At 32.6% G+C, this 143,775-nt stretch overlaps 12 protein-coding genes and 1 pseudogene across 19 annotated transcripts in view; 7 read left to right on the top strand and 6 right to left on the bottom strand.

The window, feature by feature from the left end:
- LOC123193065 (probable protein arginine N-methyltransferase 3) overlaps positions 1-4,492 on the top strand; it is a 5,276-nt gene extending 784 nt beyond the window's left edge. The window contains exons 2-7 of the mRNA XM_044605850.1: positions 1,441-1,995; positions 2,141-2,238; positions 2,835-2,913; positions 2,999-3,259; positions 3,351-3,518; positions 3,842-4,492. Coding sequence (XP_044461785.1) covers positions 1,441-1,995; positions 2,141-2,238; positions 2,835-2,913; positions 2,999-3,259; positions 3,351-3,518; positions 3,842-4,294 — 1,614 coding nt within the window. The 3' untranslated portion in view covers positions 4,295-4,492. The remainder of the gene's footprint in view (positions 1-1,440; positions 1,996-2,140; positions 2,239-2,834; positions 2,914-2,998; positions 3,260-3,350; positions 3,519-3,841) is intronic.
- Positions 4,493-5,852: 1,360 nt separating this feature from the next.
- LOC123193051 (DNA-directed RNA polymerase I subunit 2) lies at positions 5,853-21,770 on the bottom strand. Its single transcript, XM_044605823.1, has 27 exons — positions 21,420-21,770; positions 20,669-20,751; positions 20,458-20,577; positions 19,614-19,690; positions 18,961-19,024; positions 18,682-18,752; positions 17,892-17,969; positions 17,760-17,805; positions 16,050-16,230; positions 14,687-14,739; positions 14,492-14,565; positions 14,234-14,351; positions 13,581-13,668; positions 12,610-12,725; positions 11,962-12,089; positions 11,801-11,880; positions 10,809-11,050; positions 10,568-10,732; positions 10,251-10,415; positions 10,071-10,145; positions 9,076-9,179; positions 8,925-9,000; positions 8,388-8,516; positions 8,143-8,286; positions 7,214-7,426; positions 6,700-6,954; positions 5,853-6,605 (listed from the first exon to the last, which is right to left on the bottom strand). Exons 1-27 carry the CDS (start codon positions 21,580-21,582, stop codon positions 6,192-6,194), a joined length of 3,522 nt encoding a protein of 1,173 aa, XP_044461758.1. The 5' UTR covers positions 21,583-21,770; the 3' UTR covers positions 5,853-6,191.
- An 8,553-nt stretch (positions 21,771-30,323) lies between these two features.
- LOC123230343 lies at positions 30,324-46,799 on the top strand. 3 transcript variants are annotated; one of them, XM_044656531.1, is made up of 5 exons: positions 30,324-30,481; positions 30,600-30,681; positions 42,341-42,936; positions 45,580-45,755; positions 46,068-46,799. In XM_044656531.1, exons 2-5 carry the CDS (start codon positions 30,660-30,662, stop codon positions 46,354-46,356), a joined length of 1,083 nt encoding a protein of 360 aa, XP_044512466.1. In that variant the 5' UTR covers positions 30,324-30,481; positions 30,600-30,659; the 3' UTR covers positions 46,357-46,799. The 3 variants fall into 3 exon arrangements, with proteins under 3 accessions (XP_044512466.1, XP_044512464.1, XP_044512465.1); XM_044656529.1 differs by having other exon boundaries at positions 30,327-30,481; positions 45,906-46,799; XM_044656530.1 differs by having other exon boundaries at positions 30,373-30,507; positions 45,906-46,799.
- A 4,138-nt stretch (positions 46,800-50,937) lies between these two features.
- Positions 50,938-52,622, top strand: LOC123230342 (60S acidic ribosomal protein P3-like). Its single transcript, XM_044656527.1, has 2 exons — positions 50,938-51,339; positions 52,292-52,622. Exons 1-2 carry the CDS (start codon positions 51,142-51,144, stop codon positions 52,451-52,453), a joined length of 360 nt encoding a protein of 119 aa, XP_044512462.1. The 5' UTR covers positions 50,938-51,141; the 3' UTR covers positions 52,454-52,622.
- Positions 52,623-54,627: 2,005 nt separating this feature from the next.
- Positions 54,628-62,134, bottom strand: LOC123193275 (retinoblastoma-related protein). 2 transcript variants are annotated; one of them, XM_044606150.1, is made up of 19 exons: positions 61,927-62,134; positions 61,473-61,623; positions 61,230-61,334; positions 60,960-61,102; positions 60,754-60,850; positions 60,582-60,628; positions 60,276-60,474; positions 59,784-59,850; positions 59,423-59,602; positions 59,143-59,336; positions 58,148-59,021; positions 57,740-57,902; positions 57,557-57,629; positions 56,762-56,938; positions 56,547-56,666; positions 56,328-56,472; positions 56,137-56,249; positions 55,072-55,187; positions 54,628-54,983 (listed from the first exon to the last, which is right to left on the bottom strand). In XM_044606150.1, exons 2-19 carry the CDS (start codon positions 61,569-61,571, stop codon positions 54,836-54,838), a joined length of 3,060 nt encoding a protein of 1,019 aa, XP_044462085.1. In that variant the 5' UTR covers positions 61,572-61,623; positions 61,927-62,134; the 3' UTR covers positions 54,628-54,835. The 2 variants fall into 2 exon arrangements, with proteins under 2 accessions (XP_044462085.1, XP_044462086.1); XM_044606151.1 differs by having other exon boundaries at positions 59,158-59,336.
- A 1,672-nt stretch (positions 62,135-63,806) lies between these two features.
- Positions 63,807-69,101, top strand: LOC123193255 (GPI mannosyltransferase 1). Its single transcript, XM_044606111.1, has 5 exons — positions 63,807-63,977; positions 65,027-65,299; positions 65,553-65,735; positions 67,951-68,492; positions 68,676-69,101. The coding sequence occupies exons 2-5, from the start codon at positions 65,029-65,031 to the stop codon at positions 68,988-68,990; spliced, it is 1,311 nt and encodes a 436-aa protein (XP_044462046.1). The 5' UTR covers positions 63,807-63,977; positions 65,027-65,028; the 3' UTR covers positions 68,991-69,101.
- Positions 69,102-71,087: 1,986 nt separating this feature from the next.
- Positions 71,088-83,572, top strand: LOC123193290 (THO complex subunit 1). Its single transcript, XM_044606170.1, has 21 exons — positions 71,088-71,221; positions 71,314-71,397; positions 71,491-71,565; positions 72,275-72,368; positions 72,716-72,861; positions 72,992-73,063; positions 75,584-75,656; positions 75,745-75,810; positions 75,904-75,950; positions 77,099-77,167; positions 77,316-77,441; positions 77,529-77,594; positions 77,700-77,741; positions 78,309-78,425; positions 78,544-78,626; positions 80,801-80,867; positions 81,817-81,888; positions 82,019-82,069; positions 82,393-82,452; positions 82,537-82,686; positions 83,042-83,572. Exons 1-21 carry the CDS (start codon positions 71,219-71,221, stop codon positions 83,297-83,299), a joined length of 1,821 nt encoding a protein of 606 aa, XP_044462105.1. The 5' UTR covers positions 71,088-71,218; the 3' UTR covers positions 83,300-83,572.
- A 502-nt stretch (positions 83,573-84,074) lies between these two features.
- Positions 84,075-87,169, bottom strand: LOC123192210 (cilia- and flagella-associated protein 20). Of its 2 annotated transcripts, none has more exons than XM_044604683.1 (6): positions 87,011-87,169; positions 86,783-86,851; positions 86,636-86,667; positions 85,392-85,633; positions 84,463-84,699; positions 84,075-84,359 (listed from the first exon to the last, which is right to left on the bottom strand). In XM_044604683.1, exons 2-6 carry the CDS (start codon positions 86,833-86,835, stop codon positions 84,351-84,353), a joined length of 573 nt encoding a protein of 190 aa, XP_044460618.1. In that variant the 5' UTR covers positions 86,836-86,851; positions 87,011-87,169; the 3' UTR covers positions 84,075-84,350. The 2 variants fall into 2 exon arrangements, with proteins under 2 accessions (XP_044460618.1, XP_044460619.1); XM_044604684.1 differs by having other exon boundaries at positions 87,030-87,086.
- A 6,494-nt stretch (positions 87,170-93,663) lies between these two features.
- Positions 93,664-98,132, top strand: LOC123193693 (protein LNK3-like). Of its 3 annotated transcripts, none has more exons than XM_044606767.1 (6): positions 93,664-93,801; positions 94,608-94,968; positions 95,465-95,717; positions 96,734-96,850; positions 96,952-97,091; positions 97,574-98,132. In XM_044606767.1, the coding sequence occupies exons 1-6, from the start codon at positions 93,774-93,776 to the stop codon at positions 97,818-97,820; spliced, it is 1,146 nt and encodes a 381-aa protein (XP_044462702.1). In that variant the 5' UTR covers positions 93,664-93,773; the 3' UTR covers positions 97,821-98,132. The 3 variants fall into 3 exon arrangements, with proteins under 3 accessions (XP_044462702.1, XP_044462704.1, XP_044462703.1); XM_044606769.1 differs by having other exon boundaries at positions 97,523-97,706; XM_044606768.1 differs by having other exon boundaries at positions 93,775-93,905.
- A 6,688-nt stretch (positions 98,133-104,820) lies between these two features.
- Positions 104,821-106,043, bottom strand: LOC123193577 (annotated as a pseudogene).
- Positions 106,044-120,068: 14,025 nt separating this feature from the next.
- On the bottom strand, positions 120,069-121,422 carry LOC123192771 (cytosolic sulfotransferase 15). Its single transcript, XM_044605421.1, has one exon. It carries the CDS (start codon positions 121,261-121,263, stop codon positions 120,193-120,195), a length of 1,071 nt encoding a protein of 356 aa, XP_044461356.1. The 5' UTR covers positions 121,264-121,422; the 3' UTR covers positions 120,069-120,192.
- Positions 121,423-125,995: 4,573 nt separating this feature from the next.
- Positions 125,996-129,030, bottom strand: LOC123192329 (protein MAINTENANCE OF PSII UNDER HIGH LIGHT 1). 2 transcript variants are annotated; one of them, XR_006496858.1, is made up of 4 exons: positions 128,790-129,030; positions 127,072-127,206; positions 126,137-126,599; positions 125,996-126,098 (listed from the first exon to the last, which is right to left on the bottom strand). XR_006496858.1 is itself a non-coding variant. In XM_044604840.1 (3 exons), exons 1-3 carry the CDS (start codon positions 128,958-128,960, stop codon positions 126,222-126,224), a joined length of 684 nt encoding a protein of 227 aa, XP_044460775.1. In that variant the 5' UTR covers positions 128,961-129,030; the 3' UTR covers positions 125,996-126,221. The 2 variants fall into 2 exon arrangements, 1 of the variants encoding a protein (XP_044460775.1); XM_044604840.1 differs by having other exon boundaries at positions 125,996-126,599.
- A 4,473-nt stretch (positions 129,031-133,503) lies between these two features.
- On the top strand, positions 133,504-143,343 carry LOC123193119 (DExH-box ATP-dependent RNA helicase DExH9). The gene is made up of 14 exons (XM_044605905.1): positions 133,504-133,965; positions 134,424-134,624; positions 134,705-134,923; positions 135,219-135,557; positions 136,141-136,245; positions 136,806-136,916; positions 137,494-137,744; positions 138,877-139,000; positions 139,932-140,214; positions 140,320-140,474; positions 141,362-141,505; positions 141,588-141,820; positions 142,071-142,335; positions 142,611-143,343. The coding sequence occupies exons 1-14, from the start codon at positions 133,690-133,692 to the stop codon at positions 142,887-142,889; spliced, it is 2,985 nt and encodes a 994-aa protein (XP_044461840.1). The 5' UTR covers positions 133,504-133,689; the 3' UTR covers positions 142,890-143,343.
- Positions 143,344-143,775: the final 432 nt, after the last annotated feature.

Here is a 143,775-nt window from a genome sequence, read left to right as displayed (position 1 = left end):
GAACAACTGCATGTGTTTTCTTAAACTTATAAACATGTAAAACTTGTTGTATTTTTTAGAAATAGTTTTGTAAAAATGCATTTTGGGATTCAGATTTCCTGTTCTCCAAATACAATTTCGATATGTTGTTTTATCCTATTTCTGGATTGGAAAATTAGGAAACAGATGTTGAATCTATGAGAATATAGTATCTTCAATTGAAACAATTCCTATTCCAAAACTCTAATTATGTGGTGCCAAATACAATATTTAGTTTTTATAGTTTTTCTGGAAAGGACATAGTAGTACCTAATAGTGGATTTGATACAAATATTTAGTCATTTTTTTGTTTACTTACAGTTTGTAGAGAAAGGAAAGAAAAAAGAAGGTATTTAGTAAATTTTGGATTTGTGATTATGATGGATTTGGGCAAAGGAAAACTTATATTGCACTAGGTTAAAAAATCCTGCAATGTATCTTTAGCTCTTTTAAGAACATGGTATTTACTCTTCATTTATGTGTTTATCGATAAATATGTCTGTAATCGAATATACTTTAATATATTTTATCCAAAAGAAGAACATAAGTGTTCAAATAAAGAAGATAGACTTGAATCTATATTTATGAAGAAATAAAAATTAATGTGGACTTTTTAAGGTTCAGATCTTCAAGTATTAGAAGTAAAAGGCATATTTTTGATCCCCTGAAGTGAAACCTAGTCATTGAACCTACTGAAGGTGAAACATGCAATTGATTGAATTCATGGTCGTTTAATGGGGTTGGTTGTCAAGTGACCAGGTCGAGTCTATCTATGCAGTTTCTTTGTTGTGATTCATACTCCAAACACAATTAGATATCTACGTGTGTATCAGTAGAATTTTACAACGTGAATTTCTAGTGATACATTACTCCTATAATCAGCTTTACTCTGCATCAGGAGCTTTCAATTTAACTAAACCATGTAATCTGGTTTGCAACATATCACGATCTAATTGAAAAGAGTTTTGCTATTTGGCTACTTTGTGGGTGCTTTGTCAAGAAGTAGGAGGCTTTTTGAAGATAGTATTTGAGAAATATACTAATAGTTTGTTAGATGAAGTCTATATACTTTTCTTTGGGCAGTGGTCTCAAAAGCTTTTCAAGATAACTTTTTATTCATGTACTAAATTTCGGAGTTTGGGTTTATTTTGTGCTATTACCATTAATTTTTTAGTTTTATATAGCTTTAAATTCTGAGTTGCTTTATGCGTACAATATTGATATTAGAGTTGATCTCTAATTCTTGTGTACTGTGCTCTCTTTTGTAGTTATCCTCTTCTGATAATTATAGTTTCTTTGTTTCTTCTCTAAAGAAGAAGAGAAAAATGTTACCATTACAAGGTGGATTACATCTTACTTCTGTGCTGTGGAAGTTGATGGATTGGTATTTTCTTATGTCTGTCTTTTCCTTTTGTTTGCCAGGTGGCAGAACATAAATGTTGGAGTTGTGGGTTTACTTGTCAGTCCAAACAAGATCTACAGAATCATTTGCATGCAACAATCGATGTCAAGGACATTAAACTTCTCTGCGACGATGATAGATATCTGAAACCAGTCATGCAAGATGATAAGCTCTTGTATAGTTTTGGTGATGATGAAGGTGAAGATGACTATGACACGGCTTTTGACAAAGAGGAGCTTATGAGGAATTTGGGGAATTTTGAAGAGATTTGCATCGATGATGAGAATACTGGGAAGCAATGTGCATCAAGTAATTTCTCTCTTACTGAAAATGGAAAGAGAGAAGATGCTTCTACTTCCAGTGTACATCTAAATGTGGCAAATTCTTCTGAAAAAGTGATAAACAATGGCATGGATTTGAAAGCATGTGTCGGGACATCTTATATGAGGCCAAGAGATAAGGATTCAAGACTCTCTCTTGTGAATCTTGCTGCAAAGGACATAAAGAAAGTTAATGATAATTATTTCAGTTCTTACAGTTCATTTGGCATTCACAGGGAAATGATAAGTGATAAGGTATTAATATGATTTATTTGCCTTTGGTGGAAGCAAAATTTTTATTGTTGTTTATTTTTTGCTAGAAGCAGGTATGCAAGCTTATTTGTTTTTTCTTTTGATACTATAATTAGACTTTTGAGATTCATGTAATCTAGTTATGTAGGTGAGAACGGATGCTTATAGACAAGCTATTTTGGAAAACCCTTCTCTCCTGAAGGGTGGTCTTGTGATGGATGTAGGTTGTGGGACTGGCATACTAAGGTGAGAACCATATGCAATGTGAGTTGTTTGGTAGAAACAAACACGTTTTCTTTAAAAGCTTGTTTTGTGCAGTTCAGAATTTTTATCTGATGTGGAGTTTGTTTCCTGAAAGATATAGGGAAAATTAAATTATTGATCATATGGTTGTTTGTGATCTTTTAATCATTACGAGTCTTCTTTTATTAAATAGAACCATAAGTCTGAAAAATATAGGAAAAATGAAAGAGATCAATAGAGTTCATGAAAAAAATAATGGGAAATGCTAGAAAAGAAAAAAAATGAATTTAATACTTCAAGAAAGTATTATTCACCTTCTGAAAATTCTTTTGTTATGTAATCAGTTAAAAGCATTTAATGGTTGAATATTAAAGCATTCTATCTGTCTATCTATCTATATTCCTTTAATTATTATTTCAAGGATTAGTAATTTTCATCTCCACATACAATTTATGTGATAAACTGCCCAACGTTAAAAAAAAAATTGTAAGAGTCTACTCATCTCTAATATTTCTTGCCCAATTTATATGTTCACTGTTGATTAAATCTGTGAGGATTATCTTGTACATTTTTATTAAATTTGTTTTTGGTGCCACTAGTCTTTTTGCAGCTAAGGCAGGGGCTTCCAGAGTAATTGCAGTTGAAGCTAGTGAGAAGATGGCTGCTGTGGCAACTCAGGTGAAAAACTTATCCATTATATGCTTCTTAGACTCAGTTGTTGATTCTAACATTTATTTGCCTCTTTGTTGGTTGTTAATTGCAGATTGCAAAAGATAACGGCCTTTGGCGGAATAGACCTCAAAGTGAAGGCAATGATAGCAACACCGGGATAATAGAGGTAGTTCAGGGAATGGTTGAAGAAGTTGGTACATTCATACAAATTCAACCTCATAGTGTCGATGTATTAGTGAGTGAATGGATGGGCTACTGCCTACTTTATGAGACAATGCTCAGTTCTGTTCTTTTTGCCCGAGATCAATGGTTGAAGCCTGGAGGTGCTATCCTCCCAGACACAGCAACTATGGTAAGTTCTCTATGATTTACCATTGGATGCTGAAAATATTCATTGGGGTTTCCTAATTGAAACTTATTTGTTACTCCTATGCCCCTTTCAGTTTGTTGCAGGATTTGGTAAAGGTGGTACCAGTCTTCCATTCTGGGAAGATGTTTATGGTTTCAATATGTCTTGCGTAGGCAGAGAACTTGTTCAAGATGCTGCTAAAATTCCTATTGTTGATGTGGTAGATGATCGTGATTTGGTGACCAATGCTGCAGTTCTGAAGGTTAGCCTCTCACTCCATTTTCCAAATTTCCAAGATACTTGCACTATTAATGGAACTCCAATTGCTTTCTGTTCTGTAAACTTGTATATACTTTGTAGATATCATACCTGATTCGTAGATCTGCTTCACTGTCCCAGTAGTTATATGGGTTTGAGGATCCATTGAAAATATTTCTGTGGACAAAACTGAAGAGAAATCTGTCGAGAATTTATTCTTTTTGAGTGAATGAGAAATCTTTAACAATTTGATCACATTACAGAGTTATTTATTTGATCACAAGTTAGTTTTGAGGATGGACTAATGTGCTGAATTATTTTATTAAGAACTTTGATTTGGCAACAATGGAACCCGAGGAAGTTGATTTCACTGCAAGTGTTGAGTTGGAACCAGCATCAGTTTGTTCAACAAGCAACTCCATGGAATTGAAATCTACAACAACCTGGTGCCATGGGGTGGTTTTATGGTTTGAGACTGGATTTACCAGCAGATTCTGCAAAGAAAAGCCGGTTGTTTTGTCAACATCGCCATACACTGCCAAAACACACTGGGCACAGACTATATTCGCTTTCCAAGAACCCATAGCAATTGGATCTGGAAACTCCAATCCTTCAACAGCAGTTGGTACAGATGCCTCTCCTGTGAAAAGAATGCATTTGCGCATCAGCGTTGCCCGTGCTACTGAGCATCGTAGCATTGATATCTCCCTGGAAACATCTGGATATGCTGCTGATGGACGGAAACGTAGTTGGCCAGTACAAATATTTAATCTATCATAGAGCATTATAATGGATCAAAAACAGAGGTCATCCCCACTGGCATATTTTACTTTTTGCTTGAGTGAGGATACGGTTTTGATAAATTTTGTATGCTGATTTTGATCTAATTTGAATGGTCCCTTTATGTTAACACTATGAATTATTCTTTTAATATGCTTATTGGAAACAATAATACTATATTTACAATTTTGTGTAGAATTAACAATATGTTAATATGTTATTGATATTGTTTTATCTTTAATTTTCATTTATTCAACCACATGATTAGGGGTAGATATGAATTGAGTCGAGTTCGAGTATTCTTTGGTTCGAATTCAGTTTGAATAAAAAATAGTTTTGTTTGAATCTGTCAAGTCAATATTAAAGGTAATTCAAATTCGGTTAAAATAAAAATAGTTTATTCAAGTTAAGTTTGAATTTATAGCTCAAATTTATTGTTTGGATATCTAGTTCAAATTCATGGTTTATTAACAAAATGACGTTGTTTAACAATTATTTAACATAATTCGAATCAAATCACTAGTTGAATTCAAATTGAATTTAGTCATCTATACAATTTGCGAGTTAGATCGAGTCTAACTCTCTATAGCTCAAATTCGGTTCAGTTTTAAAATAAATTGAACCTCTTGATTCAAACTCAATTTATATTCAAAATAAACGAATTTGAATCAAGTCAAATTGAGTCAAATCGGTTTTTCAGCCTAAACTAGCTCGATTTGGGTCCAATTCTATACATGGTAATATATCATTATTAATATATAAAATTGTATACATAACATTACTCTAGGAAAATGATGGATGTCGCCGATACAAAATGGGCCACCGAACATGTAATAACATCCTGTGGAAATGTGACAGGCCATTAAAGGGCTACAATTAAATATTCTCAAAAGTCTTGTTAAATTACAAACCCAATTTGTTGCATGGAACCACAAAAATATTTGCTACAAATTCTGAAGCCTTTTGCCTTCGAAGGATCGTACACGTGCCCTGAAACAGGGTTTAGTTCTGTTGAACCAGCGAAAACAGATTTGTTCATAATTGATGTCATGGCTCAGATGAATGACCCTCTTATTTTCAAAGACGGAGGATTTTATGTAGTTTCTCCTTCAGGTCCACTCCAGGCAACAGGAATTATACTATTCCTAACAAGAAATGATTTCTAATCTTTAATTACTATGGCTCGACACCGTTAATTCTGTTACCGAAACGCTGAACAGTGGTAGGCTAAGTCTGGCAAATGTCTATTTTCCCCCAAAGATGCTTGAGGCGACCATATTTTTCCCTTAACAGTGGCAAACCAGATCTGACAAAAATCCATTTACCCCCTATAAACAGTTGGCCTACCTTTTCACCCTATGACAATGCTAGGTGAGGTGGTAAGTGTACGCTTACCACGTCGCCATCGGCAGTGACAACATATGTCGTCTCCAACAATGAAAATCGATAATGACTAAGATCACGAATGAAACTAACAAATAAGCATTTTCTCTCAAATATGAACAATTTTCTAGTCAAAAAACACAAAATTCCCAAATTAAACATGATGACACTTAAATTCTCAAAATTCCCAAATATTATCCAATAAAATATTTTCATTTCACATGATCGGATTGGATTGGAAGACTTTCAAATCACAATTAGGACCTTAATAAATTACAAAACTCGCATCAGGGAGGCCAAGCTCAGTCCTACGGTAGCTATTTCATGTATAAATAATCATACAAATCAAAATCGCACTCCAGTCAGGGTTCTCATAAAAGCTGCCATAGATCATCGTGATATTGTGTCACAAATATCACTCCCCTTGGAATTATGTTTTTGGAATCAACCAGACACTTAATAAATCCCATTCCCCAAGCAAGGAGTAGACTTTCAATATAGTAACTTACCAATATTAGGACTCAGCTCCGTTAGTTAGCTGAAGGGTCATTTTTATGTTCATGGCAGCAAGCTCAGCGGCCAAGTATCTAAAAACATAAGGCATGGCTACCGTCTCCATTCCTTTACTTGTCTGGCAAGCATGACAAGTTACCTTTTTGGGTGCTCTTGCAGGGGGTAGTCCACCAATCTCTCGCACTGCCCGCCTCTGTGGCTGAATGAATGAGGTTGTAAGCATACTTCCACAAATGGAGCACACATCCGCAACATGATAATCCGAACACGTATGAAGCCTATCATGCAACAAATATGCTGCTCCATGAGCTAGCATGGAATCTCGTTCCATTTCTCCAAAACGGATACCTCCACCACGCTTTCTTCCTTTGATTGGCTGCCGGGTGATTTGGTCTATTGTTCCAGTGGAACGAACCTGTATATGCCAACAACCAAGGCTCATGACTGTTAACCTCAAAAAAGGAAGAAGCCTCTTGTCAAGGAAATTATTTAAAATAAATGTTTCTAACCTGAAATTTGTCTGAAACCATGTGTCGGAGTCGCTGATAATACACAGGTCCAATAAAAATTTCACATGTCAGTTCAGTTCCATAAACACCACTGTATAATACCTCCACACCATGATAATTAAAGCCACAAGTCCTCAACATTTCACCAAACTCATCCACAAGTGATTCAGATTCCGATCCAGCCTCGCCATTAGCTTTCTTGACTGAATTTGGAAATGGCGTCGCATCCATAAATTTTCCATGCAAGGCACCACCCTGCAACAACACAGGTAAGCATCTTTCAAAGAATAATATCCAACTGATACATTTCATTATGTATAGTGGTCCACTAATCAGCTACTTTAGTTATGCAACCACGTTAACTATAAAAGTAAAAGGTTTATAGAGAATATTCTTTCATACAGTTACTTTCCACCTTTTTTCTTTTATTATAACTGAATCACGATTTATCTGAAATATCTCATTAACAGATCAAAATGTTATGAATAAGATTCCATTCCAGCGACAGGAGTACCTTTGCAGCAACAGACTCTAAAAGCATAGCGATTGTCATTCTAGAAGGAAATGCGTGTGGATTGATAATCAAATCTGGACGCATTCCTGTGACTCCAGAAAATGGCATATCAATGTCTGGCCACAACTGGGAGCAAACACCTTTCTGCCCATGTCTACTGCTAAATTTATCACCAATAATAGGATTTCTAGTATGTCGGAACCGTATATTAGCCTGCAATATTGAGAGGCAGGAAGAGAGATATAAGGTGACATCATAGAGCAAGCATAAGAAATTAAAATTCATGACCATGGAAAGTAGTCCAAAGTATGAAATGTTCACCACTTAATGACATAAAAGTGCAATTCTACCGGTAAAGTAACCCAGTTTCAAAATAAACAAAGGTGTATTATTTTCAATTTATTATTTTCTGCCCACATACCAGACCAAAATCATCTCATGAGCTTTTTACTTTCTCTTATTTGTTCTCTTCTAGAAGAATTATCAACAGTGTGATGGAGGAGTGCTTACGAAAAACAAAAACAGAACTCTAATCATAAAACTAACACCAACTCTATTCAACAAATCCAGAAAGAACAATAACAATATAAAGGAGCAAGCTAGAGTTCAAGTTCTTTCAAGCCTGTCACTAGCACCATGAACAAATGAACACAATTGTTTCCTATCTAAACTTTTCATGTGAAAGTTGTATATGATGGGACATTTGAGTTACTTGTGATGGACGAGAAGAGTTGAACTATGCTATACTTTAGCCAAGGATGTCAGACACACTGGCACATTAACCATTAATGGTTATACTGCAGAACTTATTGGCAGGGACTACAAACACAAAATTTCAGATCGAAAGAAAAACGTGTGCCCATACATCATAACACGCACTCCTGTATTTTCTTTAAAAATATGGTCTAGATGAATGAACACTCAATTACCTTTTGAAGAAGGTTCTTGCTGCTTTTCATATCAACAGCAACATAGTCAACAAAAACAGGTTCTGAACCTTTTCGGGTGTTCATTCTCCATGAATTTGTCGTCTTATCATAAATGCTACAGTATGGTTCACCCGGATGTATCAACTGAATATCAGTTACCACAAAATTCATTAAGTTAAATATGAATAAAAATAAAACTTGCTCAACCAAAAAGGAAGAAACAAAACAGAAACTTTCATGCAGACCTGACCAACATATGGAAGTCCATCTGTATCAATCACAGGGTGCATAGATTTATTATCTCTATTCCTTCTAAACATTTTTTGGCTTCGATCTGACTTGCTACCATCATCAGCCAAGTCAATAGTTTCCGTCTGCCAAAAAAAAGCACCATATAGGTTAATGCTACTTTCTTCTTGAGATAATGTTAGGTATTCCCGTAATGATATTATAATATATGTGACTATTATATCAAATGTATAAGCATTACTTCCCAACTGGTGGCTTCTTTTAGCAGACAACCCCCAAAAAAAATAAAAGTACATTCTGATGACAATTTTTACTCTCATAGTGCATATCATTTTATGGATATCTCATTAATGTGAATTATTCTTCAAAAGCTGACCTTAAAAGTAACATCAAAGATGTATAAAAAAATAAATATATCATTATTTTGTATAAATGCATATCCATTCATTAGATTTTTTTTCTTATTAGAGCACATTCCGCTTAAAAGGCTAAACTTCTTTTAAGTTACACACTTGTGCATAAAAAAGACAAACCTGGTATATTTGTCCATGGCACATCCCACGATCCACAGATGACTTGTTTAAGATCATGGCATCCTCCATATCATACCTAATGACGTTTACAATTAGATTTATAGAATTAAGACCATAAAACTAGCCCAATATACTTATATAAAATTCTTACCCTGTGTATGCCAGCACTGCAACTATTGCATTTGTCCCAGTTGGATATTCATCTATGTTGTACTTTGTATAAGTACTAGTGCGCACAATAGGAGTTTGAGGAGTCTGTTAATTTCCTAGAGAATATTTGTTACTAAAGTACGAGTGGAGGAAAAAGCACAAAACAAATTATGACAATGAAACAATTTGCTGAAGGTAGTATATAGATCCATAAAATAGTTTGTTTTATCTGAAAGAAGCTGGACCACAAACTCTACACAGAAAATGCAAGAATATGACTTTAAAGAATTTTAACTGGTTTAATTTTCTGCTTCATCCTGAATCAGCAGTCAATTTGAAGAACATCACAGATGATTTGATGAAGTTTTGGCAAGAAGATTAGCAATTTTCAGTACCCATATGGACCAATTAAAGATGATACATATGGTTATTGTGTAAAAATATTTGCTAAATTGGAAAACGAAAATCCATAGACTCTCCAACCCGACAATAAAGGGTTGAATCATAGAGACTATCTTTTAGAGCTTAAAAGGAGTAATTGCATAGTATCCAAACCGGAACAAGCATTGTAGCCATTAAGCAAGCATTCTACAATAATTTGATATAAAGGGGATCAAAACAATTGCCTGTAAGTTGAAAAACATCGACATGTTCGTGTTACAACATCTATATATTTTTGTTCATTGACTTTCCTTCCATACAAACGCCTTCATATTTTTCCTGTCAAACTTCTGCATCCTGCTATCCTAATTGATCATTCAAAGGTCTTGACTGAATATTTAAATGCACATAAAATGAAAATAACGGTGCTCTCCACTCCATAGATGGACACAACTACAACACAGGACATCTACAAGACCATGTTATATTGCCAGCCCTCTAAGAGAACAAGATCAATTAATGTACACACATCATAGAGCTCTAAGCACAGATAACTAAGTCTAGGCACCAATAAGCTCCATCACCAAAAAAAAAAAAGCACTATATGAACCAGACCTGAAGATGGTACAATTTCTGATCAGCACGGTGCTTAATAGCTTGTAATGAGAAACCCATTGTTTGTTTTGCCATCTACATAATTAGAAGGTTAGGAAAGTCAAATATTAAACATCAAACTAGCATAATGGCAAGACAATGAAACTATTAGTGCAGAACTAAGAAACATGCAGGAAATACCTGACATTGATACATATTACGTGGACTTTGATTATGATCAGAATAAGGTGTTAGATTTGCAACTACACTGAGCATCCCAGTAGGATGAATTTCTTCATGAGTTGCAGAAAAACCGTTACTTCTTCCCCCATTTCCACCATCAGGACAACTTATCTCCATGAAGACCTAATATAACATTATATATACACATATACATCTGTTAGAGACCAGAAATAGGTTCCCCATCCACTAGATAAGGGTATACCTGATCAAAAAATTTCAAGATTCATCTCAAACAGTACTTATTAGTATATGAAAATTATATCTTCTGTATTCACCTGTTCAAATGGCCCAATGAGTTCAATATTTTGACTTTCCTCAGGAGGGAGAGATATATTTCTAACTGGCCGAACAAATCTAGGAGGAGATGTAAACAGGTACAAACCAGGATATGCTCCACCCATGCTCAAAGGAACATATCCCACTTCCAGATCATCAGGAATCTGCAATTTCATAAAATAATAAAAAATATTGGAGAAAGATAAAGCAATTGGCATATTGGCATATATTTAAACATACCACTGAAGAAGCTAGCACTTTCAGTCTCCTTAAATGAGCAACAGCTTTCTCAACTTCACTTGAAGGTATAGCACCAACAACACGACCATCTAAAAGAACAGAGAGAACTGCAGGAGGACCAGCTTTAACAAGCTTAGGCAACGAAGGCACCACCCCAACCCCAATTAGAACACTGAGAATAGATGATCTAATTTTTGAAAAATCTCTGATATTTCCTTGTGAATCATAATACGACGTAACTCCTGAAATACATAGAATTTCATAAGAAAAATAGATATCAAGCCAATTGACAATAAATAAAAGTAAAATGTGAAACATCAATACCAAAAATTGCAACTGAACCAAGCTACTTGTGCTTGACTCAGCACAAACAGCAATAAGCTACCTTTGGATAGAACTCAGATTGCTCCACAAACAACCTTAGCTGAAAGGTGACAGAATTGATATCAATTCAAGTCTTAGACTCACAAACTAAACATTAGGCTGATACAGCTAAAAGAATAGCTTTCCACATAAAAAAATTTTATGTTTGACTATTATTTTATTTTTCCTTCTCAGTTTTCAGAGAGGTCCACATTAGTGGCAGGCAGCTAGAGCTAAAAGTTTAATATAGTATAGATCTAGCCAAAACCTAGTTCTTTGAGTTCATCAGCCTCCTAGCCGGGCTAATCTCCATATGCAACTCAATTTTGTCCCAGTAACTAGGGTTGCAGCATGCACCCCCAAAATGCAGTCTACACCCTTATCTCTATCCCTGCAACTAATTAAGAAATTGTCCCCGTGTAAAGAAAGGTACCAAGATTACTAATATTGTGAACAAATTAAGACACACTGAATTACTTATGAATGGCTCATTTTTCCATCACAGGAAATAAACAGGTAAAAGAGCAACAAGGGACTTTACCTGCAGAGCCCTTTTTTTAAGTGTATTATGTGGTAACTTATGCAAATTTGAAAATAATAAAAAGGAAGAAAGAAATGAATGGCCTTACGACAAGAAGATGTCATATGGTTCAGGAGCCCACATGGCTCCCCATCAGGTGTGTGCACAGGGCAAAGGAAACCCCAAGATCTGTTATAGGGTATACAAAGAAATTATTAGAATTGAGAAACAAATATAAACTGCTGGATAAATTTGCAACTAGATGCTCACTCAGGTAGCAACTTCCGCACGCTGGTCGTACGAAGCCCAGCAAATGAAGCCCCTCGATGCACAGCACGAAAGAATGAAATGAAACGTAAAAAGTTAAGCCTCTCTGCCTGAACTGTATAACCAGCTCTCTGATGGAAGTAAAAGAAAAAAAATTAATGACTTTCAAAGGGAAACATAACATACTGCTAACTTAAAAAGAAATTGGGTATGAAATAAAAATCATATAAACGCCTTCAGCTATCCCTTTACGTGCATTATAATCATTTTTCCACAGTGGAACAAAAGCAAAAACAAAAAAAGCATATCTTTCATGCTTAAAAATAGTGATTGAACTGTTCAATGTGTACTTGTGCTTGAAGTCTCACCAACTAATAGCAAACAAGATTGTCCAATAATATTGACGACAAAAAGCATTTCCTATATTGATGATGACTATATATAAAAAAAATGCTAACTAGAAGCAGAACTTCTTCAAATGGTTCAACAGGAATAATTTTGTTATATATATATGGGACAAAGAGGATAAGTAATTACATAAAAAAAGCACCAAAATTGTCAACAAAAGGAAAGGTTTCAACACGAAGCATAAAGCACTCTTTTAAATATTTGAAATGAAAACTGGAGAGCTGTCACCATAATGTCAATTACCTGCTGCAAATCTAGTCCTGATTGAGTAACCATTCTTCCAGTTTTCAACATAGCCTCAATTGCTGAACTGAGGCTCCTCGAAGGATTTTTATCAATGACTTTCTTTATATGAGCTACTGCATTATCTCAGACATCAATGATGGCAGCGTCAGTTTGAAAATAAGCAAAGGAAATATAAAAATAATGCCCACAATTTAAATGTGAGAATCCCTTGCATATGTGTACCACTCCAAGATGCAGTCCAGAAATTCATTGCACTAGAATGCAATAACAAAAATTATTTACCAAATCTCATTTCTTTTCCAGTCAACTAGACTGTTGTTTAATTTGTAGAAAGACCTTAAGGTAAGGTCAAATTCCAGGAAATCTTTAGGCAAGAGTATAAATCATGCTATTTCAGAAGAGGATATTAGATGTCTAGGCATTCTCCTGACCAGAATCGAACCAAGAAGGCAAAAAGGACATTTGGGCACTATTTAAGACAGAAATTTCCTTAAAATTAATCAAAATGAGGCAACAAAAGTTGGTAAAAATAGTTTAGCATCTGAAAGGCATGGCAAACACATCTTGAAAAGAATGTAATGACAGTATCATTTACTATGAACAGCCATGCCTACCCTATTGATCTTGCGATGCAATCAAAGAGCAGAAACAGGCTCTTTCGCTGGGTATTCATTTTGTACAACATTGGCATCTTAGAAATGTGATCACTGAGGAAGATTCTCTACGATCAGTTATTAGCAAGGGAGGGTGCTCAGTATAATTAGCATGCCAATATTATAAGTTATTGCAAAAAGAATCATGTTTTTTTTGTAAGAAAATATTGAAACCACAGTAAATCTTATTTCTACCATATGTAGCATTAACCTAGTAGGCCAACAATAACAAAACTAGAAAAGCTGATAAATGAGTACAAATTCTAAGAGAAAAACTGTGAGCAAACACTTTAAAGAAAGAAAATTATCACATACAGCTAAAGAAATCGAATGTTTTGCTGTCCTTCTCTAACTCATCTTGAAGTAGTTTCTTTGCCTTCTGTAGCCAATCTTCTATTTTTTCCTAGAGACAAAAATTATTTCAGTACACTTCAACAATACACATCTATGGATAATTATGATATAACAAAAGACATATGTTGAATATACTGCTATGAATGCTTTAGTTACTATAAATCATAAATAGACACCTCAGCGTTAAGTATTAGCCAACCAACGCACTGAGCAACTCTTTGGACCATAAGGACATTGCATTAAATTCACAATTGTATTCAAATTTACAAAACCCCAAATAACATTAAATAAGAGAAATCACAAAATAATTACTGCCCCAGTAGCTTCATATACCACAGCAGGGAAAATATAATTATGAATTCCGTAAACATCACAGTTTCTAAAGAAATATATAGAAATCACATAATCACCAAAAAAACACAGTTTAAACAGCTCAACAGTTGAGATATACTGAGTTGGGGTGAAATCAGTTAACAGCTTAGTCTCCCTGCCTCAGAAAGAAAACTAAATCACTCCTCTTTTACCCACATCAATTTTTCTAGTTCTCACCTACACCTACAAAATTCTTTTCATAAGAACATTTCTTTCAAGAGTGTCCACTATCAAGGTATTACCTTAAGATAAATGGTAATCAAGTGACCAGGAAGTAAGATTTCTTGATTCTGCAAGGAGTCTGGGTTGTCTGGCACAGAAGTCTGATCAATAAGTGAGAAAAGTTTCTGCAACATAAAGCTGAACAAAGAAACCAGAAACAAATCCAGATGTGAGAGACAGTATCCACATTTCTTTATAAGAAACACAACAAATTTTATAAATTTATAACAAGCACACATAAAGTAAACATATTATAGAGAAAAGAGGTTATAGCTAACATTAGTAGATTGAACTTGTCATGATTGTCATCAAGGTGAACAAAGATGTAATCCCTGAGGACAGTTTCAGCAACCTAACAAAGAAGATTGAAAAAAATAATAATAACTTCAGAAACTTATATTTAAGACCTCCCCTGCAAAATAAAATTTTCAGGAAAACATGGGGGGTTGAATAGATAGTAGAGGAAAACTTACAACATAATAACTTTCTTTTCTGAGTCCATCCATAACAGGTTGGAAGTGCTCTCCTAAAATTTTAGTTAGAGAATAGAACAGATAGTTATTGTCTATTGTTGATGAGAAACAACATGATATCTCTTAGTATGAAAAATAAAATACAAATTGCTATGACAAACCAGTATTCCAAAAGATTTGCAATCAGAACCAGTGAAGGGTCTCTCTAGTATGGGCCCCATACACTAATCAAAATCTACATGTTAGAACAGATGAGCCTCCTAGTTTTCCAAAATGAACAATAAAATGTCCTGAAATTCCCTAGCAACAGAAGCCCAAAAAGACACCAAACAAATTCTATGCCACTGCAAGCCGCACTACCCTTCTATCTCATCCTCAAACATCCTTTCATTCCTTTTCAAACATAGTACCAAAAATTTTGTATCACTCACATCTACATAAATCTTTTTTTCCCTCCCCAACAAGAAGTACACAACTCCTGCAAAACTTCAGATACACAATCTCAAGCCCAGAAATGACTTATGCCATCCTTGCTGCCTTAAAGAGCTGAAACCACAACTTCATTGCCATGGGTCAGTGGATAAAAGATGATTGCTACATAATACACTAGTGATAATGTCTTGTGTAGCTACTTCCCACAATTGAATTAAATTCTCATTAGGAACTTTGGCTTTCCCAGATCTTAGCTGGAAGAAACAAGGAGGGAGATGAATCATCAATCAACAGATAGAGGAACGCTTTGCAAGAGCAACAGCCCAAAAAGAGTTAATTTTCCAGAGCCTGATTCCTCTGAATTAAGGTTTTTTGTGAAAATAGTCATTTTAAGGTGTCTTTGTTAATTAATGTCAATATTTTTTCAACATATATCCATCTATTGAAGTCAACTGACCAAAATGTTCCTCACGATTTACAAAAGATATCTCTTGAAAGTTTTCAAGTGGCATTTAGTCAATTCACTTCAACATTTGGATACCAATGCAAATTAGTTAGACAGCGACATTTTCTTAAATAGGCAGTGACATTTTCTTAAATGGATGTAGCCTTTAGTAGCTATTTTTGCATAAAACCTTGATCCAGAAAACCCAAATCCAAGTGAGCCAAGAGAGCTAATTTAATTACTTCTGCATCACTCAGTTTACTAAGAAATTATAAATTCCACCCATCTAGAAGCGCAAATAGACCCCTTGCTCTATATAGACACAGAGTGAGGCTTTATTAGCATATAAAAGCAGGGAGCAAAAACACTAAACTTTTGCCACTCCTAGTTAACAATCTTCTCAAAAAGTGTTCTTTCCTAGAGCCCATCAAGATTGTTAGTTACCAATATATTTTAATTAAAAAAAAGTAATAAAATAATAAGTACCGATATGTTGTAGACATTGAAGACGGGTGAAAAGAGACAAATCCCGGACTTCATCAAGAATAATTTTAGCCCGTTCACCCACCAGCTGTGAGCCAATAGCTCCCTTTTCCTTCTCATATTTTTCTCCATAGCAGCATGTTAAATTGTCATAAATCTCATGATCATTAGTGTCAACAAGGGCCTGATAACAAACATAAATTAAAAGTAAACACATAAAAGAGATCGATGTGCCCATCTACAGAAAAAAAAAATATTGTATGAAATTAGATGACATCCCAGAAAGAACTTGTGAGAAAAGAAAGGTCAAAAAAATACGCATGCATAAACAATAATCTATCAAACAGGTAATACATATGCTCCATTTCCCCTTTTATTTGTTTGAGTGTGAATAATCTTATAAGATACCATGTGAAGTTGCAGGGATACACTCCATCTTCACAAATGCAAGTAAAAAGACATAAATGTTGCTTTCCATCTCTAAGAATATGTTATAATCAAACTACATTTTTTACATCACAAAACTTTCAATAATTTGGAACAAATTTTGAGGAGGACCTTGATAATCTTTTAACCAGCAATTTTGTAAATTTAAGGTTAGGTGAAAAAAAGATGTATCCTGAGTTTAATATACCATTTACCACTTACATGAAGCTACATCTATATTTCTAATGATGATTCATAACCTAAATCTCCCACAAGAAGTAATCCTTGACAGACTTAAACCAGAAATTGAACCGATGAGGATAATGACTTAATCAAATTGATGTCAACTGGAAGCCTACAGTAACAATATCCTTTAACAAGGCAATAAGATCAACATAAATTAAACTTCAGGTAGCCAAACAGCAAGTAAAACTAGGTCATGCAGCAACAGCGGAATAAGAGGAATAAATATAGAAGAACTTTTACCAAGGAGATAAAGATGGAGGGAGAGAGTAATTAAGGAACCAACTTTAATTCACAAGTACTATCTGTAATTACTCTGGGTTCTCAATTGTACTTTCAGTAAAGCAGAAATAAGAGAAACAATAAAATTAGAGCAGCATCACCAAAAGAGAACAATTCTAATATAGCTCTCCAATGTCAAAATGAAAAGCTAAACTTTTACCCAAAGGAAAATTACACTAGATCACCAGTTGAAAGCACTTCTAATATAGCCCTGCGATATTGAAATAGAAAGCTACCATACAGCAGAATTCAGTTGCCCAATGAATAGGACCTCCTGATTCACAAGTTTCGCAATTTACACAGAATTGTAACATCAAAGCAAATTCCTCCAGCACCATACTCTAACCAGTTCTATATACACATCTTAATAAACACACCACAGGCATTTTCTAGGAATATGTTAGCCTATCTATCATGAATTTCAGCAACTAATTTTTAATAGATTAGTTTGAAAAAGAATAGTTACAAAAGGTACAGAAAATAATACATTTTAAATGAAACATCTGTTCAACCATGATGGCAACCAAAAATATAAATCTCCACTTTTGACAATCCTTTACCAGTCTCCGCACTAATGAGCTAAGATTTGCAAATAGGTATAAAATTATGGTTTTGGATATTAGCTCACATGCTCATTTGCAAATGAGATGGTAGGTAAGCCCAAAAGAAGATGACACTAGCTGACTGGTACATGAAAAAAGAATTCTAGCAAAGTGAAAAGCATGAGCAAACATTTGAAGAAACGAGGAAATGGCACAACACCTTTAAAACAATGCCGACTGGAAGTAAGTATTCCTTCCCCTGCATCCTTCAAATAAAGGAAGAAAACATATTACTTCATTACCTAAACACGTTAGAATATGCATCACTCTAAGTCAAACTCTAACTGCTTACCAGAAACCAAGCCTTGCACTCCCATTACGAAGGTAATACAATTTAACTGATACTGAGGATTGATCTTTTCTTACACACCTGAATGAGGATAGAAGCGAACCATAGCAAAACAAATCAATTAACTTAATAAAGTTCCATGCAGTCAAAAGGGACCAGATCAAACAAAGGCCAATCTTAATCAGAAAATAAAAATGCACAAGTGCAGCATCTCATATACAACATGGCACTTAACCAATATCATAAATATCTTGTAGATAAAATCCTTATACATATTTCCGAATTTGGACATCCGCAAACAAGAAGATGTGCAAGCAGTATAAAAAGAATGATATGGATAAGTGACAGACAAAAAGAAAATAAATTCCAATGATGCTAAAACCCATCATCCAGAACCCACAGCTTTGTTGGAAAGGATGCCATTTCTTTGGAAGCAAAAAACTAAAATCATAGTTTTCACAGAACCAAGGAGAATTACTTGGGGTATAATCGCAAATGCGAGTGGAATCTGTTGGGTCATTAATCTATTAATACTTCAGTTGACTGAATCCCAGCTAGTGTATTTTTTTAGTTTCCAGATAAGCACATGGCCAGCATTCATTGATCTTAATCTAGTTAAGTTTCTGGATCTTCAGTTTGGGGATCTCATTTCAAATAGTGGTTGGCCAGTCAAATTTCAAACATGTTTGAATGCGACAAGTATAGTCAGAACCTTAAATAATCTAATCAGCCTAAATTTTTAGCCTCATTCAGTCTCAAAAGTGCTTTTATGAGTAGAATATAGGAATCGAACCTCATGATAACTGCTTTATCAGTATATCCTTCTCGCCGATCACGAAAGGAATTCCGAACCATACTCATTGGCTGAAATAAACAGAAAAAATTCAAATCAGTCATGCAATATTTATAAATACAAAGCAAAAGAAAATTCAATCATGGCTGCACGAAAAACTACAACGTTGCTTAACCATGAAATACTACTGATTTGTTAACAAGGTTCAACACCCACAGTTCAAATTTTTACATCTGCTTACCACCATAAATATATGTAAGAACAAAAAGGCCTACTTACGTAGTTTTGCTTTGGTAATATTACAGCCCGAAAAACTCTCTCCAGCCCATTCAGAATGAAATAACTACATAACAATTTAAAAGTTAAAAAAATAAAATAAAGAAAGAAATAAATTAAATGACAAAAGATTTAAATAATTAAAATAACAGTAAAGCAAATGTCTATTATCAAATACTTGGCACTTCAGAATAGGCTAAAATACCATAATTAAGCAAATTTTGTAAAGAAAACACCACCTGAACTCCTGAAGCAAACATAACCAGCAGTTGGAAGCAATGCAAGATTTACCATGAAAGAAGATAGTGCTCATATTAACCTTTTACCACCTCTAGTATAGCATTCCAGTTACATTCAAATAAAAGCAGGTCCACACAAACGCAAAAATTATCTTTTCGTGCATCATACAGATTATTCTTAAAATTTCAATCAACACCATCTTGCAACTCTAGATCTATAGAGACATAACAAAATAATGATAGCCTTTCCAGACTAGTATCTTTTACTAGCTTCTCACAAGTACTCAAGCTGCTTCATAGTCAAGAGAGACAAAATACCATGCCATGGACAGGTTCAATGCAATCAAACCCAAGTACAAAAGCCAGTATAACAAGGATTTCATGTGTGAGTACTATGGAAGACACTGAGCCACTTACCCACCAACTTCTGATGCCTCCTCCTTTAAAGATTTTAATTTTTGAGGATCACCATCTCGTAGATGACAACATTTAGACTGCATAAAGTACTCAACTCATCAATTGTGACACTACACTTAAGATAAATACAATGGTCACAACCAAACTAAATTATATATGAAGTGTTTTACGCAGATAACAACCAGCCCTGGATTGTCTTGTGTAAGCAAATGATTATCAATCAATCAGACTCAGGCTTGTGTACGCTAAAATGCATTACATATAAAAGCATATACTCATTTGTAGCATTACTTCCAAGAATAATAAGATTGAAATTCACAAAGAAATAATGCCACAAAACAACAAGATTTAACATATAAGCAAAAAATCAAGGGTCATTAGCACATCAGGTGCAAGTTGTGCTTTGAAAAATACTAACGATAGCCTTGACCTGGTTAAAGGAACACTGCTATCCCTCAAAGCAAAGCTAATAAAGAATTTGCCGATGGTCTTTCTTTACAAGGGTGCCCAATAATACAAAAAAGGCCTGCTACAGTGTTAGCTTAGCGTTTGAAGAAAACAGCCTTTGATGTGGCTAGCTTTAACACCTATTTAGAAATTCAGTTTTGTTTACCATCTACTTTGTCTATAATCCAGTTTTTCATAGCAAATGAGAATCACTTCTAATTAAAAGAATAATGATTATGATTAGTATGGAACTTGCCACCATTATGACATCTAGTTTTTATATCTCCAATTAAAATATCATTTTTTATACATTTACTGTCAAGAGATTTAACAAATATGTCTGCACTTAACTAAAGACCAAAAATAAAAAAGTCGAGGTAGAGCGAAGAGCACCAACCTTTAACATTATAGGAAATTGCCCAAAATTGAATTTCTCTCTAATAACTGCAGAGTCATCATACTGAAATTCAACATCTGCCATTAACTTGCCAGCGTATGATATTTTAGCCTGTCTACACTGTTTCAGAGAAAAAGAACGTCAATTAATGCTTCTTAAAATTAAAAAAATAAAATTATAGATCAAAGAAAAGAGAGATAGAATTGTTTACTTCAAAAGGGAGTAACACATCCCGCATTGTCTTGGAGCCATGTTCCTTTTGAGGTGGAAATATTTCAGGATTACCCACTGATAGTAAAGCTATTAGTCAAGAAAAAGAATGAACCAAACATTACAAATTTACTACCATTGCTGTTCTTCAACAGAAACTTCCTGGAAAAGCACCAATGAAGTAGCCCAAAAACTACTTGAAGCGCCTTTTCTATCCAGAAAGTACTTCACCCTTGAAGTATTCCTCAAAAGAACTTCAAGTCCTTTCCATTTTTCATCCTAAAAGAACTTTTCAACTATCAAGCACTTCAACTATCTTTATATTTTAAGCAAACACTTAAGCCAAACATTCAGAAAACTAAAATTCCAAACGTCCCTTCCTAAAAGAGCAACAAGTCGCCTTCTTCTATAAACTACTTCAAGTTCTTTTCTAATCAAAAAGCAGTTTTCGGAAAAACTGCTCATTCAAAAATTAAATTTCCAGAATTAGTGCTTATTCAAAAAGCAATTCAATTGCGATCTTATCTCAAAAAACACCCCAATTTCTTTACTTCCAGTGCAACTTCCTGGACTCGAATGATGACCACTTCCAGTCATTGTACAAAAATCGCTTCAATTAATTTTTTTTCCAAGCCTTTCAAAATTGACAATATTTTATAAAATAAGAAATAAAATAATACAAAACAAACAATAACGTTTTGAGTCAAATAAATTTCCTATAAAACAAACAAATAAATGAAGAGAAAGGATATTTTTAAGCTTTCTATTGGTGAAAGAATCATGAACAACAACGGGCCTGATGCGATCGAACATCTCATTCAAACCTTCCTCCAGCATGTAATCGAAGGACTCTATGTGGTGCCTGACCAGCTGCCGCAGCGGCTCGAAGTCCGCCGCTTGTTTCTTGTTCGCCATCGTCTATAGCTTTTTTTTCGTCTTCCTGCAATCCTTCTATAAGCCTTTTTTGGTTCTCCAAAGGAAGGGTTTTGCAGGGGTTTTTGTTTAATGGAAGGTAAACTGAAACAAGAGTCTTCAGTCTTCACTCTTTAGGGTTGTGTCCTAAGCCCAGCCCAAACCCGAACCCGGAAAGATACTGGGCAACTCTATTCGGCTATGCCACAACTTTTTTCCCTTTTTGTGTCAGATTTTATTGAGGGCGTGAAGGTGTTTCAATAATAAGGGTCATCTTGTTTAGTTTTGAAATCCGGAGGGTGACATAGAATATCTTATCAAAAAGGCCAAAGGACTATGTCCCACCCAAGTTTTAACCCAATCTCAAAAACACACCTACGGTGTTTTAAAAACTCAAACACCCCACATTTGGGCTAACTTCCGTAAGAATTTTCTGTTAAAGGTTAGTATAAAATCATTATTTTATCACTAAACTCTAAAAATTTATATTATTTTTCCCCTTTAGTTTATAAAACTAATAATTTTTTTTCAGAATTAAGTTTTAAAAAATTAACTTTTTTCTCTATTTATAGGTTTCATCTTTGATGATTTAGAGAATCTAGCCATTGATTTTCTTCGACGAAAATTGTCCATCAATTTTCTCTAGTAAAAGGCAACCCTTCGTTGTCCAAATTTGGACAACAAAACATCTAGACTACATTTTGTCATCCTTTATCGCGTCGTCCAAACAACTATTATTGTGTCTTTCAGATCTAGACGATGTTTTATTATCCTTCATAGTGGTGGGTGAGCGTTTATCGTCAGTTGAAGAAGGGAAATAAACCCTATAACTGAAATGTTAACTTTTTAAACTTTTTGTGGGATGAAGTTATTAATTTTTAAAATATAATAGAAAAATGATATTAACTTTTGGCGTTTTAGGGTTTAATAATAAAATAACAATTTTACCTTTATCTATAACTAAAAATTTTAATAGAAATTAGTTTACGAATAAGTGTTTATTTTTATAGCACACGAATACATTTTTTAGAATAAGTTAAAATTTGATGGAAAATAGTCCTTTGGCCTATGAACGAAGACTTACAAAGAACAGTTAATTTTCACATATTTTTAATAAAATAAATAAATTCAACACTTAAATTCATAAATTAACAAAACTGAAATACACATATCATAGAATCTACTTAATTTTTAGTAAAATCCAAATCTTCACGAAAAATATCAAAACTTTAAATCACCATTCCATGTAGGGTAAACAGTTTGGCATATCCGCCTAAAAAGATGGGAACCAAAACTATATCCTGGCAAATTCCCAAAAATTTGAAAATAGAATTGAAACAAGAATCTAAATTTATACGGACAAGTTCTTACCTATAATCTTCCTAAACAGTTTTGATTATGATTCTTGGCTATTTAACACTGTTCACGTTTACAAATTTCCTAGTAATGTTAATAGATCATATTCTTCTTCTTCTTCTTCTTCATGCCACGATAAAGTTTGGCCTGCAGGTTGATGCAGCCCAATATAATACTGTTATCTATATTTTAAAAAATTATTAATTAGCCATTATTACATGAAAAATCTAAAGAATTAATCGGGGAATTCAATTGATTTATTAATGTTATGAAGAATTTAAAATAATAATAAATTGATATGAGAAACTCAAATATACTAATTATTTATTATTAATGGTATGAAAACCAAAAACATTATATAGACTCTAGATTTATTAATTATTTATCATTAATATAAAAGTATTAAAAAACCAAAAAATTAATATAAAAATCTAAAAAGTATTAAAATATATAAAAATATATAATTACATGGGTCAAGCTTACAAAAATCTAATGGATCAACCTATTAAAGGTTGACATTGTGGGATTTTAACAAGAAAATTAAAATTTTTAGACCATGTTTACATCATAGGTAACAATGGTAATATAAAATTTACATGTTGTTTCAAGAAATAAAACATATAAACATATAAACTATCTTATACCTTGTAATTTGATTTGAAGTTAGGAAGTTTGAATCACTAAAATAAGTGATCTTTTGACTTGCACCTTTCAAGGAAGAAAAATGGAAGCTTTCCTGACAAAAGAAGAAGAAGAAGAAAAATGTATATTATTTTATACATTTCTCTCTCATTTATTAAATTAAAACTTGATATTTATCAAGTTAAATCATATGTGTAATTCTCATTGGTTGATAATTAAAAGTAAATCATAATTTAACACATGTTGAATAATTTGTACCTAAAATTATTCATGCAACTTTCTAAACAATTTAAAAGGTGCAAAATGATAATTTCGCCCATTTTCGAATCTTATTCGAAAAACACAATTTTTATCCTCGAAAAATGCTAGCCAACCATGGATAAATATTTTCAGCTTCATAACATCATTTTCTTCCTTGAAATATGAGTGTGACCTTCAAGATTCATAGTGACGTAGTTGTGGATCCCATATCGAATGATACTTTTTATTATATCACTGTATAACTCAAAACTGTCGTTAAACGATATACTTCGTTTTTCGCTACAAAACAAAGCTACCACTGATCATGTGGTGTCATCTAGCAATGTCTTATAACCCCTACATCACAATGGAGTACAAGTTTCTCATAATGTCAAATGAACTTTTCTTACTCACACTTATCATGTAATTCAATCCCTCCGTCGTTACATCTTGATTAAACTTGGATTCATGGAATGTCAAAATCTAATATTTAATTTTTTCGAATATCAAGTAATACATCATAACGTGCCACATCGAAACTCTCTTCATATAGATTTTTATCTACACTGGCCAGTATTTTAGATTTTCATGTTTCTCGATATTCGTATGAGAATTTGAGAGCAGTCGAGCTGATGGATCCCTATATGATCGTCACTTGTCCTCTCGCTCAAGCAACATATGATCAAAGTGACTTCTGAATGAGACATGATTAGTCGCGTGGTATACACCGTATGAACCATACGTTCCAGAACTAAGCACAGCTGTGATATCTCAAGTCAAAGGATCTATACATTAGTATGATTTACGATGTATCATTGACTGCATATTAATGCCCATGTGATCATCGTTCAGTGGTCACATTCAATAAATAATATAATATAATAACCTTTGATTAATTCTCTAATCATCAAACGGTTTTATTGTTTACCCATGTGTATATCCACCATGTCTAATATCATCTACTGATATATTGTGGTGATATAGCACATACCACTATGCAATACTATTGCCCAAATAGATTGCCTATGCAGGGAATGATTTGATGACATTTATTAAAACTCATCGGGACTTTTCACATGTCATATGCATGTAGCTAATATAAATGTAATATACAACTACAACATAGATATAAAAGTGACACATAAAACATGTGAAGTATGACAGAACTCTTCTTTTATTAATAATGTATATACAAGATATACAACCCTTGAAACCAATAAAGTGATTGGTTTTTAGGGCATATTCTAACAAACATGACACAAACGACGTGGCTCATAGACACCTTTAAACACAATAGAAAAAAGAAAATATATATATTAAAAATAGGTTGTGTGTTATAAAGATAATAACCAAGGATGTAAAGGTAATGAGATTAAAGCAAAAGTGAGAAGAGAGGAGAAGAAGAGCAAAAGCAATTAAAAGAAATGCTTTCCCGGATGGAGAAAAGTGTATATATCAATGTGAGGGATAAAAGGGGCTATTTATACAACAATTTTCACCAACTCCCCTTGACATTTTGGCTTACTCATATAAAAGACATTCAATGCCCTCCTTCAATTTTCCATTTTCACCATCGTGTATCCACCATTTCATAAATGTATTTTCATAGATTTAGTTGACTTGACTAGGTGGAAAGCCACCTAGATATGTAACACTGTGAATGTTATCAATTATTGTTAAGATTGTGGCTTGGAAATATATTGACCTAGGTGGGTTTAATTTATGCTATAAAATTGTCTCTAGTGGCCTGTGAAGAAATTTAGATTTAAAGTCACGAAATTTCTTGTGACATAGAATCAACCATCAAGACTTTGGTTCAACAATCGATTCATATTAGTTAAATGGTAGGTTAGATGACTATTTATTATCCAAAATTTATCCTAATCTCAAAAACATATTTATGAGAAATAAAAAATTCAAACATTCATATATGAACTAATTTCTGTTATAATTTTTCATTAGAGACGAAGGCAAAATTGTCATTTTACTTTGAAACCTTAAAAATCTAAAAAATTATATAATTCTCCCATTTTAATTTAGAAAACTAGCAATTTCCCCCATCATTAAACTTCAACAAATTGCATTTCCTTCCCAAGGGTAATTTCTTTTAGATCCAACAACCGATTATTGTTCCTGCCATTAGTCAACTTTCCCGCCATCTTTTTCTCCTCTGGTTGACATTCTCACCTGACTGATTTCATCAGACAAAGATGATTCGTTTTCATCCAATAAAATTGGTCTAATGAACGTTGACTATTAAAGAAGAAAATGATGGGAACATTGGTCGACAACGGGAACAACATTTGATAGCCAGAGATGGAAAAAAAAAACCTTAGGAGGGGAAATGTTGTTTTCCAATGTTCAATTTATGGGGGAAATTGTAAGTTTTTTAAATTAAGGGGGGAAATGATACAAATGTTTAAGGTTTTAGAGTTTAATAGTAAAATAATGATTTTACCTCTCACTCTAACAAAAAATTATAATAGAAGTTAGTCCATTGTGATATATTTGAGTTTTTCAGTCGGTGTAGATATGGTTTTGAAATTAAATTAGAACTTGCGTGGGCAGTAGTCCTTTGCCTTAAATGATAACACAAACCCAAAGGACAGACTAAACGTCAAGATAAAACTAATCTATAAAAAAATAAAAGAAATAAAGATTAAGGTTTTTAAAATCAATAAAACTATGTGTTTACACTTTAAATACATAATATAAGTATACAGATAATATATTATTATGTGATTGAATGATTCTGAATTAAAATAAAATAATTCTAAATCATTGATGACACCAAGGTTTTTAGAACCGGACTGGAGTAAAAACAGTTTTGAATATTGGTTTCAGTCGAACCGATCGGACCATTTAGATCGGTTGATTCGATCAAAATTCTAGTTTTATACAATAACTTAAAAAAATTATATTTATTTATATGTGTTTTACATACTAAATTTTATATTATACATATTTTTCACAATTAACAAAATATATATGGTATTGAACATAAAATTATAAATTAACAATAACATATTAACTTGACAAAAACAATTAGTCGATTACAAATTAACAATAACAAATTAACCTATTATTAAACAATAAAAATCATAACTTAAATTGACAAATACCAAAACTATAACACAAATTCATAAGCACTAAAATTCAAAACTTGTTAAGGTAAAATTTAAAATATTACATGTTGACTTGTTGACCAAGTTTCTTAACTTCGCGGGGCCATCTCTACCGTCCACTTCATGAGTGCAAAAACTCACACTTCAATATTTAATTTTAACCCCCAACAAAAATGAATGAAACATTCAAAAATTTAAAAAAAAAATTAAAATTCAATATTCATTTATTTCACTCTCTCACCACTTACTGGTTAACAGAAAATTTTTGCTAGTCTTCGCAACTCTACTTTCATTCTTTCTTTGCAATTATCTCTTCACCTTGAAGAAGAAGAAACAACCAACTCACCATAGCAGGTCTACATTAGCAAATAAAAAAAAAAAAGAAATGAAAACAATCTTCTTCGCTTTTATGTATCAAGCCATGTGAGTTCACTAACACATTCTCTTCTCCTCCTCCCCCTCATTTCCATCAATCGTTTCCTCATTTGCCAACATGCCAATTCGACTTAACTCAATGGCGTCATCATCATGAGCTCGTACCGTAAGCCTTCGAGTCCATACTCCTCCACTTCATCTTCCTCTTCATTCATGAATAACCATCTCATGCCTCGCTCGTGCTTGTCCTCTGCTTCTTCTCACTTCAATTAAGGGAATGGATTGTTTTCCAGTGTATTTATAGTTTTTATATGAAACCTTAAACCGGAAGCCACCTAAACCGATTGGATTGCGGTTCATATGAGAACCAACAGTTCGACCGCAGTTTAGATGAGAACTGGTGGTTCAACTGCGGTCCAATCCGATTTTAAATCTAAAACGGTTTTGTTTTCTACAGTATTCGTCTACAGTGCCGATTCACGGTCTATCCGGTTCGATCGACTGGTCCGATCCAATTTTTCAATCATTGGATGACACATGATTTATGTATCAAAATGTGTAAATGTAGCATTGTTACTTTAAAATAGTATAAAATGCTATAACACTTCAACCACAATCTCAACTCTTTTTATTTTAGCCAAATAGTATCACTCACAACCATACAACCTTCTTACACGATTGATTAGACAAATACATAGTGAAAATCACGTCCCATGATCATGGAGACGTGTTTATCCAAAATTCAAACATCATGTCCGATCACATATCTCTTTATGCACGAGCATTCATGGTGACCAGTTGACACTATTCATTCTTATTGAGTGTGCAATTGTGTACCACCTTCATGCTCAATCATCCCCTCTTTAATTTTTAAATAATTTCATGCACCATGCACATAATGACCATTATGCCTATCAAGACACATGCTTGAGCATGCACTCTAGGTGTATACGACTGTATAGTGCACTCCATATATAACACTTATACATAATTTAAACCAAAATATAGAAAAGACCAAATCCCCTTTATGACATACTTGCGGGTGTGACAAATAAGGCAAGAGTATCATCAACATGTACATAGATAGTGAAAACTAAATAAAACCCCATATGAGATTTACATGAACTTGAAAACATATCCATAATTTATGATATTTGAAAAAATTAATTTACATTTTTTATGAGAGATGAGGCAATGAGATGGGACATAAAGATCCCGCAGAACACTTAAGAGACCAAAATATCCATAGAGTACATGTGTGGAACACATAATTCTCATAGATTGAGAGATTTAATGCCACCCTTGAAAACTTAATTTTCTCACTTGATTTCAAGATATGTAATTTAAAAGGCTATTGCAATAAGACATCCAAGACATAGACCATACAACTACATAGAAAAAATGTTCCATTCATCGTGCGTACACCCAAAAAAATATGTAATTTAAAAGGCTATTGCAATAAGACATCCAAGACATAGACCATACAACTACATAGAAAAAATGTTTCATTCATCATGCGTACACCCACAAAAAGGTGTTATAAGAGAGTTCATCGATTGACATTTATAAAAATATGTCAAGACAAGTTCATACATATTATGATTTATGATAGACTATGAGATTGAGTCATATGACTATGGTATCGAATCAGTCTAGTTTAATCGGCATGAAGATGACTTTGAAAAATGATTTCACCACTAATTTTGATAAATGATTTTACATGCATTGCATTCCATTTTATCCAAGTTAATAAGATTTAGAGATAAATCCTAGATAATGTGATTGAGAAAGAATTTTAATAGGAATGTGAGTTGAGTTGGAGGGAAAGGAAAATAAGATTAATTATGAGTTAAATACTTCTACTCACCATTTTCCATTTTATTTTACAAGTGAGAGGTGATTTAGCAACTGCATGGTGGCTAGTTAACTCATATCGAGGTGCAAGGGGATGATATTATTGATGTTATATTTACCATTGATGTATTTTGATACTCATGTTGATATATTGGCTTATGTTGGATGTTGGTTATACACACATTAATTATGATATGTTTTGTATAAACAGTTCAAGGATTATTTATATTGTTTAATTAATAAGGGTATTTTTGGTATAGCAAATGTTTGTTGCATTTGATTTTCGTTATCATGTTAATATGGACACACAAAAGTAAGATTTCTTTTTAGAGGGTAGTATTTATAGATAAGAATGTTATACAAACTATACATCTTCATACTTGAATTCAATCATGATATTTGTTTAATCTCATGATTTTTGTGTGAGAATTTGATAATAACACTTAGAAGTAATAGTGAGACGACGATATTGCAAGGTTGGGCATGAGAGCAATCTTATCATTATTTGAGATGGTTTAATATAATATATTTGTAAAATCCCTATAATATTGACTAAATTTAAGGTGTAAACGAGCTAGGCTTGGTTCAATTACAATTGAATTAAACTCAAGCTTATTATAAGTTAGCTTGGTAAACTCACAAGATTACGACTTGACTAATTAAAATATAAATAAACCTCTAATAGTCACAAATTTTACACTTATTTCTTTAAAATTTAAGAGTAGTTCTATGTATATAAATAAATCTTATTAACTTATTAATACAAAGTAACTCGACTATAAAAATTAGACAATTTAAAACGAAAGCAAAAATAAATAATTAAATTTTCTAATTATATATTACCATATCAACTTTAAATGAGTTAATAAGATTAGATTCTACCTATAGTTTTATTTAAAATTTAATTTTTTAAATTTAAATAAGAATAAATAAATATATAAATGATAAAATTTTAAATAAAATTTAAAAATTTAAATATAATTTTTTTAATTAGTTCCACCTAAGCTTGAACCCCATATTTATGCCGTCGAGTTCAACATGAGCTGCGTATTATTCAGATCAAGTGTACCACTAATTAAAATTCGATGAACCTTTTCTATTTTAATTAATTATCCTAAAAAAATTTAATCCTATGAAATGGCGGTTACCTTCAGTTTCCTTCTTTGAATCAACTGTCCAGTAAAGCTCTTCTTTGTATTTTAGCAAAAATATTATATACATTAATAAATTTAAATTTAAATGGAATAATACAAAAAAAAAAAAAAGTCCTTAATTGCCTCATCTACTCTTTTTCCCTCGAAATCAGCCAGGTTCTCTCTCTCAACTCTCTCTCTAGGTTCAATTTCTTTCTGTTTTTAAATTTCCTTTAATTTTCGCTTTTTTCTTTGAATTTATTTATTTATTTATTGTCTATGTTCTTCCTCACAGGTGAGTTCAAAGAGGAAGATCTGATGTACCTTCTGGTGGATCTCAGTTATACACAAGATCATGATGGCCCTTAAACATAAAGGTGTGTTTTTTTTTATGCTTTTGTGATCTCTTGAGTTCTGGTTCAGTACTATTAAGTGATGATGATTTTCCATATGTTACTGAAAAGGAATAGGGGTTTTCGTTTTTGTGGGGGGTGTATTGTAATGTTTAATGAGTTATTATTATTTTAGGTTTAATCGTGTGTTGCCTGAGAAAAGGGGAATTATTCTTTTTATGCTTGTTGGAATAGGGGTGAACCTATTATTTGATGGCTAGTGAAGTTGTTACAAGAATCAACGTGTATAATATTTTATGGGGAGCATAAGAGGTTTTTATAATTTGAGCCCTTTTTAGAGGCGTATTTGTTAAGTATAGATATGTAGGAAAAACCTTAATGTGATAGACAACATTGTAGGGGCTAAAGTTACATAAAGTTTCGTCAAAAACGTTCAAGAAGTGGATAGAATTGATGAATTATATATATTTCCCTTATTATCTACAATTTTTTTCTTGAATCCTTTTATGTGGCTTCTTTGGTGCAATTGGTTCTTTAGTTTTAATAATTTTAAAGTATTTGCATGAGTGTAACTGATGGGCCTTCTCAATAGCTTTACTGGGTGCAGCTAATCCTTGATTGAAGATATGGTAAACCAATAAAATGGATTATTATTTCTAAAAGCTCTATCATATATCTGCAATGCGTATCCTTTTTTTCGCCTATCCATATATTTCGTAAAAGAATATAAATAATTTCAATATGCAGTGGAATAATAGTATCCATAACTTCATTAACAGGTTTTATTCCAATAGTGTAGCTAATGAATTTTCCCAATGTTGCATCTGCATTATCTTTCAACCGTTTTTTTATAAATCCTAACCATTTCCTACATTGCCATTAATTTCAACAGTAGTGAATTATCTTGCTCAAAGAAGCATCTAATGTGCACCAATCTAAGTTCCCATAGATTTGAGCTGCAACAAGTTCTTCTCATTGGTCCATAAGTTCATGCCAAATTGATGTTTGATGGATTATGACGTCAAGAGCTTGTAAGAAGACTTTAGGATGAAGAATAAACCAAAGGTAGAGTAGATAGATGATACCCACAAAAGAGTTTACTAAAGAGAGAGATAGGAACTAAAGAGCTTGGAGAGCAAAAGAGAAAAAAAAAAAAAAAAGAAATTTTTATATTTTATTCTGACTGATAAACAAAAATGAATTCCGAACGCAGCTCTTTTTCTTTTCCTGAAATTAGAGCTTTCTTGCAAATCACGGATACAATTTTGAAATTTTGAATATAATTCAAGTTAAATGTCATCAAAAGCTCATAACCAATTTTGTTAAATTTGTTTTAGATTCAAGCAGTTTATCTGATACTATATGCAAATTGATTTTTGGAACTTCTTACTACAATTTAGTTGATTTGTATTACTTGGGGTTTTTGTATTATTTGTTAGGAACTTCCAAAGACAGCTCTTTATCTTTTCCTGAAATTAGAGCTTTCTCACAAACTTAAGTGTTTCTTTCTTGTTTTAGAAGTAGTTTTCAAATCAAGAATACAATTTAGAAATTTTGAATATAATTCGAGTTAAATGTCATCAAAAGCCCATAACCAATTTTGTTAAATTTGTTTTAGATTCAAGCAGTTTATCCGATACTATACACAAGTTGTTTTTTTGGAGCTTCTTCCTACAATTTACTTGGGTTTTTTGTACAATTGGTTACAGTCTAGAATCAGCTAAGCCTCTAATTTACCCTAAACATTGTGGTGCTCAAGGTTCTTATTCTTATTAAGTTATTGTACTACCTTTAAGTTCTTAGAAATACATTAGAATTATTTTGATTAATTGGACCTTTTTATCCTTAGTTTGATGCTTCGGTAGATATTTGGCCAGGGAGTTCTCATGCCCCACTTTGCATCAACTTTAGGCCTGGATATCAGGTCCAATTTTGAATTGTAATTGTATTGAGCTTGGTCAGCTTTAACATGTTTAAGTTGCTTCTCTTGGTAAATATTCAGATTCATGCATATTTTTATATTTATAAGCGTGATATTTATGTAGTGAAAAATTACTTTTGTTTTTTAGATTTATATATTTGATATCAATGTAGTGAATGATTGCTTCATTTTTTCTTTATTTATGAGAAGTGTTAATTACTTGATAGTTCATTTTAATTGGTCATATTATTATTATGAAGGTACCAGTAATGTGGCTCAATAGTTTTAAGGGGTATGAAAGATAGGGCTTATTTTTTTATCTATTCCTGAAACTTTTTGTAGCTACAATTTAGAGTGTAATTTTTCATTCTGTTTTACCTTTGGTGAGTGCTTTAGATGAGATAAAATTTCTGGTCTTTGAAATGCTGGTTGGGATGAATAATTGTGGCCTTTATATGCCTAGGTTGACTTATTCTGCCTCAAATTTTTAGCATTTAATTGCACCTACAGAATGCTGTGAAATCCTACTGTAGATTGTACCTATGTGTGTAGTAGCTATAATATGTGCTGAGAACTTTAGCATGTCACTGCCAACTGCTTGTCTTTGACTTTTGGATTTCTGGTTATCTTTTTAGGGCTTTATTACTTACCTCTGTGTGTAGTTTGCATGACTTTACTAGACTCTGGATGCTTATTTCTGCATATAAGATAAATCTGTGCCTAAAGAGCATATCCCATTCTTATGTTAGATATAACTATCCATTAAAGTAGTAAAAACCTTGAATGGAGTTCAACAGAGAACCTTTAATTCTAATTAATCATCAAGGAGTTACGATCTCTTGTTCTGTCATTTTTTTTTTTTTCGGGACATACATTAACTGACTCATAATGGCTGATAGATATAGTATCCTTTCTGGCATATATCATAAACTAAGGCTATAACTGTAAGATTTAGAAAATTTATCCAGTGGAAGGGGCAGCAAAACGTAGTTGTGGTGCTCAATTAACATATAATTCAATGAAAATTAAGCTGCTCAGATTCCTAGTGCATTTGGCTGCCACAAGTTATTTTTTCTTGGAACATTAGGTCACTGATGTTTGTATGTCATGGATACCCATTTGGTTTAATTGGCCATTTTTCTTAGATTGTTGGAGTTGATGGATTTTGGTGGTCGTCAACTTTTTGGGTTATCCCTAAATTCTTAGTGTTTCAATGTATGGTGGTAGGGTAACTCTTTCAACTTAACTTTTTTCTATATCCGTCAATACCTTTATGTGAGATCACTTTGAACCTTCAGACTGTAATCTGATAGGGATCTGAAGGAGGCAGAGGCTGCTTGTGAGGCTCAACCTTGTCCCAGCTACAAATCTTTGCAAGACTACTGTTTAGTTGTTAAGTTCTCTGTAATATTGGCACTGTAAATGTAACTTTGTATGAAACAATATTGAAGAAAATACTATTTGTATTGATCACGTTGCATAAAATAAAGATGTAGCCTCAAACTTGAGCACTCATCACATGAAATTCAGAACAAAGAGTAATTGTACCAGAACTTAACTCATAACTGGCACCATTTACATTTTGTTTACAAACCAAAAGCATAAAAGACAAATTGAAATCACAAGAACAACCAAGAACAGTTTCCAGCTTTCGAGAGGCCGGTTCTCTCCTCAATCTTCTCCCTTCTCTGAAAAAATCGTCTCCTCTCCCCACATACTCTCCAGGCTCTTTATCTTTTCCTTCTCCTCACTGTTGCTTTTCCAGTCCTGATTCGCCAGCTCATCAGCCAGTATAACCGTGGCTCCCTCTTTTTTCTGCATATCCCTCTTTTCTTGCTGATTTGTTGCAGATTGTGTTATTTCTGAATTGCTGTCACCTGCAGGCTTTTTATCATGCTCTGCTATTTGTAACATTTCTGAAATGCTGCCACTTGTTGAATCCACACCTTTGCCACCTGTACTTCCATTGCTAGAGTTATTTAGCATTTTCACAGCCTGTGTATTTAGATTGATGTTCTTGTTTCTTCTCATTTTCTTTACGTATACCCGAGCTCTAACATTACCCCGCCCATCCAAAGGCACCTTGTCCTCAAGGTATAAGTGCGGAAAGGTCTGTATTAAGTTCTTGTACAATTCCCATGAATTCTCATGGTCTGGTAGGTTGTGCCATTTAATGAGTAGCTCCAAATCCCCTTGTTGTGAATATCTGAAATTCAAGACTTCTTCAGGTTGGACCTCCAGCTCGCCTTCTTCATTTAAGCAGTATGGAAGGGGTTGACTTAGCACTGACGGTCCTACTCTCCTCTTCAGCTGTGATACGTGAAAGACAGGATGAATTTTTGCTGTCTCCGGAAGTTTTAATTTGTAAGCAACTGACCCAATTCTTTCTTCAATCTGAAAGGGTCCATAGAAGCGAGGACTCAATTTTTCGTTCGGTTTCGTAGCTAAAGATCGAAACCTATACGGCTGTAGCTTCAAAAAGACTTGATCACCCACTGAAAATTCTAATTCTCTTCTGCTCTTGTCTGCTATTTTTTTCATTCTTTCTTGGGCAGCATGCAGGTTCCTCTTTAGTCTGTCCAAGATTTCATTCCGCTGTTTAATCATTGCATCAACATCATCTATTTTCGAAGGCTCATCTACCAACCTCAGAAGTGGTGGGGGATCCCTGCCGTAAACTCCTTTAAATGGTGTCATACCTGTCGAAGCGTTAAACGTGGTGTTGAACCAATATTCAGCCCATTGTAACCAATTCGGCCATGTGCGCTGTTGCTCAAAACAGAAACATCTAAGATAAGTCTCGAGACCCCGGTTTACTACCTCAGTTTGTCCGTCGGTGTGAGGGTGGTAGGCCGAGCTAAATTTAAGTGTTGTTCCTGACGCTTTAAACATTTCAGACCAGAAATTACTCATAAAAACTCGATCACGATCTGAAACGATAGTGCGGGGAAACCCATGAAGCCGAACAATTTCCCTAATAAAGATACTAGCGATATCTCTTGCTGTGTAAGGGTGGCGTACAGCCATGAAATGTCCGTATTTGGTTAATCTATCAACCACTACAAGTATAGTGTCAAACCCTTTCACCTTCGGTAGCCCCGTTATGAAATCCATAGACACGTCTTCCCAAATTCTTGAAGGAATGGGAAGAGGCTGAAGAAGTCCAGCAGGGGAAAGAGCCTCATACTTGGTTCGCTGACATACTTCACATTCGGCTACAAATTGTTTGATATCGCTCTTCATTCCCTCCCAATAGAGTACTGTAGATATCCTTTTGTATGTTCTAAGGAAACCAGAATGCCCTCCCATAGGAGAAGAGTGAAATTCAGCTAAGAAAATTGGAACCAACCTGGACCCACGTGACACTACCATTCTGCCTTGGTACATCAAGCTCCCATTCTTCAAACAATAACCTCCATGTGAATTAGAGCCTATCAACAAATCTTGAATAATCTGTCGTAGCTTGTCATCTTTGAGTGCTTCCTCCTGTATGACGTTCACACCAACAGGAATCTGAATAGAAATAACTTTGAATTCCCCATCACTTCCTGGTTTCCTTGATAGAGCATCCGCTGCTTTGTTTTCGCACCCTGGCCTATAAACGATGTCGAAGTCAAATCCAAGCATTTTTACTAGCCATTTCTGCTGCTCATGCCCCACGATTTTCTGTTCAGTCAAGAACTTGAGACTTCTTTGGTCAGTTCTCACCTGGAAATGTCGTCCTAACAAATAATGACGCCACTTTTGAAAAGCCATAACAATCGCCATTAGTTCACGTTCATAAACTGATTTTCCTTTGTTTCGGGGTGACAACGCCTTGCTCAAAAATGCAACTGGTCTTTCGGACTGCATAAGAACTGCTCCTAGCCCTGACCCGGATGCATCAGTTTCAACAATGAACTCCTTAGTGAAGTCAGGCATTGTTAACACCGGTACCGTCACCATGGCTTTCTTAAGGGCTTCGAAAGCTACCTGTGCTTCATCGCTCCACCTGAAAGAATTTTTCTTTAATAAATTAGTTAAAGGTTCAACAATTTTTCCATATCCACGAACAAACCTTCTGTAATATCCGGTTAATCCCAAAAAACCTCTCAAATCCCGCAAGTCACGGGGTGCTGGCCAATTTTGCATATCGCTAATTTTTTTAGGGTCAGTTTCAACTCCTTCTCGTGACACCACGTGGCCTAAGTAACTCATTTTGTCCCTGCCAAACTGACATTTCTTTCTGTTAACTACAAGCTGATGATTTCTTAACACAGCAAATACCTCTCTGAGATGTTGGCAGTGATCGTTGAGTCCTTTACTATAGACTAGAATGTCATCAAAAAAAACCAATACAAATTTTCGAAGATAAGGACGAAATATATCATTCATCAAGCCTTGAAATGTTGCTGGTGCATTCGATAACCCGAAAGGCATCACAAGAAATTCGTAGTGGCCATCGTGCGTACGAAAAGCCGTTTTCTCTACATCCGACTCTTTCACTTTTATTTGGTGGTACCCCGATCGAAGGTCTAATTTACTAAAAATCACAGCTCCTGCTAGCTCATCAAGAAGTTCATCTATCGTCGGAATCGGGAATTTATCAGGTATGGTTATCCGATTCAGCGCTCTATAATCCACGCAAAACCTCCATCCTCCATCTTTTTTCCTTACCAGTAACACGGGGCTTGAGTAAGGGCTTACGCTAGATCGTATTATTCCCGCCATTAACATCTCTTTCACCATTCTTTCGATCTCGTTCTTCTGAAAATGTGGATAGCGGTATGGTCTCAAGTTCGGCGGCTGCGCTCCTTCTATTAAGCGAATGGCATGGTCCCTTTCCCTTTCTGGAGGCAGTCCGTGGGGATCCCTGAATAAGTCTTCAAATTCATTTAGCAAAGGTACTAAGGTAGGAAGGATTTCATTAATTTCAGCCTCACACGTATCAGCTTCTTCTCCTGATTTTAGGCAAAACCCATGACCCCCATTTGAAATAATTTTCAACAGCGTACTTACAGAAGACTCCAATTTAGACAACGAAACATCCCCCTTCAATTCCACTTTTTGTCCCTCCCATTCGAATCGCATGGTTTGCTTACCCCAATTTGATTTCACCTCTCCGAGACGACTGAGCCAATCAATTCCGAGTATCATGTCCACTCCTCCCAATTTGAAAGGAAGAAAATCTTGAACTATTCGGACTCCCTGAACCATCAACTCAACATCCTTGCACCTCCCAATCCCCGACACTTTTCTGTTATCTCCTAACAACACTGTGAATTTTGCAGGCTTAATAGGGATTTGTAATTCAGACACCATTCTATCTGAAATAAAGTTGTGTGTCGCACCACTGTCCAATAACACCAGCACCTGTTTTCCCCTCACAGTTCCAGCGAATTTCATTGTTTTTGGAGAGTCAATTCCCACTGTAGAGCTAGAGTTTAAGCTTGCTTCTAACTCTCTCTCTTCCGTTGCTTCTTCTTCTGTCCCCTCTTCATCATCTTTTTCGGACTCATCTTCACAGGATACCATTACTCGAAGTTGCCTGAATCGACACCGGTGCCCTGGTGTGTATTTTTCATCACATCTGAAACATAGCCCTTTTTCTATCTTGGATCGATACTCCGCATCTGACAACCGACGTGAGTTGTATTCACGACGCTGATTAGAGGTTGAAGCCATCGATTGGATTGGAGCTTTGGCCTTTGATGTTGCGTTAGTGTAGGGAAAGATGCTCTCTGTTTTGTTTTGGCTGAATGGACGAAGGCTTAGTGTGGGATGGTTTGTACTAAGACTTGAATTCATGGGTGGGTTAGCTACAGGACGAGTGGGCTGGGTAGTGGATGTATAAGATAAGTTGGGGTTATTGGAAGCATTGGGCCGTGAGTTTGGATGATGAACTGGGTAACTTATGGTAGATGTTGGGTTTGGGTTCGAGGGAAATGTGTAACGGGTCAATGGGTGATGGGTTTTTGAGTAGAGTTTTCCAGGTCGATTACTTGCCTTCTCTTCAATCACTGCATTTTTCCTTTCTATTTCCTGTGCTCTTTCCATGGTCTCTTCCAACGTCGTCGGTCGGAACAAACGGACCTCCTCCCTAAGCTCTTCTGTCAGCCCATTTAAGAAAATTACTATCAAAGTGTTATCCGATAATTCCTCTATCTCTGCTGATAATAATTCAAATCGACACCTATATTCTTTAACTGAATCGATCAGACGAATGGAAAATAGCTCCTCTTGGGCTGATCGTTCGTCATCCGGTCGAAAGCGCTTAAGTGTCGCGCTTCGAAAATCTCTCCAATCGATAAATGGTTGCCTGCGTCTTCTCCATCGGAACCAGTGAAAGGCTGCTCCCTCCATACACACTCCTACTGCTGCAAGTCTTTCCCGCTCTGCTATTCCGTTCACATCGAAGTAACGTTCAATCTTTTCTAGCCATTCCAAGGTTTTCTCCCCGTCGAACAAGGGCAAATCCAGCCGTCGAAACTGGATATCCCTTCTGGTCCCTCCCCGATAATTATTGTTGTTTCTGTCATCTTCTGTGGCCTCTTCATCATTCCCCACTTCCTCCATTCTTGCCGACGGAGGTGCTGGTCTCTCTCCAATGGATGGGTTATGGAAAGGAGATGGTTCCCTGTCAATGGGCACTGTGTTTTGCTGAGTGGGCGTCTGAGATAAAGAAGGTCCGGCTCCTACAGAAGCCTTCCCTTTGTCGCCTCCATCTCTCCCAATCATAGCTTCCTTCAAGTCCCGGAGATATGCTTTCATGACCTCCACGCTACCTTCCAATCCTTCCATCCTAACCTTATTTTCGTTCATTTTCGTTCCTATGTCTCTGTTCAGTTCTTCCAATCGCTTATCCACCTCGGACATCTTCTGTCTAACTTCTGTCATCTCATTCTCTAATGCTTCTACTCGGCCCTCCATTCTCGTCATGCTCTGATACCAAATGATAGGGATCTGAAGGAGGCAGAGGCTGCTTGTGAGGCTCAACCTTGTCCCAGCTACAAATCTTTGCAAGACTACTGTTTAGTTGTTAAGTTCTCTGTAATATTGGCACTGTAAATGTAACTTTGTATGAAACAATATTGAAGAAAATACTATTTGTATTGATCACGTTGCATAAAATAAAGATGTAGCCTCAAACTTGAGCACTCATCACATGAAATTCAGAACAAAGAGTAATTGTACCAGAACTTAACTCATAACTGGCACCATTTACATTTTGTTTACAAACCAAAAGCATAAAAGACAAATTGAAATCACAAGAACAACCAAGAACAGTTTCCAGCTTTCGAGAGGCCGGTTCTCTCCTCAATCTTCTCCCTTCTCTGAAAAAATCGTCTCCTCTCCCCACATACTCTCCAGGCTCTTTATCTTTTCCTTCTCCTCACTGTTGCTTTTCCAGTCCTGATTCGCCAGCTCATCAGCCAGTATAACCGTGGCTCCCTCTTTTTTCTGCATATCCCTCTTTTCTTGCTGATTTGTTGCAGATTGTGTTATTTCTGAATTGCTGTCACCTGCAGGCTTTTTATCATGCTCTGCTATTTGTAACATTTCTGAAATGCTGCCACTTGTTGAATCCACACCTTTGCCACCTGTACTTCCATTGCTAGAGTTATTTAGCATTTTCACAGCCTGTGTATTTAGATTGATGTTCTTGTTTCTTCTCATTTTCTTTACGTATAGGATTGGGACACTTGTCCCCAATCCAATGGCTCATTTCTTTTATAAATATATATGTTTGAGTTTTAAAAAGGAAGAGAAGAAAATATTAGGGTTTGGGTTTGAGGGCAGCCACCTTTGGCTGATTTAGGGAGGTCTCCGGCGCCTCGAATGGCCGGAAAATGGGAGATCTCCGGCGTCTCGAATGACCGGAAAATGGGAGGTCCCGAACTCCTCGAAGTGTTCGGTTTATCTTGTAATATTTTTATTTATGAAATATTTTAGTTATTATGTATTTTATGTTTTGATTTTGTGTTTTGATTGAATAAATGCTGGGTTCCTAACAAATGGTATCAGAGCGCGTTCGATCCAACGGAGAAGATAGATGATGGTCGGAAAAGTGATGAGTCGCCGGAAAATGTTCATGGAGGCTGACTTGAAGAAAAATCATCACCGGAAGAAATAAGTTCGAAAGCGCAAAATGAGAAGAAGAGGAAAACCAAAATAGAAGAAGAAGAAGAAGCAGAAGAAAATGAAACGCCGACGGAAGCGGAAAAAAAAAAAAAAAAGAAAAGACAGAAGGAAGAAGAAACAAGAACGAAGGAGAAGAAAGAAGAAAAGAAAAGACAAGGAGAAGGAAAGAAGAAGGAAAGAGAAAGGAGAGAGAAATAAAAAAATAAAGAAATAGAAAAAAGGTGGAGGCAGTGGTAGGTTTATTGGGAAGGGAAAAAGAAGAAAAGGGGGCGCTGGAAAGAAGAAAAGAAAAGTGAAAGAAGCAGAGGAGAGGAGAGAGAAAAAAAAAATATATTAAAAAAAAAAAAAAAGAGACAGCTGTAAAAAAAAAAAAAAATTTAAACCAGAAAAGAAAAACAGTAGGCGGGAAACAAATTTGGATAGGAAGAAACAGCTGAAAAAAAAAAAAAAACAAAAAAAAACAGAAAACTCATCTTGGGGACAAGATGATTTTGAAGGGGAGGGAAATGTTAGGATTGGGACACTTGTCCCCAATCCAATGGCTCATTTCTTTTATAAATATATATGTTTGAGTTTTAAAAAGGAAGAGAAGAAAATATTAGGGTTTGGGTTTGAGGGCAGTCACCTTTGGCTGATTTAGGGAGGTCTCCGGCGCCTCGAATGGCCGGAAAATGGGAGATCTCCGGCGTCTCGAATGACCGGAAAATGGGAGGTCCCGAACTCCTCGAAGTGTTCGGTTTATCTTGTAATATTTTTATTTATGAAATATTTTAGTTATTATGTATTTTATGTTTTGATTTTGTGTTTTGATTGAATAAATGCTGGGTTCCTAACATAATCTTCTCCACTTTGCTGCCACACTTTCAAATTCTTGGTGGAAAAAACTTCTAAAGAAACAAAAAAGAGAACCCAGATATGCCCGCAATTTAGAATACTATAATGATCAACATCTACACTAAACAAAGAAAAGATTAGATTTTTTGGTTAAATCTTAACATAGGAGAGAAAATGAAACCCATGAGATGGAGAATGTGCTTACTGTATAATCATACCGATAAATTAGTAATCAGATTTAGGTCTTCATTTGCGTTTCAGGTATGATTAATTACTTATCAGTTCTTCTGAATTGCTTAGTGGTTGAAATATAGCCTAAACCCTTTTTTGTTCTGGGTATTTGATATGAGAGGATCTAAGTTGTAGTGTCTCAAGAAAATTATGCTTTGGGCTTATAGCAGTGAAGAAAATGCCCATTTGACTGTCTCCAAATGCTGGCAGTAGCTATGTTGCGCTGGTCAGCATTGTTTGCACTCCCCAAATCCCATATGGGACAATAGCTAGATATAGCTTAACTTTTTATTTTTAATAAAAAAAGATTTATGTAACTAACCTTGTACTCATTTATGAATCATTTCTAACTTTATTGGGTTTTTAATGTTGGTTGTTCTTTTTACTAGTAGATTTTTCTTTTTCAGTGGTGTTGATTGTTTATTCATTTTTATGGAAATTTTAATTTATGAAAATCCTTTTCTATTTTTGGCTTTGTTTTGCATGTTTGTGGTAAATATTAATTATGCATTCTGATGTTCAAAATTTTTGGTTCAATATTATGATAAAGTATTTGTTGTGTATTTTGTATTGCAGAAGCTATGCAAAGGATCGAGGCATCCTTAAAAGGCCTCCAGAGCAAGGGAATTCCTTGCAATCTGCAGTATAATAATGGGAATTCAGTTGAAGGATTCCCTAAGTTTAAAGATGAAATCAATTCTTATCAAGGTGGGGAAGTTGGAGAATCAATTCGACAATTAAGCACCAAGTTTCTAGAATATTCTAATGAATTTTATAACAACCCCACCTACCAACATGATTTTGGCTCATGGTCCACCTTCTACCCTGACTCACAAAAGGTGCATCACTGCCAAATGAATGCTTTTGAGAGCCAATTTTACCCCCTTCCTGTGGAGAATCAATTTCAATATGCACCGCACAGTACTTTCACTCCAGCTTACCCCTATGACTTCCAGTTTCAAGATTTTCAGTATTTTGTGGTCATAGACTTTGAGGCTACTTGTGACAAGGAGAAAAATCCCCATCCCCAGGAGATTATCGAGTTTCCATCTGTCATTGTGAGTAGTGTAACTGGCCAGCTGGAAGCATGTTTCCAAACATATGTGCGACCAACTTGCAATCAGCTCTTGAGTGATTTCTGCAAGGATCTTACTGGCATCCAGCAAATTCAGGTTAGTCAATATTTCCTCTTATTCTTATCTACTGTAAGGAAACCTGATAGGCTGATATGCAGCTTAGATTTAGTATTTATGAACTTTTCCCCTGAAGAAAACATGCTGGGGTGAAATAATTGAATAAAAAATTTTCATGAGAAAAAATAAATAATAAGATGAACTATCCTCTGCCTTGCTTCAAGTTACTATTTTGTTATCACTTGAATGTCAAATTAATGTTGATTGGATTTAAAAAATTAGCATATATTCAGTAATGTCAGCTTGTTCCTGCAAGATGATGTGGAGATTTCTATTAAGTTGTAGGGTATCAATGTCCTTGATCTGGATTATCATCTGCTCAATTAAAAATTCTTCTGAGAAGACAGTTCTCAATTAAGAGACTTAAATTTTGTCATCCTTTTCTTCTCTTTGTATTTGGTGTCTTCATTATGATGTTATTTTTCCACGGGTCTTTGGTGGGATAGATTCCTCCCAAATTCTGCCTAGTCAAAATTAGGTATATGTGCAAATTAAACTGTTATTGTTATACCCAGGTTACTATGTATTTTTCCCTAGGAAACATCCTTAATAATAGATGGGTAGATCTTAATGGATGGATTGATACAAATTTATTTGCAAAATTACTTCCTTGAGAGTATGAGGGCTAGTTGGTTGAAGGTTTCTCAAGATGTAGTGGGAGAACCCAAATAACTTGGCACCATTATTTTTAAAAGTTACAGTATTGGTATAAAAATAAATTAATCATGGGGTGAAGTTGGGGCTATCAGTAAATAAATGAGCTTGAACTTTCTGATTGGAAAATAAGACTGAATGTAATGAAATCTTAAACCAAGTTATTAAAATGTGTTATATGAGGTAATTATGAGAAGTAATAAAGCTTATTCATCAGGTTGAAGCAAATTATTGGGGCTTAGCAGTTTCTGGTTGCTAGACTCGGGTCTGGGAAAGAATAGTTTTTTTCGCAAAATATTTTATCATCATTAGCAAAATCGTAAGTGTTTGCTACTGTTTGGTTTAAATAGTTGTTGACCATCATGGTTTGGAAACTAGTTCTAGATCTCTACCGTTGATTTAATTAAATTTAACCATATAGGGTCTTTTTTGTAAATTTGTGCATATTCATTTTAATCAATTTATATCTAGGTCCTTCATCTTTCGACTTTTGGCCCATCACCATTTTCTTTTAACCCCTAACTCTACAACTGCCATGAAGATTATTGAATCTAGTATCTCTTTTACTCTTACCTCAGCCTCATTTTTGATCTTAGGTTCTCCCTTATCTTGATAAAAGAGCGTTATCGTTTTCAAGGTCCCAATGATTGTTCTTGTCATTTGCTTATAGGAGAGAGAGAGAGGAAGACTGAAGACATAAGTTGGATGCATGGGAAATGTGGTAATAGCATTGAGATCTCCGCTAGATATGCAAGGTTGTGCCCATTCCCAGTCAGTTTGGGTTATTAATACTAAACAAATCCTTGGATGAAAACTTTATTTTTTATTATACACAACCATTTGTAAGCTTCTTTAGGTTTTTATTTATTTTTCCCCTCTAAGATTGATTATTTTTAATCACACACATTGTTATTTAAAAGTATATGTATCCCCCTGAGATTATCCAAAATCTTTAGTAAATGTATCAAAAATCCCTCTGATAGAGGTATTTAATGCCTTTGATAACAGTAAATGTTTTTAATAGTAATCAATCTTACAGGAGACGAAATAATTGTTTTTGTCTCTAGATACCTCGTTCTAGTTGCCCTAGAATTATTATGACACAATTTGGAAGAAATATAGGTTTGCTTGGCAATTAAGGCACAATGGAATTGCAATATTAGGATCTTAGGTAGAGACAGGTAGCATTTTAGCAGACAGCTAAGACAGCTGAAGAATCATTTTATTCTTTGGAAACAGATTGTTATTGATCATATACTTGGCATTAAGAAATCAAATATAAAGGAAACTTGTCTAAAACTAAATAAATCAGAAACTTGTTGGGCTAGTATAATCTCTTCAATGAACTTGCAAAGCGATTTTAAACTGAGATATTAGAACAAGACTAAAATTGTACTGGTATGCAAGTTCTGTGCTCTATGATCTAGGAAAAAGAAAGCTAGTGATGTGTATTTTCTTATTTTTTATTATCTAATGTGTGCCATTGATAAAGTTCATGTGGCTTCTCCATATTAACCTTTCTATGAGAACATTGTTCACTTTTATGGTTAACTTTTTCTAGATCACAGAACATAATTTATCATAGTACACTCTATGATAACGTAGGCACCATAATTCTTGTTTGGTTTTTGGTAAAGTGAATAGAAGTTGGTGATGTTTACTGTTGTTATATAGGAAAAAAAGTTGCTTTTTGTTGTGTTCATTTCAGAAAAAAGAGAAGTCATGCTTTTTAAGACTTTGAGATGGAAAACTGGAAAAACTGAGAACTGGATTGTAATTCTCAAAAATTTCTTGGTGGGGAAACTAATAAAACATATGAAGCAAGATTAGCACTATATGAGTTTCTACGATTTGTTTGCTTGTACTTTGCTCTACTGCCTTAGGCTTGTCCTTTCCTACTTTCCTTATCCATTTCTTTTTGTTATGAACGACCTTCAACTTTGAATTTAATGTATTATATGCTTCCAGGTTGACAGAGGTGTAACATTGAGTGAGGCTTTACTTAGGCATGACAAATGGCTTGAAAATAAGGGCATAAAGAACACCAACTTTGCTGTGGTGACGTGGTCAAACTGGGACTGCCGTGTAATGCTAGAATCTGAGTGCCGATACAAGAAGATTAGAAAGCCTCCTTATTTCAATAGGTAAATGATTTAGATAAGAAGTAATTTGTATTTTTCTTTTTTTGATTCTATGAGTGGTTTTTAGAATGATTTCGACAAGAAGTGGTAGGTTATTAATGATTTTTAGTGGAAAAAAATTGTAAAGTAGTTTATTATTTTCTGCTTTCTTAGATGGATCAACTTGAAAGTTCCATTTCGTGAGGTTTTTGGTGGTGTGAGATGTAATTTAAGGGAGGCAGTCGAGATGGCTGGCCTAGCATGGCAAGGCCGTGCTCACTGTGGCCTGGATGATGCCAAAAACACCGCTCGTTTACTTGCTCTTCTCATGCACAGGGGTTTCAAATTCTCCATCACAAACTCCTTGACGTGGCCAACTGAAGCTTCACTGGCATGTAATCAGTTCCCAGACCACATGCCATTTATCCCTCATCATCTACAAAAACCAAAGGATTTGCATGCCCCCCAGTTCCAGTACCACCCTTATTGTTTCTGTGGGGTGAAGAGCAGCAATGGGATGGTTCGGAAGCCTGGACCAAAACAAGGCAGTGTTTTCTTTGGTTGTGGGAACTGGACTGTCACAAGGGGTGCCCGCTGCCATTACTTTGAATGGGCTACTCAATGACTCAAAAACTACAGAAGGAATAAAGGACTAAGTTCTCCATCCTTCCTGATGAGATGTCCTATGTAAAAAATGAAAAAAAAAAAAAAAAAGGTAGTGGGTTGTTGTCTCCTAATTGAAGCATATATTTATATGCATTTAGCCATATGGTTGTGAGGTTTAGGCTTCATAGGAAAAACACATATTGATGGTTGGGTGAATTGCAGAGGTTGAAAGATTGAATTAGTTTTATTGAGGGAGATTCAACCTGTAGAGCTGACTTCTTGTTGACAAAGGTAAAGAAATTGGAAATGTGAGGATTTGGGAAGTTAGGATGATGATTCTGTTTTACATGCTGAGACATGCTAAATTATCTTACTAAATAAACTTGTGAGGTAAGGGACTTTCTGCTTTTCTATGCATTTCTAATGGAAATTCAGTGGAGTGGCTTGCACCCAATTTGCTCATTCTCTTTTTTTCTTTTTGGGCAATACTACGAGTATTCTCTTTGAGTACGCAAATAGGTACATATTTATATATGTCGTCATATGATTGAATATTACTTTATTTTTAATTCAAAATATCTTAATCGCAGGATAACACATATAAGTGTGTATTTATTTGTGTACTTAAAATGGGTATATATAGTTTTATTGTTTCTTTTTTCACTTTTTTATTTTTTACTTGGAAAAGGTTATAATGTTGGGTGTTGGTAATGTTACCTCAATAGTTTTAGTTTTTGGTAATCTTTTAATATTTAAAGTATATTCGGTTTTGGTAAAATTTTATTATCAAAATTGACAAATTATTTTGACGACAGAGTATCTGGAAGATTACTGGATATAAATTATTGTTATATTTGATAAAATTTAGTAAATTTTGGTAGGTATAAATAATTATCATGTTTGTTACAGATAATAAAAAAATACTAGTATATTATTTTACTTAAATATTTTTTAGTATAATTATTTTAAAACATTTTTTATGTTACTTCTCGTATTAATTAAAGATTAGATAATTTTTGTTTTAAAAAATTAATAAATAAAAATATAATCGTAATAAAGTTAAGATTACTGCAATACTCTTTTAATACATTACATTATTATTAATAATAAAATATTACTGAAAATTAGAGTAATATTTATTTACATATTATATCATTATTAATGATAAAAATTTATTAAAATTTTTTATTATTTTATGGCCAAAGAACTATTTTCCATCCAAGTTTTACACAATCTTAAAAACATATTTGTAGCTAGGGTTGGATTCAAGTCGAGTCGAGCTTAAGTTCTGTTCGGTTTACATATAGTTGAGTTCAAGTTCGAGTTCGAGTTTAAGCTCGTTGAGATAGTGAAAGTCAAGCTTGAATTCGGTTCAAATTTGGTTCGGTTCGTTTTTCGTTATTAAAATGACGTTGTTTTAATCAATATGTATTAAAACGACGTCATTTTGTATCAAAATTTTTAATTGAAAAACTTGACGAGTAGCTCGAGCTCAACCGAACTTGTATAGAATTGACTCATTTCGGATTCGTTCGAATTGAGCTTGAGTTCGAGTTCAAACAGATTCGATTCGAATCTAACCTTATTTGTAGTAGATAAAAAATCCAAATATTCACTCATAACTAAATTTTCGTTAAAATTGTTAAATATCAAAATAAAATCATAATTTAACAATAATATTAAAAATATATTATTTTATTTTATTTTATTTTTTCTTCAGATTTTAAAAATTAATACTTCATCCTTACGCTTCAACTCTAAAAAGTAATTTTCTTCTCCCCCAAATCCTAAGATTTTTTTCTTAATCTCTCCGTCCATCAATGACCGCCGGCAACATCACCCCAACCTTTGTTAATGATAAAGAGGTCTCTAAATTTCCTCCAATTTTTTTTTATATATAATAAATTTACATGGAATTTAGTAGAGTAGATAAAACAAGCAATATAGTTGTATCTTCCTAATGTTTTTAAAATTTTTATCCTATAGTTTTGCAATAAGTGCAAAAAATTCATAATATATATTATTTAAAAAATTTAACATTTATTATACAATATAAAACTAAATAAATTATAAGATAATAAACTTCAAAAAGTAATATTATGCTACACATCTTATTGGTCAACCTTTTTCTTCGTCTCTATGTTTTTTAGTCAAATCTTTGTGTTTCAGCCATAAAACATAACTTAAATAAAACTTAGTTTTCTATTAAAATCCATGAATATGGTCAGAAAATGCAATGATTAAACCTCAAGCACTCTTCAAGCCATTTATCTAGAGGTGTCAACTAATTTACACTACTCTAACAATGATAAATAATATAATAATAATTCACATTTAACATAATTAGGCATATCAAAAAGGTCAAATTAGCGTATAAGATGAACTAAGCCCCTCTTTTTTTAACACAATCCATACGTCATGCAAGTTGTGTTAGGGCCTTAGGCTGGCCTAATAACACAATCAACAAAAAATTATTAAAAAATAATTAAATATTAATTTAAAATTAAAATATTGTTAAACTTTTATAATTAGATAGGTGAATTGTAAAAACAAATGAGACAACCTGTTAAGGGTCTTACATGACACTACTTAAAAGTCATGAGTTGTGTCATAGACTCTCTTTATCTAGTAAGCTGACCTAACATACAAAATTTATATTATAACATATCTTGATAAGACTAACCCATTAGCACAATAAGTTGTACAATATATATCATCATGTCTAAACACGATTATAAATAAAGAGCAACAAAAGAATGTTACCTTAAATGAGAAAATACATGATTGTTGAGAGATGTGAAAATGGATAGAATATGAGATAGGTGAAGAAGATGAAAATGATTTGTGTTATGAGATTGATAAATATTGTTGGTAGTAAGAAATTCAATGAAATTGAAGAGGTACTTTCAGAAGGGAGAAAATAATTAGCATCATTAAAATATAATTTCAATTAATCTATAATTACTATTTTTTAATCATTGAAATAAGTGACAAGTAAAATAAATAGTAAATCATTAAATTTTAAAACCATAAATTTATTTATATAATTTTAGTGGATTTTAAACTCATATTTTTATATTTAAATATCTCTTATGTTTGCCATTCAAACCATCATTGAGATGAAAATTCCCAAATCCATCAACATAATCTTTTGTAAATCATTAATAAGTTATCTCAATTGATAAATCATTCTAAACAAGTTTATCATTTTTTTTTTCACTTTTATATATGCACACTGACACATAAATAATGGGATTAGTGGTTTTAACATAACCCAGCCCCCCTTCATAGTAAAATCTCAAAATAATATCTTTTAGTATTTAAAAACTCAAATATTTATCTATGAAGTTAAGAGTAAAACCTTTGTTTAATAAAAAAATTTTAAAAACTAAATTTTTGTCCCATTTCACCCCCTCAATTGAAAAATCTCACAATTTTTCCTTAAATTTCCTTTCAAAGTTTGAAAAACAATAATTTCCCCTAGAGGGTTTCCTCTTTTTTCCTACAACGATCCGTTATCTCTAACTATCGGTTGTCCTCCCTCCTGCCTTATCTTTTCCACTCCTCTTGAACCATAAATAAAAAAAAAATCGTCTAGATTTCTAAACAATTTTTGGTAGTAATTATAGATTATGTTTGTTTATAAATCTAGACGATTTTTGTTGATCGGTGGTCAAAAAAGAAAGGGAGAGATAAAGCGGGAGGGATGATGACCGACGATTGAAAATGGTAGATCGTTGCTGAAGAAAAGAAGAAAAAACCCTAAGGGGTAAATTGTCATTTTTCAAACTTTGGGTAGGAAAAAATTACAAGATTTTTAAACATGGGGAAGAAAATGTGATAAAACTTTAATTTTTAAAAAAATTTCAATAAATAATGGTGTTACCTTTAACCCTAACTAAAATTTTTGATAGAAATTGTCTCATAGATTTTTGAAAGTTAGAGAGTATAACTTTGATAATTCACTATACCTTGGGTGGGAACAAGTCTTTTGGCCTATTTACTTTGCATATATACAATGGTGTATAGTAATTCTAATGTGGCATCAATGACTATGGAGGTGTTGTGTCTATCTTGTTTAAGTAAAATTATGAACACTTATAATATAATGAGTAACAATTTAAATTCCAATAATAACGTATCATTACGTGATTAAGTGTTATTTTATCTTTAATTTAATATTATTCAATTGTATAATAATACATCATTATTTGTATTCGAAGAACCAATCACACTAAACAAAATAAACTTTAGATTAGGTGATTGACCTTACAACCACTAATTTATACATAAAACTTTTATTTTGCCGCCTAAACTACTCTCTTTAAGGTAATTACCCTAAGCTTTGAATGTCACTGGTTTTTTAACTATTCAAAACAATTCACTGACATTAAATTACAAAACTATATAACTTTAAAATGAAAATTTTGATTGGATAACGGTTGCTTTTTATCAACTTAGTATTTTTTTAACCGCATGATATCTGATTTTACGGATTTAACCCTCAGTTAATTCCTTCTATAGATTTTTTTTAAAAAAAAAAAAAGATAAAGGAGGGGAAGTTTGCAATAAAAATTTAAAATGAGGGGAACTGGGAAATTATTTCATACATTGGGGTTGTCTAAGGAGGGGATCCCATTTGGCGGAGACAATTCGTATTTACACAATTGCCCTCCTCCAGAATACCCTACTAGGGTTGCGCCTCCATCGACTATAAATAATCGTCCCTGCACCAACTGCCGTTCCAATCAAATAAGGGATTGAGCTCTTAGGTGTTTGAAAATCAAAAAATCAGGCAGAAGCCATGGGTGTCTTCACTTACGTCTGCAGAAGCAACGGCAGCGAGTGGTCCGGGAAGCAGGTTTGCGGCGACTTAGAAGCCTCGGCTGGGTCTACTTATGAGTTGCAGAGAAAGTTGGTCCAAACTTCTCTCGCCGTCGATTCATGCGGAGGAGTTCAGTCCTCTTTCTCTTTCATCACTCCTGCTTCTGCCGTATTCCAGGTCTTTTAACTCTCTTCTTCTCTTTATCTGTTTATATAATTTCTCTAAATATATGCTACTTTCCGTTAGATCGAGCATTGTTTTCTATGATAGAAGAATAGATTTGATTGATTTAATAGTTAATTGTTTGTTTCTGCAAAAGTTTGTTGATCGATAATTTGTGTGATATGAATTCTTATTATGTTCATTTCCGGTAACGTTACTTTTCCTGTAATAAAAGCCATCTGGTTGGATTGATATAGGAAAAAGGATACTATATTAATTACAGTTTTGGGATGCACTAACCTTTTATTTATGAAAGATAACAGTTTTTTATGTTAAATGTGATATGGATATATGGGTTTTGGATATTTATTTCTCATTTGCCTTTGTTTTGTTAAGGTGTTGATTTTCTTTTGGTTCTAATAGTTGTAATTTAATTTGGCTATGATTTTAGATATGTGTTTTGGTTTGTTTTTAGAATGCAAAGTCTAGTGTTGTTGCTGCAAATATTAATGCAATTGCATGTTTTCATCTCAAATTAAATTGAAATAATTTTGTTTTGCTTATTGTTTTATTTGTGAGACTGAGACCAGAACCTCCAACTTGGACTTTTATGGAGGAATAAAATTATGATTTTTAGAATGTAAGGATATATTGCCAAAACTTCCTGTGGCTGGTTGAAACGTAGGAACTAATATATGATAGAGATGAATGATTTTAACAATGTCTTTACTTATATTTAATAAATTTTGCAATCGTAATTATGAGAATTTGACAGGTGCACAAGGAGGGGCTATGTGACTGCACTGGTGACAATTGCTAGCACTGGCCCCTTGTGTGAAATTATGTAGTGATTTTCTAAGAGGAACTCTTGTTCAATGTGTCTACTGGTTGTGAAGTTGCAATTATGCCTTTTATTGCTATTTGTTGCCTTTTGTTTTTAATGTAAAAGAAATTTGGTTTGCTACAGGTAATTGTAGGTGCTGTTGGTGGTGGAGCTTTTATTGGAGGTGGTGGAGCTGCTGCCGCGGCTCCTGCAGGCGGTGCTGCTGCTGAGGCTCCTCCTGCTGAGGAGAAGAAGGAAGAGAAGGAGGAGAGTGATGACGACATGGGATTCTCACTCTTTGATTAGATTTCTGTGGTTATTTAATCATCAATATTCTCCAAGGTGTTTGTGTTCTGTTAAGCACTTAGATTATTGTGGAGTTTTGAGTTAGGAGTTAAATCCTCTAGAAGTCTTTATCTGACTTCTCTGTGATTGGTTTTTGTTAAAGCATCAATATGAATTAAAATTATGATTAGTTGGCTGCTCTTATTACTGAGTTTGATTAAAAAATTTGGTTTTTGTTAATCATCAATATGAATTAAAATTATGAAAGTTTCTTACAGAAGTCGATATTATTTGATATGATAAAATTATATGAATAAATAATGTGAATAATTTTGTGTATAAATAATAATATATTATTATGTAATTAGATAGTTTTAAATTAAAAATAAATTAATATTTAATTATATGATAACAAGTCATTGTTTGTGTATAAATAATGATGTTATTATGTGATTAGATAATTTTAAATTAAATATAAAGTAATATTTATATAAATTTATACGTATTATTTATGAATAAAATTATATATATTATTTATTCATATAATATTATTATATTCTTTATTTAAGTTTGACAATTGGGTTAAGTATGAGCTTAGATTGCTCCGCGTGTGTATAGAGTTAAGGTTTGAATGGAGCTTTATTTAATATTTTAAGGTTTAGAATTTAAGGTTTTGTAGGGTCGATTAGCTTCGACAAGTCAAAAGCCTGGTTGACACCCAAAAAGCATAGGGTTTGTACCGCTATTATTAACTCAAAGAGTAGTGCTTGTAATGATATTACTAAGTTAAAGAATATTATATATAATGACCGTTTATGATTGTTTGAGATGATTATTTTCAATCAGTTTCTTCGGGGGCGTTTTTAAAGGTTTCTAAAATTGTAAGGAAATTTTGATAATTTGTAACATTGCAGGGGCAGACCTGAAATAGGTTTGAAACAAATGAGAAGCTCGGATGGGAAGACCTGAAACAGGTTTGAAACAAGTTAACTGGATTTAAATCTTTTAATATGTCCAATTAACAAGCCAAATTTTTATTATCGGCCAAAAGACTATTTCCCACCCAAGGTTTGTTGAGATGTTAAATTCTCACCTATTAATAAGTAAAAAAAAACCAAATATTTATCTATTATCCATTTCTATTACTATATTCTGTTATGTTTCAACAGTAAATGACTGGTTTACCATAAAAAATATCCCAATAAATTAATATACATTTAAATTACATATTATTTAAATTATTTTATTAAACTAAAACAACACCCTCACTATATTTTGTCTCTTTAAACACAGCAAAACAGACATCTATTCTATCTCTAATAAAAAATTTGTCTTTCTAATTTCAGTTTAACTAGATACAGTACGGTAATTAATTTGTTACAATTTAGTCTCAATTCTATTTTAATCATAATTCATTAAAAAAATAAACACAACAATTTACCCAAAGAAAACCACATGATAAACCCAGAAATTAAAAGGAATGGAAGAAGTAAAAAAGCAGAATTTTCTCGTTTGCCATCAGCTCTATCTACACAAAATCTAGAGTTACCCTATCTCTCCACAAGCTGCACCATCCACAAAATCCATTCTTCTCTTTCCGATCACTCCACATTCAAACAACACAAAGCCAAAGTATAAAAAAATACATAAGCAATAATGGAACCTCCGATCGCTTGGATGCAAGATTATCTACGAGGGATGATTTTCCGTTAACAGAGGGGCTGAGCCCTGAAGATTTGCTTGTAGTTGGGACTGGTTGACGAAGACGATGATGATGGTTGGAGGGCGGTTCGAACTTCAACAAGGGAGTGAACGAGAGCTAGGACTCCAACAAGGATAACAAATAACAATATACTCACAAACAGCAATCAGTCTAAAGTCTAGAGTACAGTGATAATTCTTCGCATAGAAGTTCCCAAGTAATCTGCCTTCAATCAAGCTTACTGTGTTTGGATGATTGAGATTCATCGCTAGTAATAAAATAGTTTTTATTAATATATTCAACATATTTCTTCTTAGAGACGTCATCATTAAGAACCAATTTAATACTCATTTTAAGTACTTATACTTGTATTGAATTCACATGAAAGCAAAGTATGCACATTTGTGGAAAGATTCGGCCATTTGGAAGTCCAAACACACTTACTTGTACAAGAACGGATTCTGGTACAAGCAGCCACAAAAACCAAATTTCATTGGACTAACCGGAGGAAACTTCATTTCTTTGAGCTGGCTATCTGATACAAGATTGATAAGCAAAATGGGGATGATGGAGGCTATTCTACAACAACTCACTGCTCATGGTATACCCCATATCAACTTCCAGTATAAATTAAGTATATGATGAATCAAGAGACTCGAATATACAAACATGTCAGTATGCTATGCCATGCAAGCAATATTTTACGAATCAGGTTGCTCAGATTTCAACAGTGCACCTGATGATGATGCGCAACTCCCGTTTTGAATGTAGAGGCTGTTGGCCACCATAGAATCACTAACCAAACCAACATCCTCGTCAAAGTTAAGTATGCCTCTGATCTTGCGGGTGCTGAAGCAAACAAAGACATCAAAATGTAAAATGATAGAAAGAAACATGGCATACAATTATAAAACTCAATCATGAAGAGACAAATTACCCATTCAAGCGGTTGTTAATGTCAGTTAGATCTTTTGAAGGGCTCTGGTAAGCGTGAGTACTTTCTCCAACACAGGCATAATAACTTTTAGAGCTATGTGAAATCAAAGCATCCATCTGTATACATAAAACAGAATGATTAATAATACATATGTGAATACATTATAGCATGGAAATCAGACACAGAAAAAATAACTATTCTTTGAATTGAAACAAGAACTGAAAGAGGTTGACAAATTCTCATTTTGATTTAATCCAATAGTGAATACATGAATTAATACATAGTTTACAACAACAAACGAGGAAAGCAATCAGAATCAAATCAGCTAAACTAGGGGAAAAAAAGGACTAAATTGGAATTTTAATCCCTAAAGCTTTGGGATTTATTCCTGGTTTCATACATGAATTATTTAGCATACAAAAGTGGGATCATGCTGCTGCTTTTGCATCCCCACCAATTTAATTATGTTTCTAAAATTGACCACCAATAATCCACAGTTGAGATTTGAAGATTATATGTTACTGTAGAGAAATTGAGTTACAATTACAGCAATCACTAAATTGATGACCTTCAGTTATCAAAATATATCAAAAACCTAACTGGGTTCTCCAAAATCTAAAGGCAAATTAACTGACAACCAGAGTGAAAAAAAAGTCACCAGACATAAGAACCTCCAAATCTATTCTCTAGGCTTTTTTTAAACCCCGAACCAGCCACAAGTACTATATTTTTCCCATCATATTTGTAAAGTAAAAGCATTTTGCAAAGTTGCGCAAAACTGAACAGAAGATATGCATTGCAAAAAATTTTTATAAATATATATTTGCAGAAACAAAAATAAAGACTACTATAGACAATAAACATTTCTCAGTTAAAATAAAAATTAAGCCAGACATAGGATAATATAATTTCAAACAACTCGTGAAACCATAAACAGGCAGTAATCTTTATTTTCTCTCACATATTGCTTCAAGAGAAAACAGAAACCATGGTTGCCACAAAAAGAAAAGAGAGCACCAGAATCCCTCCAAGTAAAAATCTATTGAAAAGAACAAAACAAAGTACCTTGGATGTCCGTAAAGGAGAAACATATACATTGTGTACTGCAGATACTTTCTTAGGGGACATATCAGGAAGGGTTGGAAACGGAGATACTTGAGGCGATCCAGGGCATTGACCTAATTGGATATGAAAGAAAATTCTTAAGCTTATTATGCAAAAGGAGACACTAAATCCTTAAGGTGAGAAATGAGTACCATTATTATTATGGTTAACTTCAGAAACTCGGTTAGTTCTCATGTTTGTTCCGGCAGGTCCAAGTTCCACCAGAAGAGGCTTTACGGCAGGAACAAATATTTTGTTGTAAAATGTTATAATATCAACATGATCCGGCTCGGTTCTCTGCTTCGAAACCACTCCAAAGTTATATTCCTTATAAAAATTACTACCAAGTGAGAAATGCATTACTAACATACCCCATTTTGGCGTGCAGATGAACAGTCAATAAACACGCTGCGAAAAACTTGTGGTTTACATTGTGGTTGTTTCCTATAGTTGTAAATGATTTCCTTGAAGGTCAGAGGCAGTTGAGAAATCTGAACACCAGTGAATGAGCAGGATACAAATTAAGTTGAAACAATTTAAAAAAAAGACATTAAAAGCACACCATAAATTTCCATGAATCACTAACCTTTGCAACTCCATAGAAACAGCACAGGATAATCTGGTCAATATGGCGATTAAAGAAGAGGGATGTCCGTTGACTAAGAATTTGCTGGAAAAGACAGTATACACTCTCCCTTATCTGCTGAGACAATTGTAATCTCTCTACCATACCATTGATTCTAACTGCAGCCAGCTTATTAATCTACACAACACACAAAGTATGCAAGATGTTAGTGCTAGAAAGAGCTAAATTGAACACGGAACCACACTCTTACACAAGAATTAAAAAATATAATTGAATCACAAGTAGTAGACTGTGATGTAGAACCTTGCCACAAACTATATCCATGCACCAGATTAGGGAAATTCATTCACATTTTTTTATAACTTCTTAAAGACAGGTTTGAGACCAAACTACCTTATTTACATTAAGAAGGTGGGAAAAAGAAAGCATTATATTCCTTAATTTCTAGTTCAAGCTAATGTGTAAGTTTGACATGATTTTAGCTCATAATTCAAAGAGGATATATTAGTAGTGCATGGAAATTATTTTCAACCACCCCCAGCATCCTTGATTATCAAAGAAACAGCTGGGAATGTCTAGAAATGTCACATGAAAGGAAAATTTATATTAAGACTTAAATTGCCTCAAAACGCTTCCAGTGCAGCCAATCTGCACCCTCACACACCTGCCACCACCTAAATAAGTGATGACCAAATAATACACAAAAGAATGATAAATAAATTTAGTGAAAAAAAAGTCTCTCTTGGACAATTGAGTCAGATCACTCAACATCCGCTAAGAAATGGTACATTTTACCTTGGTGAAGAATATATTAATCCCAGTTTCTGCACAAGTTTCTCCACCGCCTCCTGGGTTTGGCCGAGTAGGGCTGCATACACAGCCAAATGCAAAACTCCTAATTATAGACAGAAGCAGTAATATGGTACAAGTAAATAAAATTTGCGACTTCCTAACACCGGAAACTACATCAGATATTACCTGGCAAAGGCAGATTGTAAAGGAGGTGGTGGAAACTTTGATTTAAGATTATTGAGCACCAGCAAGCGATCCTTCACTGGTGATGTAAAGGTATTCCGTTCCACTAACACACTCCGGTAGTCTGAACATGGTCTCTTTGGGGACCTAATATCACCATTCTGACCTGGAAAAAATAGGTGACGAAAGATTTAATAGTTAAATAGGTACAATAATAACTATAAATTTATTTATATAAATGTATGATATAGAAGAAATGAAGGCATCAAACAATCTGATCTACAAGTACTAGTAATAAGCTTTTCTACATGTAGAGAGTGATCTGTTGCATATAATAAATTATGTAAATCTGAGAATATTACAAACTTTGGTTTAGGGAGAAAAACAAATATGAAAACAGAAAAAAAATACCTGGTGACAACTCATGCTTCTGCAAAGAAGGCACAGGAGGTAATCCTCCAGAAGAGAAATTTATGTGCATGGCAATTGAATCCAGAGACGGCATTGGATCTGCCAGCAATCCAAGACGATTTATGTCTGCAGACAGAGCTGGTCTAGCAACTGTCAAAGAATTATACATTGACGAGCCCTTTTCCCATACCATACTCTCCAAAAGTCGTTCCTCCAAAGAATTCAAATGCCGCCTCAATTCTCTTGGGAGAGATTCCTCATGTCTAATAAAACTTTCTATCACCTTGCTAAGGTCAAATGCTGTGATGCCAGTTCTCTCTAAAACTGCAGGAAATAACATTGTGACAGTCTTATGTGTGGCCAGAACCAGTTCAGCAGAACAGGCAAGCATACATCTATGGAACCTCTCATTAGTCAATAGAGACGTCAAATTTGTAGCATGCAGAACTTGGGCTTCAGCTGTACACATTGCTTCTAGAACCCTGTAATAAAACTTAAGCGCTTCCAGTCTTCGTTGTTCTGCCCATATATTGTCCATCAAATTTGAACTTTGCAGGTTTCCAGTTCCACAGCGCTCTCCTAAACTACTGCTTGGAAATATAGCTTCCAAAATTATTTGTGCCCTGCGTGTCACATCACTAGTTACATCCCTATCACATGATCTCAAGAAGCGCTCCAACTCTGCTGATGGTCTTGATGGAAGTGGACAAACAACAGTTCTAAGCCACTTGGCAGTAGTCATCGCTGTGCTTACAGGTGTCGCTGCCATCTTTGAACCACTGGGAACACCATTTACACTAGATGCTGAAGATCGATGAGGAGAAAGTGGACTTGTAACTGTCTTTACAGGAGAAGCCATTGAATCGAATTTTCTCTACACAAAATAGAATCAAGGACAGTACAAGATCAAATAATTCCTACAGAGAAAGTAAACAATCAAAGAGTAAAAATTAAACAAAGGTCATAGGTTTTTAAGTCATTTAATATAAACATACCTTGTTACCAATTACATTTATGGCTTCTCCAGACAAGCTTCCTGAACCAAGTATACTGTCCTCCTCATTAATAAACACTCTCTCATCCAGCTCAGCCTTATTACGAGTAGCATCATTATAATCTTGCTCTAAAATTATCAAACCGGTTGATAGGGACGATTCATCCATGAGATTCTCAAAATATATCAAACCATCTGCATGAGTTTCAAATTTTCACAATCATTAATTTGTGAACACAAATTAGCAGGTTCAAATAAGATAGGGAACTTATAAAACCAACCAGGGTTAATATTCTCCAAGTTTTCACTTTTACATTCACAGGCCAAACGTGGCTCTTTCTTCAATATATCTGATATTAAACTATTGGTCTTTTCCATTGTTTTTTTCAAATCATCTTCTGAGGTGTCATAGATATTGCAAAGTGATGCAACCAAGTCAATGCCCCTGTCGCCTTTCTTAACTGTAGCAAATAAAAGAAAAATCACCATCAATTACAAAAACTAAAACTCTAACTTCCCCACAATTCCTTTTTAAAAAATAAGATGAATCAAACACTAGAAATATTTAAATCATACAACATCTTCCTCCCCAAAGAAAGAAAGACACTCTCATAAGAATTGACAAAAGTGTAAGAAAATTACCAAAGCGTGAGGAGTCATGGATATCAAAATTTCGGAAGCGAACAGGAACATGTAGGATCAAAACAGCCTGTCACAGATTTCCTTATATGGTTAGAAAATGTTACATATTAAATTAATAGACTATCATTTACTAAGACTTGATGGCATTTTTCAGTGAAAAAAATTCTAAAAGTTTTGGGATTCATGTGTTGATCATATGCATTCTTTCTTTTTTTCTAATGTTTTTTCTTTTATCTCCTAAAGAAAATTAATTTTAAATCTCTTGCAGTGGACATCTGGTCCACCTTTGTATCTCTATTTTCTTTTTTAATAGACTAGTGTTTCCTATCAAAAAAGGAATCTTGTAACGCAAAATGGAAAGAGAGAGACAGTAAATATAGCATGCCTTGGGTCTATAATCCTACTATCTTTTGCCAACAAAATGAAGTTTCTAAAATCCTACTATCCTTAGCTAACAAAATGCATTCATAGTGATAGAGGAATGTAACAGACCAGTATGGAGACCAATCCATTTGTGCAAGTCACCAGATCTTTGAACCGGCTAAATGCATGTACACGGAGTGCCAAAAACAGTAACCATCCAAAACGATGGTAGTCTGAAACATAGCCACTGGCACTGGCAACAGCTGAAAGCGCATCACCGTTGGCATCACTTGGCAAAAAGAATTCTCGGTAGATACGTTTGTAGTACCTAGTAACATTGAATACAAGATATAACATCGTAACTTCAAACTGCACTGTATAATTATTCCCACATCAAAAATATATCGATTAAGGCATTTAGGAAAAACTACCCACTTGCTTAAAAGACTGAGGTGCACAAAATTGGCTTGCAGCTCTTTTGCCTGTAAGAGAAAAATGGACTACAACTATGAGTAAAGACTCAAACAAAAGATAAAACAACAATGGATATTGCAAAACATAAAACACCTCTAAAGATGTATAATACAAGTCAATGTTGGGCCAATACCTCAAGTCTATTCTCCCAATCTGCCCCATACATATTACTTAATATTGGACCAGCCTTGACAACAAATTGAGGCAACTCCTTAAAAAAATCCACTATGCTGTAAAGTGTACACCCCGAATATAGAAGAAAAAAAAAAATTAGAGCAGCGACTTCAACACAAAACAGAGAAAAGAACTAAAAAAACTCATGGATTAAGAGCAACATACTTCAACTTCACAACTCTCAATATCTGGCATAAATTAAACTCATTATCATTGAATCCCTGTGGGGGGCTGTCTCCATTCTGCTCACTTAACCTTTTAACTGAATATAGCACAAATGCAAACCAAAAACGTTCCGCTTCTTCCGGCTATCAAGTAGAGATATGCAATCAGGTTAGCTTACATGAAAAAAGAAACACTTTTACCTTACTTTTGACATAGAAAATTTCCAAATGTGAGTACATATGATATACATAAACGAAAAGTGAAAAATACCATTCCACTTCCAATGCCAGATATGTTTGCTGACAAAAGGTGTTTTGTGTCTTTGAATAGCTTCAAGGTTTGCATGTAATTGTTCTCATCCAATGATAATCCATTCTGCAGTCATATCCCACTTTTAGTGCAAGAAAAAAAACTACTATATTCAAAATCCCAGAAAGCAAACAGTAAATATGCTAATTAAAAAGCAGAAAAGGAAAACTGAAAAAAAAAAGAAAATATTAATGTAGAGGAGACCTTGCATAGATCAGTCAATCGAGCTTCTGCCACATCATAATCCCCTGTGTTAGTTTCAGAATTAATTAATTCCCTAGCTGAGGGTTTTTCCTCTTCCATATTCTTTGGTGAACCTTGACTCAACCAAAACCCTAACTGCTCTGGGCTCAACCTGTTCATTTCAATCACAAACTAACATTCATTTCCGGATCATACACATTTCAGATCAACAGAACCACAGTTCAGAAATTTCTACAAAAGAACTACAAAATTAACTACCATTAAACCAGAACTCCATTTCACGTCAAAATCAGTAAGCAAATTAAACTTTAAAAACATAATAGAACTTACTTACAAATACTTAAAACTTTCAAAATTTCATCTTGAAGATAGAAAGATTACATTTAAAAATAAATGTTAACAAATTTCTTACTGTTAAAACATAAATTAAATTTTTAAAAAAGAAAAAACAAACCCTTAAATTACAGATCTTTGAAATTCCGTCGATAAGGCGATCAACAAACAAGAACCCAAACTGCAATTGAGCAAAACGACGGCCTCTCGTCCGGATCCGTTTGGATTTTTTGCAAACGAGCCCTAGAAAATTTAATTTCCCTGTGTCTTGTTTTTTTCTCTCTCTAAATATTAACTTTGGACCTCTTTTTGGGAAAACCCTATCAGAGCATGTAAGCGCGGGAAAAACCACATGTGCAGCGCATGGCCATGAGATGAAATGATGGTCATACATACATCAAGAGCCAATTATATTACTACACGTCATCCAATGTTAGGTTATTTTACCGCCAAAATTTTCTCCGTTAAGAGATGCCCTTTGCCGTAACGGCTCCGTCTGGGTAGTCAGATCTCGGGAATTGGGATGGGGTGGGACCTCGTACCTTGTGGAGTGGGTCCTACTTTGTTCGTCTGGTTAATTGGTTGATGTTTGTCGTTTTGTGTAGTGGGAGAGAGCTGTGATCTTCTGCGGCCAAGCTCAATGTAAGATCTGTCTTAAAACATGCAAACGGTTGTTTTTATCGTTACAAAATAACTTTATAAGGCGGCTTTTGGAGAATTTTTTGAAAATGATATTTAATAAAAAATCAACCGCTAATTAAAAAAATGCTTAAATTAATTATTTAAACTTTGAAAAATATAAAAAATTGAACACACAAAAATCTCTTTGTATTTGCTGATTTTTATTTTTTTTGCCAAAAGGCTTATTCCCAATCGAATGGTTTTTATCTCTCAGATGAAAATAATTTTGTTTGAGACAAAGACAATAAAGAGATGGTCAAAAGAGACAAAAAGAAGGAAAAAACTTAATAAATAAATTATTAGATTTTTAAATATAAAAGAAAAATATAATTAAAATTTTTAAATATTTTTATTACATTATGATTTTACTCTTGATATTCACGATGAAAATTATCAAATAGATAAATATTTGAGATTTTCATAATTAATAGATGAAAACTTAGAAAAACACTAATATTTGCATGGGAATAAGTCCTTTGACCCCTTTTTTTTTCACACATCTTATTAAGTTCACAAATAAATTAATAATAATACTGTATATATAACTTTATATATAAATAATGATATATCACTTATAATTGAATATTATTTTATTTTTAATTTTTAATTTTTTAATCATATAATGATAAATCATTATTTATATATAAAATTACGTATAAAATTATAAATATAGCATTACTCAGGAATTAATAATTTAAAAAAACACAGTAATTAGATTTAGGATGATAAAATTTAAAGAAATGTCAAATAAAGGTGATCAAAGTGCACTACCCTTATTCTTACAAGGCCATGCAAAGCTATCACAGCCTTTGGTATATTCACTGATTTTAACCCCACCTATCCAACAATTTTGCATGCATCTTTTTATTTGGACTCTCCTTATTAGAAGATCAAACCATAAATTATAAATACACTTCTATGTTTAACCATTGATCTTGCTTGAACTTCCACCTTAAAATTTACAACTCTAACCCTATATTATTTTATAATAATCAATTAAATATTTTATTATTATATTAATTTTAACTAAGGAATTTGTGAAAAATGCTAAAATTTTATGATCGATATTATTAAATTTTTAGAAATATATGATTGACAATATATCATATTAAACTTGAATATACAAGTTCTGTATTTTTCTCACATTTGAAATTGATTAGTTTTTTTAATAAACATATTTTTTTATTTATCATATTATACTCGTATAATTTTCATACCATTTTTTTCCCGTTCCGTATTTACTGACTACTATGATGGGATGATCAATGTTGTTTCTTTAACTTTTGGGGAGTATATGAATATTTCCTTTCAAATATTAAAATCTTAAACATAAAAGGGCATATCCCAGATTTACATTGCTCGTCCCTGTCAGTTCATCGCTTCACTGGACAGAATCCATGCCAATTAGACAAGAACTGGCCAACCACTCTTCATCTCCTTCACTGGCTTCTCTGCGTCTCGTATAGTCTTTGCGTTACCCAAATATCTTGTGTAAGTTTACTGAAAACTCCAGCTTTGTAAATCTTTTTTCAGCTTTAATTTCATTGAATTTCTATCACTAATTTCTTAATTATTGTGTGGCTTGTGTTCTGTATTGGATACTGAAATTGGATTTGTTGCTTGCTTACTAGTGTAAAATTGATTTATTTTATATGTTTAATAATTTTATGTTCATTGGTGAAAGTTGTGGTTCAAGAAAGGTTTCAATTTCTAATATAAAGCTGATAGAATATGAGTGAAACCTAAGTTGAATTTCAGTGCTATTTGTTTTAGCTTAAAGATCACGGATGATAGTAATATTAATATTCCTTTGTCGGTTGCATTAGTGGACTGAATCTAATTGCTTTATACTGAATGTATGATACTATTTTTGGATTCTATTTCTCCTTTTTTCCTATGCAAAGACAAAGAGAAACTTTTTGGTTGCTAAAACATTAAGGGAAAATTATGAAATTCATTTTACAGAACCAAATTGACGATCAATACTAGAGGCTGTGCACCATTAATTAATCACCTTAATAAAAAATCCAGATTTATCATAGGTTTTTTTCCTTTTTGTGGAAAAGAAAATTTTTTGTTACAGATTTCACATTGATTATTTTCTTGCTTTATTGTTTGTGAAACAGCTGGAGTGATGTGGCACAAGTTCAAGTTGAAGTTTTAGAACTCTATGCTTGTATCATTTTGGGATTTCTATTTAATTAAAATATGTGTATTCTTTCTTTCTTTTGTTTTAATTTTATTTTTCTTTTCTAATTAGAATCACATTATTTGGCGATAAATTGGGTACTCTATTTCACACATTTTCATGGTAAATTAATAGCATTTAGACAAGTCTGGTAGAGGGTTGTTTTGTCATTGGTTCGACCCAGGGTAATAATGTTTGATCTATAGTAATGACAATATAGTGAACATAACATACTGAAAGTGGAATGGGATTATTTTTTTATTTTATTTTTCAGATTCTTATAGTTATCTTGTTTCAGAAGAGTTTAAATCGCTTATTAGCTAAATACAGTATTATGCTTCTTCCTTTTCAGCGATGATTACAACAAATATTCGTTCCTTGCTTGGACTCTCAGCCCTTTTACGTGTTGTTTTAATTTTCTATGGAGAATGGCAAGACTCTCACATGGAGGTCAGATATACAGATGTTGATTACTTTGTCTTTTCTGATGCTGCTTCATTAGTGGCTTCTGGGCAGTCCCCATACAAAAGAACAACTTACCGGTATTCACCTTTGCTGGCATATTTGCTTCTTCCAAATTTGATTATTCATCACTCTTGGGGGAAATTTCTATTCTCGGCTTCAGGTGTGGAAAGTTTATTGTCTTTTATATGAAAATGAATTTGCTAATGTGGTGAAATTAGATTTGAAATTGTCAATCCTTAACAAAAAGTCTAATGCATAAATATCAGAATTAGATGATAGCAAAATTTGTTTGGAACAAGCCTGATTATGAAAATTAATGATATATACTGTCTAGTATTTTTTCTTTTTTCTTTTCAGTGCCTGTATGTTTTCAAATGGTACCTAAAGAAAGTTAATTGTGCATCCCATAACAGATTTACTTGTGGGTTATTTTATCCATTCCATTTTGAAGCTTCGGGAAGTACCTAAGGATCTCTGCAAGTATTCTGTAATGGTATGGCTCTTCAATCCATTTACCTTCACCATTGGAACTCGTGGGAACTGTGAGCCCATTGTTTGTGCCATGATTTTGTGGATCGTTATCTGTCTTATGAATGGTATATTTCTACTTTAATTTTTTACTTTTGAAGTTGATAAAGTTGCTAGTTTTTTTTTTTTTTTAATTGTTTTAAAGTTCTCAGTATGTTGACAAGTTTAAGTCCTCATTTTTTGGGTAAGTTTTAAGTCCTCATATTGATATCTCAACTGTGGGTTGTTGATGCGAGGAAAATACATTTGCAAGATACGAGACATTCACATTAGGACAAACCCTTTGAATTGTCCTTAAGGGAAATACTGACCTTTAATTTGTAGTCTTGTTTAACTGCTTAAACATGTTTTCAGGAAATTAGTGGCTAATAATTGTATCGTGTATTATAGATGTGAGATATTGACTGCTTAGTGGTTATTCACTGGTAATATGAGTTGGGTTTGTTTGATAAAAGTGAGATTATGAGAATGAAAAAATTTAGAGCTGAATTATTAGTTTGAAACGTCTAAATTGAAATTACAAGGAGAAAGTACAGTATTATTAATTGTAAGTTATCCACTTGTTTTTTCTTAAATGGTAAGTTATGCACTTATCTTTCTTAATTGTTTGATGAATACATGATAAAAGGGTTAAGTGTTATTTAGTCTACAACTTGCCCTGAACATCCTGAAATGGCTTAATTTGTCTTCCTTTTGAACTGTTTTATATAATGTGACTATTGAAAAGCTAAATTAGAGTGAAGGAAATCCAGGGAGAAGGGCTTTTCAAAGATCAAGAAAAAGGACCTGGAAGCTTTGTTTGACAAAAACAAAACTTGAATTTCTGGGTATATCTAGTGTAACTAATAAGGCCTCTTGTGGTTGTGGAAGAGGCCATGTTATCTAATTCCGATCTCACCAGGATAGGGTGGATGAAAGTAAGGTTAAATAAATGAAAATGAACACATGTTGTCATCTTTAACCAAACAAAGTAGGGTTGGATTCGAGCCCAGCCCAAACAGGGGTTGGCTTGAGCTTGGTTTAAATCCATAAAAACCTAACTTGAGTGAGGTTGAGCTAGCAATAAGGTTGTTGAAGAAGCTGCAGGAAAGTGTTGGAGATGATGAAGAAGAATTGTCGGAGAAGAAGAAAAGTTGATGGAGATGAAGAAAAATCACTGGAAAAGATAAAAAGTCACTGGAGAAGATGAATTTGCTGGTGACTCTTTGGATTCAAGCCGGGTTGAGTTGAACTCGAGTTGGGGCTTGTTTCAAGCCAAACACTGAGTTGAGACTGAGCCAGCTTAGCTTGGATCCAGTCCTACCCTGAGTGCATACCATAATAATGCTCATCATGGAACTTTCTACCACCATTTTAGATTCTGCCAAGAAGTTTAAGACATAAATTTGTCTATGAAATCCATTCAATCAGGTCTCCATTTTGGAATATTATTCTGTGAAAATTTCTTTGCTACTTTCCCCTTTTGCTTTCTTCCAAGTGGTGTTAAACATGATGTTAGTGTTTTAAAAATATTGTAAATTTGGGTGAAATTATTGGCTGTTCATTTAAAAGGCTTAGTTTTCTATTTGATCATTATCTACATAAACCAGATAAGTTTCAGATTGTTCTTGTTCACATAATGATGCTTTGCTGTTAACATTAGAAACAGATGATCTATTGGGGAGAGCTTGGTGACAGAGTTGTAGCTACAGTTACAGACTGCAGGTGGTGCTTTTAGAAGGTTTATTCCTTTGTGATGGAAAAAAAGAAGGAAGAACCTGAGTTGGTATTTGCTGGAGCTTTATAAATCCAAGATGCTTAGCCTTTCTATGTCTGCATTTTGTTAGCTCTCATGCTTCTGGTTGTCTAGTGTGTTTTATAATTTCAGCTTATTATCTAATGTATGTGATACATGAATATTGCAAAAATTCTTCACTTTGAGTCATTAAAAAGGTTTCTAGCAGGCTTAATTAAATTTTTGGGAGAATACTATGTGAACACAGTGCTAGAAGCTGGCGGAAAACACAATGCGCTTTTAAACGGTTAAGGCTCACACTGGTTTGCCTGAATGATAGATTTCTAGATAGATAGATAGAAAATTCATATTCATTTGTAAAGTGCTAGTGGAGGCTTCCCCTTTAGCTGGCTCTTTCTTTGATTTTATTACCTTTTACTGTTTATTGTCTATTCTCTGATTGGGTGTAAGCTTTTGGTTTGTGCACAAGAGTACCTTGATTCTTTTATAATTAGATTCTCATATATTATTACTATGATGATTAATGTGTTGCTATTTCTGGTTCACAGGTAATGTTTTACAAGCTGCATTTTGGTATGGACTTGTTGTCCACTTTAGAATTTATCCTATAATTTATGCTCTTCCACTTGTCCTGGTTCTTGATCCACTCTTCTTCCGATCTGGTTTCAAGCCTAAACTCCAGAATTGGAGTCGTAGACTAGACAAGAATGCTCAAAGTTACAATAAAATGGGAGATCAATGTAGCTTATGGATGGCAGTGAAAACTATAGTTGCAAGAGAGAGAATAATGTTTGCTCTAGTGTCGGGGGCTGTTTTCTTTTTTTGTACTGCACTTTTCTTCTATTTATACAGATGGGAGTTCTTACATGAGGCACTTCTATATCATCTTACTCGCACAGATCCAAGACACAATTTTTCAATTTACTTTTATCACATTTATCTCCACTATGAACGGGAGTTATCGGTGGTGGAAAAGCTCATCTCCTTTTTGCCTCAATTTGTAGTACAGGTGGTTCTGATATTCAGATTTGCTCAAGATCTCCCATTTTGCTTTTGTCTGCAGACAGTGGCATTTGTAGCCTTCAATAAGGTTCGATAATCAATAACTGTAATTTTATGGAACCCTAAGATATGTATTTGCCGTCTAGGATTTATGGATGACTGTAGTAACTGTTCAGAGTAACCATCTGATGTGTACAATCTCTACTCTAATTTTAACGTGCTCATGATTCTATACTTTTGACAAAGTTGCTGAATTTAATTTTGTTTGCAGGTGATAACGGCACAATACTTTGTTTGGTTCTTTTGCTTGCTGCCCCTGATACTGCCGTGGAGCAAAATGAGGCTCAAGTGGGAAGGCTTCAGTTGCATTCTTGTGTGGATGGGGGCTCAAACTCATTGGTTGCTGTGGGGTTATTTGCTGGAATTTAAGGGCAAGAACGTCTTCTTAGAACTCTGGCTTTCGAGCTTGGTGTTTCTGGCTGCTAATACATTCATCCTCGTCATGATTATTCGTAGGCATAAATACTCTCCCCTATTCGATCAGCTTGAAGCTGCAACCCTGAAGAATGCAGAAAAACTTCAGTAAGGGATTGAATCCTTATGGTTTTGCTGGTGTGTTTGACTAGTAGTTTATGATGAACTTTTACCCTGAATTTTTAACCAAAATTTAGAAGAAATGTTTTCCAATTTCTAATTATTGATAATCCTACCAGAATTAGAATGGGCAATAGTTTTGACAGCAGCATCTATATTAATATGAAAGACATTCTAAAAATTTCCCATCATGGAATCGTAAAAATTATTGATTCGATAATATTATTTTATTAATAACTTAGTTGAATTTGCATCTTTATAAGTTGGTATCAATGTTTTTAAAATCGGATTAATAATTAAACCGATTCTCTTATTGGTTTATGATTTGACTAGTTTTAATCGGTTTTTAAATTATAATATATTTTTTTAATACTATTAAGTATTTAATACATTTTTAAAATATAAATAACATTTATTTAAATAGAATGATCAAATTTTGTCATATTAAAAACATTTATATAAATAATTAATTTATTTTAACCCAACAAAATCAATTTAATTTAATTATTCTCTCTAATTAATGTTTGTTTGTTTTTAACAACTTTTCTCTCTCTAATTAATATTTGTTTATTTTCAATGAAAATTATTTAACTTTCAATTAATTAGTTAATCATATTATTTTAATGTTATTTATTGCCATTTTTATTTTCTATATATATATATATATATATATATATATATATAAAAGACAGAAATCAATCTTTTCTAAGCAAATCGGAGCAGATCAAACCGGTTGAATCATCTGGTTAGGTTTTAATAACACTAGCTGGTATCGATTTGATAATGTCACTTGAGAAACTCATAGTCCATGTGATATAAAAGTTTCAGGTCTCAAATTGACATAATGATACAAGCAAAAGGAAAAATACGACTAAGCTTTCAATGATAATCTAAATCATGGTAACTAAATCATGTACTGTTTCAATTGTTGAAAATCTAGTTTTTTGTATTAAGTTTTATATATCATATTGTTGGAATTTTCAGAATCATGGTAATATTTATCAATAGTAAACATTACTTTTTTTATTTTTATTTTAAGTTTATTATGTTTTTTTTAATTCTTTTAATTTAGTTGAAATCTAAATTTTTATACAAATTTGCTACATAAATTTATTATCCCTGAATCAAATTAATATGATGAGTTTGAATAAATTGGTAAAGGGTGTACCATACAAAAACCTAAATTGTTATCAATTTAAGTATTATTTTTTTGATACAACATTACTCAAGCAAAAATAATTTTTATTTATTAATTAATTAATTTTGATGATCAATTCCAAATTTTTTATTGATTTATCTTTCTTTTAATTTTTTGGCCAAAGGATTATTTCCCACCAAAGTTTGGGTGAAATGATAAATTTATACTTACAGTAGATGAAAACCTAAATATCTATTCAAGTTTTAGTTTGATAGGACATACTCGTAAATTTTCTGTTATGATTGAGGAATAAAATTGTCATTTTATCAATAATATTAAAATAATTAAAATTATTTTAATTATTTTCCTCCTTTTGATTTGGAAAACTAATATTTTCCCTTAAATTATGTTTTAAAAAATTTACTTCCCCCCCCCCCCCTTAAAATATCATATTTGAAATCTGGTCACATTCTTTAGTGAATAATAAACCAACGATAGAGGAATAAGATTGAGTCATCCAAAAAAGATCTTTGGATGATGACCGTTATCTAGATTTAGATGACAAACGTCGTCCTCATTAGATGATGTTTGTTGTCCAGTAATGTGTTGTGCCAGAGAGAGGGGTAAAGGCAAAACTTAGGGATTTGAGAGGGAAAAATCACTTTTCACAATTCAAAAATGAGGTAAAATATTAATTTTTAAAACATGAGAAGAAAAAATGAGATAAAATTATATATTTTTTTAATATTATTATTAAATAACAGTTTTATCTTTATATCTAACTACAGTTTAGATATATATGAGTGTTTGAATTTTTTATTTATTGTGAATATATTTTTGAGATTGAACTAAAACTTAGGTGGAAAACAATCATTTGCCCAAATTTTTTGGCTATTGAAAGTATAAAATTCTTAAAATTCATTAATAAGAAGAAAAATAATCAACATGGTCCGACGAAGAAAACCGGATGCGGGTTTAAGTGACCGACCCGAGTCGTCCATAAACCTTAACGTTGCTTCAGTATTCTGTATTCTGTATTCCGCTTCAATTTCATTCCGTCCTTCCTCTTAACATCCTCAAACATGGTGAGCTTTCTCCATTCATCTTCAATTATTTATTTTGATTTATTTGTATAAAAACAAATTCATGTGTTCATTATATGAAATCATATCTTCAGGAAGTTTTTAGAAAGGCTATACTTCGGGGCGGTCCGCCTGAGAGTTTCGCTCTTCAAACGGTTCAAGAGGTCATAAAGCCTCAGGTAGTTTGCTTACAATGTTATCAATTCGAAAACGTTCTCGGTCGAGTTTGTTTCTTGGGAAAATTATTTACATTCCGTGTGTTGAATTGATAGAAACAAACGAAATTGGCGCAAGATGAAAACCAGATGTTGGAAAATATGCTTCGGGTTTTGCTTCAGCAATTGGTGGTGCGTTTCTTACTATCTTGACTTAGTAATTGAGATTCAGCATGTTGCTAGCTTTAGTGTTGTTAATTTTCACTGAAAAAAATGCTTTAAAACAAAATTTTGATTTTCGTGATGCTGAAAGCCCTCTTGAGTGTCCCGTTAATTTGTACATTTTAGAAAATATGCATAGGGCTCAGGAATTGGTGGTACTTTTTCTACTATTTTGACTTCAGAAATTGAGATTCACCATTTTACATGCTGTAGTGTAGTGTTGTTGATTTTCACTGAAAACAGTGCTAGTTTATGATTGATCTTTGTGATGCTGAAACCATTCTTGAATGCGTGTTAATTTGTTTATTTGCGATGAAGTTGACGCAAGATGAGAATGATTAGAATATTCTTCGGTTTCAGGAATTGGTGGTACATTCCTTACTGTTTGATTTGGCATTAAACTGGTTTGTGTGTTTGCTAAATTTTCACTTAGTGATTTCTGAGAAGTGCTGATTTAAAAAAAATCACTTGAAGCGTTCTTTTGATTCCTGAAGATTTTTATAATGCTGAAAGCACTTTTGAATGCCTAGTTAGTTAGTTTATTTGAAACAACATTGATGCAGATGAGAACCAGTTGTAAGAATAGATGCTTGACTGCTCATTTAATTCCTAAAACCACTTAAATGATGCCAAAGGTTATTTTTGATTGTTTACATATGAGATTGGTATATTGGTACAGGCCTCTGCATTGGATTCAGGAGAGCCAGTAATGCAGTATGGACGATCAATTGATGATGGGGAAACTAGCCATGCTCAAATTCCAAGGCTTCTTGGTCAGTAAATGCTTTTGCTGTTAATTTTCTGCCTTAAAGTTTATATTTTTAATTATTTGAAAAGGAAATGTTGGACAATTTGTGGCATATGAGGATGAGTGAATGCTATGATTTCTCATATCTGGAAGAAGATTTAGCTATGGAGATAAAGTCTTTTGATGGAGTACATTGTAGTTTATTTTGCTGGGTTCTTATCTGTAGGCCTATAAATAGACTTGGTTCTTTGAGCTGTCTGTAGTTCTTTAACTTTTACACTGGTGTTAATGGAATAAAATTATACACATCTGTGGTTTCTCCTTTCATTTATCTCTGTCCAATTTTATTTTATTTTTCTCCTGGGATTTCAGACATTGTGCTGTATCTTTGTGAGAAAGAGCATGTTGAGGGTGGCATGATATTTCAGCTCCTGGAAGATTTGACTGAAATGTCTACAATGAGAAATTGCAAAGATATTTTTGGTTACATAGAAAGTAAACAGGACATTTTAGGAAAGGTAATTTTTATTTTATTCCTGGTTTTTGTATTCCTTTTTTATGACTGGCTTCATTAAACTCTATAGTTCAAGTTGTCCTTGGTTAATCCTGCCTGAATCATTTTGAACTTGATGGTTTAATCTTATTTAGCAAGAGCTGTTTGCTCGTGGAAAACTTGTGATGTTGAGGACGTGCAATCAACTTCTTCGTCGTCTATCGAAGGTAGTGTAATAAAACTGACTTACTATATGCCTATATTTTATTTATCAACATAAAAGATAATGAAACCTATTAGAATTTATATGGTTAACTCTTGTTTCTTCTGTAATAATTTTTGTTTTGCTATGAGATGAGAATGCTTTATTTGTTGATATTTTTAATTTACATCCTGTATTTGGTGATTAATTATTGGTGTATTTGGCATTATGAAATTTGAGAAAATTGGTCATGTTCCCTGCCATTTGCAGAGATCTTTTTCCCCCTTTTAATTTATAAATTTCTATTGTTGCATGTAAACTTTTGGCTATTGATATTCTCGTTTGTCTGCACTATTTTCAATAGTTGCAGTATGTCCAGTACTTAAGAACTTGATGTTCAGTACTTCCAGCTTTAATACCACTTTTTTTTCCTGATTTATCTGTCACATTTGTTATGGTAATACTTGTCATCTATTGTTTCTGGGCTGGGGCAGTGAAAGTTGCTGTTTCATTCCTCCCGTAATGTGTAGAACCATTCCCATTAAGGACGTGGTAATGAGGGAAACAAATCTTCTTATTTCCTTGATGTCTTTACCATTTTGAAACACTGCCACCTTTCGACCAACTGCTGAAGCTACATATAGCTAAGGTTGCCTCTGGCAGTATTGCTTGCTAAGCTACAGCTGAAGCTGCTGAATGCTCTGATGTTCTAATTGAAGCTTCTTTCTGTATTGTTATGCCACACCTAGAGGATATGTAGTTCTGCTTACATTGAGTTTCAGATTGTTGGAACTAGTATATTTTTCTTAATCTAATTGTAGGTTCAGTATGACAAAAACTGTTTGCTTATGAGAGCTTATTGAACATTAAGGATTCAGAAATATCTCTATGCTACTGCTACCTCTAGTTTTTTATATAGATAGGTTAGCACAATAAAATTCCCTCATTTTCTCCTACTGTCACCATAAATGATCTGCTTTATTAATTTATTCTTTGTGAGCTAGAGCTGACATTTAAGGTTGGGACCTGTCTAGAGTGTTTTAAAGCTAGAGCTTTTATCTGAAGACCATCTCCTTACTGAACTGGCTTAAGATGTAAACTACAAGGTGATCTTTGTCATGCTTGCCTAAGACAAGTTACAGTTTAATTGTATCTAAGTTACTAGAAAAACAGCCTGCAAACTTGTAATACCAAACCAAGAGTACTAGAAAGCAATTGTATTATTACCTCTTGGGTGCTCCACGTTCTTAATCTGCTACAGATATTTATATATTTATACAATTATTATACACAAGCTGTAGGAGTGAAAATACAGGAACTTCTGTAGCCTCAAATAGCCGCAAATGAGAGATTGTTATCACAGAGAAGATCGAAATGTCCTTCTTGCACTTGCTTTATCATATGACCTTTATAATCAAGTAGAATCAGAGACAGTGATGGCTGAAGGGCATCCTCTTGAAGGAGTATTAGAATATATGAATCTAGGGCCACCTAAACTTTCTGCCTTACAATATGGAACCATATCTCATTACTCTTGCTATAAATTGTTGAAGAAGCAAAAATTTGAACTTAGTATTCTCCCCATTAAACAAATGAGAAGGTTGTGTAGATGTTGGTGACACTTTTGATGGTGGCTTGTAATGATTTGCCGTTAAGCATTTTGTTTGAATTTATAAATTTACACACACACGCACACATCATTAGTAGTTCCTTCAGTTTGTTGTATTTTTAGACTTGGTAATTTTTTATAGATTCGTAAACCTGACATGACATATAAAAAATCGGATTCAAGATATGTAGTTTTGACATAAATTCTAATTTGGGTCGTGTTTGGGTTGACCCTTCATAACTCAAAGAAGACCCAAATGTTTTATAAAAAAATTTTTGGCAAATTAATATATCTATGAGTGTCGCCTATAATAGACACATACCTCGCCTTGGTGTGTAACTTCTTTATAATTAATGTCTAAATATGCATACGCATAAGTGCTTAACTATGTTTTATTTAATGTAATAATTAACCAGTGTGCTTCATAAGTCTCCTTGATATATCTATATGTTTGCATAATTTTATCATGCATGTGTGTTAATCGATTGAGTTAAAATGCCTTTATTTAAGATCTTTATGAGTAGTGGACAAAATAAGTAAGCTATGAAGTTGCAATGAAGTAATTTCGTTTTGACAAAACATGTTGTTTCGTGTTAAAATGGGTGAAACAAGCCGTGTTTTGACACGACACCATCTATTTCTTAAACAATTTAATTTGGGTTGTATCATGTCAACCTGTTCATAGAACTGGTCATATTTAGGTTGAGTGTCTTTTGACTCGAAACACAAAATGACACAACACAAACATGATCCATTAACCTGAACTGCCACATGTAGTTGTAGTTTAGATGATAACAAATAAACTTTTTAGGCACTACTATCTTCTGTATCAGAAAATTGTAGAGCTATGCTTGTGTCTACAGTTACCTTAAAGCTTGCTCTTAATGTTATTATGGATTCACTTTTGCTGCAAATACATTGAACTCAACCTTTTAGGCAACCGATGTGGTGTTCTGTGGACGAATCCTCATGTTTTTGGCACATTTTTTTCCACTGTCAGAGCGCTCAGGTATCTGATTTGATAAACCTAATCATTGATTTTGTTTTGATGTTTGTTGTCTAGTTATGTTATGTTACTGTTTTTTTAATGCTTGCAGCCGTAAATATAAAGGGAGTTTTTAATACATCAAATGAGACAAAATATGAGAAAGACCCACCTGAAGGTATATTCACTAGCTCGTGCAATATTGTATTAACTTTAGTTTTGCTGTATCTCTGGTTAGTATTCATAAGTGCATATGGAATTTATGTTTCAGGCATTCCTGTCGATTTCAACTTTTATAAGACCTTTTGGAGTTTACAGGTAAAATGTTTTGCTTTTATCCTGTGGGACAATGCAAAAATTTAGTTGATATCTTGCTTTTGTCATGCATCTATATATAATATATAGAAAGATAGCTAGTGATGCAAAGCTAGAAGGCGAAAATATAGGATGCATCTTAGGAAAAATTTATATTAGGAATTTAGATTAACCATTGTATTAGCCACATTAGGTTTTCCTCATTAGGTTTTCTTGGGTCCCTTCACTTTATTTCTTCCTCTCTTGTTTGGTCCTACGACAATATAATATTAGAGCACAACCTTATTCTATTGAACTGTATACTTTCTAAAGACAAAAAACATTCCCACAACCAGAAATATCAACTGGTTATCGTAGCAATATTGGGAATTCAGATATATTCAAGTATTGTATTAGCTACATTTGGTTTTCTTTGGGGTTAGGCATTACCACTATATAGGCCACAAGTAGCTTTCTGGGAGACAGCTTGAATTTGAAAATGAATGGTGATATATTTTCTCAACGCTGAGCTTTTTTTTTTTTTTTTGTCCCTCTTCTTTGACTTTGTCTCTATTTCGTCCTCTTATTTTGTAACCATTGTCCTACATCAGTTAGTTTTGAATGCTCTTAGTACTGCACCCTAATGAGCAATCATCTTTTGCCTAATCCTCCTTTCAGGTAGGTTGTAAATTGTTGTTTTGTGGATGAGTTCAGTTTACACAAAAAATTTCCAAAATCCATTATAGGAACAGTTCGTCAAAGAAATTTTTTAAATTTTATTAAATCAACGCTATGACAAAATTATGAAATGACTATTCTATGTATAACTATATAATTTGAATCCTAATCAAAGTAGAAAATCAAATGAAGCACAGATATGTGATAATGAAGTAGGAAGATGAAGCATAAATAATCAAATTAATTATATCTAGATTTGGAGAGAAAGATCAATAGGTGCTTCATTAGTCCAAGTGAATGGTGATAGGGATCTGATTTTATAATCTATAAATAAATAGATTATGTCTGCTGTTTGATATTGCTTCACTGGTTTATATATGATGTCCATAGTTCAGAGTTGTTAGATTGTGAGCAACTTTGCTTAGAACACAAATTACGAAGAGTTTTTTATAGTACTAAGAAATTTCCTGATGAATGTATCTTTGAGTTTTCAGGAATACTTCTGTAACCCAGCCCTGGCTGTTGCTCCTACAAAGTGGCAAAAATTTACATCCAGTTTGATGGTATACTTTTTTACAAATTATTGTATATTTTTTACTTTATTTAATGTGGTTTTGTCTCCTAATATATTTTTAATTCTGACCGCCAAAAAAAAAGATTTATATTTTTTTCTGTTGACATAAATTTATTTTCTATATTTGAGGTGTATAGGTTGTGTTGAATACCTTTGAAGCTCAGCCTTTGAGTGATGAAGAGGGAGATGCAAACAATTTGGAGGAAGAGGCAGCAACTTTCAACATAAAATATCTTACTAGCAGTAAACTAATGGGTTTAGAGGTAAATGATGTTGACAAACATTCTGCATTCAGAACCAACTCATACAGAATATATTGGTTTAACCATTTCTATCTCATTTGGCTGCAGTTGAAAGATCCAAGTTTTAGACGCCATGTTCTTTTGCAGTGCCTCATATTGTTTGATTACCTAAAGGTGGTGATATCTGAGCCCCTTAGTTTGGACTTTATATCCGCCTTTGTTACTCATATCTCTTTTCTGTAGCTGATTATCACTCTTTATGTGTTTATCTTTTGTTAGGCTCCGGGAAAAAATGAAAAAGATTCACCATCTGAAAGCATGGTCAGTGCTGTTTTTTTGAGTATCTGTTTTACATTTTCTAAATGATAACTATTTGTCTTGATTACTAAGTTTTGATAAACTTACTACCATAGTTGGATCCAAACTAAGTTAGCTCGGCTTGGTTCAGTGTTCAACTAGATTCGAGTTGGAGTTTTAGCTTGACAGTTTGACTCTAATTCGATTTGAATTCTCCTTCAATGATATTATTTAACCCGTCTGTGATACTATTCATCTCGTTAGTAACATTAACTTGAATGAGCTTGAGTTTGAACTAAAGCTAGTCATAACGCCAAGCTCAAGTTCGAGCTGGAGCTGGCCATTATGGATCCAAGCTAAGCTTGAGCGAGCCCATGTTAGGGCTTGGATTGAATCCAACCCTCCTTACTACATTTGATTAAATGTTATGAGAATTGAGATGCTATCTTTGGCAGGGAATTTCAATTTTGAGATTTGATATGATTGTTATTCTTCTTTCCGACAAATGTAAATTACGAATATTGATAAGTAAATGCATACTTGTGTGGTATAAGATTTAAAATTCTACTTTAATTTTGCTTGTAATTTCAGAAAGAAGAAATAAAATCTTGTGAGGAACGAGTAAAGAAATTACTTGAGATGACCCCACCTAAGGGGAAGGATTTTCTTCAAAGCATTGAGCATATATTAGAATGCGAAAAGAATTGGGTAAGCATGTTTTTCATTGTAACTTACTCTTTTATTTGTTATATATTCTCTTTTATTATCTTTTGGAAGTTGCATTCATATTCCATCTAAATTTTGTACAAATTTGTCATGCTCCTAGGTGTGGTGGAAACGTGATGGTTGTCCACCATTTGAAAAGCAGCCAATGGAGAAGAAAACCGTTCAAGATGGAGTTAAAAGACGGTATGCAAAGTAGTGGGTTTATAATTTTATAATATGACGATAAAATTGTTTGGAATTTGATGTGCTTTAGGGGAAATGTTTAGGATAAAAAGTAGAGAAATTTTCATCTTCTATGTTAGACCCTTTGCCATAACCTAATTTGATGCTAGCTTTATGTCTAACATTTGAGAACTTTTACGTCAATACTGTAGCCAAATTAGCTAAAGCTTAGGGTAGGGTGCATTTGATTTGAGGCAATAAAAAGATTATTTTGGTTATCTATATTTTATTAATGATATTACTTTGTTCGATTCGTCATATAATAGAAGTATATCTAGGTAATCTAGAATGTTATAGAAGAGTTAATCTGATTATCATATTTTCCATAAGTATTAAAAGAGTATTGAAATAATCTATATTTTTTTATGGTTTTACCCACACTTATTAAATTTTTAGTAGAACACCCTTGCATTCAATTAAAATAACAGCCTTTAACTTTTATTGTGACTATTTAACCATAATTTTTTAGATAAAAATGTTTTTGTTTTCAGTTAAAATAACCTGCCATACAGCCACCACCTACACGACCATCTAGACATGTACAAGGGGTTGAGCTGGCCTGCTAGAAAAAGGCGTGGCTTATGACCTGCAACATGGCCTGGCTTGCGGGTTGTGTGGGCCATGCTGAGGGCTTTAGGGTTTGGCCTGCACAAAAAATAAAAAATTTTAAAATAATTAAAAAATTAAAAAACAAATAAATATATAAAATGGCAGGTTGACTCACTAAAGCACGTGGGTCAACCTGCGAAAGGCTTATGGAGGCATGACCTAGGGTCGTGCCTTGGGCCTTGCCGTGCCACAAGCCAAGACAACGCACAAGATCTGCCCTTTGGTAGACCTTGGCACGACACAACCTATAGGCAGACAGAACAAGCCATGTTGAATTTGGCCCGTCAAAGTCCATGATTGTGTCTATCACCCTTTCGCCATTCGCACCACCACCTATCACCACCTACTAATTTCCTCCTCTCTAAGTGTTGTGAGTAGCCATCATGCGACTTGCAATGTCGGTGCTATCACATCCAGGCTAGATCTCACCAATTTTGTCCAAGATCGAGATAAGAAGATGGTTCGTATGAGATTGAGATGAGAAGATTGGATCTAGAAGCAACCGCCTTTAGATTGGTTGTTCCCCCCATTCCCCAGTGTTGCTCTTGTTGCGTCAATTAAAGGTGGGTGAGTAGGCCTTAGCCATCATCGTTGGACTCTTCGATTCTGTCCCACCCTTTGATTACTGCAGTTTTCCCCCTGACATCTCTCCTCCAGCCCCCTACCTTTGATTTGTTGTGATTTCCCCCCTGTTTCTACACTTTTGATTTAGTTTAACATAGAAAAACATTTCAGCAAAATTATATTTCAGTATTTTTATATTACTGTCAATACAGTAATTATTTATACATATCTGTTTAACCAAACACAATATTAATTTATACCCAATAATATTTAAGGTAATTCATCTTAGTGGTAATCTTTTAATGGTGGTAATAGAAGATTATTCAAACTAAATGCACCGCTATATTTTTTAAGATCCAAACGCCTTCTGTTGATATGAGTATCATACTTGGTTAATAGTGGAAGTCAATGAAGTTTAATATTTAATTTGTGTAAATTGTCCCTATTCGTGTATATCTATGGGTATTCCTCAACAATAGAAGATGTCAGATTGAAGGTCTATTTAACTGTTTAAAAAATGCTTGTGGTCCCCTCATTTACACAAATAAAATTAGATTTAAATACGATTACCTCCCCTGATATATTTCATAACACCTCCAAGGTTCAGAAATTTAAACTTGTTCACCTATTTTAGTCAACTAAATATATAGGGGTGCCAAATTTTATTAATGCCTTTTAAATAACAAATAGAAAACATGTTTTATGAATAGTAGGGGGACAATTGGCATCTTATAACTCAATTTTTTAATTAACAAAAGGTAGGGAAGGATTGGAAATATTTCTATAACTTTCAGTGTGTAACTAATTTTTCAATATGTCTAGGGAGGTGTGTGCATTCAACCCATAAAAGTTCACAGTTATCTTGCCATCTTTATCCTAAAATTTATGCTTTTCATCAATTGTGATTGATACAAGTTAAGAGTTTCCATCTTCATATCTTTGTTTCTTATTTACTGTTACAGTAGGCCAAGGTGGAGACTGGGAAATAAAGAACTCTCTCAATTGTGGAAGTGGGCAGATCAGAATCCGGTATAGTAACATATACTTGGCACCATTGTGACTCATTTACTTGCAAAAGCTTGGTATCAAAATATTATTTGGTGAAAATTTACTTTCCATTAAACAATCACATAGCATGGCACTTTGTGTTTCAACATTGAAGTTGTTATATTGCCAGCTCAGTTATTTGGATTATTAATCAGCAGTAACATCCAATTTTCTCAGACAACCTATTGACTGTTATGGGGTGGGTTTATGGCTGTTCATAGCTTGAATGCTTTGGACTTTATGCTTAAAAACTATTGTAATGGTACCAATGACACAGTGTTGACCTTTTTAAATAAAAAATATTGCAAGGATAAAGCATTAAAACTCTGAAATTTGGATGTTTTTACACCTATTATGATGAGACTGTGAGCCTTACAAGGAATCCATTCTCTCTATAGCTTGAATGTTCGCTGCTGTTCCTTGTTTATTCTCTATTTGAATATGTCATCATATTAAAATAATAAATGAATGCAAAAAACTCAAAATATAAGAAGAATGAAACCTTGCAAAAGTAGCCTCATTCTAACTTATAGAGAATGTAATTAGATCTATACTGTAGAACACTAAAAGGTCATTCATGTTCCTGTGTATAAGTATCATACACATCCTAGTGTGAAGCTTAGGGTTTCTAGTTTGCTTCTTCCTACATTTTTATTGCCTAGTGGGTGATGCCACCTGCATCAATTGTGCTGCTAAAATACCTCAAAATTTCATTGATGGAATTTCATTCCAAATTTGCATTATTTTTACTTGCATGTAAGTTTAGTTTGTGCAGTTCATATAATCTAATGTTTTCCTGGAATGTCATTTCCTAGTTTCTCATGATCAATTTTTTTCTCTTTAGACATTTTTTGAATTATTCATATGACATCATTAGTTTCATTTATCTGGATGATCATTTTATGTGTAAGATCTTCTTTGACATGTCCAGAATGCCTTGACTGATCCTCAACGTGTTAGAACTCCTTCCATCACAGAGTATTGGAAACCTTTAGCCGAAGATGTAAGCACTGTTTATTTTTCTTGAAACATACCCTTCGATTCCTTCCATATCCCAGAACAAGTTTTGAAGCTGTCCTGTACCTTTGGTACTATAGTTATATATATTCATGCTTTCTCGCTTGGTATTACAGATGGACCCTTCCGCAGGAATAGAAGCTGATTATCACCACAAAAACAATCGGGTAGATTTTGGTTCTTGTAACTTAATATTTTTCAATAGATTGTTTCTTCTGAGATGTTTTACTTTGTGCCAGTTATGATACATTTGACTTCAATATGTGACATTTGAACCAAGGCACTTAATTTTCTCTAGTGTATTGCTTTCAAAATGTAGAAGAATTAAAATATCTTTTAGATAACTGGTATTAAAAAAAATTATGAAATATGAAAATGATTGAAAATATATCAAATTTGGATATATAAGTGATAATTTGGTTCTTGGCCCTCCCTTTCTTGTGGCATGCATGCACACATGTATGTAATTCCTTGTAAATCTCGATTGCAGGTTTATTGCTGGAAAGGTCTCCGTTTTTCAGCTCGCCAGGACTTGGAAGGGTTTTCTAGAGTATGAATAATATACAATTTATAAATTTTAAAGAGTAATTTGATTTCAATTAGCCTGATGGATGTTTCACCAATTCAATTGCAGTTTACAGACCATGGTATTGAAGGAGTTGTGCCACTGGATCTTCTGCCACCTCATGTCCGATCCAAATACCAAGCTAAACCAAATGACAGGTCTAAACGCGCCAAAAAGGAAGATGTGAAGGGCGCTTCACATCAAGTCGAAGAAAGTCAGGTAAGCTATGGGAAAGAAATTTGGCTTTTAATTAACCATATTGATGGCCGAATTTGTGTCCTAAGCATGCATTAATTGTTGAACAGATGATTTTGGTGCCCAAACTGGCCCAGTCAAATTATGGTTTTTCAATATATTTAGAATCGAATCAAGCTTAATCTTTCACAAAATATATCGAGATTTGCGTCTTAAGCCGAGAACTGAGAATTTTGGTAGTCTCAGTCATGTAGCATTTATTTTGCTGACCTCTTAGACGGCAAGAATATAAAAGATGACCTAAAATCTTAAAAATTCTGTAATGTTGAAGTTCTTTCTGTTCTACAGAATTTTGATTATGGCTTTATAATATTGTCAGATTGCAACACCTGCAAGTGAGATTGATGGAATCAGAGCTGATGTTGAAGCCTCTGCGACTCCAATGGACACTGACGCCACAGCTGTCACCAGCAACATCTCCCAAGGCGGAACTCCAACGCCAGAGGAACAACAGAAGCAGAGCTCAGACACCGATATTGGTCAAGAGGCTGGGCAGTTAGATGCCGATGCTGAAGCTGATGCAGGAACAGTAGATGGGGAGACAGATGCAGAAGTTGAATTAGAAGCCGTTGGCTAAGCAAAAATATTTGTTTCTGAGCATCTGATTGTAGAACGTAGCTGTGAATTACAAGATAATGGTAATGCTAATTGCTCAGTGCTTGATGGCAATGAAGGTAAGCCACGTTGATCTTGTAGCAGAGAGAGGGAAGGAGAGGGGATGGTAGGCAGTTTGTCTCTTAAACTAGCAACAAATATTTATCTTACGTACCATGAATATATTTTTTGGAATTCAAAATTAAGTAAATTTCTTTGCATTATTAATTATGAGAAACCTTCATTTTCCAATTAATTTATTCTAATAATATTTGTACAAACCCAAAGTGAATTTAAATTTCAGAGCATCTGATTGAGAAAAATCAAATTGTATACTTTAAGATGTATTTGATTTGGATAATATTACATTATCAAAAATAAAAGATCTAAGTATATATACTATTAAATGTTATTGAATGTAACTATTTTAAAATATTCTTATTATATTAATTGAAAATAAAAATATTTTTATATTAAAAAATTAATAAATAAATATAAATATATAATAAAAGAAAGATTTTCTTAACAAGTATTTTAATTCTTAAAAGTAGAAGATTACAAAATTTTTTGTTTTTGACAAATTAAACAAAGTAATATAATTAGTAAAAAATATATTAACTTTCCAAATTTTGTTAAATTTCGATTAATTTATATACATTAATCTAAGCCCTCAAAATTATGTTAAAACTTACGGTTCAAGACTGCCGTAAGTGGTCATTGCATAATCAACAAGACCGATCACAACTGATCACCAGAAATCACAAAGAGCAGAAATGTCTCAATGCCATAATAATGCGGAAAACCTTGACTAGAAGTATATCCTTGCTAGTGACTAGTAAACCCAATAAATCAGTTCTACATTTTTTACCTTTTTTCCCATTTTATTAAGCTTGAAATGTTACCAATAATGTATCACAGACTTACAAACCAGAACCCAGATAAAACCGGAAGACAACTAACGTAATCGTAGTGCATACAGAATCTGCATCCAGTTACTTCACTTGTAAGAAGTTTGAAGCTCCTTCCTGTGAATGTTATGTTTTCTGCAATCGAAATATCAAACAAAGAATAAGAACTTATCACCAAGGAGAAACTACAAAAGCATAGGTTTTTTATAGCTAAAGAATATGTGATCTGGTTTCTTACCTGCATTGGAAGGTAGAGTTTAAATTCTGGTGGTAGTTCTTCTTCAGAGTACAGACGATCGGAGAAATATATCCGCCTCAGGCGACAATTTGCATGAACCTGAACTCGCAGAGTCTCCACGTAGTTAGTTCCATAAGCTCTCCTAGTGAAATCAGCCAGATTCATCTGGATCTGATTCCAGCCCTCATCCAACCTTAGTGGCATTGTGCAAATATATGGCTTCACCCGTGTGACACTCTGTAAGATTAAATAAACAAAAATTGAACAAAACTGTTTTTTCAATGCACATCTATGGCCACTGAAGAAAGTGAATTCAGTTCCCCAAAAAAAAAAAAAAAAATTTAACTGTTTAGAAAAAACTCTATTAGAGCGTCTAAAACTCTGTTATGTCCAATATCATATCCAAAAGATGCACAAAACAAATAGTATAGCTGCAAGATTTTTCATTCAAGGGAAAATAAGAAGGCAATATAGATGAAAGGTCAACACGAGGGGTTCTTACCATTTCTCAAAGCAAACTATCTAATGACATATCCAACAAACATTTCTTCACCAATGTCAAATTAAAAAAATTAAGCACTTGCATATCCACCTAATTGGCATTAAAATAATGCCAATGGTTCAATTAATGCAGCTTCAAAACCATATCAAACATTCAGGTTAGCAACCTGGGGCTTGAGAAGGATACAATTTTTTCACAAAACAAAAGTAGTGAGTTGTGCGAGGATACCGCGTTACAATTTCTAATTGGTTTAGTATTTAACAGCAAAAATTAGCTCTAATAATTAATGCCACTATCCTAGAATAACTTCTCACCATAATATTGAACCAAAGAAGCTTTTACCTACCAAACTAAATGAGACATACAAAAAGACTTCAAGAAATAATTAAAAACAATAAACATCAATAATATGGGCAAACTTACAGACTTGAAAGTTAGAAGCTCGAAAACGCCGCCGAACATTCTTATCGTCCAACACCTGAATCTCAAATGTGAAATACTGTTTCAGGTTCTTGACAATCATAACCAAGAATGGGAGTTTTATACCAAGTGTTGCAGCAGGGTCTGCCGGACATGTAATGTATGTAGATTGTATATTTGACCCAATTATTTCAAGAACATTGGATTGGATGTCCTCATCATGAGGTCGCTTCACGTGACCATCTACAACTGCAAGGAAAGTCGGTATAAATGGTAAACACAAAAATTTGGTTTGAAACAACAAATAATAACCTAACATTCAAGTCAAGTACTTATATGCACCAATGCAAGAACAACATCTAAAATGACTAACCAATGCTTACCCCTAAAACAACTCTTTTCCAAAAGATGAAAGAAAATGTATGAACAAACTTCCCACCAAATTACTTCAACTAGAACTTTGCAATACTCAAAAACATAAAGAGTTGTTTTAATAGAAACATGCTCAGTCTCAGAAGGAAACTTCTTGGGAGATAGAATCAGAGAAAACAGCAATTGCCAACCACCAAAGAAATCAAATTATAGTAGAACATACTTCTGTTCATTCCCTTCTTTTTTCCTCTTCCATTGAATACAATTACAGTTTACATAAGATATTGCAACACACTGTTACCACAACTTACATTACACTTACAGATAATAAATGCTCTTAAGTTATGCAAGAGGCAAGATAATATGTATATAACTACAAAACACTACTCTATGTTGCCCCAGATACTTGTTAAAATAGGCAAGGCACAATATAATGATATGTTGAGCATATCACGCACTCTGATTCTAGTTTGTGCACAAAACACCTTGCAAAAACAATGAAACAAGCAAAATCCTTTCATCTCAATTTTAGCAAATTAGAAAAAGATGTTCCATTTTTAATGAATAAAGGTGTTAGAAGCAATGGAACAGCTAGAAATCAATTTAGATACTAAGGAAAAAGCATCACCTATCGTATTTAACCAGACAATGATTATGCTCATGCAGAAGTATTCACTCGATACAGAATCTCAAGTGTTAATGCGCGCATTTATTAATTAAAAGAGTTAACAAGTAGCCATACCCCATAAAATGATTATTTTTCACCAGAAACAAGGCAACAGATCAAACAAAATTACATTAATTATCCAACAGAAAGAAAAAAGAAAAAACCCTTAATACATAATCCCAAGTAATATTATGATAGCAAAAGGAACCGACCTTCTTTGTCCCAAATCTGCAAAGGCTTGCTCCTGAAAGTTCCAAAGAACCACAAATAATTCAAATTTAGCGTCCATTAAAATTATATCAGACAATATAAAAGTTAAAAAAAAAAAAAAAAAGGTAAAGGAAAAAAGATTGACTCACCCGAGACTGTATAAGATGGATAAGAATCCAGATTGAAACGTGTTCTTGAACATCTTTCTAAATATCAAACTGAAACAGAAAATAAAAAATAATTGAAATTTTCGGAGTATAACAAACCCTAACAAATTGAAAATCAATGATAGCAAAATTAGAATCTTAATTGCTTGGCTTTGCTGAAGTGAGAGGGGAAATCGTAAATTACTGAAACAATTAAAACGAATTACATACAAATAGTGAAGAATTCTACGTGTTTGTTTCTCGGGAAAGTTTAAGCTCTCTCGTCGTAGGGTACTTTATAATTATTCTAGACCAGCGTATGATCACTTAATTTAAAGATTAACAATCATTTCCATAAAATCCAAAAGACCCCCAAGATTATTCAACTATACAACTGATCCATTGAATTTGAAACCAATCAAACCAGCCACACGGATCCAAATTTTTTTCAATCGATTTCTATGATTGAATTGGATGGATCGGATTTAATTTCGAAAATATAAATAGATTGAATTTGTTATTTCATTGATTATTATTGGTTTTAGACAAATCAAACAAGTACCCAAAAAAAAAAAAGGAAAATTAATTAATTAATTTTTTTTTAATCATGCTGTATAATTTTAATATATATTTTTTAATATATGATTTAGATATAATTAGACTCCAACTTTTCATCCTTGATCTTAAGAGCCCTAATCTCTTAATCTTATTTTCATCCATATTTTAATTAAAAAAATCAATTTAAAATCAAAGAAATTATGGATTAAAATAGTTTTAATTCAATTTTGTATAATAATTTAGATGGGATTTCAAGAAAAAGTGTATTCAAGTGTACATATTTATATAGGTTAAGCTTGTGAGCCTCATCGAGGTTTCGTTGCTTTGGGTGTTCTGTTGAGGTGAGCGTTGTTTGTCCTTCGACTCTTTGTTGGATATTTCAATTTATTTTATTTATAATATACTTACTTAAAAAAAAAAAGGTTATATTGTTACTTTATATATTTTGAAAAGTTCTATAAATAGGACTTATTAATTATAAGAAAACCTAAAATTGTATTAAAAATATCCTTATACGATTATCAAAACTCTTATAATAGATTTTGTTACATGATATTTTCTACCTATAGTATATTTATTCAAAAAATATCTCATTGAGAAAGCCAATTCAAGTGATTAGGACAAACAACTTGTCATAAGACTAAAATTAAGGAGTATCTCTTGTTTGTCAGACGACAAGAGATATAAATAGACAGTTTAACATGATATAGTGAAAATATCTCATCTTAATAATAAATTACTCTAGAATTTATCAAAAATAGATTATCTTGTTCTCCTCCATGATAACTCAAGGAAAGTTATCTTCACTTTCTCAATTGAGATATTTATGTTATTACAAATATATACTTTAAATTCAACTAGAATAAGAACAAATCCTTAATCATAATCATAATTTGATTGTAACTCATTCTCATAAGTCCTACAAATATTAAAGACGATTGAGATGAAATAAAAAGAGAGAGATATCGACACATACACACACAAAAATAGAGAAACATTTACTTGTATATATATTATCACTTGTAATTATCTAGATATGTAACAACTTATAACTTTATCATGAATCTAGATATTCTGTGATTATCTAGTCAAACCACATTAAAAATATTTTATTTTGTTAAATAGAAAAAGACTCGTTATACCTAGGGCTGGATTCGAGCCGAGCTGAGCTCGGCTCGCAGTCAGCTCGAGCTCAGCTCGGTTCATATATGAGCGGCTCGAGCTAGACTCGATCGTTTTGGGCTCGTGTTCGGCTTGACTCGTTTTTCCTTATCAAAACGACATCGTTTTTAATATATATTAATCAATACGACGCCATTTTGTATAAAAAATTAAAAAAAAAATCTACCGTGTCAATTCGAGCTCGACTAAGCCAAGCTCGTTTCAGGCTCGATCGATCCGAGCTCGAGCTCGAGCCGAGCTTGGCTCGATTTTAATATAATGAATATGTTAAGAAATTTCATCATTACATATTCAACATTATCTCTCAAACTATGTGAAATCAATAACTTGCACTATAAAATTAGGTTAATACATGTGACTTAGTGATTCCAACCCATTGATTGCATTTGAAATGGTGCCGACGCAATTCGTTTAGCTTGTTTAATTAGTTAATAAGTTTAATTCCTCGTTTTTTTTTTTTGGTCATTTTAACTTTAGATAGGTGGTTGTATAATTCTAATACTTAGATCATTAGTCTATGTGGGATTGATATCTAGACTTCTATTAACTTTATTACTCGATACAATCTAATATACTTGTTAGTACATATATCCGTAAATTTTTAGATTGTGGGTATCGAGATTTTGGTGTCATTACATTTAAAATAGTCCAATAACAACACCAAAAACATGTAAATCCATGACCTAAATATGTAATGACACTTAATTACATGTTTTAAAATCACTGTTTTTGTATCCGTAAATATATTTTAAAATCACTTAATTATATGATGAGACATTACTGTGTATATAAATTGTGTACAAAAAATGGGTACACATAGCATTGCTCTATGTATATATATACTAGCAAGTATATTATATTGCATTATGTAATAAAGTCAACAAAAGTCTAAGTATAAATCTAACATAATTGACTTAAATATTGAAACTATGTTTTAATCTATCTTAAGTTAAACCTATAATGGCGAATTAAATCAACTAACTACTAAATTAAATTAAACAAACCAGAGTAGTAGAATCCACACTATTTCAAATGTAAACGACGGGTTTGAATAACTAAGACACACATACTGACGTAACTATATAATGCAAATTATAAATTTTACGTATTAAATAAAAACTTTGAATTTGTAACGACAAAATTTTCTAATATATTTGTTACTCTATCTCTAATGTTACAACGAGTATATTCTTATTTAATAACTCTATTAATGTCTATGAAATTATATTAAAGGAATTCATTAATTATTTATGAAATTTTTAACTTATAATGAGATTTGTAGGTCATCTTAATTATTGTTAAAAGTCGTATAAAGAAATCAAATTCTATATAGAGTCGATTTTTTTCTATAGTGTATGATAAAAATGATATTAAATCTAATCTATCTTTTCTCAATCTTAAAAGTAGATGTCAAATTATATAAATGGTGGTCATATCTTCACCCAAACATTAAAATCATTACCATACAATTCAACAATTTCCAAATCTTTCAATAAACATGAAATCAAACAACAAAACATTACATACATCGGTCAATACTTGACCCTAGTACAAGAAAATTAATAATCTATCAAGTTCAATGACAAATCCATCAATAGACATGAGAAATAATGAAAACTAAGAACAAAAAAAAAAAAAAACGCAACGAAAACTTTCCCAATTAAGACTGAGTGATAAATCCGGACAATCAAGCCTCCTTTGAACTTTTTTAGTGTTTAGTCTTCATTCAATTTAGCAAGCAATAATTCAATGTATACCTAGGAGTGGATTTGTGCAGGGTCGAGCCCGAACACCCATTGTCTCAAGTTCAGTTTGAATAAAAAATAATCTAACTCGAGTTCGTCTAGCCAAAATTAAGTTCGGTTTGGATGAAAAATGGTTTAGCTCGGTGCAGTTCGAGTTTGACTCGATTTTGTAACTTGAATAAATGGTTTGAATTTATAGTTTAGTTCGATTCAAATTAATGGTTTTAATTGATGGTTTGAATGTATAACTCAAATTTGTAGCTTAAGTTTGTGGTTTATTGATAAAACGATATCGTTTTACCCAAATAATATTCAAAATTTCTGATTTGAGCAATGAATTCAAGCTGAACCAAACCACGAATTTGAACTACTAAATTCGAGTTAATTCAAGCTATGAATTCTAGCTGAATCGAATCATGAATTTGAACTATTGATTTGAGCTCTGAATCTAAGCTGAATTGAACTAAACACCCCTTGGCTCTAGTTCGATTTAAATTAGAAAATGACTCAAATATTTTAGTTTGAGTTTCGTTTGAATTTGAATCACATGAATTTGAGTTAAGCTTAATTGACTTTGAAGACCAAATCAGCTCAAACCATATCCAGGCCTCTAAATACCCTTGACACCTAAATGATTAAGATGCCATGACTAAAAAAGAGTTGGATAAAGGTGAAGGTGGTTTCATCATTGTCTTATAGCCAACACACCCAATTTATTGTTGTCCAAGAAAGCAACTAGGGCATAATTAAAAGAAAAATAAAATCAAATAACCAAGTCAGACAAAAATAACCTAATATTGCACCAATTGGGGAAAAAAACTATTTACCATCTTGACTAATAGAAGAACTTAACACAAAGGACTTCACAAAAGAAGGAAAGAAAGAAAGAAAGAAAGAAAGAAGGAATCACATTACCAAAGAATTGTGGCAACCAAATAATATAATTTTCTCATTACAATATTTAATAATTCATATTATCTACTAACTTCCCATGTATGAAAGCACAAAGGTCATGCCCAAGTGATTCAATATGAAGATTTGTGGAAAATGCTAATTGGCTTTGAAGACAGTGATACCAATCACAACCAAAATGTCTTCAAATACTAAACGCATAAAAATATGATTGGAGAGGCAAATATTATGCCTTCACAAAGAAGAAGAAACCTTAATGAATACCAGAAGTATTCATTTTTTTAGCAATGGTGGTGGAAGAGGAGTCATGAATGATAGTAGAGGTCGTTGTAATGGTAAAGGACAATCAATGGTGGTGGTGGTCAAAGCTTGAACTATGTGGTTTTTGCACCAAACTGAACAGTAGTGGAAGAGAAAGAGCGAACAATGGTAGCAGTGGTGTTGTAAGATAATCATTGATAATGGTGATAAAAGAGGATAGATTGGTCAACGAACGATTTGATTTGGGGTTTTGATTTGAAAAATATTTCTAATTTAGGGAATGAGAGAGTTTGAATTTTTTTAGCTATTATAAAGATCGACATAACAAATAATATGACATTTCTTACGTAAGTCTGTAAAAGGGTGTTCGTAAGGGCAGTTAGTATGTAGTTTTATTGATAATCAAATTTATGTTGCAAGGGTTTAATTGTTTTGAATAATCTACCCCTATGATTTTAAGAGACTGATTGATTAGTGGGCATATAAAGAATTAGGCTTAAATACAGAGACAAGAGACATTTGAAGTTGGGACAATGGTTTTCATTTTTTTGAAGATGTAGAAGTTTTGTCATTGAATATGCACTTATAATGAATAAACTTAAGTTTACCTATCTAATAAATTCAAATGGGGTCTTTGGTTATCAAAAATATATTTTAAAATCAAATTTTGATTTACCTGATTTAATAATTATAAACTTAATCACTAGATCTAAACTCAAATGGAGTTTCTCGTAAAAAAAAAAAAGTATTAGGAATCTAATTTAATGAATTAGAATTTGTCAACAAAAAAGTGATGGACTTGCCTAACAACCTAACATGAATATTTTGCTTATGATTCAAGGGTTATTATAGCATAAAGTTGAGTAGAAAACGAACATATATTATTTTCGCATTCAATTATTTTATTTTATTTTAACAATCCTTTTGTGAACCATATTAAACATAAATTATATACAAAAATTATGTATACATAGTTTTATTTATTGACACCATATATATCCGATTTAGTTTGAGTTTATAAGATTGATGATGTTCACATTGGTTATGTTATTATTAGTGTAAATATGAATATTATAGACAAATTTAAATAATAAATAAATTTTATTAATATAATTATACAATCTGATATAATAATATATAATTAGGTGTTATAATTATTTATTTTTTTACTTACTTTAAAATTATATAATTATATATTATTATATCAAGTTATATGAATAAAATAATAAAAATTATTTATATATATAAAATTACTCTTCAACTAAAATATCAATTCGGTGATGAATAACATTGATGTAACCAATAAATCATAAAAAAAAGTTTGCAAATTATAATTATTTTTTATTATCTCAAAAATATTTAATTGAATTTAAGTAATAGATAAATTTTTAAAATTTTAATAAATAAATATTAAAAAATAGACTAAAACTTGGACAGGGATAACCCTTTTGACCTAATTTTCAATGCATAAGACTCGTCGCTTTCCCTGTGGCTTTCATTCTCTTAGTAACTTGTAATATGCTCTACAAATGCACCTCCAATTAATATAAAATCTAAGAAGGCCAAACCGTCACTTTTTTGTCCACTATTCCAGTGTTGACCCTTACTCAGCCTTGCACGCGCTCTTCCGGTCCCTATGTTCCCACGACGTGACAACAAGTCCATGCTATACTGCCACGTGTCCATGCAAAGATATCAACTTTGGTTCTTGATGCATGAACCTTGACAATCCTCCTCACCCTGTCATCGCTCAATTACCAAATTAGACACGTAAATCACTAAATCTTAACGCAAGCATTCAAGATATAAAAATTTTCTCAAATTTTTAGAATAATAAAAATACAGTTAAAAATCTTAAATAAAAATAATAAACAAAAAAATTATTTTTATATAAATTGGTTAATGAATATTATTATTAATATAATAAAATTAAAATTAAAAAGGGTACAATTAGAAAAGATTATTAGAAAAAAGTGATCAATTTTGTAGGTATTTATTATTATTTGAAGTTTTAAGATTTTTTTAGCTTTCTTCTTCGAACAATAGGAAGATAAGGGCAGGGGTATTATTGGCAACTAAATTTCGTGGTCTGCCCAATCTGGTCTCCTTGCTAGATTTCACCAACCAGTGGGACCGGTTTTTGCAACGTGGACCCGTGAGAGTCCGGTTTTAGATGGAGCAATGTAAACCACTAATTTAGCCATCAATTCTCAGCCACAAATTTTTTAGAAAGCAGCTTTCTCTCACTAAACTTTGACTCAATTTCACTTGTGAATATTTTAAGTAATGATGAAATGAATATAAATTCTTTCGCAAGTTGAAGATTGACAACAACCATGTTCAAATTCTGCTTAATTTCTCAAGGTAACTAAAACCCTTCTACAATTCCAGTTTTTTTCATCTGGCCGTCTTTATTTTCTAATTCAGAATCTGGGTCTGCTTCATTCTCCGTGTTAACTAACCACAAGGTCTCTCTTTTTTTTTAAAAAATTTATTTTGTTATTCTTTTTCACTGTTGTATTTCTTGTACTTTGAAAAATGATTGATTCTTGCTTCATGAATAGGGTTCTTAGCTAGAATTTTGAATTTTATGTAATAATTTTTGTTCCGAATTATCTAATATGACAAAATCACCAAAAGGAATTTACTTTGCCTTTGTAGTTACTTTTCTCCTGATCTTTATTTTTTATAATTGAGTTTATGGAACTGGTTCAGTGAGATGAGACGATATGTTTTTATCTTTTGGGATATTATGTAATATATGGGTAAAGGTTTTATAAGATTCTGCTCGTGAATTGCTATGAAGGTTTTTGTGTGTGTGTGTGTGTGTGTGTGTGTGTGTGTGTGTGTGTGTGTGTGTGTGTGTATCTGTGTGTGTGTTGTTTTATCTAGATTTTGTTATCATAAGTAATATTACTTTTGTTTCCTCTTCTAATGTTTTTTTGTTGAATATTTTAAGCTTGGTTTTAACTCTAGTTGGATTTTGGTTATTATGCTTATGTAATAATCATTGAATCTGATACTTTTGAGATTGAGTTAATTTCTGATTCAGAAAAAAAAAAATTGAAAAAAGTGACATGAGGAATTTAAGATCTATGGTCTTCATTTGTTGCACCATTTGTAATTTTGTTGGTATTGTGTGATATGTTGATTGTTAATTTATTGTTCAGATAATCTGATGGAGTGGTATCCTAGAAGTGGTATGGATGATCTTGTTGTTCCAAAGGATCAAGATTTGTTAGACAGGCTTCCATTATCTCCAGAAATCTGGTTTTCCCCTGAAAGTTCATTGTCACCTATCAAATTCTCTAATGCTGATATGAACAAGACTGAGGAAGAATTCGACTTCAATGGTTTTTATAATGAAGTTGAGGTGGACATTTCTGTCCAGGATAAAGATCATTATAGCGGTTCAAGTGTTTGTGGAGGATTACTGGAGGAGTCTCTGCAAAGAACTTCACTGCCGTACAGTCAGCCAGATTATGAACTTGATCCACTTACCGGGATTGAACAATTGGATGACATATACTTGTACAGCGTAACTTCTAGGATTAAGATACTTGATTTAACGCCTGTAGGAATCATATAGTTTCTCAAATGTTTTAGGCTGTACATATATTACACAGCATCTCAAACACCCTGTGGAAATTAAATGCTCCAAAATGTTTGTGTAGTCTATTTGAATCTACACTTTGACTGGGTTCAGGAAATAAATTTGCAGGCAGCATGACAATGGTATAGTATTTTGTATCTATTGTCTCCTGCAAGAAATCTTATGCCATTAGATTTAGTTAGGACACTCACTTCCTTTGTTATGACGTCTTCTAGATGACAATTTTGTTCCTAAAGTACTATATAGAACATAATAGAGCCAAAATTTGTTCCTGGAGTACTATAGAACACAACAGAGGCAATCAATTTCCACGGGATGTCTGAGTATACCTAACATTTTAGTGTTTCCCCTTATTCAATTGAATACGTATTTCTACATTTTAGTCTCACTTGTCCTGATTTTCACTATTTGCAGGAGTTCCTTACTTGACGATTTGCCCAGGGACGAAGACATCCACAAGTTGTTCAGTGTGTTGCCAGCGAATAATTGCTTGACAGACATGACTCTAGATTCAAAAAGTGGTTCTAGTGACAAACTTAGTATAGGAAGCTCCAAGTATCTGCAAACGCATGCATTCTCTCCATCCATGGTTTGGGATCAAGGAGAAGTTGCTGCTTCTCCATTTTCTCCCTTCAACTCCAAGCAGAAATATTTCCTACCACTAAAGGTGAGTTACCCTATGTGATTATTAATTTGGGAGTTACAATGCATTAGATAGTGGTGGGTTCTTAAACTGGACCGTAGTTGCTAGTTCTCTAGGTGGAACCACCAATCAGTGTGGTTCTGTGCTCAAATAACAATGTCTTGGTCATTACTTTTGAGTCAGCTAACTCTAATTAAAGCAGTCAAGTACAGAAATAAGGACTATAATTGTTTTTTGTTTGGATTCATTGTGCTTCCCGGTCGGCATGTTGTCTCATGTATTGGCTATCAGCGTTCTACATTTGATATCACTAGTTGAGCTTTTTATTTCCTTTTTTGTAACATTTTTCAGAGTCTAAAAGGATCCTATCAACAAATAAAATTCAAAGTTTTACTTGGAGCTTGAGTCTTTCCATTTGATTCTTAAGAGTGATTTGTGTTTGAATTTCTACATCTGAGAAGTAGGCTTTGTCATTTTCCCTTTAACTTTTGTTTCAATTCATGCTTATATGGTAGAAAAAAGCTTTAAAATTATATTGTATGAACTTTCATTTCTGTGTCAACAAGATGGAGAACTGGGCTCTATCTGATACTGTTACCAGTAGTTTGTTGTTTTTGTTGTGTGTTGCATGACAAACCCTTTTTTCAGTCTTCATTTTTCGGTGTTCTCTGTTATAAGAACCATATCAATAGTTCATTCTGTGCTAGAGTTTTCTATTCAGTTGACATATAACATATAGTTCATGCATCCCAGTGCTTACTCTAGCCAAACAGGGTTGTAGCTGTATGACCATTGACGCATGGGAGTAGACGGAGGCAATAACTTTTTTCCAATGCAGCCTTCCTTATAAAAATCTTAGGCGTTTAATAGACACAGACACAAACATGTGACTTGAAGTGCGTGTACTCTGCCACACACTACATACACATAGACTGAAGACAAATATACATGCAGACAAAGGGTATAGAATAACCTCATGTCCTTGCTGCTGTAATGAGATTTGAATATTTTTAGAACTTATAATGGTAATTTTTGTCAAGGCACCGCTGGTCAAACACCAAGTTCCTTCAGAGGAGAACAGTGCAAATGAACTTGTTGCTGATGAAACATCACTTGAAGAGTCTGTGCTGCAGGAGCTCAGAATTGTGATGGAACAGGTGAAATAACTTGGAACTCAAAATCCTGAGAATCACTTAGACATAATATTATATAATAGTAATATTATATTTTCTAATTTTTCTGTATTTTATACGATCAGATGACTGATAAGACACGAATTTTCTTTCGTGATGCCTTGTACCGGCTTGCTGAGAGCTCAAAAAAACATGTGATAATATTGAGGCAGAGTGGTGACTTTACTGCAGAAACCACACCTAGGGCAGCCGATACACATATGAGGTAATTTGTTCGCACTTATAGTTTTTACTTGGTGTCATCTTATTAGGTTTTGGGGTATTAATTCCTGAATAAATTTTTGTGGAAGTTATTTAATTTACATGACAATGGAAGTATATCCAGGTTAAAACTTGAACAGTCTGATCAAAGCTCACTTGTCACTGCTTGCTATGGAAACAAGACAGTCATATGTTTCTTGAGTCAATATCTGTTTTTTTTTTTTTTTCTATAACAAGAAACCCTTCTCGAGTCAGACCTCCTCTTCGGGGCTATACCGATCACATCGGACAGATCAAACCTTGAGTCTAGTGATTGACACCAAATCTGAAATTACTGTCCTTTTATGTTCAGTGGTTGACTAGTAGTGTTCAACAAATGTGTTGGTCATCAAAGGCATTTTTATTTGTTTTAATTATTTGTCTTTGATTCTACAGAGATTAAAATGTATAAAACTGTTCTCCTGAAAGCATGAGTTGAATGACCAGGTCTAGGGAAAAGCAAGTGATGGAATCAGAAACCAATGTCATTGATAGAACCATTGCAAGCCTCATGTTCAATAAGATGGACTTGAATGTACAAGGTACCACCATTGCAGCAGAAATATACCCGAAACAAGAAGTAAACAACATGACAGAATCACAAAACTACCACTCTAGCCAGCTGAACATTCATCATTTTTGTCAGGCCATGTTGGCAAGTGAAGGCTGCGATGCTGAGGTTCCGACTGTTTAGAAACACCAACACAAAGCGCCAGCAACATGACGGGATGATTTCTCGAGAACCCCTACAGAAAATGTATGAAAGGCTTTTATCTTCCCGGAAAAACCTGCAGAATTAGCATGAAAAATATGTACGAGAAAAAGGTTACAAACTTCTGAACTCTTGTTCTACGCTATGAATTTATATGTACATATTCTAGGTCTGAGGATCCAAGCTGCATCAGCTCAGCTCAATTTTGATTGGCAATTTGTATTAGTTTATAAACATAACTTTTGTGCTACCAAAAAATTATTTATGTGATGTTGTGTTCTGTTTGATTGTGAAGATGCAGTTTTTGATGTACAGTATTAATATATTGAGTTACATTTAAGTTGAATCTCCATGGTCACTTATTCTGAAACTTGTCCTCTTTCTGGTTCTTAAAGAAATTTGTGCGCGTGTGGACTTGGAGTTGTTTCCTAGGTGAAAAATTAAATGTAATCTGTTGATTATGTAAAGCCACTGTAGATAGGGCTGGACTCAAGTCAAACCGAGGTCAAGTTCGGTTTAAGCTTCAGTTTTTAGCTTAATTTATTATTAAAACGATGTCATTTTGACGTATATTAATCAAAATGATGTCATTTTGTATAAAATTTTTTAAGCTCATAAGTTTGACAAGTTAAAAACCCTATAATTTAAGTTAAAAAATATTGAACTTTCAGGGTCAGGCTTGAGTTGAAGCTCGCTTGAGTTGAGATCATTTTGGGTTTATTCAAACTGAGTTCGAGTTTGAGTTCGAACAATCTCGGTCAAATCTAGCCATTACTGTAGAAAACTCTTATGTCAAATTATAAATGAGATATTTGGATTCAGTTTCTCAGTTTTACCCATACCTAGAGAATTAGATTAATATTTTGGAGCTAGGAAACTGAATTGCCTATTTATATATAATCACTTCCCTACTTTCACGTTGCCTTTTTAAATTCGTAAAAAATTCCACTATTGATTTTAAAACATAACATTTTTTCTTATACAATAAAATTACGTATACTTATTTTAAATATACAAATATATACATATTTATATATATCATCACGTGATTAATTGATTTTGAATTAATAAAAAAATAACATCTAATTATATAATAATATATATAAATATATATAATTATATTCTCAAAATAAATATACATAATATTATTATTATTTTTTTTTTACAATTATTTTTCTCTTCTAAGACAAGGTCTTAGTCACAAAAAAACGAAAAGGATTGGGCTTTTTCAACCTTTAAAAAGAGGATATGTTACCATATCAATATCTTATCAAAATAAAATATAAAATTGGTGTTTATCTTACACTTTATCGATGTCATGATTTGACTTTTGCAGCACCAATTGGATGTCATTAGGTTTGAGCATTGATCCAATCTCATTATGCTTACAGATTTACTTGAATAGCGTCATGGGGTATTTTCTTTTGTACCGAAGAATGATGAATCTTATGTTGTTTGTTCCACCATAGTCTCATCATATTTCTTGGCATATTCAATAACTCTTAAATTGATAACTCTAACAAAAAGTTAGATTAGACTAATATCAAACTAGACTGATCGATGCATGAGACGTTTTAATAATCTCAAATTTGAAAATCACACATATTATCATTCATTGGAAAATTTATTCCACACACTAAATCCTTTGACGTATCGATCTGAATATATAATTAATATGAATGTAATACTTTTCTTCAAATTTATACCCCTAGAGGTAATATAAATTCGAATAAACAAACTAAAATTTAACTAAGTCAACCCACAACAGAAAATTAACAAACATTTAAGTATGATAAAATATTTTTTAATATGCGTGCAAAAAATTGCCTATATAACATTGAATAACTTTATAAAATAACCAACCATGCAAATATCTCAAATGCTACACAAACCATTGAAATGTGAAAATGTGCATAAATATAATCCAACCACAATTTTCTGAAAACATGACATCAAATAAACTAAACATAGGTCTGAAGCTGAAACAAATGATAGTTGAATAACGTATCATATTGTATATAAAAAATCTAAATATAAGTCAATCGTTACGTGTCTTGACATTCAGTGTGTGAAGCATCTCATAGATATCTACCTATAACTCTAATGTTTTCACATGTATTATGCCACATTGAATATAGTTGGTGGCTACTTTGATGTACATAATTTTCTTTTCACTTTTCATAACAATTATGAATTCGACCCGAATTCACTTTGTTCAAGGTTTTTGCCATCCTCTATATAGTCAACCACAATTTATTTGCTAATTGCTTTATTTTCCTCTAAGAAGGATCCTCTATACCTATCTTCCTTCTAACACACAATATAAGGGTAAAATAGTAATTTTGCTATGATGCATCGTCGTGATTGACCTTGCACACCGGTTCATTTAAGGACTATGTACAAGCATACACTCTTTCGAATCATGGTCATGCATCTTTATATTGACTAATGATCTTCTAACGTTTGCCTAATATCTTTTAAATCTAATCCAGTTTGTCACAATCATGTATCCCACTAACTCACGATCGTGCATCCTTAGAGTCTATGTACAAGCTTGCACACAATAATGCCTAACTATACACTATCTTATTACATAGCTATTACCAGCATACACCTATGCACATCTAGATTATCTTCTTCCTAGGGTGTGTATGGTTGTTCACCTCTACATGTACAATCGTACACCGTTGTCTTTCCTATGATTTGTAGCATTTTCTGGTGATTAGGCTCTATTTCCTAGTACATGAAATGTAAATCTCTACCCTATAATCACATTTATCATCCCATAATATAATTTTATAGCTATTTACATCCATATAAAAAACTCAACAACCATATTCGTCCAACATGCTTACACACACACATACACACATCCATGTTAGCACCACACCTGATTTACTATATTCTAACTTTTTTATTAACAATATAGCGGTTCATTTTATATATGTCTAATTCCAAATCAAACAACCAATAAAAAATATATCATGCTACTTGTCCTTCGATGATGCCATCATCAAAGCTGTCACAATGCGAAGGCCTCCACTTGGCTGTAATGACTTTTCTGGTGGCTATAAACTTCTTCTCAAGGCTCTTTAACTTCCAAACTCACAAAGTTCTCCCTACTCTCTTTTTCTCTTCTCTACAAACAATTAATGAGTTGAAAAAAAAAAAAACCCTATCATCACTGATCGCTTCTTTTTATTTTAGCCAAATAACTTCACTCATAGTTATGCCACCATCATGCATGATTGTATAGACAGTTTTTGTGGTGACAATCACATTCCATGATTGTTAAGAAGGTTCTTATCCAAAATTTAAATGTTGTACGATTGTACACTTCTTTGTGCACGGGTATACATGGTGACCAACTGGCATTGTTCACATTTATCGGATCTACAGACATGCATTTCCCCTATGCATGGTTATACATTCTGTCAATACTTAAACAATTCATATGTCATGCAAGAAATGACTATTTTGCCCTTCTTTATCCATGCACGGGTATGCACTCTTCATGTGCATAATCGTACAAGATCTTCTATACTTAGCATATATGCACCATTCAATTCAAAATAGGACAACACAAAAATACCCCTAGTGCATACATGTGGGTGTGACTATGCACTGACATGTTACATCAGTTTGAAACTTATAACTTTGATAGATGAGATTTGTTGCTACCTTTCAATAGAGTTATTAAATATGATGATAATCTTACTATATTATCTTTACTCTTGGTTAAAATATTGCTAGAGCTATGAACGTGTCTAGATTAACTATCATATGTGTTTACAAGATTCTCACAATTAAGTTACATGTTGATCCCCCTATCACGGTTCTACCAATATAAAGACATTCATTACAAATATAAATACATACAAATGCAATAACAGATGAAGAATTGCCAACTTTATAAGTTATAAAATATAATTAATTGTTTTGAATGTGATTACAAAACTAGTCTCGATGATCTACTTTAAAATACCTACTCTAGCATTAACATACACCTTTTTAGCAATTAGTGGATAGAGACCAGAGGGAACAAACTTTAAAGCGTGGGACTTCATTGTCCATGACATTTTCATGTTATATAGAGTTGGGGAGACCATGATGTCCCCCACTTAGTTAAGTATGTTGTTGCAATACCTTGGATATGGACTTATTGATTTCTCTTAGATAAAATTTTTTCTAGTTTACTACAAGGCTGGTGGTTATTACGATAGCAAGAAAAGACTTAAAAGATCTTGCGGTCACCAATATTTTAATATTATTACAATATTAGACAAAGTAATTGCCGTTAGAAGGCCTATATTTTTATTAGTTAATTTAAATTTTTTATTGTGGTTTGTTGAGTAGTTTATTTTGAAAATTTTGGATTATTTAGATTGAAGAAGAAGTTTCAGGGTATATTAACTTTGGCTTGTTGTCCCCAATATTGTTGTCGTTTCTCGATTGACTGATTCCTCTTGAATGTTTTCCAACGACCAAGAAACAAGAAAAAAAGAAGATAGGGAGTAAAAAGAAAAATGTAAAATGATGAGGGTAAAATAAGAGTGTTCAAATTATTAGGATATTAGTGACATTAACCTTACATATTAGGTAGAAAGTGAGGAATGGATAGAAAAATGAACTTCCCATCTTACCAATAAACCCTTGTCATTCGGCCTTATTAATCAGCTCAATGTGACCCAAATCTCTCAGGATGTTTCTTGCTTCATTTGGGAAAATTGAAGGACAGATCCGCTCAAATTGTTCACATAATCAAGTCCGAGACGTTGGCCATATCTCTCTAAATTAAAAAAGGCGAAAGCCATGGAAGAAAGAAAATCAAATGCCAGATATTCTGGGTCCTCACAGTTCTCACTCTGCAGGCAATCTAATTCAATGCAACGTAACTCACTGACCCACACTTCACACCCTCATTTTTTCTACTTCCCTTCATTTTCATTTTCATTAAGTGCTAGAAAGCTAAAGTTCTTTACGCTTTCGTTGCACTCTTTTATTTAGTAATGGACAAGGGCAGGTGGGTTCTGGTGTAGGTAGTTATAGAGAGAGACTAGTGGAACCCCCAAGTGTTGGAAGTGGAGAAGAGAGTTCTAAGTCGTCCAAGGTCACATTTAATTGACTCGATCTTGAATTTCAAGATCAAGAACAAAAGTTTTTTAGAGAATAAATGTTGTGATCGACTATTTTTGTTTGTTTGGTGATTATGTTTTACTAGGGTAAATTAACAATTTTGAAGAGAAATCTAATTTCGAAAAAGAATGGTAAAAAAAAAAAAAGAGAAAGGAAAAAAGAAAGGTACATAATTTAAATCACTATTATTAAGGTATTTTTATAATTTTAATAAAAAATAAAGATTAACCGATTTTTAATATTATATTTTGTAAATTAAACTATTTTTATTAAGAAGAGTGAATATGAAATACATTTAATCGAATATAAGAACTTTGATAGATTTTTAAAATTGATCGGTTTAACATCTTTTGTTTGTTTTGTTATAGGTTGACTTTTTTAATCTTGTTTTCGCTTTCTTTTCTTTTTAGACAAGATGAACTTAAATTGTTTTTATGTCTCCTTGTAAGCTCATTGTTTCTGTTTTTATAATTTTTTTTGCTTTAAGAAAAAACAAAGTTAAAAATTGTGGTAAATTGTTGTCACTCCAAGCAGACGAGATAGGTCATTTGGCATATAAAATTATTAAAATACTTATCGTATTAGAAAAAATTGAGATAATTTTCTTTTTTTTGATTAATTGGAACCCTCTTATATTTGTTACGGATAACCTGAAATATATCAGATAAGTCAAAATTTTATAAGTATAATAAAAACTTAAATATAAATTTTATCTTAAAATTTATAATATTTTATTAATTTTACTCACCCTTAGTCTAAATTGAGATAATATTGTTTCCCATGGACTTTTCCAATAAGTTACTTCTCAACTTCTTAAAAAAAAATTTACTAATATCGACAGGTACCGACACCAGCCAACGTATTAAATGGTGCCTCAACCAACATATTAAATAGCGAGATACTTGGTGAATGAAATGGTGACTTCTCACAGTAAAATCCATGTGCAGATTCAATGTAAGGGTTTGGTTCGATTTCATCCATACAAGCCGGGAAGGCCCCATCTTATCAACAGTAGTTGGATTTGGTGATGAGGATAAAATCACACCTCAACTTCCTTCACAAAAGAATACCATCCACAAAAAATCTTGATGCTTATGTATTTACTCCGAAACAGTCTAATCAATTGTTTAAATAAATGAACGGAGAAGTAAATGTAAACTCTGTGGGGGTAGTTTGAGTGATTAGGAAAAAAATTCTATGTATAAAAGAGGATGAGTTTATATCTTTTTCGATAATATATTACGACCAAATTTTTTAACTTTTTTGATTTAGTGATTCTGAAGTCAGTCACTGAAGTTTGTCATTTTATTTTACAGTAGTTGCATTTGGCATGGTGTGGGTAGAACAACACATCGATTCATTTATTTTTTAGATAAAAATCATGCTAGAATTTTAGCACATACAAAACTGTTTATTTGAAAACAATCTGATTAATTATAATAAATTTATCAAAAAAAATTATATATACTTGATTTTGAGTACACAAATGGATAAATATATAATATGTTTAAATGAGATTTTGTGAATTTTAATTAACGATAAAATAATACATAATAACTTCCAAATAATAGCTTGATTATAAAAGAAGATGTTCTATATATAAGAGAATATGAATTCAAATCTTCTCCGATAATATATTAATATCAAATACTTAACTTACCTGATAAAATCAAACTTTTAAATTATCTGATTTAATGATTGTAAAATTAGTTACTAAACTTAAAATTTGTCTTATTCAGTGTGATTGATTCGATTTTAAAGGTGGTGATCTAATTTGGGTGGTGTTCTTTGTTAAAAAAAAAATTAATCATATATTTACATGTAATATTATTACTCATTTATAATGTGTGGATAATATTGCTCAAAATTTATATAAATGAAGAGACTTTATTTGATGGATAATACAGTGATGTGGTACATTTGTCTGTCCTGCAATTTTCTATGCAGAGAGCTTGAACGTGAGACCAGATTCAGCCAACTTCTCTGCCATGATTTGAGAAATTTGCGCCACCATTGAAGGAGAAAGAAAATTCACCCAATCTCCAACTTCACCCTTTCTAAACAAATGCTTATTCTCAAAGTTTTTGATCGATTTCCCAGATTTATTCACCTCCAAATTCTTCATTTTATCAAAACTACACAACTTCGCTATCTCTTTAATCACACCCTCCTCCTCCTCCTCCACAGAGAAAGGACACCCAAGAAAACTTGCCAACTTCTTCAGGTTCGAAACAATATCTTCTCTCATTTCCTCATACTTCAAGAACAAAACCCCGTTAGGATTCTTCAAGCTCTCGTTCCAGTACCCTAACATATGCTCCCAAAATGGACCAAACCCTATAATTCCTTCGCAGTACATTTTGAAAGCCTCCTCGATTTGAAATGGGGCGACAGATTTTGGTCTCAAGTTGGTCAAATAATGCCATGAAGAGATGAAAGTATCAAGAGGGTTTCTGCATAAGTAAACGATCTTGGGGGTGGTGCTTTTGATCGACTCTTGCAGCATTAACGAATTGAGTGGAATATGCGTGGCGAAAAGTCGAGGATCAGGAGCTTCGAGAGATCGGGGATTTCGCTGTTCGAGTAAAGCTTGTACTCGAAAAACGGCACAAGATCATGAGGATTTGAGTAGAGTAAAGGGTGAGTTTTTGAATCGAGAACGTCGAAACGTTTGCGATTGATGATGCTAAAGACCAAGCCTTTCAACCAAGTGGTGCCAGATTTCGGTATTGTGGCTAAAATAACGTCGGATTCTCGAGATTTGAAGTGATTTTGGAAAGAAAGAATGGATTGAATCTCCTTTGGCTGGCACCAAAAGCCTTGGAATTCATAAAGATATGGCGTTCGCCATCCCTTCTGTCTTGGAAGAGAAAGGCGAAAATCTTTAAACTCTTGCGTTAAGAACTTCTCTTCTTCATCGTCTTCAACTCTCGCCGCTACGAATTGGGTTTTTGTGCAATGGCCATGAGCCACGGCCATTGAAGTGGTTGTGATTGCAGAGCTCGGCATTGTGCTTTGGTGAAAACGATATGAAAACTAGAGAAATTGGGATGCGAAATTCAGAAGAAAAGACTCCATTTATATAGAGTTGGATTTTGATTGGCGAGATCAGTTGCTTCGAAAAAAGGGAAAAGATGTCCCAAATTGTTGCACATTAAGCACATGCACGAAAGGGGCAACACACGGCATTCAGGGTGCTCAGGTACTCCACTACTTCTTCAGTTTAATTTGGGACAGTGGGGTGGGCCTGAGTGATTCTTTTCACAAATATGGAAAAATACGATGTTATTACCAAAAAAGGTAAGAAATTTACACGTCATTCTAACACTACATTAGGTAAACTTATCTATGTGTAATAAAAATATGTAAATCTATTTTAAGTATATAAATAAATATACATTTATATATATTATTATATGATAGAATAATTTTAAATTAAAGATAAAGTAGTATTCAATCATGTGATAACATTTATAAATATATATCATTTATATATTTAAAGTAAATACACATAGTATTATTCATTTACAGTATAACAATGTTTGACTGAATAATATTTTCCGACTAAGTTTTGGTCATTTTAAAGGTTTGTAAACTTACAATTCGACCTTTACAATTCTTTCAAAACTTTATTTGTCATAACTTCATGAACTCCTTTTTCCATAACAAAGACAATTTATTATTGTAATATCATAATTATATAAAATAAAAAACTCAATTTTTTGTTCTCCAAATTTCTAATTTTATAAAATAATTTTTAGTAATGATTAAATTTTAATTATATATTATGTTATATTAAATTTAATAGTTGATTCGATATTTTATATTTAAAAGATTAACTAAAAAATCTATAAAAAATGGTTAAAATTATAATTAATATTATTATATTTTTTAAACGTATTATTGAGAATATATCACATTAAACATATATATATATATGTTTTATATATTTTTTAAATCTAAATTTTATAATTATTTTTTATAAATAATTTTTTTACTATTTATTATAATATGTCAGTATAATTTTCATCCTATTTTTTTCATTGTCAGATTTATTAATTAAGGTTTATAAAAAAATATTATCTGATGATTCATGTAATCTTTATATCCACAACCTGCACTCCTGGATCTTGCAGACTGCACCCAGGCCCCCCACCATAAATCATGAATTTGCTTAATTATACTCATACACATTTTTACACTAATAATATTACGTATACGTATTTTTTATATATAATTTAAATATAATAATATATATAATATTATTATATAATTAAAAATTATTTTATTTTTAATTTAAAATTATTTAATTATATAATAATATATTATTTATATATTCAAATTATATACTAAGAATTTATATATATAATTTTTTATTATATTTACGTAGGGTGGTTGGAAAGACGACCGTCTTCTCAGACGAAGACCATGACTTCGTCCTCGCTTGGGAAGATGAAAAACTTCGTCTTCCCCGACGAAGTTCTTCATTTCCCAAGACGAAGACGAAGTCGATCGAGCCTTAAAATAGGAGGAAAACATTCGTCGGAAGGAGAGGCTGCTTCGGGAGGGAGATATCGTCGGCAATGGAGCCGGAACGGTCGTCGGAGATTTCAAAACCAAACCTTAGGATGAAACTATCATTTTTTAAAACTTAAGTTGGGAAAAAATTTTAGTTTTTAAAGTTTAGGGGGGCAAAATAGGATTCTATTTTAGTTTATTTTTAATATTATAGCAAAAATAATGATTTTACCTTTACCACCGTTAGAGTTTTGTTAAATCTAACTAGCTATAGGTGGGTGTTTGGTGTTTCCATAATTAAATGGTGGAAACTTGAAAAAACATCAAACCTTGCGTGGGAAATAGTCGTTTGGCCTTTGCTTAATTATACTCTTACATATTTTTACACTAACAATATTACGTGGGCGTATTTTTTATATATAATTTAAATATAATAATATATAATATTATTATATAATTAAAAATTATTTTATTTTTAATTTAAAATTATTCAATTATATAATACAATAAAATTATATGTACCTATTTTAGGTACACAAATATATACACATTTATATGTATCATTATGTGATTAGATGATTTTAAATTAAGAATAAAATAATAACTAATCATATGATAACACATATGAGTATATATATATATTTATATACCTAAAATAGATATATATAATATTATTTTATATAATAATATATTATTTATATATTCAATTATATACTAAGAATTTATATATATAATTTTGTATTGTATTTACGTAGGGTGGTTGGGAATAAAGTCTCAACCAATTAGAAAAATTCCGGGTCCACGCAGATATCTCTCATTACCCCGATAGCTCCCCTGTCACCATCAGGGGATTAATAACCAGGCGATTCATGGCCACTCACTGGGGATATCTGCAATGTTAAACAAATAATTCATCAAATAAAACTGTTATCAAAAGATGAAACATATTTACAAACCCTTTAGTATGCAAGATTTTTAAAGTTAATAGGACTAGAGATTGGTATATTTTTAGAAGTCACATTTAATATTGACAACTCATGTGAAAAACTACTTTTTTTTAAATATATGTTAAGGCCAAAAGACTTCTTTCTGTCCCAAGTTAGGTGTAATCTTAAATTCATACTTTCTAATTTTCAAAAACTCAAACTTCTATCCATAAACAAAATTTTATTAAAATTCTTAATTAAAATTAAGAGTAAAATCATCATTTAATAAAAAAATTTTAAAAACTAAAGTTTTATTGTTTTTTTTTCTCTCAGTTTAAAAATATAATAATTTTTCCTTACTGAAATTTTGAAAAGTAGCAATTTCCCTTGCTAGAGTTAACTCAAAAACCAATTCATTTTTCAGCGATGAAATCCACTCTAACAACTTTCTCTAAGATTTGTGACATTTTTCTGACATGTGTTACAGACCTAATGATAAAAAAACCAACAAAATCAATCGAATCTCATAGGATGAAGACGAATATCAACCAAAGGTCTGTGAATCTCGTTCGTCTTTAACCACAATTGGACGACTTCTCAGCTAGACCTTGTTAGTTGTCGTTGCTAAAATAAAACAAGCGACAAAGAGGGACAACAAATCGAATCGATAATGAACCCATTTTTGATTTTTTTGATTTGTTGAAAATTGAACGATTGAGATAAAGATGTCGATGAACAACGTAGAGAGTGTCGGGAGGGAGAGACAAAGTCAATCTTTACTAAAGCCATGAAGAGAAATCTTTAATTACTATGTCAACGAACTTTCTAAAATGAACTTTTTTAAATAGTAAAAATTGAAATTATTAAAATATTTATAATTATAATAACGTAAATATTAGTATTTTTAATTTAAAATTTTGATATTAACAGGAGTTTAATTAATTATTAAGTCAACAAGAGTGGGTGATAGATTAAGTTGACATGTGGGGTCGATATGACTTACTTTTTTTTTTTTTTTCTTTTTGGGTGTTGACACAACTTGAATATATACACAAATCTGTGAGTCATACGAGGTTTCACGGGAAAGCAATTTGGTCAGTTCAGAAGGATAGGACTTATGAAATTTACAAAATATAAAGAAAGATTTCATTTTAATCTCCAATCACATAATAATAATAGTTTGTTTCTTTCTTGGATTGCCAAGACTGGAGCCTATAGGTATAATATCCATTTGATGGATTTGATAGATGGGCCCCATATTAAAAATTCTGGCCCATTTGGATTTGACAGTATAATAATTCTAGTCTTGTGCTTGATCAACGGGTGAGATCCTCCCATCTGGTAGCAACGTATTAAAGAAACTTTAATTCACGTGGGCTCTAGATAGTGGGGAAATTATAGAAAATGGCCAAAATACCCCCACTAAGCAAAAATACCCAAAATCACTATTTTCAAATAAAAATACCCAAATTTACTATTTTTAAGCAAAAATACCGATGACTTTTTCTAAAATATCAAAATTACCTTTCTTCTCATTTATATAAACCCTCATCACTCATTATGAGGGGTTAAATAAAATTTTATTAAAATTACGGGATATTTTGATATTAAATATTATAAGAGCTTTATAAATTTCTCAATGAAATTTTAGAAATAGATAATTAAGGGCAAATGAAATATTATTAAAATTGAGGGGTATTTTGATATTAAACATTGTAGGAGTATTATAAATGAAATTTTAGGTTTTTTCGAATTTCACCATTTTACGATATATAGACTCATATTTTCTAGATTTCTGAAGAATTTTTTAATTGTTGCCATTTTAGGGTATTTCAACTTTTAGAATTTGAATTTCAGTTCTATTTTTTCGAATTTCACCGTTTTACGATATATCCACTCGTATTTTCTAGATTTTCGAATAATTTTTCGATTGTTGTCATTTTAGGGTATTTTAACTTTTAAAATTCAAATTTCAACTCCGTTTTTTTGAATTTTACCTTTTTACGATATATCGACTCATATTTTCTAGATTTTCGAATAATTTTTTTGATTGTTACCATTCTAGGGTATTTCAACTTTTAGAATTCGAATTTCAGTTCCCTTTTTTTGAATTTCACCGTTTTACGATATATCGACTCATATTTTCTAGATTTTCGAATAATTTTTCGATTGTTACCATTCTAGGGTACTCAACTTTTAGAATTCGAATTTCAATTCCATTTTTTCGAATTTCATCGTTTTACTATATATCGATTCGTATTTTCCAAATTTTCGAAGAATTTTTCGATTGTTACCATTCTAAGGTATTTCAACTTTTAGAATTTGAATTTCAGTTCCTTTTTTTGAATTTTACCGTTTTACGATATATCGATCGTATTTTTCAAATTTCTGAAGAATTTTTCGATTATTGTCATTCTAAGGTATTTCAACTTTTAGAATTCAAATTTCATCGTTTTACGATATATTGATGGCCAAATGACTATTTCCCACCCAAGGTATGCTGTAATCTCAAGTTTTCACCCTTTAACTATGGAAACACCGAATACCCACCTATGACCAGTTAGTTTTAACAAAACCCTAACAGTGGTAAATTTAATCTCATTTTTCCCCCTAACATTTTTTCCCTAAGCTAAGTTTGAAAAGATCGTATTTCCCCGTTAGGGTTTATTTCCAAACCCTTTCACTTTCTCTGGTGCCATCGCCGGCCGTCTTTCCCTCCCGACGGTTTCTCTTCCACCGACGGCCCCCCTCAACTCCACCCCAACTCATCCAGCACAGAGAGACGTCGTTCGAGAAGATGATCGTCTTCCCAAATGAAGACGACTCGTCTTCCCTGACAAAGTTTTTCGTCTTCCACGACTTCTCCGACGTCGATCGGACATCCAAATGGGAGGAAAGAGATCTTCAAAAGGAGAGAATACTTCGGGAGGGAGAGACCGTCGACAATGAAGTCGGATATATCACCGGAGATTTCAAAACGAAACCCTAAGGTGAAACTGTGATTTTTTAAAACTTAGGCTAGGGGAAAATTTTAGTTTTTAAAGTTTAGGGGGGCAAAAGTAGATTCTATTTTAGTTTATTTTTAATATTATAGAGAAAATAACGATTTTACCCTTACCATCGTTAGGGTTTTGTTAAATTTAACTAGTTATAGGTGGGTGTTTGATGTTTCCATAGTTAAAGGGTGGAAACTTGAGATTGTCGCATACCTTGGGTGGGAAATAGTCGTTTGGCCTATATTGATTCATATTTTCTAAATTTCTGAAGAATTTTTCGATTGTTGTCATTCTAGGGTATTTCAACTTTTATAATTCAAATTTCAGTTTCGTTTTTTTTAATTTCACCGTTTTATGATATATCGACTCATATTTTCCAGATTTTCAAAGAATTTTTTGATTGTTGCTGGATAGTAACATCACTCAAATCACATATAAAATGAAATCAAATACATATCTATATATAATGACAGATAAAGTATATCGCACACATACGCACATACAATAAATATATACATACAAATATACAAAGAACGATAAATAAACAATGAGCTAACTAAATATACATCCGTGAGCTACTCGATATAGTGAAAATACAACTGCGATGCTAAACGTCAACGCATAGAGGTAGACGACTCTCGAGGAAAATCGACGCTCCGTGACAACGTCAAACACTGAAAAAAACATAACATAAACACGCCACAGTCACCGAAGCCCAGTCCCTGCTGAGGGACATCCGTCGCTCGATATAAAGTAAGGGAATCACGTCGTGGAGTCTGTCCAGAAACGGTCCAAAAACTCATCGCCTCTAATAACGCAGGTATAAATGTTATATACGGTCGCATCCACTGCTCAAGAGACCCCATATTCCTTGAATATGATACATCCGAATCGTATACTGTAATCAATCACTCACAAAAATCTATAACTCCAGCCATCCAATGTGCGTAGTCGAAGTTTATAAGGATGTAAACCTATAAACAGTGACAAATTTTAGTTAATTATAGACTAATTCAACTAATTCAATGTAATGAAAATACATATATACTATACTTGATCGACCATCCCTCATGGTTTGTACAACAATCTCGAGGTGTACGCTGTCTCAACCATCCTCGTGATGAGCCCCGAAAACTCAAACTCCTCGTGTGGCTGATGGGATACGAACCTCGTGTGGCTGATGGGATGGTATTGCGGTATCAATGTGGGATATCGATCGGATATCGTCGTCCCTCTCCTATACGAATGTAATAATAGTTCTTAGAATAATAACACTGTAAACATTTTTTATGAGTAATAAATTAGAAGTGGTTTTACAACCTGAGCGACGGGGGCTGGATATGTACGCGTGATGATGTCCTCCAAATGAGCCATACGATCCTGTAATCGAGTCATATCGTCACGTAATTGAGTCATCTGGGAAGAGATATCATTGCGAAAACTCGATATCTCACGTAAAATCGTAGCACCCCAGTACGCTAATGTAGCATCTAATGTAGATATACTGGGTGATACGAATAGGGGACACTGCTCGGTGGCATGATGGGTAGTACGGTCTTTCACTCTAGGATGGGCTGTTGTCCGTGGACTCTGAACTACAAGGGAACATAGAGGCTGCTCCATAACAGGAGGCTGAATAGGCTCCTCATGTGTCTCAGAAGTCTCGACGGGTACATTTGAAGGTCCTGAGGCTGGAGAAGCCTTGTCTCCGATCGCGAGAGGAACTGAAGAAGATGAGGAGGAATCAACATAAGTAAACCGATGTACTCGCGAATCTCAGCATACCATGGTAAACCCTCCTCGATCGATGATGGACGAAGGGGGAATGTGGCATCCTCCTAATGATAAAGATATATAAGTCAAAATAATTGCAACATATAATGAATTAATCGACTTATTAATTAACGAGTACATATCGGATCACTAGTGAAAATACGACCTATATAAGTCCAACTAGGGACGTCTCACATGCGCTACCTAAATATCCGTGGGGACGCATAGAGATCAACAAGGTCAATCCAATCGTATAACATGTCTAGAGTGTCATATATCTAATACTGCAATATAATCATTTACGATTTAAATAAATCAATTCATATTTTTTCCAATTAATATATATAATCAATAAATTAAAACTAACCTGAAATGCGAAAAGAAATCTGTAGAAGTCGTATCTACGCATCTCACGCATCCGTCCAAAGCACACTTTGTCACTCGTTTGTGACATAGACTCGTATGTCATCTGTCACACGGGACACCCTAGTGGTAGGAATTAAACCCGTCCAAATGATCAGCCAACTGTAAATATTTTGAAGACACCTTCTTTCATCGATCATTCCCTAACAAAACCATGTGAAGAACATACAATAAGGTCATCTTGACAGCGTCAATATCGTCATCCCCCTATGGCCTTGACAAGAAAACACACTCTAGGTCATGATACTACACCTTCGGATAACCTCGAAAATACGTATCTCTGATCTTATGTCTGGAGGAGCGAGGAATATATGAAGAGATATCAATGTGTCGGCTAATCAAAAGACCCATCACCAAAGCAAACTCAAACGGGCTAAAACGAACATCAGCCCCGCTAATCCTAAACCAAAACTCGTCTCTAGTAGAGAATCGATGTAGCTGCCGTAGTAGAAATGAATGAACCAATATTTCAGAGAATTTGGTCTCAGGCAAACAAAGAAGATACACGAAACATGTCCTCTCAAATAGTCGTAGCTGATCCGGAGTCAATGTAGACGTAATCCTAGATAATATTGTGCACTGTGCACGACATATCAGATCTATTCGGAAGTGTCTGGACTCATCGAAGATTCGTAACTCGTTTTCAACACGTTTTCTTTTGCGAGAAATATCCTACGAAAATTTATAAAATTCGTTAGTCATTCATAAACAGCAAATATGTAAACAAATGTCTTCATGGAAAAATCATAAAAAGATAAAAAATACAAAACAATAAAAAAAGTGATCACAAAATTTTAAAAATAAGATTTCAGGATCGTAAAACAGTTAAAAGGAAAAAACGAAACTGAAATTCAAATTTTATAAGTTGAAATACCCTTGAATTTTAACAAACGAAAAATTATTAAAAAATCTGAATAATACGAGTCGATATATCCTAAAACGGTGAAATTCGAAAAAATGAAAATGAAATTCGAATTTTATACTTTAAAATACCATAGAATGTTAACAATCGAAAAATCATTCAAAATTCTGAAAAATATGAGTCGATATATCCTAAAACGGTAAAATTCGAAAAACGAAACTGAAATTCGAATTCTAAACGTTGAAATACCCTAGAATGGTAACAAACCAAAAATCGTTCCAAAATCTAGAAAGTATGAGTCGATATAACCTAAAATGGTGAAATTCGAAAAAACAGAAATGAAATTCTAATTCTATATGTTGAAATACCATAAAATATTAACAATCAAAATTTGAAAAATACGAGTCGATATATCATAAAACGGTGAAATTGGAAAAAACGAAATTAAAATTCGAATTCTAAACGTTGAAATACCCTAGAATGGCAACAATCGAAAAATTGTTCCAAAATCTAGAAAATACGAGTCGATATATCCTAAAACGGTGAAATTGAAAAAAACGAAACTGAAATTCGAATTCTAAATGTTGAAATACCTTAAAATGACAACAATCAAAAAATCATTCCAAAATCTGAAAAATATGAGTCGATATATCCTAAAACGGTGAAATTGGAAAAAATGAAAGTTGAATTCTATATGTTGATATGCCCTAGAATAATAACAATCGAAAAATCATTTCAAAATCTGAAAAATACGAGTCGATATATCCTAAAACGGTGAAATTAGAAAAAAACGAAACTGAAATTCAAATTCTAAACGTTGAAATACCTAGAATGACAACAATAAAAAAATCATTCCAAAATCTGGAAAATACGAGTCGATATATTCTAAACGATGAAATTTGAAAAAACGAAAATCAAATTCGAATTCTATGCGTTGATATACCCTAGAATGTGAATAATTGAAAAAACAGAATTGAAATTCGAACTCTATCAGTTAAAATACATAAGAATATCACTAATCAAAAAAATCGTTTATAAATCTGGAAAATATGAATCGATATATCATAAAATGGCAAAATTCAGAAAAACGAAACTGAAATTCAAAAGTACGAGTCGATATATCCTATAAATGAAAAAACTGAAATATTGAGTGAAATTAGGTCATTACATCATAAAATGTGTCCGAAAGGCACAAAAATCGAAAAACTTAATCTCAAATTCGAAAACTACACGTTGAGAAACCTTAGATGTGAAAAATATCAATTTACCCCCTGAGAAAGTTTCTATTACAAACAGGTCCAATATTTATCCTTTGCCCCCTCAGTAATTTTTGAATCTATTACCGCCCCGCAGTTTCAAAAAAGTAAATTTTCACCCCAACCCATACTATTCACCAGCAGCCCACTGTCACATGGGAAATTTCAGAAAAGCCCACAGTGGACTAATCTATAATGACCAGATCTCTAATGTTTTAAAAAAGCCGCTTAATCCCCCTAACCCACTGTCACAGCGGGAGTGTTTGTCATGATAGTGGGATACATTGTTTCCACTGTCGGACTGTCAAATGCTTCGGACGCATTTTTCGGCCAAAAATCGGTCATTTTGGCCTGCAATTTCAACACAAATCGAATTTACATAGGTTATAACACAAAACCCCTCAACAAATTCAACGAAAACAGCCAATAATCAAAACATATTAAGCATTGTTCAAAATCGAAAACCTAAAGTTTCAAACCGTAAAATCTCACTCAAATCTCAATAATATGAACAATAACTTGATTCAAACAAGATTACGAAAGATATACTAACATTCTTGACCATTTTCGGTCGTCGGAAAGCAAGAAAATCATTGAAAATCGGCTTGACAGTGGGACGACAGTGGACAGTGGGAGAAAAGACGATTTTTCTTTGGATTTATACAGTGACAGTGGAAGTTTCATAGTGGAAAATATGAAAATTTGCCTTGTTTATATATAGGGGTAGTTTCGACATTTCATAAAAGTTGGGTATTTTTGCTTTAATATGAATTTTTTAGACAATTTCACTTAAACCCCCTTACTTTTGCCTATTTTTTATAATTTTCCTTGATAGTGATGTGAGTCCTACCGTCATGATTTCATCCTCCATGTCCACGCCACTAGATTTTTATCTTTTTGATAAGGTCCTCATAATTCTTCCTAATTCTTTTTGGGTTACATTTTCAGTCTCTCAAATGTTTGGAATTTGAATTTCGTCATAAATTTTAGTACGATTGAAGCTCGTTAGACTTTACTCCTAAATAGTAGTGGGTTCCATTTTGAATTTAGGTGAAGTTAAACTCAACATTAAATTTAAATTCAAATTCAAATTTAACATTAAAAAAAATAAAGCTAGAATTCGTTTTAATAAATTTACAAATTAGTGTTCGAATTTAAGGCTACTCATAAATATTGTGGGTTTAGCAGGATTTCTTTTTGAACTTGGTTCATAACACAATAACATATATGATAATGTTTTTTGGATTAGAAAGGGAAATTGTGAGATTGATATTGAAATTGTTTTTTTGTTGGCATTAAAGGGAGCCAAATGAAGAGGCCAAAGCGCTTTTGACATTGTATGTTGATTGTTAGGAAGCTGTATGATTCAGAAGTGCTTTTCAAAATGGGACCAACGTTGCCTTTGTTTGATAATCAAAATCAATTGGCTTTCTCCCCAAGGTTGTTAGGATGGACCTTTCAATCAAACCTTAGAAAGTGGAACTGTATCTATTATAATTGCTAAATTATATCTTAATCATTCGATTAAAATATTTATTTTTAAATTAACTTCAATCAAATTCATTATTAAATTATTTTTTAATAGAGTAAAAAGCCTCAACTATTTCAATCTAATTTGTTTTATATGTTTTGTTCAATCTGGATTTAGATTTAATCTAACCCTAAATGGAAGCACCTAGTTTTGTGTTGAACATGCTTTAATAGAAAAAAAAAAAAAAAAACATATTGATTTTAAATAATTTGATAATTTAACACAAATCTTACATATTTTAAGATTTGTGAACATGGAGGATCTGAACATGGACATGGAGGGAGGATGAAATCATGACAGTAGGACTCACAGATTCTTTAAAACGTTGCTACCAGATGGGAGGATCTCACCCGTTCATCAAGCACAAGTACTAGAATTATTATACTATCAGATCCAAATGGGCCAGAATTTTTAAGTATGGGGCCCATCTATCAAATCCATCAAATGGATATTATACCTATAGGCTCCAGTCTTGACAATCCAAGAAAGAAACAAACTATTATTATTATTATGTGATTGGAGATTAAAATGAAATCTTTCTTTATATTTTGTAAATTTCATAAGTCCTATCCTTCTGAACCGACCAAATTGCTTTCCCGTGAAACCTCGTATGACTCACAGATTTGTGCATATATTCAAGTTGTGTCAACACCCAAAAAGAAAAAAAAAAAAAAAAAAAAGTAAGTCATATTGACCCACATGTCAACCTAATCTATCACCCACTCTTGTTGACTTAATAATTAATTAAACTCCTGTTAATATCAAAATTTTAAATTAAAAATATAAATATTTACGTTATTATAATTAATAAATATTTTAATAATTTCAATTTTTTACTATTTAAAAAAGTTCATTTTAGAAACTTGGTTGACATAGTAATTAAAAATATGTAAGAATATTACTAGGGCAAATTGATAATTTTGAAGAGTAATCTAATTTTGAAGAAGATTTGTAAAAAAAAAGAAAAAGGAAAAGGAAAGGTATATAATTTAAATCACTAGTATTAAGGTATTTTTATAATTTTAATAAAAAATAAAGATTAACTGATAATTAATGTTATAATTTTATAAATTAGACTACTGTTATTAAGAATAGTGAATATGAAATACACTTAATCGAATATAAGAACTTTAATAGAGTTTTAAAATTGATCGGTTTAATATCTTTTGTTTGTTTTGTTATAAGTTTAACTCTTTTAGTGTTTTTGCTTTCCTATCTTTTCAGATAGGATGAGCTTAAATTGTTTTTATGTCTCCTTGTAAGCTCATTATTTTTGTTTTTATAAATTTTTTTGCTTTAAGAAAAAACAAAATTGTGGTAAATTGTTGTCTAATCCAAGCGGATGAGATAGGTCATTTGGCATATAAAATTGTTAATATGATTATCCTACTCGAAAAAAATTGAGATAATTTTCTTTTTTTGGTTAATTAGAACCTACTTGTATTTGTTACAGGTAAACTTAAGATATATCAGATAAGTCAAAATTTTATAAGTATGATAGAACCTTAAATTTAAATTTTTATCTTAAAATTTATAATATTTTATTAATTTTACTCACTTTTGGTCTAAATTGAGATAACATTGTTTTCCATATATTTTTCCAATAAGTTAATTCTCAACTTAAAAAAAAAAAAAGAGTAATACTGTGTGTATCTATTTTAAGTATATAAATGTATACATACTCATATATGTCATCATATGATTTATTATTATTTTATTATTAATTCAAAATTATCCAATTATATGATAACACATATAAATATATATATATATTTGTGTTTTTAAAATAAGTACACATAATTTTATTGAAAGAAAAAATACTAATATCGAGAGGTACCGACACCAGGCGACGTATTAAATGGCGCCTCAACAAACATATTAAATAGCGAGATACTTGGTGAATGAAATGGTGACTTCTCACAGTAAAATCCATGTGCAGATTCAATGTAAGGGTTTGGTTCGATTTCATCCATGCAAGCCTGGAAGGCCCCATCTTATCAACAGTAGTTGGATTTGGTGATGAGGATAAAATCACACCTCAACTTCCTTCACAAAAGAATGCTATACACAAAAAATCTTGATGCTTATGTATTTACTCCGAAACAATCTAATCAATTGTTTAAATATATGAATGAAGAAGTAAATGTAAACTCCGAGGGGATAGTTTGAGTGATTAGAAAAAAAATTTTATGTATAAAGAAGAATGAGTTTATATCTTTTTCGATAATATATTAAGATTAAATTTTAAATTTTTCTGATTTAGTGATTTTGAGAACGGTCACTAAAACTGAAGTTTGTCAATCTATTTTACAGTTGTTGCATTTGACATGGTGTGGGCATGACAACACATCAATTCATTTATTTTTTAGATAAAAATCATGCTAAAATTTTAGCACGTACATACCTGTTTATTTTAAAACAATTTGATTACTTATAATAAATTTATCAAAAAAATTATATATATTTGTTTTTGAGTATACAAATAAATAAACATATAATATGTCTAAATGAAATTTTATGATTTTTAATTAACAATAAAATAACACCTAATAACTTTTAAATAATAGTTTGAATAATAAAATAAGACGTTTTATATATAAAAGAGTATGAATTCAAATCTTTTCTAATAACATATCAATATCAAATACTTGACTTACCTGATAAAATCAAACTTTTAACTTATCTGATTCAGTAATTATAAAGTTAGTTACTAAACTTAAGTGTTATCTTATTTAATGTGATTAATTCAATTTTAAAAGTGATGATATAACTTGAGTGGTGTTCTTTGTTGAAAAAAAAAGAGTCTATATTTACGTATGATATTATTTCTCGTTTATAATGTGTGGATAAAATTGCTCTAAATTTATATACACGAGAGACCTTATTTGATGGATAATACAGTGATGTGGTGCATTTGTCTGTCCTGCAATTTTCTATGCAGAGAGCTTGAACGTGAGACCAGATTCAGCCAACTTCTCTGCCATGACTTGAGAAATTTGCGCCACCATTGAAGGAGAAAGAAAATTCACCCAATCTCCAACTTCACCCTTTCTAAACAAATGCTTATTCTCAAAGTTTTTGATCGATTTCCCAGATTTATTCACCTCCAAATTCTTCATTTTATCAAAACTACACAACTTCGCTATCTCTTTAATCACACCCTCCTTCTCCTCCTCCACAGAGAAAGGACACCCAAGAAAACTTGCCAACTTCTTCAGGTTCGAAACAATATCTTCTCTCATTTCCTCATACTTCAAGAACAAAACCCCGTTAGGATTCTTCAAGCTCTCGTTCCAGTACCCTAACATATGCTCCCAAAATGGACCAAACCCTATAATTCCTTCGCAGTACATTTTGAAAGCCTCCTCGATTTGAAATGGGGCGACAGATTTTGGTCTCAAGTTGGTCAAATAATGCCATGAAGAGATGAAAGTATCAAGAGGGTTTCTGCATAAGTAAACGATCTTGGGGGTGGTGCTTTTGATCGACTCTTGCAGCATTAACGAATTGAATGGAATATGAGTGGCGAAAAGTCGAGGATCAGGGAGCTTCGAGAGATCGGGGATTTCGCTGTTCGAGTAAAGCTTATACTCGAAAAACGGCACAAGATCATGAGGATTTGAGTAGAGTAAAGGGTGAGTTTTTGAATCGAGAACGTCGAAACGTTTGCGATTGATGATGCTAAAGACCAAGCCTTTCAACCAAGTGGTGCCAGATTTCGGTATTGTGGCTAAAATAACGTCGGATTCTCGAGATTTGAAGTGATTTTGGAAAGAAAGAATGGATTGAATCTCCTTTGGCTGGCACCAAAAGCCTTGGAATTCATAAAGATATGGCGTTCGCCATCCCTTCTGTCTTGGAAGAGAAAGAAGAAAATCTTTAAACTCTTGCGTTAAGAACTTCTCTTCTTCATCGTCTTCAACTCTCGCCGCTACGAATTGGGTTTTTGTGCAATGGCCATGAGCCACGGCCATTGAAGTGGTTGTGATTGCAGAGCTCGGCATTGTGCTTTGGTGAAAACAATATGAAAACTAGAGAAATTGGGATGCGAAATTCAGCAGAAAAGACTCCATTTATATAGAGTTGGATTTTGATTGGCGAGATCAGTTGCTTCGAAAAAAGGGAAAGATCAGTTGCTTCGAAAAAAGGGAAAAGATGTCCCAAATTGTTGCACATTAAGCACATGCATGAAAGGGGCAACACATGGCATTCAGGACGCTCCGGTACTCTACTACCTCTTCAGTTTAATTTGGGACAGTGACGTGGGCCTGAGTGATTCTTTTCACAAATATGGAAAAATACGATGTAATTACAAAAAAAGGTAAGAAATTTACACGTCATTCTAATAGTATATTAGGTAAACTTATCCATAGTGTAATAAAAATATGTAAATTTATTTTAAATATATAAATAAATATATATTTATATATATTATCATATAATATAATTATTTTGAATTAAAGATAAAATAATATTCAATCATGTAATAATATTCATAAATATATATATATTTATATATTTAAAATAAATACACATAATATTATTCATTTACAATATAACAATGTTTGAGTGAATAATATTTTCCGACTAAGTTTTGATCATTTTAAAGGTTTGTAAACTTGCAATTCAACTTTTACAATTCTTTCAAAACCTTATTTGTCACAACGTCACGAACTTCTTTTTCCATAATAAAGACAATTTATTATCATAATATCATAATTATACAAAATAAAAAATTCAAATTTTTGTTATTTAAATCTCTAATTTCTTTAGATAATTTTTTATAATAATTAAATTTTAATTATATATTATATTATATTAAATTTAATAGTCGATTAAATATTTTATATTAAAATATTTAACTAAAAAATCTATAAAAAAAGGTTAAAATTATTATTAATATTATTATATTTTTTAAATATATTATTAAAAATATATCATATTAAACATATATATATATATATATATATATATTTATATCTTCTTTGTATCTAAATTTTATAATTATTTTTTATAAATAATTTTTTTACTATTTATTATAATATTTCAGTATAATTTTCATTGTCAGATTTATTAATTAAGGTTTATGATAAAATATTATCTGATGATTCATTGTAATCTTTATATTTCCAACCTGCACTCCTGGATCTTGCAGACTGCACCCAGGCCCCCCCGCCGTAAATAATGAATTTGCTTAATTATACTCTTACACATTTTTACACTACTAATAATAATAATATTACGTATACATAATTTTTATATATAATTTGAATATATATATATAATATTATCATATAATTAAAAAATATTTAATTATATAATAATATATTATTTATATATTCAAATTTTATACTAAGAATTTGTGTATATAATTTTTTATTATATCTACCTATGGTGATTGGGAATAAAGTCTCAACCAATTAGAGAAATTCCAGTCCACGCAGATATCTCTCATCACCCCGATAGCTCCCCTGTCGCCATCAGGGGATTAATAACCACACTTTTTTCCGTCCAAAGTTAGGGGTAATTTTAAACTCACACTTTCTAATTTTCAAAAACTTAAACTCTCACCCATAAATAAAATTATATTAAAATTTTCAATTAAAGTTAAGGGTGAAATCATCATTTAATAAAAAAATTTTTAAAACTAAAGTTTTATTGCATTTTTTTCTCTCAGTTTGAAAATATAATAATTTTTCTTTACTGAAATTTTGAAAAATAACAATTTCTCTTGTTAGAGTTAACTCAAAAATCAACTCATTCTTTATCGATGAAATCCACTCTAACAGCCTTCTCTAAGATTGGTGACCTTTCTTCGACATGTGTTGCACTCCTAATGATAGAAAGACCAACAAAATCAATCGAATCTTATAGGACGAAGACGAATATCAGCGATGAAATCCACTATAACAACCTTCTCTAAGATTGGTGACCTTTCTCTGACATGTGTTGCACTCTTGATGATAGAAAGACCAATGAAATCAATTGAATCTCATAGAACAAAGACAAATATCAGCCAAAGGTCTGTTAATCTCGTTCGTCTTTGACCACAATTGGATGACTTCACAGCTAGACCTCGTTAGTTGTCGCTACTAAAATGAAACAAGCGACAAAGAGGGACAACAAATCGAATCGACGATGAATCCGTCTTTGATTTTTTCGATCTATTAAGAATTGAACGACTAAGATGAAGAAGCAGATGAACAATGAAGAGAGCATTGGGAGGGAGAGACAAAGCCGATCTTTGCTAAAGCGATGGAGATACCAACAGATTCCAATTGTTGATAAAGATGAAGATAAAAAGAAAACCTTAGGGGGAATAGATAATTTTTCAAAACTTAAGTTTTTGAAGGATATTGTTATTTTTTAAAACTAGAGGGTGAAAATGAGATAAATTTTAATATTTTAATATTATTTATTAAATGATATTTTTACCTTTATTACTGACAAAAAATTTTAACAGAATTTAAAAGATGAATGAGTGTTTAAGTTTTTTAAACTTAATGGGTAAAAGTTTGAAAATACACTAAAACTTGGGTTGGAATAAGTTGTTTGGCCATATATTAATTATATTAATTTTTTGGATACCTATATTTTTCTCAATGGTAGGCACCCATTTATTTATACTCAGTGTTGTGGTCCGCGGGTATTTAAATCGACCAACTCCTATTAAATTTATTGGTATATGTCATGCTCAAGATAAATTAGGGTTTCAACAAATCACCTGGTTAAAAATTATAACTGTTAGGTGTCTGGGTATTGATTTCATTTCTTACTCTGAATTGGCCAACATCTGATAGGTTTTGGTTCTAGTTTTAAAGGACCTATTCTAGTTCCCCCTCTGAAGAATCAAGATTAACGTAGAACTTACAATGAATTAAGTTTACCCTAAATCTATGATCATACTAAAACCTTAGGGGTATATTAATCTTTTTACACTGAGAACAATCATACACCCCTTTTTCATGGTCATTCACTGTAATATAGTCTATGTAACATAAACGATCATACGTGTTCTCTGTATGAGTGTCCTCTTATCATAAAAAATCTCTTTGTTTTCACCAACATTAATCCAAGTTGAATATTACTTGGAGAATGCAACTTGAATATCAGCCTATAGTATTCTTTATAGCTTTGAGAGTTGTTCTTGTTGCATTGATTTCATAAAATTTGGGGAGTTTTGATTTTGCATTGTCGCCTACTGTTATAACATGTTTATTTTGGAAACTTGAATTTGATTTTAATTTGTAATTAGGCAATATAAAAATGCAGGCTAAATTGGTGACTATGGCAAGATGATTTTCTTTTTTTATAAGCAAAGACTCTGTCAATATTTGTTAGATAGGTAAACCGAAAACACAGTGATTAGTTAGATAAATCAAAATTTTACAAACGTAATAGAGAACTTAAACCCAGACTTTTACTTTGAAAATTTCAATATTCTACCAATTTTGCTAACTCTTGAGATTATGTTTTCATTGTTGCTTTGCACTTGCTGGTTGGTTTGTATATTTCTTTTGGAGGTTAATGGGTTCGAAAGTTGCCGAATTGGAGGAATTTAAAAAAAAAATTAAGGGTGAAGATATAAGTGATTATCTCTTGTTTTATATCTATGAAATGACAGAATTTTACCCTTTAAATTTAAAGAAATCAATTTTTTACCCATCTCTTAAATTTGTTAATAATACTTGTTAAATTTTTTTTATAAGATTGTTGAAATATAAAAGAAAAGCCTACAAACTAACTAACATTTCTCCCAAAATTTTTTTAGATAATTTGTTTACTCTAATTTATATTAATGTTAATTAAAATTATTTTAAAAAATGTATAATTCGAATATAGATTGTAGTGTCAATAATATAAATATATGATAGATAGGTAAATTGTAATTTTTAAAAATGTTAAGGATGATAAAACAATTTTTAAGGAGTTTTGAAATAAAAAAAATTAAAGTATTTTTGAAATTTTTAAAATTTTGTTATACCCTTTAATAGTTTAAAAAAATTATGGTTATACCCAAAAAACTAAATAAAACCTATCAAATTAGAAATGTAAATATTATATTAAGAATTATTAAAATTATAGTTATGTTTTCAAAATATACAAAAATGAATATAATAATTTCTAAAACAATATAAGAGAAAAATATACATTTATCTCTAATAAAATAACATATACACCTCTATAATATTATTCACAATTTATTTTGACAAGTGTGTTATAACAATACTTTAAATTTTAAAAATAAAATTATACTTAATTATATTTTTATTATAATATTTCAAATATTTTTATCTAGGATTTGTAGAGTTTATTTCTCAAATATTTTTATAAAATTTCTCTATGATTTAACTAAATAATCAACACTAAATATTGTTCTCCATGTACCTATTTTGAGTATGAGCAATTCTTTGTGTACCCGATACCTACTTTGAGTATATAATTGTATACACACTTATACATCTCATCATATGAGTAAATATTACTTTATCTTTAATTCAAAATTACTAAATCACATAATGACACATATCAATTATATGCTTATTTATATATTCAAATAATAAAATTATATGTATCCGCTTTAGATACATAAATATATACATATTTTATACATAATTATATAATTAAGTGATTTTAATTTAAAAATAAAATAGCACTTACTCATATGATGAGATATATAAGTGTGTACATAATTATATATTCAAAGTAGATACCGGATACACATAGAATTGCTCATACTCAAAATAGGTACACAGTTTATTGCTTCTGTTTTATCACCTTATCAATCGCATATTTTCGGAATACTTTGTCTTCCATTGATAATCTTTCAATTTCTAATTTCACTTCTGCTTAACGAAACCAGCACGGAAGATGAATTGATTCAGACCCTTTGACTATAATCTAACAAACATATACACCAGTGTAATGAAAGAACAATATACAACTCACTTATATAATCCGCCTAAGAAACATTGTTCACACTTGAAGTAGGAGGAGCCGGTGCCACATATTCAGACTGAACCTGAATCTGTGGAGCTTCCTGGGCGGTGATTTCTGGTTGTACCGGTGAGGAAGATTCAGTTTCACTTGGTACTGAAGCTTGGACAATTTCCGGTGGCTTAAACTTGTTGATATAGTAAGTGAGCGATGGCCCGTTGTAGTCGGCTGTCTGCTGTGGTGGTGGTGGGGCACTCTTATTAACTTGGAGAAGTACTGTCGAAGCTGCAGCTATGAAGATGAGGGCGAGACCAGCGGCAATTGCAGCCGTGTTCTCAGATCCATCAGCAGATGAACCTGCACTTCCGGAGCTTATTGCACTTTCTGCTACATAAACTACAGGCTAGAAATAGAAAAGCTATTAGACCACGCCAGTATCAAAGCTAAAGACTCAATTATTTAGTTTTGGAATTCCTATCTTTTGCACCATTTTTAAGACTTTCATGTGTGATCGAAGAGCTCGCTTTTCTGAATCATGAGAAAGCTTGCGGAAAGAGTTTTATCCTTGACATATATATATCTAGTAATTTCAGCCTCAGTTTCATCTTATATATGAGCGACTGATCAATCATCTTCCAAGAGTCATGGATATTTGTTTTCCTACACATCTAACCAATTCGGGGTCAGTGCAGATCTTAAATATGTGAAGGAGGGAGTCTGTCTATTTAGAGTTAACCATACAGGATTCTATAGAATATATGACAAAGACTGAAGACAGTATAAGTTGTTCTTCGCCAGTCTTAATTGATTCGACCGTTTCCCTATACAGAGTTGATTATAATGGGAAAAAGCAAGTGAAATCTGATAAATGGTACCTCAACTGAATAAATGTTAGTCTGGCCAGCAGTGTCCTTCTCAACATAACCAGTCCAACCCCGTTTCTTGGGCGGAAATGTTCCCACCACTTCCGTCTTTTCGCTGGCTAACCATTCCATGCTCACCTTCCCCACCTATGTCATGTGCATACATTCATCATCAGCAAACCAAATACGACAGCCAAAACACATTATTAAGGAAACCAGTTAAGTCTACATCTGAATAAGAAACTTTAAAGAAACAAGATGCCCAGCTTCAATTTGATTTCTTAATGGTTCAGAGAGTTTAGTACCAATCCAGTAATGTAATCAAATTGACATTATTGTTATTAATAACATACTTTGATTAAGTTACATTAGTATACATAGCTGAATATAGGGCCAAAAGACTATTCCCACCCAAGTTTTAATACAAATACAAATATACACCTGCAAAGTTTCAAAAACCTAAACACTCATCCATGATCTAATTTCGGTTAAAAATTTCAGTTAAAGATAAAGATAAAACTATTATTTATTAAAAAAATTTTAAAAATTAAAATTTTATAACATTTTTCTCCTTAAGTTTAAAACTCTCACAATTTTTTCCACCTAAATTTTCTAAATTTTTTAAAGGGACAATTTCACCCCCAAATCCTTAGGTTTTCTTTTTTTCCTCTTCGACAACCATCTAAAGACGAGAAGAAGAGTCGGTGACCATCTTCGACAAACAACTTTTCATCTCCGTCAACAAAAAGGTGTCGTCTCTTCGTCAATGGAGACAAAGAGACGATCTCTTTGTCTCTATCAACGAAGATTTGCCTGTCAAAGATGGTTGCCGACTCTTCGTCTTGTCTTCAAATGGTCGCTGTCGCCGAAAAGAGGAGAAAGAAAACCTAGGGTTTTGGAGGGTGAAATGATTATTTTTCAAAACTTGGAAACTTTGAGTTAGGGAGAATTATGAGAGTTTTAAACTTGAGAAGGACAATATAATAAAACTTCAATTTTTTAAATTTTTAGTAAATGATGATTTTACCTTTAACCATAACTGAGATTTTTAACAAAAATTAGGTCATAGATAGGTGTTCGAGTTCTTTAAACCCTGTAGGTATATATTTGTCTTGGTATTAAAACTTGGGTTCTCTTGGCCTTAAATATGTGGTAATAAATAAAAGGTTGTTGCACTAAACAAATAGGTGAGCAAACACACAAACCCCATCAAACTGAAGTTGCAATCACAAAGATTTCTATCAAACCAAGAGAATTAATGGCTCAGTTTTGTTTCTGAAACACTTCCGTAATGTTACCGAAACTATAACTCGAAACAATTTGGTAATGTTACTTGTACGGTAACGTTAACCAAGAGTAATTAATGGCTACTGTTTCTGAAACACTTCCACTTCTTTACCGGAGCAAACACACAAAGCCTTATCAGAAATACATACTACGGTTAACGTTTCCAGCCCATAAACCACAAATATTTCAGTCCAAAAGTAATTAAGGGCTCAGTAATGTTACGGTTTTGCAAAGAAGCTCATTAGTTCTACAGAGACTAAAATCATCATGAAATTAAGTTTTGTGCATTTCAAAACTAAAATTTAAAATAAAAAGAATAAAAAATTTCAGGAACAAACCCAAAGCAGATTAAAAAACTTGAGCCAAATTAGCCAAAAAGACATATACGGTTCGCTAAGCGGTAGAGTAGTAAATTTTAAAAATAGAAAAGAAAGAGAAATGACCTCCTTATCAGGAGCGCATTCTTCTTCATTACAATCAGAGTCATCAGAGGAAGCTCGCACGGCGAAGAGGTTGAGATTCCTAACGGGTTTGTGTTTGAGTTTGGTGGAGAAGAATAAGTTAGAGGAAGTGAAAGTATTGGCTGAAAGAATAGCTTGTGAAGCAGATGCCATAGTCGTTGTGTGTGAGAGATGATTTGATTCGATTGAAGAAGAGCGAAGGAGGGGGATTTTAAGATGGGTGTTTTGTGGTGGATTTTATTGTACGTGTCACGAATGTGGTCTACTGTATCAAAATATCTTTTCACTGGTTTACTAGAGTAACGTTACCGTGGTGGGTTGAAACCGTTATTAATATGAGAAGTAAGGGTGTTCGAAAAAATTTGTTAATTTTTTGAATCGAATCAAATTTATAATTCAAAAAAAATATTAAGCTTAAACAAATTAATTTAAAAATTAATCAATTTTAAATCAAACCGAATTTTTGGTTAATCGGTTTTAAACCAAATTTTAAAAAAAATTTTTTGTTATTTTTTCTAATTATTTTGAAAATATTTTATTAATTTTTTTAAAATTTTTATTCAATTTTTTTAAAGTGTCGGTAAAAGATTTTAGGAATTTAGGGGTACATAAATCATATGATGGCAAAAAGACCTAACAACAAGAGTGAGATTCCCCCAATTTGTGTATTTTTTATGTGAACCCCCTTATCTGTGTATTTTTACAAACACCCCTATTCGCATAATTATTTACATTATTAATGTATTTTCTTTGTCAAGATTTTTGATTAACCTAATATTCAATGCCAACTTATCTTCTGTATAGAATTTTAACTTTTTGATATATAATATTCTTATATCTTATTTTAAATATTTCAAAATTAATTAAAATGATATACATGGTTGTTAGGTACAGAAGATAGTGGACTACTACGAAAGATAGCATAATGATTTGCGTTTGAGGAAAACAGAAAATCATGAAAATTCATCCTAATCATTAAAATCTAAAAATGCTATCAATAAAATCTCTTATGACAATGATGATGATAATGATAATGATATTATTTTTTACATTGTATTTTGTTAAAACAACACCAGTTCTTTCATTCCTTTATTTGTGATGGTTATTCTAAATTCGATAAGAACATCTCAAGTTTTTACTTTCGAAGCAAATAGATTTGGAAGTTATAATAACTTGCATAATAAGTCAATACATATAATCAGTGAACATGAGTTTGAGAAAATAATGAATGTTAACCATATGTGTAGATGGTATGAGTCGTTTTTAGTTGCAAAGTTTGAGTACATTGCACATGACACCTAAACCGACGAACAAAGTATCACCAATTGATAACATTGTGACAAAAGGTAGTTGGTGATTCGATGAACTAAATACCTTCTTTTTCTAATACCTACTATAAAGATGAAACAAAAATAAGACTTAGCTGTTTGCGAGTCATTATTTTTTTCAAGAATAAAGAGGTCGTATAAGATGTATGCTACAGAGTATGATTTTCAATTGAACAATGTTATTTATACATATTAATGTGTTATAATATGATTGAATATTATTTTACCATTTTTTTAAAATCATCTAATTATATGATGATATATCTATGTGTATACATATTAATATATCATAAATGTATACACATAATTTTATTAATTTCAATCTAAAGTCTATAAGTCAACAAAATATAGATTAAATATTAAATATCATTATGAATTAAGTCAATCATATGTAAGAGCGACAAAGTTATAACGTCGTGAATATTTACAATTCTAATTTATAGATGTTCATCGCATAGGTCTTATAAATTACCTCATCATAGATAGACAAATACCTCTTTAGTGTTGTATATCTTGGAAATGATGTTTGTGATAGTGGGTTGAATATATAGTTCGAAGAAAATTATGTTAATTATGAAGAAATATACAAGATAAATATATCTTATACTCAAGCATGATAAAATAAAAATTGGGCACTACATTCATTAGGAGGTTCGTATAAGGAGTTTTTTATGCTATATTAAAACTCCAAAATCTATGAATTGTTACATAAATTAAAATGGATGCATACAATCAATTTAAGTTTTCTTCTTTTCTTGTTGTTGGGTTGATTTGCTTGATATAGCTGAGTTTTGGTTGAAAATGTATTGAAGAGATTGAGGTATGTAAAGTCTAGTTTGAAAGTATGTTCAAACCAAACTGAAAAAAATAGTATAAAAAGATTTCAAACCAAATGAAATCATTTTAGATTTCACACTAAACTAAACCAAACTGAAAAAAATATGATTTGGTTCAGTTTGAATTATAGTTTGAATCATATTTATCAATTTTTTTATAATACATGATACGATACAATACATATAAAAAACTATATGTTTAATAAAATGTATCGAATTAATACAATATAATAAACGTATCTTAATACATATTATACCTTTTTTAAGAAAAAATGATGATGCATTATGAGTATTAATGAAAAAATTTCAAATGTTATGTTTCTAATTTAATATAATGACACATTATTTATAATTTTTTATTATTTTATTATTTATTTTTTAAAAAATATATCATACAATATAATATATATTATAACTATAATAGTCCTAACCTTAAATAGCAAAGGCTTTTATATGAATAAAGTGTTTACAATGATTTTTGAAAATTTTTGTTAGAGGAATTTAATACCTCAAGATTGCTCTAACATTATTATTAAAGATTGATATCTTCAAGTGTTGATATCTCATTCTTTTTATATAAATTTATATATTCTTTATATATAAATCTTAGAAGTGAATTCGAACTGAACTCAAAATTAGGTTTATTCAAATTCAACTCTACCCAATGAAGTCGAGCTTGAGTTTAGATTTGAGTTTGATAAGTTTTGATATAATTAAACTTGAACTTGATATAAAAAGTCAAATTTAAACTTGATTTTGTGTTACGACAATTTTTAAATTTATTTATTGATTTTAAATTTATTATTTTGGTAGAAAATTAAATTATAATAAGAAATAAAAAAATAAACTTATTTATAATAAAAGAGGTAAATTATTGAAATTCATCACATCTTATATAGGTTGAAAAATTATTTATAATAGATTGCTAAATATATCTTACTCATTATAAATAAAAATGTTATCTTTCTTTATTTTAAAAAAAAATATTTTAAAATTAAAAGTTTTTTTTAATTGAACAACTTAACCTTATGGCTCCTGCTAAAACTTACCTAATTCATAAATTCTTAAAGGGTTAAATTACTTATTCCCACCCAATGTTTGTTTATTATCAACTGATATCTACAATTTTTTGAAAATTCAAATACTCATCGCGTCCCCATTATTGGAGAGAGATGTTGGGCTGATGACTACTTGATCTTGGGTAAAGAGGTAATTAGAGACAAAAAGATATGACACTAGAAGTAGGACAACAAATGGAAAGGTGTATGGGGGGTGAAAAAATTTCTCAAAATGATAAAGAAAATTTCACTTTTTAAACTTGAAAAATACAAGGTTAGAGAAAAAAAAGTTAATTTTCAAAATTAAAATGAGAAAAGAGATAAAATTTTAATTTTTTTAATATTACTAATGAAATGATGTTTTTTATTTTTTACACTAATAATAAAATTTAACAAAAATTAGGGGTTAAATAGATATTTAGTTTTCTCAAAAATTACAAATATTAATTTGACATTAAATCAAATTCAAGGTGGAAATAATTCTTTTGGCTTTCTTAAAATCATGATTAGTTTGAGTCTAATTACTTATTTTGGGTTTAATAGTGAGGTGAGCTCGAATTTAGCCCTATTGAGAAATTTAATTAAAATATATTATATTTAAAAAAGGGGGGAAATGACTATTTTTCACTCAAGTTTTAGTTGAAATTTAAAATCACATTTGTAACAGTTAAAAAACTCAAACTTTTATATATTACTTAACTTTTGTTAATTTTTTTTGTTAGAAATGATGATAAAATAATCATTTTATTGTTTATATTAAAAAGATATAAAATTTGTTACTTTTTTCTCTTAAGTTTTAGAAATTAACAATTTTACTCATGACTAAAGTTTTTAAACTTTAAAAAGTGATAATTTTACCCCCAAACTTAGGGTTTCTATATTTTTCAAATTGCAATGCCCCCCCCCCCCCCCCCCCCCCTCATAACTTTCAAAAACAATAGCTTTATCTCTACTCTTCAACTTCACTTCTGGTATCCCTTCCGATATCCTCTTTGACCTCTTTATTCTCTTGAGTAGATGATAGGTGGTGCGATAAAGAGATCTTTACCTCTTTATCTCATCACCTACCGTCAGCTTAGGAGAAGGAGGACACTGGAGAGGATGTTAGAAGTTGAATTTGAAGAATAGGGGTAAAACTACTATTTTTGAAAGTTATGGGGTAGCTAAAGTTAATAAATATAAAAATCCTAGATTTGAGGGTGAAAATATCACTTTTTAAAGTTTAAAAACTTTAGGCAAAAGTGAAATTATTAATTTCTAAAACTTGGGGGGAAAAAATAATAAATTTTATATCTTTTTAATATAAATAATAAAATTATTATTTTACCTTTATTTTAATAGAAAAAGTTAATAGGGGTAGGGTTATATTTGAGAGTTTGAATTTTTTAATTATCAAAGGTGTGATTTGAATTTCAGTTAAAAATTGGGTGAGAAATAAGCTTTTCCCTTAAAAAAGTGGTGGAGTATGATACGTTGAAAGGACAATGCACAAGCCGCTCAATCAAAGGGCACTTCGCTGACGCCTCCGCCCTCACTCAACAAAACCGTTCGCCTCCGCCGCACGCAAGCTACCACGACGCACCCTTTTCAGTTTATAATCGAATTTTGATTCATTCAGAGTTCTGCTATTCAATTCTTCAGCTAAACTATTCGGTAAACAATGAATTCACTAAAGAGGAAGTCAATTGAAGAGTTGTCGGGCTCAACACCGCCGCAGAAGCACCAAAGAGATGACTCAAACGGCGCTGTTTTGGCTGAAAAAACGGTAACTTGCTTACACGATGTGTCATATCCACCAGGTTATGATCCGCCTTCAACTACAACTAGTGCCACCGGAGCTCAGGCAGAGTCCAAACCGGCTAAAGAGTTCCCTTTCCCTCTCGACCCCTTCCAATCCGAAGCTATTAAGTGTCTGGATAATGGCGAGTCGGTTATGGTTAGTTTTTGATAGAATTTTTTTTTGGTTCTTCTATTGTTTATTACCTAAAACCCTAATTTTCGTAAGAGTGGGACTATTTGCAACAAAGAAGATGAGTCTCTGCACTTCTTTTTTTCATAGCACATCCAATGTTAAAAATCTAAAATTTGATTTTAGTTGTTAATTTTCATAATTCTAACACAAAATTTAGAGATTATTGCTTAATTGAATATAATACTCAATGAAAACGATTTTTGTTTTGTTTTAAGTTGATCAAAGAAATCATATATAATTGTAAATATGCTATTAATGTGTAGTGGCAATGCTTATGTTACGAGAAGAAATGCTTCTACTTTTTACTGTGGTTTTGACTATTTGAAAGTGCCTTTGTCAATATTAGATGCGAGTTTGCATGCGAAATTAATTGATTATTCTTTTTCCATAATCCATAGTGCTTGATGTGCTTGTTTTGATAGGTATCAGCCCATACCTCAGCTGGGAAAACTGTAGTGGCATTGTATGCAATTGCTATGTCATTGCAGAATAAGCAACGAGTTATATATACTTCACCAATTAAGGCACTTAGCAACCAAAAGTATAGGGAGTTTAAGGAAGAGTTTTCAGATGTTGGTTTGATGACTGGGGATGTAACAATTGATCCTAATGCTTCTTGTTTGGTAGGTCATATTGTTAATGCTGGTTTTTGGGTTTTGAAGCAATTAAATTTGTGGATTGCTTATATGTAGTTTACTTTCAGGTGATGACAACTGAAATCTGGCGTAGCATGCAATATAAAGGTTCAGAAATCACACGGGAGGTGGCTTGGGTCATATTTGATGAGGTGCACTACATGCGTGATCGTGAACGAGGTGTGGTATGGGAAGAGAGCATTGTTATGGCCTCTAAGAACTCTCGATTTGTATTCCTCTCAGCAACTGTGCCAAATGCCAAGGAATTTGCTGATTGGGTTGCAAAGGTGATTTACTCATGCCATTCCTGAAATTGTTGACCATATTTCTTATTGAAAACTGCAAAAGAAGTGTTTAGTATCTTGTTTACTTGAATCTATCTAAAATGCTTTTTAATGCTCATATTTTCCTTGTATTCAAAAGAGTATATTGAGCAACCTATGACATATATCCTGTTAAAAATGATGACTTTGCCCTTATCGAACCCTTTGCTGTTCCCTTATTTCAGATCACTCAGTTGATCAATTAAATCATTTGAGCTGTTAAAGGACATATGGCTTGCTTGTTGTGCTTTTGATGCAGGTCCACCAGCAACCATGTCATATTGTTTATACTGACTATCGGCCAACACCTCTTCAGCACTACATCTTCCCTGCTGGAGGTCATGGTCTATACTTAGTGGTGGATGAAAAGGGGAAATTTCGCGAGGACAGCTTTCACAAAGCATTAAATTCACTAGTCCCCACTGGTGAGGGTGACAAGAGAAGAGAGAATGGGAAGCGACAGAAAGGTTCAGTCGCAGGCAAAGTTGGTGAGGAAAGTGACATCTTCAAGATGGTCAAAATGATTATTCAGCGTCAATATGACCCTGTCATAATTTTCAGCTTTAGCAAAAGGGATTGTGAATTTCTTGCAATGCAGGTTAGTTGCTTTTTTTTTTTTTTCTATTATTTCCTTTTTTTGTTCCCTGTGTCTTTTTTGGTGGTGAAGATAGTGTATGCATGCTCCTGTCTATACATAATTTCAGACCTAAAATTTTATCTTTGTCAATGTTTTTAGTTGTTGATGCTATTTATCAGGCCCAGTCAGCCTTTAATGTCTGGATCTATATTCTCAAGCTCTGATTTTTTTTATTTTTTGGAACTCAAGATGCCTGTTTAGCATAATATGTGATATAGTTTTTGAAACTTTTAAACTTGCCTCAACCTATCATTAATTTTTTATGTGATCACTGTACCTTCTCCTTTTGTGTTGTGAAATTTGATGCAGAATCCAACACTTTTCCTTTTTGACACATAAATTGGAACATGGACAAGGCTCTTAACCTTTATCTAATCCAGAAAAAGACTTAATTGATTGCTCAAAAGCCTTCTTTCTATAATAAAATGCCTTCACGTGGCTATTGTTTTGTTTGTGTTTGCATTAAGACCATGCCATGTCTGTACTTTTCTGAATATGTGAATTCTTATTTTTTTTATTATTATTATTTTGTTTTGTACCATAGATGGCAAAAATGGATCTAACTGAAGATGATGAGAAAGTTAACATAGAAACAATATATTGGAGTGCCATGGACATGCTTTCAGATGATGATAAGAAGCTACCTCAGGCAAGTAGTCATTCCTCTTATTCCAAATTGCATGCCTTCTTTGTGTCTGTCTGCTGTTGTTGAATGTCAGTGTGCATCGGTAAAAAATCTGGCTAAGGGTATTTGTTCTGGAACATTAATGGAGGTTGAATTGAGTGGTTAATAGTTCTGTGATTCAAGGAGAGATTCTTAAGCAAATTGTTGCAAAAGGGTGTCCTACATTTTTTTGGCATTGAATCTTCCTATTGGATATTGTGAAAATTTTGATTATTAGTACAAGTCTATCAACTGTCGTACCTTTTGGTTTAGTGATTCCATCTGATTTCTGCGGCCAATTTTGGTTTTCCTTTGTAATTCCACATCCCATCTTTGGAGGATTTTTGGTTTCCGTTTAGCTGTATCATGTTGGTAAAATAGGTGATCTTATGCTTTTAAAAGTGAGGATGATGTTCTATAGTTACACTGTTTTTAGTTGCTGTACCAGTACCACCTTGTTGTATTTTTTTAGTTTAATGTATAGACATGTCTACTTTGTTCTGAGGAAAGATTTTAATTATTATGTTGCTGTATATTGTACACAGGTTGCAAATATGTTACCCCTTTTGAAACGTGGAATTGGTGTGCATCATTCTGGCTTACTTCCCATACTGAAAGAAGTGATAGAGATATTATTTCAAGAAGGACTAATCAAGGTTAGTAGCAAATTATTTGTTTATTCATTCTTATAGTAAAAACTGCACATTTATTCATTGAGATGGTTATGCATGTCCTAAGGGTTAATGATTTGCCATGGTTTACTATATCGTGTTCTTGGGTGATTACATGCAGATGCCCTCTGGCTATAAATATAATTACCAATTCGGACAGGCCGTTGACTACCCCATGCATCAGTCTAATTGTATGGAAGTTGTCTTTCTGAGTCTTATGACCGTTTTCTTTCTTGTTTTTGATGATATGTCTAAACACAGATAAGAACTTGTTCCTAACAATAAGAATGCTGATGTTTAGGTCATAAGGGTACATATTACTCCTTTGTCTGATTGTCTCTTCCTTGATAAAGAAGATTATGGGTTTGGATTGTTTCTGCATGGTCATTTCTAGAGTTCTATGAATACCGTAATTACTCATGTGAAGGTCTACTGATATTCATGTAATTTTGTAGGAATACTATTTCTGTTTGGTTTAAATGTTTTGTATGTTTCATCTCATTCTATTACAAATTTTTCATCATTTGAGTAGTGCTCCAAAGACTGAAATTTTTATCTTTAGTGTTTGTTTGCCACAGAGACCTTCAGCATAGGTCTGAACATGCCTGCAAAAACTGTAGTGTTTACAAATGTGCGTAAATTTGATGGGGACAAGTTTAGATGGATATCTAGTGGAGAATACATACAGATGAGTGGCCGTGCTGGTCGTCGAGGCATTGATGAACGTGGGATTTGTATCCTTATGCTTGACGATAAGATGGAACCTTCTACTGCCAAAATGATGCTTAAAGGAAGCGCTGATAGTTTGAACAGGTACAATTTGTTCTGCTTGTGTTTTTTCAGACTTTTACCCCTCCCATTGCTCTGATTTCAAAAAATGGTGCATGATATAAGTAGGAAATCTTAAATTTACTGGAATTCTGGCAGCATCTTCTTGGTGTAGAAGAGTTGAATCCCTTGTGATAGAGTTGTGATAAGTGTAGCATACCAATTTAAAGGGTTTAGGGTTTAGGTAATCTCAAAGGCTACTAATTGGGGTGGCAATGTGAGTCCTCTTGTGATATTTTGCAAGAAGGAATTGCACAAGTCTGTGTATTTGTCATACATAATAGAATTTAAATTTGTCTTTTAAATGTTCATTGTGTTAATATTAATGCTGATTGGGAACTATAAATTTAAATTTGAAAATTTAAACTAGTAGTCCTTTACTTTTTGGTTAAAATTAAAAAAAAAATTATTTAACTCTTATCATCATAAGCTTTTGGGTCAAATAATAACTCGTATGATATCAAGATCAATCAAGCCTGTATTAAATTGTGTTTTTATTTTCTGTTTGTTCTTCTTGTATTTTTGTTGTAATTACTTTTGACCCATTTGCCTTGCACTTTACAGGGTGTGTGAAAATTTTCCAAATCTTACTACGAACTTAAAATTTTGAGTTAAGTGGTAATTGACATCATAACCAAATTGACTTAGTGGACATATTCAAATTCACTTGTTATATGAAACAAGCTTTAGTAAGTTGTATTCTGTGTTTGTGGTTATGGTTGTATTTGTGGTTGTACATCTGTATGATCTGTGTGCCTTGCATTTGAGAGCAGTGTGAGAACCTAAAGATAATTGTTTGATTCTTACCTATCAGCTTAAAAATTTGGCTTTATCAACTTTCGATTGTTGGTTTTTATTTTGTGTGTGTATTAATTATGAACCTAATAAGGCCTATTCCTTTTAGAGGTTGGGTAAATATTTTATCTAGCATATTTGTTACATTTCGGTATGTCAGTGCAGTAATTGAGCGATAAGCCTTGAATGTTTCTCAGATGAGGGCTATAAAGACCAAACATATAATTGTGTATTCAGTTTGTGACTGCAACTGAATGATGTTTAGATAAATTTTGTGTTTCCATAAGTGTTTCCTATTGACTGACCTTTGCATGCTTTCCAGTGCCTTCCATCTAAGCTACAACATGCTTCTGAATCAAATCCGTTGTGAAGAGGGCAATCCTGAAAATTTGCTTCGTAACTCATTCTATCAGTTTCAAGCTGACCATGCCATCCCTGATCTTGAGGTCAGTTTACATTGATATGTGCCTGTAATTGTTTGATCTTTAGTTTTTTTATTTGTTTCTAGAAGGAGCAAATTGATACTGATTATTTTGTTAACTTTCCGCAGCTATCAATCTTGGTTTATTTTTCTTTTCTTTCCGGGGTGAATATTGATTGGGAGTCTGGTGATTGATTATAACTTCCACAATTCTATATTCTGTTGGATGACCAATTATTTCCTCCAAATAGGATCTATTTTCCGATTGGTTATTTCCCTATGTTGAGAGTGCAAGTGGTGAATATACATGCAATGTGCACATTTAATAATATGGTTTTCAAACATATGGATATGATAGCCATAAGAAACTGTCATGGTAATGGTTCCCAGCATTCCTTCTCTGGTTGTAAATGTGCAAGGATGGAGTCATATTGCACATCTGGGAGCAATGATCTTTTAGAATAGTAAATCAAAGATATAATGAAAATCCTTCAACGTCAAACATGTTAACAGATAACAAAAGAAAATGAGGGGTTGGAGGTTGCAAGTGGAATACTAATTCAAATTCATATATGTACTTGATGGAGAGATACAGGAGAGGATTGTACTGACCTTGGCAAGCTATTATTATGTAAAGCATCAGAATTTGATGTAAAATTGGAGCAAGAGAGCACATTATTGACCGATAGGAACTAGCGATTTTTTCTTTTAACAAAAATGATTGACAACAAACCATTGACATAAAGCTTCTTCTGTTGTTATTCCCCCTCAATATAAAAAAATAAGAAGTAATTTCAGTTCATGAATATATGTTAAAATTTTTATTTTTTTGCCTGATCATGTTGAGTTTTTTCTGTAAACTTTGGTATAAATTAATCTTATATCTGGGTATTAATATTTTCTTTCTGAGCATACATTGAAGTGATTACACTATAAACTAAATTGTCACTATGCAGAAACAAGCAAAAGTCCTTGAGGAGGAGAGGAATTCAATGATTATAGAAGAGGAAGATAGTTTGAACAGTTATTACAATCTGCTACTGCAATACAAAAGTTTGAAGAAGGATATTCGTGATATTGTGTTCTCTGCTAAATACTGTTTACCATTTCTGCAACCAGGCAGGTTTGTGTGTATTGAATGCACAAAGAGTGATGAAAAATCTCCATCTTTCTCTACCGAAGACCAGGTTACATGGGGAGTAGTAATTGAATTTGAGAGGGTGATAAGTGTTACTGAAGGTGAACTCATCTTCATTCTTTGTTTATTTATATGTTAATTTTATTAAGAATTGCCACAGAATTTTAAGCTAGTTAATAACACTTGATGGTGATGGCATGGTTCAGATGATGAAAGTAGAAAACCGGAAGATGCAAACTACACAGCGAACATCCTAACAAGATGTTTGGTGGGCAAAGATGGAGTTGGAAAAAGGACTTTAAAGATTATCCCGCTGAAGGAGCCTGGAGAACCCATTGTTGTATCGGTTCCCATCTCTCAGGTAATCTACCTTATATTTTTCTTCTGATTATATGCATTTTCTGCCTTGTTTATCCTTTGCTAAGTTGCCAAATGCAGTATTTCTTTTATGTCATGATTTTATGTCTCATAGGGGTATTGCACAAGTCACTGGAGGCTAGGTCAAATTTCAAGCGGAAATCAAAGTTTAAGTTTTTATCACAGACACCCATTTTTTTTATTAAGAGAATTGAAAATAAAGCTTCAAAGAAGGGGACTGTGAAAAAAAATAGATTTAAGCAAACCTTAATGGCGGTTTACGAGATTCTTCCTTTCTCATATTTGTATTTTATGTATGTATTAATGCCTCCTAAGTAGGTTTATTTTGATTTTTATACATTCTGTTATATGTATAATCAGAACTATCCAAAGTGCTTGATCTAATGGTTTGAAAGTGATTTGGATCAGTGTGGTGACGTTGATCTTTAGTGTGTGTGTGTGTGTGTGAGTGAGTGAGAGAGAGAGAGAGAGAGAGAGATTCGTTCAAGACCTTTTGTCCTTCTACGAGAGGTCTTGCTAGTTAATCTAGCTATTATCCACTGAGATTATCCTATGGATATGTTTGCTGAGTAATCTGATACAATAAAGTTGTTGATTTCAGTTTTATTAATATCTACTTTTCACCAGTGAAATAAGTAATTATTCTCTTAGGTTTTAGATCTGTTTTGACTTGATATAGATTCTTGAGGACATTAACATCTAAACTGGTGATATATATATATATATATTGAATAAGCATGTGCTATGAGGTGCTTTTGTTTTAGGAAGAAGAGATTTTGTATTCTGATGCTTCTGACTTCCAATTACCTTTTTTCATTGAGTTTTGATCCGGAGATGGAAGAATTTATCTGTTTCCTTGTCTTTGTACAGATTGTTAGTTTAAGCAGTGCTCGCTTGCCTATGCCAAAGGATCTTTTGCCATTACAAACTCGAGAGAACATGCTGAAGTCAACATCCGAATTTCTTGCTAGAAATTCTAGTGGACTGCCCCTGGATCCTGAAGCAAACATGGGGGTATATTGTTGTACTCTTCTCTTTAGCAAATTCTTCATCATCTTTGAAAAATCATTATCATAAAAATTCTGTCATTCTTCAGGTTCGAAGCAATTCATATCGGAAAGCTATCCGGAGGATAGAGGCTTTGGAAAGCCTGTTTGATAAGCATGATATTGCGAAGTCCCCGCTTATTGAGCAAAAGCTCAAAGTATTACATATGAAGCATGAATTAACTGCAAAGATCAAGTCAATTAAGAAGCAAATGCGTTCTTCCACCGAATTGGCATTTAAAGATGAACTTAAGGCCAGAAAACGGGTTCTCCGGAGGCTAGGGTAATCAGATTTCTTAGATAGTTTCTCTTTAATTTGTTTATTTTTTTCCTCTGTTTTTTTCCATTGCTAGCTGCATGATATGCACTTTAACTTGACAGTCCATTTACCAAATTTATAGACATGGCCTTTCGATAATGAAAATTTTTGCCTGATGCTGACTTTTTTCATCAACATGTCATCTGTATGCTTCAAATATTATAATATTATTAGTATCTGGAATTATTCTTTGATGACGTTGTGGATATTGCAGATATGTCACTAGCGATGATGTTGTGGAATTGAAGGGAAAGGTTGCTTGTGAAATCAGTAGTGCTGATGAGCTGACCTTGACAGAGCTTATGTTCAATGGAGTGCTACAAGACATAAAGGTGGAAGAAATGGTGTCTCTTCTCTCTTGTTTTGTGTGGCAAGAGAAGCTCAACGATGCACCAAAACCCAGAGAAGAACTTGACTTGCTGTTTACGCAATTACAAGATACTGCTCGGAGAGTTGCTAAAGTTCAGTTGGAGTGCAAGGTACTTTGGAATTTAATCTCAGTATCATTTTTTTTCGTTTTCTTGTATAGGTATTAAGCTTACTGTTGTACTCATGATACTTCATTATAAGAACTATTACTCACTTTAAGTTTGGATCTCTAATTCAATATGGATTTTTGAATCTTAGTTCGATATGAAGCATTCTAGCGTATAATCTCTGTTTAAAATTTTGATTACTTGTATGTGAATTCTAATCTTCTGTTTGAAATGCTTGTTTTAATTAAGGTCATATGTTACTTTCTCTTATAATTCAGGTCCAAATTGACGTTGAGAGTTTTGTGAGTTCATTTCGGCCTGATATCATGGAGGCTGTTTATGCTTGGGCGAAAGGATCCAAATTCTATGAGATAATGGAAATTACACAGGTTTTTGAAGGTAGTCTGATCAGGGCAATTAGGAGACTGGAGGAAGTACTCCAGCAGCTTATACTAGCAGCAAAATCTATCGGGGAAACAGAGCTTGAAGCAAAATTCGAAGATGCTGTTTCCAAGATTAAGAGAGACATAGTATTTGCAGCATCATTGTACTTGTAATTTACCTGGAGCTTTCCTGGTAACTCTGCGAACCCGGAATTGATTCTGTTGGATGATTCAAAGGAATCGAATGAAGAATGACGAGAGAATATACCCCTTTCAAGCAATTGTAAGTTCACCATGCCAGGACTGGAAACGGAAACAGGAAAAGAGAGGTGAATTGTTGGTTGGTTGGAACCTGGACAATAGCTAGTTGAAGATGAGCTTGAGTTGACTTGGTAACAGTAATCGAGGAAGAAAAAAATTTAACTAATTTAACAGAGGGAAGAGTATTGTGTTGTGTTAAATAGCAAAGGCTACAAAATAGAATTATGAAACAAGGCCAAGGAAGCAGTGTAAGCTTAGCCTTGATAATGTTGTGATTGAACAACAGATGGTGATGAATTGTTAAGATTTTTGTTGAATTGATATCAATATTGAGGTTGAATTAAGATGCGCAAGGGTGCTTTATTTATCGTGGCGGTTGATTATTCTTGTAGAGCATAAAATTTAATAACAGTAATATTCATATGGTATAAGGCCTTTCAAAATGAGAAGCCTGGATAATAAGTATAGGTTTATATACAAATAATAATATTATTATATGGTTAAGTATTGTTTTATCTCTGATTTAAAATTATTCATTTACATAATAATATCTCTGTAAATTTATGCATATAATGTTATTGGGAATGGATGTTCCCACTAATACTTGAAAGTGTGTTAACTTATAGTCCTATGTGTGTTCATTTGTCTTTGATGGATTCTAGTTATCAATAATGTCCATCGAATGAAGAATGGGATAGAAGGGAGAGAATGTACAAGTTCTTGAAACCTTTTTATGATATTACAACTCTTTTTTCGGGTTTTAAATACTCCAGAGTTAACTTGTACCTTCGAAATATAT

This window comes from Mangifera indica, chromosome 12, assembly GCF_011075055.1.
Source record: "Mangifera indica cultivar Alphonso chromosome 12, CATAS_Mindica_2.1, whole genome shotgun sequence".
Classification (NCBI taxonomy): Eukaryota; Viridiplantae; Streptophyta; class Magnoliopsida; order Sapindales; family Anacardiaceae; genus Mangifera; species Mangifera indica.
This window is presented reverse-complemented; position numbering and strand designations above follow the sequence as displayed.

Bases quoted from the DNA above. Each gene is read 5' to 3' on its own strand.
- LOC123193051 (XM_044605823.1), bottom strand. From the start codon at position 21,582: ATGGCGAACAAGAAACAAGCGGCGGACTTCGAGCCGCTGCGGCAGCTG. The intron at 17,806-17,891 runs GTAAGCAGTTAG...CTTTATTTGAAG, and splicing joins AGTGCAAGGCTTGGTTTCTG to GATGCAGGGGAAGGAATACT. The intron at 14,566-14,686 runs GTAAGTTTTCCT...CTTCTTTGTTAG, and splicing joins GAAAAGAAAGTTATTATGTT to GTTGCTGAAACTGTCCTCAG.
- LOC123230343 (XM_044656529.1), top strand. From the start codon at position 30,660: ATGATGGCCCTTAAACATAAAG. The intron at 30,682-42,340 runs GTGTGTTTTTTT...TTTGTATTGCAG, and splicing joins GATGGCCCTTAAACATAAAG to AAGCTATGCAAAGGATCGAG. The intron at 45,756-45,905 runs GTAAATGATTTA...CTGCTTTCTTAG, and splicing joins AAGCCTCCTTATTTCAATAG to ATGGATCAACTTGAAAGTTC.
- LOC123230342 (XM_044656527.1), top strand. From the start codon at position 51,142: ATGGGTGTCTTCACTTACGTCTGCAGAAGCAACGGCAGCGAGTGGTCC. The intron at 51,340-52,291 runs GTCTTTTAACTC...GGTTTGCTACAG, and splicing joins CTGCTTCTGCCGTATTCCAG to GTAATTGTAGGTGCTGTTGG.
- LOC123193275 (XM_044606150.1), bottom strand. From the start codon at position 61,571: ATGGAAGAGGAAAAACCCTCAGCTAGGGAATTAATTAATTCTGAAACT. The intron at 56,473-56,546 runs GTATGTTAGTAA...GTTTCGAAGCAG, and splicing joins CATCTGCACGCCAAAATGGG to AGAACCGAGCCGGATCATGT. The intron at 55,188-56,136 runs GTACTTTGTTTT...TTATGTATACAG, and splicing joins CTCCTTTACGGACATCCAAG to ATGGATGCTTTGATTTCACA.
- LOC123193255 (XM_044606111.1), top strand. From the start codon at position 65,029: ATGATTACAACAAATATTCGTTCCTTGCTTGGACTCTCAGCCCTTTTA. The intron at 65,736-67,950 runs GTATATTTCTAC...TCTGGTTCACAG, and splicing joins CGTTATCTGTCTTATGAATG to GTAATGTTTTACAAGCTGCA. The intron at 68,493-68,675 runs GTTCGATAATCA...TTTTGTTTGCAG, and splicing joins CATTTGTAGCCTTCAATAAG to GTGATAACGGCACAATACTT.
- LOC123193290 (XM_044606170.1), top strand. The intron at 77,442-77,528 runs GTAAATGATGTT...ATTTGGCTGCAG, and splicing joins GTAAACTAATGGGTTTAGAG to TTGAAAGATCCAAGTTTTAG. The intron at 81,889-82,018 runs GTAAGCACTGTT...TTGGTATTACAG, and splicing joins GGAAACCTTTAGCCGAAGAT to ATGGACCCTTCCGCAGGAAT.
- LOC123192210 (XM_044604683.1), bottom strand. From the start codon at position 86,835: ATGTTCAAGAACACGTTTCAATCTGGATTCTTATCCATCTTATACAGT. The intron at 85,634-86,635 runs GTCGGTTCCTTT...CTTTCCTTGCAG, and splicing joins GCAGATTTGGGACAAAGAAG to TTGTAGATGGTCACGTGAAG. The intron at 84,700-85,391 runs GTCTGTAAGTTT...TTAATCTTACAG, and splicing joins TTCGAGCTTCTAACTTTCAA to AGTGTCACACGGGTGAAGCC.
- LOC123193693 (XM_044606767.1), top strand. From the start codon at position 93,774: ATGTTCAAATTCTGCTTAATTTCTCAAG. The intron at 94,969-95,464 runs GTACAGCGTAAC...CACTATTTGCAG, and splicing joins CAATTGGATGACATATACTT to GAGTTCCTTACTTGACGATT. The intron at 96,851-96,951 runs GTGAAATAACTT...TTATACGATCAG, and splicing joins TCAGAATTGTGATGGAACAG to ATGACTGATAAGACACGAAT.
- LOC123192771 (XM_044605421.1), bottom strand. From the start codon at position 121,263: ATGCCGAGCTCTGCAATCACAACCACTTCAATGGCCGTGGCTCATGGC.
- LOC123192329 (XM_044604840.1), bottom strand. From the start codon at position 128,960: ATGGCATCTGCTTCACAAGCTATTCTTTCAGCCAATACTTTCACTTCC. The intron at 127,207-128,789 runs GTCATTTCTCTT...CACATGACATAG, and splicing joins AATGCGCTCCTGATAAGGAG to GTGGGGAAGGTGAGCATGGA. The intron at 126,600-127,071 runs GTACCATTTATC...TTCTATTTCTAG, and splicing joins CTAACATTTATTCAGTTGAG to CCTGTAGTTTATGTAGCAGA.
- LOC123193119 (XM_044605905.1), top strand. From the start codon at position 133,690: ATGAATTCACTAAAGAGGAAGTCAATTGAAGAGTTGTCGGGCTCAACA. The intron at 139,001-139,931 runs GTCAGTTTACAT...GTCACTATGCAG, and splicing joins ATGCCATCCCTGATCTTGAG to AAACAAGCAAAAGTCCTTGA. The intron at 141,821-142,070 runs GTAATCAGATTT...TGGATATTGCAG, and splicing joins CGGGTTCTCCGGAGGCTAGG to ATATGTCACTAGCGATGATG.